Genomic DNA, 144,179 nt, shown 5'->3' on the forward strand with positions numbered 1-144,179 from the left:
GTCCACCCTTCCACACAACAGAAATGCTGCATTTTTTTCACTATGCCGCATGTAGCAAATAACAGATGGGCCTTGCATTTGCAACAGTGTATCAGTTATATGGCTATGGGCACTTCACAGGAAAGGGGGCTCAGCTATTTTTGCCTCTCTGTTTCGGTAATCTCTCTCTAGCTGTGTATAGGGTCCCCTTTCAGCAGTAGAGGCCTACAAAATCCAGTGAAGGCTCCAAATTCTCTCTGTCTGCAATAACTGACAATGAACCCACCCAGCCTGGGATGGTTGCACAACAAAGGTGCATTAGAGAGAAAAGCATTTAATGAAATTTATAATCTTATTTAAAAATATCAGTACCGGGCCTCCCCGGTGGCACAGCGGTTGAACGCTGGGTTGCGAAGCAGCCCGCGGCCTCTGCAGCGCCGGTTCGATCCCCGGCTGCTCCCCGGCCACCGGAGGAGGGTCCCACATGGTGCGCAGACCTCTCCTGCCGCCCACTGCTCCCCTCAGCAGTGTGCTTCGGTCCTTCTGCCCGCTCTGCTCCCTGCTCTGGCTCTGGTGAATTCTCTCACCCTCCCGCGCTTCTGACTGTACCCAGTGCTTGTATAAACAAAAAAAACGAACAAACAAATAAATAAATAAAACATGCCTCTATTTAAAAAAATAAATAAATAATAAAAAATAAAAACATCAGTACCCAAATCTTGATGCAGAGCAAAAGTTGTTTTTTTGTTTTTTTTTTTTACCAAGGAGCGAGAAATGGTGATGAATTGAGATAATACAAAGAACTGGATTGTCAAATGAGACTCACTTAAATGAGAAAATTTATCCAGTAACTAACTTTACTAATAATTTTAGGAAGACATGCAATTGCGAATTATGTGAAGCCATTTTGATTTCTTGAGCATCTTTGTAGGGTAAATGATTTTCAGGCTTTTCTGCCCTTCTGCCATTAGGATTGCATGCCCTATAATGGGCACCTGCATTTTGTTATATTGTTATCTTCAGTTCTGTTGTTTATCCTGTGGGCCCTGGCTACAGTATTAATATATTCCCCAAGAGAAGCAGAGGCAGGAGAGAGGAGAGAGGAGAGAGAGGAGAGAGAGGAGAGGGAGAGAGACAGAGAGAGAGACAGACAGAGAGAGAGAGAGAACAAGGACACTACTGTAACAGGGTGGTCCCCAGGAAAGGGGGAGGTTCCAGGTTCCCTGCCCCACCCAAGGAAGGGTGGAGCTGAGCAGGAAGAGGAGAAGCTGCAGAAGAGACTGAGGAAGGAGGCAGGATGGAGCCTAGAGACACGTGAAGAAGCTGCGCTTGTCTTTTGGTCGTGGACAGGGTGACACAGATGTGGGTGAGACCCATGGGGAGGTGACAATGGCAGTTTTTATTTTGATGTTGATTTTGCTCTTTTCCTTCCGGGCTTGTCCGGTTGTTTGTGACCCTTTTCTGTGGGTCCCCACTGGAAGATGTTTTAGACTTGTGGCAGGCTCTGGGCCGAGCCCATATGGATGGACTTTTACCCACGAGGGGACGGGTAACTTTGGGTGCTTCATTTAGAAACTAGACTCTTTGCCTTACCTGTATTGTTTCCTAGTTTTATTAAAGTTCCTTCCCATTAAAGTCTTATATGTTTTGTGCTGATGCGGCGGATGGCAGAACCCATTTAGAATAGGCAGGTTTGCGGGGTTTGGGCTGACCCTTTCCCTGTCCTATAACACTACTACAGGGAGAGAGCCCAGAAAGAGGAAAGAGCAAAGACTTGCCCGAGGCTGAGAGGCCTACTGGCCTCCTGGCCCCCCAAGAACCCCTGCCTGCAGTGTACTTGGTTGTCGCACTGTATGTAAAAGCTGAATAAAAGCCAGAAAAAGCCACCAAGGGCTCTAGGACTCTCCTTTACCAGTCTGCTCCAATCAGAGAGAACCAGCTCTGTGCCTTCCTGGCACTGTTACAGGGCAACCCCCATATAAAACGGGTTGCCTGACTGTGGGTCCTCACCCATGCACTTACAGTGGACTTAAACTGCAGGCACACACAAAAGGTTAACAAAAGGCTTATTTACAAGGGAAGGGGAAATGAGGAAATGCATAACTCAGGGAAAAAAGAGGGAGATAAATTCTTAAATGCATCCTACCCATTCCGATGACCTGGAATCCCAAATGACCCTCTGAGACCAAACCTGCTTGGGCAAGAGCATGAGCCAAAGAGCCTGAGTCCCCACTAGCATGGCTGGTTATATTCACAGATACAAAACATAGCTGCTTAATTCCCCCCATAGGTCCTCACAACCTCCCTTTGGGGATCATGGGATTTGTAGTTCCCAGTGTCTTGATGGAGTGGGGGTGGCATCCACAAAGCCTGTATGGAGTTTGCATAGAACATCCTTTCCCCTAACACTACAATCTCGTGAGCATTAAGTCAAAGCAAAGTAGTTTAATTTTTTATGCTGTAATTTCAGTTAATATAAGGGTATACTTTTTAAATATATTTTTATTGAGAGGTTAACATAATAGTGATTGAATTTGTTGATTTTTTATCTTAGGGAAATACACATTTTTTATCGTTTTTTATGGACCTTGTACTTACCCCAAAAAGTGAGAAAAGTAATCCCTTGACATGTAAATAGTCAAGATGATAAAATTTGGGATGCACCAAACCAGCTCAATTTTTATAGATTGATCCTGAGATATGGAGTTTCCTGAAAGAAAGTACAGATGGTAAATGCATAGTGGGGTCTAATGAATGAAGAAAAGGAAAAAGATGGAGGATGAATAGAAACTTTAAATTCAAATTATAAATCCATTGAATGAATTATATAAATGTATATTTAGTCTAATTTAGATTTTGAGAATTTAATCCTGGTTTCATATTTTGTATAGAAAAATATAAATTAAAAATCATTAGATTCATTAATCTGTGTTTAAAAAAGGGACTGAAGGAATAGAGGAACGTTAAGAATATTATTCTATTTTTTAAAAGATTTATTTATTTATGTATACAAGAACCAGGATATAGGTCAGATGCGTGGGAGGGTGAGAGGATTCACCAGAGACAGAGCGGGGAACAGAACAGGTAGATTGAGGAAATACATTGCTGAGTGGAGCAGCAGGTGCAACAGGAGAGGTCTGCTGCACCATGTGGGACCCTTGCCGGCCAGCCAGGATTGAGAACCAGCACTGCAGAGGCCGCGGACAGCTTCACAGCACTGCACAGGTGGTTGCCTGTGCCACTAGGGGAGGCCCAAAAATATTATCCCTTTTTTTTTTTAAAGATTTATTTATACAAGAACCGGGTACAGGTCAGATGTGTGGGAGGGTGAGAGGATTCACCAGAGACAGAGTGGAGAACAGAACAGGCAGACTGGCGAAATACACTGCTGAGGGGAGCAGCGGGTGTGACTGGAGAGGTCTGCGGCACCATGTGGGATTCTCGCCAGCTGGCTGGATCGAACCCGCACTGCTGAGGCTGCGGACAGCTTCACAGTGTGGCGCTCAACCGCCTGCACCACCAGGGAGGCCCAAGAATATTATTCTAAATGGAAAGTTTACATGACCATTCTATCGTATTTTGGCAATAGTCAAAATCCACATTAAGAGGCAAATTATTAGAAATTTGTAATTTCCTTTTTGAGGTATAATTGGCAAGCATTATATTAGGTTCAGGTGTCCAGCATAATCATTTGCTGTATATATATATATATATATACAGCATATATATATATATTGCTGTATATATATATATATATTTGCTGTATATATAATATATATATATATATATATAAAATATATATATAAATTGTAAAATTATCATCACAATGGTCTGGTCAATCTTAATCACTATACATAATATGAAAATATCTTTCTTGTAATGACAACTTTAAAGATTTACTTTCTTAGCAATTTTCAAATATGCAATTTAATAGTATTATCTATAGTCATTATATATTTTATCCCTCTGACTTATTTAATGGGAAATTTGTACCTTTTGACCCCCTTTACCCATCTTGTCCATCCCCACCTCCTCTCTTTGACAACCACCTATTTGTTTATATCACATGATCCATATCGATCTCTACATCTGTCTTTGTTTATGTCATCTAGTCTTTATCTGTCCATCCATCTATAGATATTTAGGTTCTTTACTGTTTCTTGGTGGTTGTAGATAGCTATGATGTGGGTGCAGGTATCTTTACATGTTAGTGTGTTTTCTTTCATCACAAATATACAAAGAAGTGGAATTGATGGTTGATATGGAATTTCTATTTTTAATTTTTTTGAGGCATCTCCATATTGCTTTCCACAGTGACTGCACCAATTTGCATTCACCAATAATGCCCAAAGGGTCCTTTTTCTTCATCTCCTTGTCATCTCTTGTTAACAGCCGGTCTAACAGGTATGGGGTGATACCGCCTTGTGGTTTTGATTTGCATTTCCTAATCATTGGTAATATGCAGCATCATTTCATGTACTTGTTGGCCATCTGTGTGTTTTCTTTGGAAAAATAATGTCTTTGAATTTTGACATTTATAATTTTAAAGAAGGAAAATGTGGTTCATGAAGTAATGATTGGGAGAAGCAACTTTACTTTTGTGTTATCTTGAGATTTATAGTAGAGGAAATTGGAAATGATAAAACAACTTAAATTACTTGTATCTCTTGAAATTCACTGATATGAGATTGAAAATGTAAAGTGAATTATAGAGGACAGGTTTTTATTCTCAGTTCTCTCACTAATAGCTCTTGAATCGTGGGCTCTCATTTCTTCCTAGGACCTGTGTTTTCTCTGAGTTAAAATGAAGCCATAGTAACGAAGGATCTCTAATTTCCATTGTTGTTTTAAAATATCCTAAAATCCCTGCATCTATTTTGCTGACTTTACCTTTGACTTTCAGAACACTTACATATGTGTATGATGGATTGATCTTTCATAACTACACTCTTGTGGCATTGTGGATTGATGTGAGATCCATTTGGAGCAATACACCAGTGAATGAATTTTATTTCAGTAGCGTATACGGTAAGTGTGCCACCAGTTACCTGGAACCCCCAGTGTTCCACCAAACAAGTGTGATGCTTCCTGAATGTCATTGGGCACGTATTAGGGAGTCATGACAAATTCTGCTCTATTTTACGTGACTTTGCTTGAGTCAGCAGGAAACAAATATGTGTGAGGGGGTTAGACCATGGAGTTTGTAACAAGTGTCATTGCCATCAGCAGCTCACATTCTTATCCTACTCAACTCCCAAGGAGTGTTTGTAAATCCACTTTCAAGTTCTAGAAACCAGTTGCAATATCTTTCTTTTGTATCCGGAGCTGAAGCTAGTGGAATCAGGGGTACTAATATACAGGATGAACTTACTGACCAGGAACCACTAATTACAGAGAAGGTGTTGGAAGAACCTAAAATGCTTAGATGAAAAAAAAATCATAAGCTCTTAAAAACAACTGAAGGAACATTTTCATCATAAAGAAGCAATGGGATTTTAAATTAAATGCACATGGGCATGATTGTACGCTAGTGTGAAGTCATTCCAGCTGTAACATTATTACAAACATTGAATCAGTCATGTTGAGCAAAAATAATAATTAAACCTGGTTTTATTAATCTTTTCTTCAGAAATGCAAATCCGAGAGAAGGTTCCCTTCATCGTGCTAGTATCTGACATAAATCTGGAGTAAAAATGAGAATCAAGCTGGCATTCTGGAAGAAATGGGCCTGTATTCATCTTACCTGGAATAAATCTGTATTTGCTGTGTAGACTAAGTAGAGCCTCTCTGTTTATGTCATCTAGTCTTTATCTGTCCATCCATCTATAGATATTTAGGTTCTTTACTGTTTCTTGGTGGTTGTAGATAGCTGCGATGTAGGTGCACCTATCTTTACGTGTTAGTGTGTTTTCTTTCATCACAAATATACAAAGAAGTGGAATTGATGGTTGATATGGAATTTCTATTTTTAATTTTTTTGAGGCATCTCCATATTGCTTTCCATAGTGGCTGCACCAATTTGCATTCACCAATAGTGCCCAAAGGGTCCTTTTTCTTCATCTCCTTGTCTTCTCTTGTTAACAGCCAATTCTTCTTGAATTGTATTAGTTCAGAGAAAGGTTTTAAGCCAGTCTAAGAATATTAAAATGGACACATCAGTATACCTGGATGGCATCTATCTGAGACATTTGGGGGAATCCAAGGAGAAAACTGAGGTATTATGGTACAAAATGTGTAATATTTTTAAGATTTATTTATTTATGCATACAAGAACTGAGGTACAGACCAGAGGTGCGGGGGTGGGGGTGGGTGGGAGGATTCAGCAGAGACAGAGTGGGGAACAGAACAGGCAGACTGACTGAAATACACTGCTGAGGGTAGCAGTGGGCAAGACAGGAGAGGTCTGCCACACCATGTGGGTTGCTCCCTGGCTGTATGAGGATCAAACTTGTGCTGCAGAGGCTGCAGATTGCTTCATAGTTCTGTGCTTAACCCCTTGTGCCACCAGGGAGGCCCCAAAATGTGTAATTTATGTATGAAAAGTTAATGACATATTTCAAGTTTGATCATAACTTTATTTCAAAATAAGAAAGAACTTAGCTTTGCTTCCATAGTGAACAAACTGTAAGTAATTATAAACTGTAAGAAAAATGGGATATTTACAAAATGACAAATTAGAAAAATAGATTATATGATTTTTTCACTTTTCCAAAAGGCAAATCATGCTAAGTTAGCATGATATAGCAGGTACAAATAAAGAACTCACTTTATATAATCTACTTAGATTTCTAAAAAGTGTCTTTAAGGTTCTGTTAAGAACTCAGGTTTAATATATCAGTGTAACAAGGTTGTTTTTCATTTTTCAAGAAAAGGCCTTAAAGCTAGAAAACAAAGGGCAAGAACACAGTTATTCTGTGCTAAATAGACATTCCATCATTTGCATCAGTAGAAAAAAAAATACTAAGTTGTGTTTGGTAAAATGGTGAAACTTTAGGTTCTTTAAAAACAGTTAAATATTTAATAATTATTGATTTTAGTAGCAGAAAATCCTCTTAGATACAGAGATGGTATCCTAAGGTATTCATTTACAGTAAACCTAAGAGCTAGTATTATTTTTGAAAACAAGTAAAAAATAGTTTTCTCAGAAAACTTCTTTTCAAAAGCTAAAACTACAAAATTGACAAAATTGGGTATAAGCTTTTAGGCTCAAAAGGCTAAAAAAAAACCCCAACTGAATAGGTATCAACTGTAGATATATAAAATAATGAATGGGCCTGGTGAGGTGGACAATTTTTTTTTGGATAAAAATCTTGAAATGCTAGAAAGAATGCACACATTTTCAAAACCTTATCAATGGGGAAAAAAGAAAATTTTACTTTTACACAATGAATAAAAGAAATGAAAGAATCTAAAGTGAACAGTTATAGAAAGTACAATTTAATAAAAAGGGTTATAGATTTTTTCTTTTAATTGAAGAGCCACATATTGCTTATTATAGAATCTGCAATTGGTTGTCAAGGAGAACGCGATGTCCTACTGTGTTTCTTTTATGTCTCCAAAACGCAAATAAATATGAAATCCACCTGGGAGCTAAATGTAACCGTTCTTGTTTGAATCCTTTGAAGAAATTGAAATAATTGGAATTAAGTTCAACAGAGCAAGTTTTTATAATTCACATAGGCATAATGAATTTAAATAAATATTAAGGAATAAGTGATTTGTAGTTAAGTACCACAGAAAAATTTCACTAAAAATACTGTTAATAATAAACTACTCCAAATAACAAACATGGTTAATTTTTTTAAATCCTGTTTCTTTGATTTAATACTGTATGTATGCCGGAGTCCAGCTCCAACAGGGGCTGGGTTTCCGCAAGGACGAGTCGCCGTCGGCGAAGTGGAGGGATGACAAGGGGAAGATGAGGTAGATGAGGTAGTGAGGAGACACTGACACTTGATCAGGGTGCAGACATCTCCCACTGAGGGTCTCAGCGGAGCTTTATTTATACATCAGAAATTGTTATTTGAGCATTACATCATGCAATCATGATTGATTTTACTTTTACATTGTTTCAAAATTTATTAATGATCATTAACAGTGCACAGTCCTTTTTTTAATTTTCCTAGTCTATGATTAACTTGGTTACTTGGTTACATTAACTTGGTTACATTATTTCCCTAGGCGATGTATGTTGTTCAGAAAATAGAAACAGGTGCTATATGCAACATGATTTATACGTTCAAGTTAGGTAACTAAAACAAAGCTAAGAAGGCATTGGAAAATTGAGGGTGACTTCCTATTTTCTATATAGAACCAAGGTGTCCTGGTACCATGGGAACAGTATGTGGTATGTTTCTCTCAGACCATTTCGCCTCCTGGGGCGCCTCAGGGCCTTCTCTAATGGGGACTTGTACCAGGCTCAGTTCCATCAGTTCTATCAGGTGTGGTTTGTTAGAAAACTCAATGTTACTCGTGGTAACTGAATTACAAATTGGAGGACATGGAGAATTATTGGAAACCGTTTCATGTTGGAAGGTACATTTTTTCAAACTACTAAAGTGTGCATTACTGAAATTGGCATTGATGCCAACACTCATTGTGTTATTCTAAAGCTTATAGAAAATTTCCATGGTTTCAATAACTGCCACAAACAAATGAAAGGAAGTAGCAGGAGCCAGCCATGGAGCTTTCTGACTTTTCAGAAATTTCCCCCATGCCTGGACCTTGTCAGACAGCATGAGTAGCATGGCCTGCGCCATATGTAAACTTGGAACTGTATCGCATTTACTTTTTATAGATACATATCAGTTTATGTAAAAATATACTTTTGCTTTCAGAAAAATTCAGACTTTGTTCCAGAATCCATTTATAGATGAACACTTGACTTTTGATTTAAAATACTCCTAGCCAACTTATTAAATTCAATCTGAGTTTTGATTATGAGGCATACATGAAAGAATATTCCTCTGATTCATTACCTAGACTACCTATTTACAACTAGTTACACTTCATTTTGATACATCTCTTTTTAAATTTTTAGCTTTGTAAGCTTTTAAATCAATTTTTAAATTATGTTTGCTTAATTTTTATTGCACTCAAACAGTAATTTTAATAGTCCTTTACTATATTCCATAACACTTGCAGAGTATGCATTTAATATATACAAACTGCAATTATTTCCTTAAAAACTACTTTTCATTATTAATTGTGCTATGGATGAACCTCTAAATTATATTCCTATGTAGATGAATCCTCATTAAAATTATTAACTTGGATCATTTCATGAAACAAATCTACAAACTATCTTGATTTTAATTTAAGCAAAATTCCATATTTAAAATGACATTGAGTATTTTCAGAACATCGAGTTTCAACTGGGGAGAGTGTGACCTATCAGACTCTATGTTGGTTTCTATGTTGGTTTGATGTTGTACATGTTAAGGGACATAGAAAGCCAGAAGGAAAAAATTAAATGTCACCTGAAGAGGTTAGAGTCCATTGTCAGCTGTTGGAAGAACTGGGTATTTGCATATAATGTGGGTGCTAGTAACTTAAAATCATCTAGTATGTTGCTCTGCTCTGGTGCCTGTACAACAGAAAGCATCATCGCTGGCTGCAGGAGGGAGAACAGCTGGTGCAAAGCAAGAAGTAGGATCAATAGAGAGGATGCCTTTGACCCTGAAGATGCTGGCCCTGGGCTCTTATTTTCCCAGGTATCATCTTACCCCTTAATTGGAGCCAGTTAGCAGTGAGAGTCCAGCTAGAGTCAGTGACAGTAGTCCATTTAGTCATTGTGCACTTTCTATTTACAAATTAAATGGTTAAGATTGCTCCTTAGCTTTGTTTTTGTAAGAAAAATGAGTCAAAAAGCTCGTACTGGTTAGATACTGTATATGTCGATGAACTATGTATATTTGGTAGATACAGAAAAGCCAGGGGGTATTAGACCCATAATCATGTCCTTAATAAAATAATCATTATAAAAAAGTTAAACTATGATAACTACATATTTTAATAAAATTCAGAAACAAATTCCATCAATAAGCATCTATTCTTTGCAGGTGCTGTAGGATGTGTATATAAAAATTAAATGATGCCACAGTGATACATGTTTAATTGTGAATCAGTGCTATAAACTATGAGCTGGAGGACTTACTGTAAATTTTATAAGTAAACTCACATCAATAACTTTACTATGTTAGTTAATAATGATTTTTTGAATCACTAGCTCTGGTACTCACATATGAATTGATATTGCTACCAATATGTCTTGAAACATACTGAATGTGAGTATGTTTGAATGAATGCAGTAAATACTGGATGAAACATACTGAATATGAAATACAAATGCTTAAAGGTTTTGAAAACAAAGATTTAAATCTATGAATTAGGTAAAAATTTATTTATATATGCTTTATTTGACTTTTCTTCCTAGATTGAATAAAAATGAATTTTATTCCTATTCTAGCAGCTTCCTATAAATTGTGAATTAATGACTTAATGTTATAAATGTTTTACCAGTCTTTTAAAAATCTGAGTAAATATATACAATCTTATCTTTTTCTGTAATTCTAAAATTAAAATTGTATCTTTCCAAGAAGGCTGCAGATTTATAAAGAAAGAATAGCCAGACTAGCAAAATTAAAATTTGCATCTCTCCAAGGAAACTCCACGCTCATAAAGAATAGCCAGGCTGGTTATTGTGAATAGTGCTTAAAATCAAAGGAGTGATTTAGTGTCATGCAGTTGCTCTGGGTGTTTCCCTCTGGTTTTACGAAATGAATTATTGAGTAGCAACTTTGTTTATGTCATCAAGATTAAGTCTCTGTCAAAATCATCCTGGAGGAATTCTAAAAGGTCTGGGAAAATGGTTTTGGTAATAACAAGCCGCCAGTTTTTCACATTAAAAATGTTTCTTTTCTGACATCCTAATTTGTGTATGTGTGTGTGTGTGTGTGTGTGTGTGTAGGGAGGATGAAAAATAACAAACTTGAGAGAAGATATTATTCCATTAGATATATTTTTTAATATGCAAATATGAAAGTTTGGGTAGATGGGTATGACTTAATAGGGTTGATTCATTTATAGGTACATTTTTCTATTTATATTAATTCAAACAGAAATGCTAGACTACACAGTACAAATGACAGTAATCTAACGATTTACAGTGTAGTAGGTTAGGATGAGAGATACAATATCTTCCGATGTAACAAATTTAGTCTTAAACAGTTGTTTAGTATATGTTAGAAACTGAATGTGATCATGCCTGCAAGAACTACTTTGAGCATGGATGCCCTGTGTGCACAGCCTCTCCCAAGTTTTGCATTAATAAAATGCTAGAGAAAAATTCATCTTCTTCAAATCCAGATTTGTTGTTGTTTTCTTGTTATAAATCTTCAGCTCAAGAAAAGGAGAGAATAAAAAAAATACCATTCCAAATTTTTACTTGCGGGATCTTTGACATTATAGGAAAAACCTCTCAATCTTAATATTTTTACAGTTCATGGTCATACAATGCTGCATCTACTTAGTTACTCATCTTAGAAGTATCTTATGGAGAACAACAGCATCTCAAAACGTTTAATTATTTAACAAGCATCATGGTCATATTATCTTATTTGTCATCATTTTATTTGACTTTTAAAACTCATTCTACGGAAATGTGAACTCAGTGAATTTATGGGAATTCAGGATCTGTCCTTGTTGACATAAACTGACATTGATGGAACTTTCCATGCTTTGTTAATTGCTCACTCTTCTCATTACATAGAACCTATCTAGAAAGAGATGTTAATCCAGTCTATAGCTTAGTGTTTTTTTGGTGCTGCAACACCTTCTAGTGCCACATTTGCAATAATCTTTCCTTTACCTGTCATAATTTGATGTATGCAAAACTTGCCTTAGCTTCTTATTGAAAAACCAATGGCAACCCTTTGGGTACAGACTTTGCACTGTGTATTGGGAATTTCCTATTTGGAAACACTATTCAGAGGTGACTGTGATAACCTTATCCAGAAAACCATAGTGAATATGATGTTTAAGTTATTAGACAAGTGATAGTGTTTGCAATAGTGGTAGAAGCTTTAGTGATAACTATCAAGACATCTGTTTTTATTCAGATACATTAAATGATTTATATATATTATTTACAGATATGATTACTTTCCTGATGATTTATTCATTGTTTGGCAGAAGAACAAAAAGTCTGGTGAGCCACCTTGAAAACTACCATGAAGTCAATATTCACTCTTAGGTCTGAAACTACTGGCCTAACTTAATTTTCTCATTCATATTTTTATTTCTCCAATAATAAAGGGGAATATTTTTTTCCTGAATTTCTTGAGTGATTAGGAAATCTGGGACTCAGAATATACAATGCTGAGAATAATATATGAAAAGAAGAAAACAAAGCAATTTAGGTTGTTCCCCGTAACATATTAAAGTTTCAACACATTTTTTAAAGTTATTTTTTTAACAGGCATGGTAACATTCAATGAAAAAGATATTGTTAAAAATTAGAGCTTATATCAGGATTTTCAGAGTTTGAAAACATAAGGAGACAAAGGCATCTTAGCTGCCTCATTTTGGAGGAGATAATTCCTTATAATGTTACCATCCCAATTTAGATTTTAATTGCCTTGTACTTGCAGCTATGTGAATAAGTCTAATAAAGGAGAGGGGCACGTTCATGTAGTTTTTTCTTTGATGGCACTTCATATTTTGAATGGATTGTTTTTATTGTGTTTCTTCTTTCCTGCTTGGACAAAAACAAAACAAAACAACAACAAAAGTAGAGTGAGTATTTTTTCCTTAATGTCACTTCACATTTTAAATGAATTGTTTTCCTGTACTTCTTTTTTTTTTTCCTGTTTGGACAAAAAAGGACAAAAGATGGAGTTTGAAGTGATACAGGAACATAGTACCTTAGTTCAAATTAAAAATTCCTAACCCGAGGGGCCTCCCTGGTGGTGTAGGGGCTAAGTCTCAGCATTATCACTGTCGTGGAGTTCAATCCCCAGCCAGGGAGCTAACCCACATAAGGCGCAGCAGACCTCTCCTGTCAGACCTCTCCTGTCTCGCTCTTGGCAGTGTATTTCTGTAGAACTACCTGTTCTGCTCCCCATTCTTTCTCTGGTGAATCCTCTTCCATACCTCTGGCCTATACCCCAGTTCTTCTATGCATAAATTTTTTTTAAAAATTTCCTAATCCGAGAATTTTTGTTACATTCAGGTAACAAGTAAAATGGAAATCCAAAGTTTATTCTGCCTCTAGCTTCTTAAAAACAATGTTGGAATTGATAGGATTGGAGATTATTTTTGTACATAAGCTTGGGAGAGAAAATAAATGCACCCTGATCTCATGAAGTCAAGCAAACGAGCATGGCTTTATTTATTTATTTATTTATTTATTTATTTTTAACAAGCATGGTTTTAATACGGATTCTAGGTGTTAGTTGTTTTTTTTTAAAGAATATCTTAAGTAACTACAGTTTAGGACATAACTCTTTTGCATATTCAAATGTCTTTAGAGCACTGTCATTCTCAGTTTGCTTTGAAATTATGTAAACTCTGGATACAGGTTAGATGCCTGAGAAAATACTGTGACAGCATTATATCAGGATAAAAATGGCAGAAAAAGGTGAAGTAATAATATGGAATATTCATTTTGTTGTGAAAGGTGCCAGCTACTGTGTAGTTAGCTTTGTGTTCATGCTGTTCCATTACATGAGGGATCATGAGAAATTCCCAAAGGCTCTGCTACATTTCTCTCCTATTATAGTTCTTATACTGGAGCTTTGATTTGCCTTTTAAAAATGCATGGAATGCCTACCTCAGGGCAAACCATCCACTCCATGTGTTGTCTATTGAAATAGCTGCAATTTGCTGCTTCTATAGATAAAGAGGTCAATTTGTTTTATGTAGTGTGATATTATTCAGGAAATAGCCTTAATTTTTAGATTCAGGACTTAGGTTTCAAATATTTGCTCTTACAAAGAATTCCAATGGTTTAAATGTCAGCTTTCCTGGAACCCCAACTGCTTTTGGGTCTCCTGCTCACGTGCCTCCCACCGCCTTTTCCATCTTCTTCCTGAACCCACACCTGCTGCTCCTGAAGGCCACTCTTGGAAGTGGACTGAGCAGAGCCCTTCTTTGGTAACATGAGGATTCACCTACTTTCTAGAATGATGCTAAAGATAGATTAGTATCCAAAGTAGGCTTTCTTCTTGATATAATCAGAATTAAAATGCAAAAGAAAACTTTGCAGTAAAAAACAAAAAATGAGTGAGTAGACACATGTCTGAAATGTTTTTCATGTGCAATAAATATTTGCAATTTTATTTCTTCTCAGGCATCTCCTATCACTGGGGAAGGTATTCTCATCGATGTCTGTCTGAATAAACCAGTGTAATTATTTATTGACGTAGTTTCTCATTTTGTGAAAACTTTAAGTGGTTTACTAGAAATTAGTGCAACAAATGTAAAGAAAGGCAGGTATGATATACTAACCTGTGATATACTAACTGATCTTATCTGAAATTCTAGACCTTTCTGTGTCTTTTTGTTCAGTGGTAATATTTTGGTAACTACTAAAAAACCAAGCTAGTAACTATTTAACAGTTGGCTGGCTGGTTGATAAATAGTGATTAAATCATTTCTCTAAATGTTATATACAATCCCATAGCTAATTGAAAATTGTATATAGGGTCTCCCTCGTGGTGCAGCAGTTGAGCACTGGGTTGTGAAGCTGCCTGCAGCCTTTGCAGTGCCGGTTTGATCCCTGGTCCCTGGGTGAGGGTCCCACATGGCGCACAGACCTCTCCTGCCGCGCCCACTGCTCCCCTCAGCAGTGTACTTCGTAAGTCTGCCTGTTCTGCTCCCCCCTCTGGCTCTGGTGAATTCTCTCACCCTCCCGCTCTTCTGACTGTACCCAGTACTTGTATAAATAAATAAAGAAATCCTTAAAAAAAAAAAAAAGAAAATTGTATATAGCTAATGTATTGATGCTGCATGGTGTGTGGGATCAACTTCTCCACCCAAATTTGGTCTGGCAGTGGATACTGAGGGCACTACAGATTTATTTTTATTTATGAAGAGCTATATTCCTCACAAACAATAATTACTTTGGAAAGCAGGACATGTTTCCTAGGCAGTCTGCAAGGAACTTGAGAGAAGGGAGAAGCAATGACTCTGGTTTTACTGAGGTTAGATAGGTGAGGTGAGGGTGTCCAGGCTGGGCAGGGACTTAAATGCTTTCAGCTTCTGTTAAGGGAATGAATACACATGGGCTTTTTGTCAGCCGCCCTAAAGTGAGGTAGAATGAAAAGAAGAAGACTTGGGACCTAAAAACTGCCAGTGGTCATACATCAAAAAATGGAGTCAAGCAAATACAGCAGCCATGAAACTCACCCTTTGAAGTGAGATCCTTGATAATGTCTTTCATCTTCATGTGCACTTTCATCTGTCTCTATCGCTTCACCCTGCTTTATTTACTTATTTATATTTATACTAACTTCTTTATTTGCATGGAACTGACATGTGAATGTGTCTTGATTTACTGTTTAGTTTTTTGAGTCGCAAATGTGAGCTCCCAAGAGCAAAGATTGTCTGTTTTGTTCACTGCTGTATCCTTAGCACCTAAACTGTGCAGGAAACATAACAAGACACAGGATTTTTTTTTTTTTTAATTGGCTGTCAGATTTTCTAGACTATATGCCCAAGGAAGGCAAAGCTGCATCTGTTTCTGTCTTGGTGTATCTACATAGTTCAGAAAAATGCTTTGCATCTCAGTAAATATAGGTAGACAGAGCTCATCATTTTACTTGACTACAGTATTTTTGCAAGTTTCTTTTATATCTTTTATTTTCAATAGAGACCACATTTTATGCATGTTGACTTATGCAAGCACTAAGACAGATAAAGAACAAGTTTATTGAGATTTGTTCATTTGTGTAAAAGTCTGAACAAAGCAGCAATTTAACAAAGAAGAGATAAGAACTCACTTCTGTTGATCAAAAGATGCTAAAATTTTAAATAATTTTAAATAATTTTCACTCATTTCCAGAAAACAACAAGAATTCCTGAATTCCTGGAATACTAAATGAAATTTCAGTTTAAAATCAATTATATAAATGAAATTGAAGGCTGGGAAAATCTGAATAACCTTTAGATGATATTTGTTGTGTCATGAACAAACCACCCCCACCTCCTGTATAAATGAATAAATATAAATATAAACATCTTCCTCCATATAAGATTGGGTTATGTCCTGATAAACCCATCCTGGGTTGAAATTTTCCTAAATTGAAGGTGCATTTAATACACTAGACATTGTGGTTTAGCTTAGTTTACCTTAAAAATGTCCAGAACACTTTCATTTGCCTGCAGTTGGGCAAAATCCTTTAACACAAAGCCTATTTTATAATGAAGGTTAAATATGCCATGTAATTTATCGTAAACTGTGCTGAAAGCATAAAGCAGATATGCGGTGTTGCTAAAACCCACTATGCAGAACCTGAGAGAAGTGCAAGCCACTGTGGAGCGCCTCTGCTTAGCCTTGTCATCATGTGACTCACAGGAGGTACCCTCTGATCAGTCAAGGATGATGCAGGCTGTCACCAGCTTGGGCAAACACCAAAATTGAAAACCTGAAGTGTGTTTTCTACTGAATGCTATTGAGCCATTGTAAAGTAAAAAATATTGTAAATCCAACCAACGTAAGTTAGGGGCTGTCTGTACAGGTAAACAGACACATAGGTAGGTAGATAAGTAAATAAAATGTACAAATTAGATGAGACTCTGCTTTACAGTCTAACCCACGTGAGAACCCAAAAGTGACTGGTTTGGAACTGAACAATCCTTTTTTTGATTTATTAAAAGTTCAGAGACAGGCTGGTTATTTTTAGTTCTTTTCAAACATTTCGTTGACTCTAATTTAGTATCTGTTATTACAAAGGCACTTGATTTTCTGCAGCTGTGCAATTATATGGTTTCCAAACTCCCGACCGACAGCAATGCTGTCACAGCCATAAAGGTGGCTCAGCCAAAACCCTCTCCTGGTGTTCAAGCTGGGTCAGGTCAGCTTTCAGCACCTCTTCTTGACTAATGGGGGTGGTGGGGAGCGGGGTGGGAACTGTGTGCTTCCACAGTAGCCTGTTGCTCAGCAACCAGACCTTCCCTCTTAGAAAACAGGTCAGGAAAAGGAAAAGAGATGAAGTGATTAAATGTTTGTCTGCCATCTCTGATAAAGCAGAAATCTTCTGAAAAGAAATCGTTCTGCATAGATATCTCCAACCCACAGGGACACAAATTAATCTCATTAGACAAGGGGTTAATATCCGTTTGCTGGAAATGCCATTTCTCCATCACCTGGGGAAAGTTTTAGTGCTTTTAAATAGCATCTAAAGCCAATAACATCATATTTGATAAAGTCAGAAATGTTACGTAGGTAGATGTTAGGTTAGGTCGGTATGGCTGTTATCTGGGGGTCAGAAGGAAAAAGAAAACATTATTCTTGAAAGACAAGAAGGGAAGTTTTATTTTATAGAATTGACTAGTTATTCAGAGACACATGTCATAACAAATTCTAGTTTTTCTTAATGACTTCAAATTCATTGAAATGTCTCTGCTTCTGTTACTTATGAATCCTGATGAATAACATTTGTTCAGAAAACTTCTAAATGAGAAACTGGGTTGCAGAAACTTGAATATCTCTAGCTGAAAAAAAAAATTGAAACAAAAACGAATTTTTTAAAAAACAAAAACTTCCTTTCATGTATAAAGGATGCAAACTTGTTATAACTGTATACCATTTGGTGGATTTGCTATCTTAAAGAAATAAAAATTAGATCTGCAAACATATGGTAAAAGAGACATGTTGGTGAGGAAGTGTAGGCAGAAAAAAGAAACCACGATACTTTAAAAGTCTGTTTTTACCCCTCTTCTTAAATCAAACTTTCCTTACATATACGTTTATCAGCTGGTATCACTATATAAGCTAAAAGACCATACATTTGTTTTCTGTATCACTTGATTGATATGCTATTTAAAACAGTGTGCCTTTTTACTTTTCAGTTAAGATCTTTTTAGTGTTGTCAGGAAGTAGAACTTCTCCATTTTAAGTAGGGATCTTCTTTTTAAAAAAAAAAAGTTGGTATCGGTTCTCGAGAACTAGCAAGCTTCACCCAGAACACAATGGGTGCCTGTAAATCTATGCTGATGGCTCTATCAGAATTTGAGATAATTGATAGATCTAGGTAATTACCTTTGCTTCTAATGTTCATAATTTAGTCATTTAGTAGTCAGTTTTTTTAAATCAAGAAATATAAATAAATTTGGCAATGATTTATTGCTGTTCACCTTGTTTTCTTAGTAGACAATATATTGGCTTGAGAACTGAAGTCAAATGAACATATTTAAAACCCACAGAAAATTACAGAGTGAGAGTCAAACCCCTTTTAATTCCTGATGAGCTCACACTTAAAAATCCAAAAATCTATCTCTGTTCTACTTCTCTTCTATAAAATGGGATTTGCTTGCTTTTACATCTTTTTTTTTATTTTTTATAGAGGCATGTTTTATTTATTTGTTTGTTTGTTTTGTTTATACATGCACTGGGTACAGTCAGAAGCGCGGGAGGGTGAGAGAATTCACCAGAGCCAGAGTGGGGAGCAGAACAGGCAGAAGGACCGAAGTACACATCTGAGGGGAGCAGCGGGTGGCAGGAGAGGTCTGTGCGCAGTGTGGGACCCTCCTGTGGGACCCTCCTCTGGTGGCCGGGAAGCAGCTGGGGATCGAACCAGTGCCGCAGAGGCCTCGGGCAGCTTTGCAACCCAGCGCTCAACCTCTGCGCCACTGAGGAGGCCCCTGCTTTTACATCTTTAATGAGGTACTGTGTTAGAGGTCTGCATGAAATTTTATTTTTGAAAGTATTTTAGATCTTAACATTAATTTTGTTATGAATAATATTGAAACACAATAATAAATAATACTAACATAGCTCATAGATCTAGTCTCATATTTTTATATTCACATTTGTATAGATATTAAATATACTTTTTTGTTTAGCTATGTTGTACTCATTATTTACAATAATATTATTTATAATTAATAAATATCATTTACAACAATAAAATATTTTGTTTCATGTTGCTACCTGATGAATAACAGAAAAATTTCATCTGTATATGTATTTATATTAACTAGACCATGATCCTGCAGAATTAGTTTAACAGTTTGTAATTTTAATTTAATATCTCTCTCTTTAGTTCTGTCTTTAAAACTGGAACATTTTCTTCCATATATTTTTCACTCCCATTCTTCAGTTTTCCTTCTGGCAGTTAAACCTCTGAGAATCAGGGCCTCCCCGGTGGCGCAGCGGTTGAGCGCTCGGTTGCGAAGCTTCCTGCAGCCTCTGCGGCGCCGGTTCGATCCCCGGCTGATCCCCGGCCACCGGAGGAGGGTCCCACATGGCGCGCAGACCTCTCCTGCCGCCCGCTGCTCCCCTCAGCAGTGTACTTCGGTCCTTCTGCCTGCTCTGCTCCCTGCTCTGGCTCTGGTGAATTCTCTCACCCTCCCGTGCTTCTGACTGTACCCAGTGCATGTATAAACAAACAAACCAGCAAACAAATAAATAAAGCATGCCTCTATTAAAAAAAAAAAAAAAAAAAAACCTCTGAGAATCAGAGAGCAGAGGCTTCTACCTACACGCAGAGACATCTTCTGACCCTTTGTGTTAATGCTCAGCTCCCCTCATGAAAATATAAAGAGGCCACATCCTATTTGAAGAGTGGTAGCCCTCAAAACTCACAAGCTCTAAAACTCATTTCCTGCAGCATATTTATATTTTAACATGGTCTGACTGGGGTTAGCTCTGGGAAAAGTGGCTGTAATTATGTTATTGAGGTACAATGTATTTTTTAATAAGAAAATAGCACCAGTTTATATTACTTTTGCAGTTCTACTTAACCTACAGCATCTTGCTTTATAAGATCTGTTCACAACTATAACAGACTAACAGTGTATCGAACAATTTGCATTGAAACTTGATAATCAGGAAAAAGAGATTCTTTAAAATATAAAGCTCAGATTAAGAATAAATTGTGTATGCAAATGTGCTGATTTAGATGCAGAGGATGAATTGTAACAGTGGGGCAACTACAGAAATTAAGGCTAACTCTTTTCCTGAGTGCCCAGTAATGTTGAATTACAATTGAATACCTATAGAAATAAATGTGACATCCAAATGGTTACCAAATGAATATATTATGCTCTGTGATGTTTCACTGAATTCTAAATGAGCTCAGAATGATGACATACCAAGAGGTGCTGAAGTACTTCAGACACACTCAGTCAAATGCATGTGGTTAAATAAAACTCCGTGGAATGTTCCTTGTATAAAATGAGTTTTTCCTATTCAGAAGGAAAGTAGAGCAATTTATTTTTTCTTATATGGCCTCATCACAAGTAGGAGTTTACTCTAATAAACTTGCTTTGGTTTTAAAAGAAACTCTAGTAGTTTGAAAGTTACTTTGCAATGTTTTCAAACTCTAATGTGCTAAGCTTGCAATCTAGCTTTTATGGTGTCTTATAGCATACATATATTAATCCACATTTTCTGTGTTTAATATGAAAAGCAGTGGTGACCTGGATAAGTGGACTAATGGGCAGGATAGATTCTGCTACCAGAAGCTTTTCCAGTGTGGGACCATCCTCTCAAAATGGTCGGGTGGACTTTTCTGATAGGCTCAGGGTAGATCTCTTGACACCTTGGTGAGGGGGCTAGAGGCCAAGGAAGGCCCTGCCAGCCTCCAGAAGGTCTGTTACTGTTACTTATAGAATGAAGGTTATTTTTGCTTGAGGGTGATGGGGTTTTTGGAGTTAGTGCGGGGTGCTTGGGTTCACTCTGAGAAAGGTTTCACCAGAACTCCTGTTTTGGTGGCTCGCAGCGAATTTCCCAGGCGAGTTTCTCGACGAGACAGAAATGTTAGTTATAGTTAAAGGGCAGGTTTATTAGGGAAGGGATAAAACAGTTAGACACTTGCATAGACACAAGCGGGCAAGAAGAGCTGCACTGAAAGGGACAGGTGTGCTAAGAGAGGCCTGCATGGTTGCTGGCGGCTTTGAGGAGAGCTGCCTCCTTTGAGGGAGGTCAGTGAAGAGAAGTCCCGGCATGATATAGATCATGGGCAGGCAGGAAGCTACTGCCCTGCAGAGGAGAGAGTTGGTAAAAAGAAGCACCTGCATAGGAACAGGTGGGCACTGGGATTGCTGCCCTGAGCCTGTGCAGAGACTGTACTGAATTACAGTCCTCTTCTGTTTGGGAGGGTGTAGGGTAAAGAAAATATCAGGCTTTTCTGCCCTTCCGCCATCAGGATAGATGATGGATCCTTGTCCTGAATGCATGCCTGATGGCGGGCACCTGGAGTAGGGTGTGGGCATAGGTAGATGGGATTCAGCTGAGTTAAGACTGTGCTTTTTAAGGGCGGCGTCACGGGAACGCCAGCAGCAGCAGTAGCATCAGTAGCAGTAGCACCAGCAGCAGTAGCAGCAGCACCAGCAGCAGTAGCAGCAGCAGCAGCAGTATGAAGCCGAAAGAGAAGCCGAGAAGCAGCAGAACCAACTTCAGCGAGCCCAGATAGAGTGAAGACTTGCTGGAGGCTGGGAGGCCTGCCAGCCCCCAGCCAACACCCCTGCCTGCCATATGCCTGGTGAGCCCCCAATAAAAAACCTGCAAAACTACTGAGGACTCTGACTCCTCCTTTACCCGGTCTGCATGGGATCAGAAAACCTGCACTGTGTCCAGTCCAGCCTTTACAGAGGGCTCACTCCTTGTGAGCCTTCAGTTTGTTGCTGAGTTTGGATAACCATGCAGAATCCAAAAGGGACCGGAGATTCCAGGGTGGGCCCAATCTCCTTATCTTTACACTCAGGTCTGTGCTCCATTCCCTGTAGCATCTTATCCTGGCTGGGTCTCTTGCCTTGTGTTAAGGCACTGGTGCCTAAGGGTCACGACCTCTACAGCTGGGTTAATGGTCATGTTATTCCCTCGACCTCTACCTCCTTACAAGTCAGTTTCTGGTCTTGGGGCACCTCCTTTCCAGTCTTTCTATTCTTGTCCTCCATCAAGGGAAGTGAGAGCGCTGAAAGCTAAAAGATTCTGTTCTTGCCTAAACACCTCCCTTACTGAAGAAGAGATCACCCTAAAAGTCTGCCTTTTCCCCAACTAAAGTAAACACTGTGCTCTCTTTTATCACCTAGAAGAATGTAGCTTGGGGCCTCTTCCAGTTCTAAGTTTATCACTAAACACATTCTGTCTGTCTAAGACTTTCAACTTGACTCTTAGAGTAAGGACGAGGTCACTTCCTCCTGTCTGTCATGTGAAGTCTCCCGCTCTCTGACCTCGATGCTCCAGGCCTCAAAATGCATAATAAATATCCCTGTTCTCCTCATTCCTTTCTTCTTTAGTATTTACAGCCGTGTAAACTCACCACATGTGTTCTTAAATTGATTTTCTCTTTGCTAACCCTTCTGGTGCCCTTTTGATGACTCCCCAGTCAGAAAAGAACCCAGAGGGGCATGACATGATTTCTTTCTTTTTTTTTTTTTTTAGATTTATTTATTTATTTATTTATACAAGCACTGGGTACAGTCAGAAGCACAGGAGGGTGAGAGGATTCACCAGAGCCAGAGCAGGGAGCAGAGCAGGCAGAAGGACCGAAGTACACTGCTGAGGGGAGCAGCGGGTGGCAGGAGAGGTCTGCGAGCCATGTGGGAACCTCCTCCCGTGGCCGGGGAGCAGCCGGGGATCGAACCGGCGCTGCAGAGGCTGCGGGCAGCTTCGCAACCCAGCACTCAACTGCTGTGCCACCAGGGAGACCCTGATTTCTGTGTCGTCCTGAGACTAGTAAACTGGGGAGTTGGAATGTTCTGATTAAACATAATTAATACTTTTACTATTTTTTACAAGAATCATGGCATGTTGTAGATTAAGGTTACAATAAAAATGCACTTATAGGGCCTCCCTGGTGGCGCAAGGGGTTAAGCACTGCACTATGACGCAATCTGCAGCTACTACAGCACGAGTTCGATCACTGGCCAGGGAGCTACCAACATGGCACAGCAGACCTCTCCTGTCTCAACCACTGCTCCCCACAGCAGTGTATTTCAGTCAGTCTGCCTATTCTGTTCCCCACTCTGTCTCTAGTGAATCCTTACCCCCCGCATCTCTGGCCTGTACCCCAGCTCTTGTATGAATAAATAAATAAATCTTTAAAAAAATGCACTTATATTGAAAGTTCCTACTCCCTTGATAGATGTGAATTAATGATTACGGTGTAAATTTAAAGAACAAACGCATGACAAGTCCCCCCTCGAGCACTGTTCCCAGGGTGGAATCTGTGCTCTAACAATGTGCGAGGGGAGGTGAAGAGCAGCCCCAAGCCAGTGGGTGGAGCTCATAGCCAACTGGAGGGTAAGAGGTGGGGACTTCTGCTCCCTACCCCGGAGCCCCCTCAATGAGGGTGGGTGGGTGGGTGGGTGAGTTAACTTCACTGACAGATGAACTCAGAGAGAGATCAACATGGTTGGGTCACTCGCTCTCTTTTTAGCCTCCTCTGGCACCTTGTTTCTGCTCAGTGCACACATCTGCTGGCAGACCCCGCCTCATCAAGGTCAATACATTTTCTTCCCTTTCTCTCCCTTAGCTTTCCAGGTTTTTTAATACTTATTTTATTTATTGTTTTGTTATTTTTTTATTTTTTACATCATTGTTCATTGTTAACAATATTTGCTCCTCCCACCCCCTCAGGTGTAGTCCCCATAGTTTCCTTCACCAATGCACCCGTGCACCATCACCTCAGTCCCCTGTGCTCCTCCCTCCTTCCCTCTGATCCCTCTCCCTCCTCCTCCCTGCAGGATGTCTCTGATTTATAATTGTCTGCTTTTGCTTTGTTGTGTTTTGTACTGTTTTTATTTTTTTACACTGATGTCTTATTTGGTTCCCCTGTATTCCTGTTATAAGTAAAACCATCTGATATTTTTCTTTTTTCTTCTGGCTTATTTCGCTGAGCATAATTCCTTCTAGTTCCATCCATGTTGCTGTGAATGGCATGAGTTTATCTTTTTTTGATTGATGAATAATATTCCATTGTGTATATATGCCACATCTTCTTGATCCAGTCATTTATTTTTGGGCATTTGGGTTGTTTCCAGGTTTGGCCTATTGTAAATAGTACTGCAATAAACATAGGTGTATAGGTGGTCTTTTGAATGAATGTTTTTGTGTCCTTTGGGTAGATCCCTAGGAGTGGAATTGCCAAGTCATGTGATAGCTCCATTTTTAGTAGACTGAGGAGGGAATGCAAATGGCCAACAGGCATATGAAAAAATGTTCAACATCCCTTATCATCAGGGAAATGCAAATCAACACCTCATTGAGATACCACCTTACACCAATGAGAATGGCGCATATAAAAAAAAAAAAAAACCAACAAGCAACAACAAATGTTGGCGAGGATGTGGTGAAAAAGGAACTCTCCTGCATTGCTGGTTGGAGTGCAAACTGGTGCAACCACTGCAGAAAGCTGTCTGGAGGTTCCTCAGTCTACTGAAAATGGAGTTTTCTGTTTTCTTACTCCTAATGTAAATCTGCTTTTGAGTCTTGTAATCTTAAGCACGCAGGTGAGGACTTACAAACCATGTCATCCCTTCCCCCCTTCCTCCCTCTCCTTTCCATTTTTGCAGAAGTGACAATAACTTGAAGATTAGGTACCTCCTGCTGAACATACTACTCACCCTGTGCTGTTAGTGGTGCTGGAGATGGGGCTAAGTCAGGAATAAAGCAGAGAGGAGCCTAGTTAGGGAACCCATTTCTGGGCCCAGGGGAGTGAAAGAGCAAGAAAAACTAAGGAAACAGAACTGTCTCCTAAGGCCTTCTCCTATTTCCCTGTATTTTCACTAAGGAATCAAGTGCAGTGAATTCATGAAATATTGCAAGTTCTGCTTCTGCTGTTTATCGGCTATGAGACCTTGATGAAGACATGTAACCCCTCTAAGCTCCAGTTTTCAAGCTGATTTACTTGTAAAAGTCTCCTCTTAGCTTCTTTCAGCAAGTCCGATGAAATTCCACTTTCCAGCACCGGCCCCCTTGTGCACAGATCTTTAATAATACCTCGCCTGATTTAGTCTAACACTCAGGTGATTTTTTTCTCCCAGAGAGTCTCTGAACCCACACTTTTTTGGGGAAGTCTGAAATATGGCCCATAGTAGCTGCCCTGAGGCACTGCTGGATCCCTCACAAGGCCTAAGACATGTTGATGGATAGTCCCTAGTCCCCTAAATGTGAGAGTAGAAATCCACTCAAGTCCAGGGCTGGAAAATTGTTGTTTCCCTGGAGAAAGTTTATTATTTTATTCTGAAAAATTTCAATCTTTTGACTTCCACGAACATCTGATTTGGATAATCATACAATATTAATTCCTGATAATGAATATAAATTAAGAATTCAATATTTACTTATGAAATAAAACTATTTCCTCCCTTCTTTTTTCTTTTTTTAAAAGATTTTATTTATTTACTTTTGCAGGCCAGAGGTGTGGGGGGGTGTGAGAGGATTCACCAGAGACAGAATGGGGAGCAGAACAGGCAGACTGACTGAAATACACTGCTGAGGGGAGCAGCGGCGAGACAGGAGAGGTCTGCTGTGCCATGTGGGTCAGCTAAGACTTAACCCCTAGCCCACAGGGGAGGTCCCCCCCTCTTTCTTCTTTAATGAAAGCTAAGAGACACCACATGGTAGTCACCCTGAGGTCTCTCCACCTGCTGTCAACTTCCAGACAAACCTTAAGGTTTTGTCCTCCCAATGAATGAGCCTCTCCTCTCCTCTGCTGTGCGCTTCATTTCCTCTTGATATTTAAATCCCATTGCCTTTGCATATGCTTCTTCCACCCTGGAGTATGAAAACCACATGGTAACTTCCAGAATTAAGGAACTGGACCATTCTTCCCTCCCATCCTCTTTTTTTGTTTAATGTTCTAGGACTGACAGTTAAACTTTTTAGAAGCAGAAAACAGAGACCTGCTGCTCTCTCCTCGGGCCATTTCCTGCCCCTTTGTATGACTGCTCAGTTCCCAGCTCCCATCCCTCTAGCGGGTGGAAGAGGCCACAGGTCACCACAAGACAGCAGTCTTGGGCCTGCCAGCTAAGGCAAAAAAGTGCACCAAACACAACAAGCAGACAGAAGCCATGTTTTCTGATACTCTTGCTAGGGATCAGGAGAGCATGGGCCCAATCTCTGGATTCCCAGTTCCACTGAAATAAGGGATGGAAGGTTTTAAATGCAGGGATGTGTGAATGTAGCCATCTGTTTGCCAACAGACCTTATGCAAAGGAAAAGCAAACTACTCCTTTATCAGGAGTGGGGATAGCTTTACAACTTGGAGCAAGGTGACCCCTAAAGTCAGTTGCCTACCTTCCAATAGAGACTTGGAGAGAAAATGTTATCCTACTTATTGATGTTTAATGATAACATTTTTTTTTAAAGATTTATTTATTTATTTATACAAGAGCTGAGGTATAGGCCAGATGCGCAGGAGGGTGAGAGAATTCACCAGAGCCAGAGCGGGGAACAGAACAGACAGACTGATGAAATACACTGCTGAGGGGAGCAGTAGGCGTGGCAGAAGTGGGACCCTTGCCGACAGCCGGGGATTGAACCGGCACCATAGAGGCTGTGGGCAGCTTTGTAGCTAAGCGCTCTACCGCCTGTGCCACCAGGGGAGGCCCAATGATGACATTTCAAAGGAATGGTCTCCTGGTCCTTGAAAAAGACTTTCCTGGGCTTTAAAATGGACAAGAGGCTTTCATTAATTAATTAATTAGTTAATTTTTTTATTTGCCCTCAAAATTTAACATTTCTATTCTAAAAACAACATAAATGAATATAAGAGAAGGGTAGTTTAGGGAAAAATATTTGTAACATATAGACAAATGATAATTAATATCCTAAATATAAAGAACTATGAATCAAGAAAAAATAAACAACCCAACATAAATATGAACAAAAGATATAACAAGCAACTAATCAATGAGGAAATGCAATCAATATATTACAAACCACACTTATGAAAGTAGGGTACACAAACTGACTGGTAGAACTATGAATGAAAACAAGACATGTGATAAGAGGCTTTAAAAGCATTTTCCTCAAAGGGCAGAAAAAGGACTTACAAGTTTTCTCAAGGAAATGTCCCAAGAAAGCAAGGTCAGGGGCCTAGAGTCTGAAGTTAATTCAAGGAAAGGGAACTGCCGAGGCCCCCGGTCACCAAGCATGCTTTAATTTCCCTCAAGACTATACTTAGGGACACTTTATATGAGAGATTCATCCTGCAACCAAGTTGCCAACATTTGTTTGCATTTTCCCCATATTTCTTGCCTAGAATGTGATGATTTTGGCTCTCTTAAAGGTGCAGCTGGCTTAATGGTGTGTTTATTTTCTCAGCTTCATCTCTAAAATATCACAGAGTGCACTTTCCCAAATTAACAGCACAATCAGTCCTGTTGGATCTTTGGCTACCTTGCTGGTGCTAGTGCTTTTCTCGCATTCACTCACATTCCAAAGTTATTGATTTTGAGCACTATCACTGTTATGTAATTAGTGAGAGCTTGGTTTTGATATTATTAGAATTTGTTCAAAATAGTGGCTCAATTTTACATTAAAATTATAGCACAGTGGTAAGAAGTGCCTATGAGTATAAACAATAGTTTGGATCCCTAGATACTGTAAAAGTTTAGAAATGGACATTTCCATTTACCAGCTAAGGCACTGCTCCCACAGGAGGCTGAGACTAAGCAGAACTTGCATTCATTTGAGCTGCCAATTTTGCAATTCTGTTGTTATTAACTGAACTGTAAAATTATTTGAAATGTCCATTATTTCAGATTTTCTTATGAAGTAGGCTAACACAACATACAGCAATGTATGGGCCTATATTTTAGTTTTCAAATAGTACATTGTACTTTAATTACACATAATCAAAATCTTAGCTTATTACATTTAAGAACAGAAAATCTTTCTAATTGTCCAGGGTCAGGTACATGAGAGAGAGAGAGTCAACAGTGTGGACTCTCTGTGATTTATAACAATTATCTGAGCCATCTTTGCAAGCATCAATGAGCTAATAATGTGATACTTGGGCATTCGCTAGGGACTTTATTGTCTTCATTTACCTGCCAAATGTGCAATGAAGAAGTTCAGCCTTTAGAGGACCATTAAATCTTTTCTTCAATGTTCAGTTACTTCCAAGTTTGTGACCATTATTTTATTTCACATGGTACTTTAATTAGAATATTGAGTTACAGTCTAATGTGATGTTGCATGTCTAATATTAAATGAATGTCTGACTTGACCTGCATGATTTTTGTGCAGTTGGATTGATCAATCAGACTCCTCAGAGGTTACACTTGATATTATGCTTTTCTGTAACAGTAGCTGCAGTAAAAAATGGAGTCATGGACTTGATAAAATATGTATAAAGGAAATGAACAGTGTCTGCTCAGCAGCAAGTTTGGTGATTAAATAGTAGCGCTCTGAACTTATGACAACTGTAAGAAAAGGTTTTCTTTTTTCAATGACAAGTATAATAATTCAATGCTTCAACTTTGATTAAAATATATGGGAATTTTCATGTAAGCATATTAGCACTTAGTGCTAATACATTTAAAAAATGAGTAGTAACAAAAAACTATGACACATAGAAACTATTACCAGCTTGTTTAATGTTTAGAGATTTTTAGATGATGTTATAAATTAAATCTAAGAACAATTCATACCTCATGTCTGAAGCTTTGCTCTTTCATGGATGAGATATGAATCATCACATATTTTGGCTCTCTCAATTGAGTATGAAAGTGTCCCTTTTACCTCTTGTATGCTTCTTCCCTCAGCTCTTCACTTTATGGAAATAATTGAGGACAGACTCTTAATTCTTTATGAGAATATTTCAATTTTTGTAAAGATTTATTTATTTATGCACACAAGAACTGGGGTACAGGCCAGAGGTGTGGGGGATGAGAGGATTCACTAGAGAGAGAGTGGGGAGCAGAACAGGCAGATCTACTGAAGTACACTGCTGAGGGGAGCAGTGGGCAAGACAGCAGAGGTCTGCTGCGCCATGTGAGTCAGCACCCTGGCTGGGGATCGAACTTGTGCTGCAGTAGCTGCAGATAGCTTTATAGTGTTAGACTTAACCCCTTGAACCACCAGGAGGCCCCAATATTTCAATTTTTAATAACTGATTTATACAGATAGCAAACCAATAATGCAAGCATATTCTAAATCATCAAAATGACCATGTTGTAACTAGTACTGTTAGGTCACCTTCTTCATTTCTTATACTCAAAATGCATAACATTTTGTAGTGCATTGCATTCCTTTAAGATTATCTTGAATTTCTTGGTCAGGTAATTCATTCAGATATCATTTGTTTCATGTCAGCTCCTGAAGATTTTCCTGGTTTTTCACGTGTCTTGTTATTTTTTTAGCTGGGATACAAAACTTCTCACAGTCTTTATAGATTGACTTTGTAAAGAAAGACCTTCACTGATCAGTCTGGCTACAGCTTGCAGTAACTTTCAAACTTTTTCTCTTATGAGTCTTCTCTGGGTGATTTTTCAATAGGGGAGATTTGCTGGTTTCCTCTTCCTGAGCTTGTGGTGTTTTACTCCCTCTGGTGTGTCGCTGTGGTACTGCCTGTTCTCAAGTGCAATAAACTCTAAGGTCTTTTGTTCCCTAAGGTCCCCAGGGAAAGTGCAATGAATTACTCAGTTCTCAGAATCAGACAAGACAAAATCAGTCCCGTGGGCAGCAATCCCCTCCATAAGCTGGAGAGTTAAACCAACACTCCACTCTCTTTTCCCCTTCGAAGGGAGGTAAAGGGATAGGCACTTTCTCACAATTATGGTGAGCTGTGTACCTTCTGTCTTGAGTAACACAAGTTCTTGGATGCAGCCATAAGCTCCAAGTTTTTTCTTTTGTTTCAGTGATCCCTTGGCTTTTAAGTATGCTGATTCACCATCAATGTTCCCAACCAGGTGAGCAGAACACAGTCTCAGGCAGCCTCCTAAAAAGTCAGAAGACAAATTTTTACTCTTTTCTTTCCCTTTCAGGAGAGAAGCTGTGAGTTTAGCTTTTCCTCCTGATCATGGGATGTATTTACTTAGAAGAGGAGCAGATGTAGTGAAGTGAGATGACTTTTCTTTCTCATCTTAATATAGTTGACCTTGACTTTGAGCTTGTCTAGGCTATTGTGCTCTACTAGCTGGTATCAAGCTCTCATAAAGGCTTCGGGGGCTATCGTTACATAAGCATTTCTGTGGAGGAACAAGATCTGGGTCTGGGTCTTCCTTTTCTGCCATCTTGCTGATTCTCCTCACTGTATCTTTTTTTTTTTTTTTTTTTTTTTTTAAAGAGCAAAGTGGTAGGATCTAGACTCACTTATCTGGAAATCTTGTACTCAGTTGTGTTTCATAATTTTAGATTTGAGAAATGTCATGCAGTGTATATATTGAAAGTATAAAATTTCCCTAGGGAGGGTGGGGCAGAACTCTAAAATCAACAAAACCACATTTCTACAGTGATAAATGTGCATATGCAAGTGAGTGGAAGATGAAGACATTAAATATTTTCCTGTTAGCCTCGTCATATTTTATCATCCCATTAATATTGACCATCATTTGGTTTTTAAATCATTTCAAAAGTGGAGAGTGGGGATAAACAATGATGAGCCAGTAGTATTTCTTTTCATTGGCAAATAAGAATAGTGTGACCTTAATCCATAAATAAATGACTTGTGCACCCAAGGATACTGGTGGGTGTGGTGCTTATTGATTTATTGACTCTAATCTCTAAATTTACCTTTCTGGTCTGATCTGGTGAAAATGGACATGGGCCCTTTAAATATATTTCCTCTGTCAGCTGCCACCAAAGTGCTATCAAGAGAATGTGCCCAGTGTCCCAGTGCCTGGTTTTGCAATGCATGGCAGCCAGCAGCTTCCCCTTGCTACCATCTTGGGAGGTTTTAGAGCAGAGTACTCTGGTGAACCACTGCTCCTTCCATGAATAATTTCACCTGCCATCCTAAAGAATATATTTCCAACAAATTGAATGCGTGGCATGCTCCAGGACTCATTTGCCATAAAATGAGACACATTTGTGGGCTCTGAATCTCAGAGATGTGGTGTCTCTTCTTTGAGTATATCTTAACCCCAGAGGTGGTGGTTGCTCCTGATAACTGATTATTTTAGATTTTTCATGATCTCTTTACTTCTTACTAGTTATTCTTTTGTTACTTCAATACCTTGCTATAGTTAATAATACTTTCAGTAATCAACTTAATATAGTCTATATACATGTTGATTTTTAGTGATTCAAAACTGAAACTTATATAATTTATAATGCAATGCTAATTTTTAAAATTGAAAACAATTCAATTTTTTAAAAAATAAAAAAGCAAAGAAATAGTCCATCTCTAAGTTGTATGCTTTTTCTCTCCTGATTTAACCCAGACTGATACCCTAGTCTCCATACTAATATTCAGCAATGGTGTGTGACATAATCAGAGATGTTTATTTGATCTCTGCTCCTGATTTGAGCACAAAACTCCTGAAGCCCTTATAATTCTTGCCTGACTGGTTACTTTTCTAATAATATTTGGTCTTTGATTCTGGTTCCTGACACTAAGTTTCTAAGATCCTTGGAATCTCTAAGTGATATGAGTATCTTTTTATATGGAAATGACATGACTGATTTTGGAGATGCCTAGAGGACTTCTGGGTGGGAGTTGGTCACCAGGAGGACCAAGTCTTGATTAGAAGCTTGAAACTTGGAGGGCAGGGAGAAGGGCTGGAGGCTGGGTTTGTAATCAATCATGCTTATGCGGTGAAGTCATCATCATAATCCCTAAAGTACAGGGTTTGGAGAACTTTTAGGTTGGGGAACATATCTATGTACCATAAGGTAGCACACCCCAACTCCATTTGAACATAAGTTCTTTTACTTGGGACATTTGTTGTATGTACCTCTTCCTCTGGGTAGTCATCTGTATCATTTATCATATCTTTTATAATAAACTGGTAAATGTGTTTCCCTGAATTTTCTGAGTCATTATGACAAATTGTTGAAAATAAGGAGGAAACACTCTGTAGCCAAGTCAGATAGAAGTATGGGTAACCTGAGACCCACTAGTTGTGGTTGGTTTTGAATGGGGGAGATAATATATACCTGTTATAGGACAGGGAGAGGGGCAGCCCAAACCCCGCAAACCTGCCTATTCTAAATGGGTTCTGCCATCCGCCGCATCAACACAAAACATATGAGACTTTAATGGGAAGGAACTTTAATAAAACTAGGAAACAATACAGGTAAGGCAAAGAGTCTAGTTTCTAAATGAAGCACCCAAAGTTACCCATCCCCTCGTGGGTAAAAGTCCATCCAAATGGGATTGGCCCAGAGCAAGGCCCCAAAGCCTGCCACAAGTCTACAGCATCTTCCAGTGGGGACCCACAGAAAAGGGCCAAAAACAACCAGACAAGCCCAGAAGGAAAAGAACAAAATCAACATCAAGATAAAAGCTGCCATTGTCACCTCCCCATGGGTCTCACCCACATCTGTGTCACCCAGTCCACAACCAAAAGACAAGCGCAGTTTCTTCACGTGTCTCTAGGCTCCATGCGCCTCCTCCAGGTCTCCTGGCTCCATCCTGCTTCCTTCCTCAGTCTCTTCTTCAGCTTTTCCTCTTCCTGCTCAGCTCCACCCTCCCTTGGGTGGGGCAGGGAACCTCCCCCTTTCCTGGGGACCACCCTGTTACATACCTACATATGTGTATGATTTTCCTGTCCCAATTCACAAATTTTTTTTTAAAGATGGTGATTCATTAATTATATTTTAGCAAATCTCTTGCTTATCATTTGAGTTCTTAGAACTAAAGAAAAAGGGAAGGAATTCAGGAAATCAATAATACAACCAGAAAAAAAAAATAGTCTTCAGATTCAATCATTTCCTATAAATCATCTTTGCTTGTTTCTATGACTAATGAATGCATTATGGAAATCATTCACACTGGCAGCAACCTGGATGCAAACCCATTTGCAGAAGGCCTTGAATAAGAGTGTGATTCAGCATTCATTCATTTTAAATGCAAATCGTGGAATCTGAGTGGGACCAGAATGTCAGATGGAAAGAGCTGCATTTCAGGGCTTGCAGAAAGCTGCAGGTGACTAGAAGGCAAAGCAACTCCCTGATTTATAAAAATAATCTGATATGACATTGAGTCAGTCCCGACCTTGTGATTTGATTCCTGTTAATGTTAGATGAAGAGTATATCCTGAATAATCTTAGTTATCAGGATCCTGTGAAAAGCTCTAGAGAAAGAATCCTAACCAAAAAACATGCTTTTACAAAGATGATGATATAAAATACACTCACCTGCAGGTTAAGGTTCCTATGTCTGGACAATTTCTGGAATATTTTTCTAAATTGGAGGCAAGGAGTAATTTTTTTGTGTGAAATTATATATATATACATATACATATACACATATAGTGAGTTCTGATTTTCATTAAATTGTTTTGAGTTTTCAAATGATAATTTTGCAGTCATCTTTGCCCAAAGGTGTATTTTTCTCTGGCACTTTTATTGATTATCATTAAATAAGTAGCAAAGCCTAGGGAATATATGAAAATTCAATCAAGAAAATTAATTGGAAATCAATCCTAAATAATATGGCAACATCCTAAAGCTAGGATGAGTCCTCTCTTGGCTGGCTAAGAGTAAAGTGTCCCTGGGATTAGTTGGAGCAGCCTGGTGCTGAAACTACTCTGGCCAATAAAATCCCTGGAGCCACAGCTGCGAGTTTTGTAGGGGCCAGACCCCAAGGCCCTGGCTCTGGCAATTAAGTTTAATTGGCCAGCAGGCCTTCCTTGGAGGATTGTGGAGGTGCCTAATTAGCAGCAAGCAGTTGATTTTCCACCAGGGTGCTCTTCCACTTCCTCCCAAATTTAGACTTTGAACTGGATGAAAGTTTAGAGGTGACTTTTTTTCCCCTGATGGGATGAATTTTGATGTGGAACGCTCAGGTAAGAAGGTTCTTTCTTCATCATGAAAAGCATTTACTGTTCTTCTAAAACAGTCCTGTGTCTTACAATGACTTTTGGGTCCCAAAGGTGATACAGGTGTGCCACTTAAATCTTTCAGATCATATTTTTACTGTAGCTTTTCTACGTGTAGGTAGGTTTAGATACAAAGAGCACTCTGCGTGCCAAGTGCCCGCCATGTTCAGTGTGGTGATGGGCCGGCAGGTTGGCCTGGGAGCAGGGGCCACTCCATGTCGCCACTGTGGCAATGCCATCTGGTGTGTGGAAGTGAAGTCTGCGTCCACTGTGTGATGTTCACACAAGTTCAGCACACCTATGCTGCAGCCCTCTGAATGTGTCACTGTGGCTTACACGGTGGCTTACATCTCCGTGAAGGGGAGGAGCCTTGGAGGTGGTCATTTTCCCAAGCCCGCAAACACATGGTGGCCTTGGATTGTAAGGTCCAGCTGGCCATGATCTGGAGTTCCCCACTGGGAGGCAGCTGGGAAGAGCAAGGTTATTGTAGTGGCAGGAATGGACACATTGCAGGTTATCTGATCCAGCAGACCGGGTGAAGGAGGAGTCAGAGTCCTCATTGTTTTTTTTTTTTTGCAGGTCTTTTATTGGGATTACCAGGTACACGGCAGGCAGGGGTCCTGGGGGGCCGGGAGGCTGGCAGGCCTCCCAGCCCCCAGCAAGTCTTCACTCTATCTGGGCTCTCCGGCCTTCTCTGCTTCTCTCTCGGCTTCTGCCACTTCTTTCTTGGCTTCTCTTTTGGCTTCTGCTGCTGCTGGCGTCCCCTTGACGCCACCCTTAAAAGGCCAGTCTCTCAGCCCAGGTGTACCCACTTCAGGAGCCCGCCATCAGGCATGCATTCAGGACCACCGCAGGGTTCCCTCATCTATCCTAACGGCGGGAGGGCAGAAAAGCCTGATACCTTTTACCTTACCTTACTGTCCACCCCCTCAGTGTTTTCTGCCATACAATCTATATATATATATATATATACAATTTTCTTAGCAAACATAAACAGTGCAGCCATGGCCCACAAAAGCAAATACATCACAATATAACAACAAAACACAACAGAACACAAGTCCAGGCAGGGCCCCAACCTAGTGGCAAAAGACAATTATTGGCACCAGCAGATGAGCCACCACATCTGCTGCCGAAGGCACTGCTCATACGAGGGAGGGGAATCACTCACGGCATCTACTGTAACACACCAGGAGCCGTCAGGCTTCCTGGCCTTCTCTGGCTGTAGTCTCGGCTACAAGCCACACACAGCATCCACCCCCAGGATGCACTAGCTCTGGGATTGGTGATTCTATTCTGTTGGGGGTAATCGCCAACCCTCAGGGTTTCTGTCTGCAGTCGCTCCAACATTTGCCTTTCATAGTCACCGATGCGACTCGCAGACCCCTGCACTCAGGCCAACCCACTGCACAAGCACATGGGTCGGGGATCCAAACTCTACATTCAGCTTGGGCTCCACCCCAAGCCACGTTCCCCATCTGTCCCCCAAGGACAGGTTCCTCAGCTCCTCACCCTCACTTGACAACGAGCAGGGCATCACCCACAGGTGATTTTACGAGACTCACAGGTCTTCAGAATACTCAGGCTGCTTAACAACTGCTCAAGGCATCCCAAACTTAGCATCAGCACCAGATTTTGCCTTCTCAGTTGCCTTTTCTCCTCTGCCTGGCTGCTGGGCATACACAGGCTGTTTTTGGCCATCAAGGCCCACTGGCCACCCCCAGATTCTCAAAAAAAAACATAACCTGCCAAGGTCCTCCGCCTTCTGGCGGGATTATCAATCCAAGTTCATCAGTCTGAGTCCATCAGTCCAAGTCATTTAGGCCAAGTTCGTTGGCCTCTCCCTGAATCAACACTGGCGAGCTCCGAATCGTGGTCCTCTCTTCGCTGATGATTCTTGCTGCCTCAGGGGTCATTGGCTGGTCCTCTCGGGCGTCTCCTCCTCCACATGAGGTCTCATCCTGCAGCTCCTGGACCTCATCCATCTCCTGTGCCGCCATGGCGCCTCCAGTGTCGTCACAGGGAAACAGTCTGTTACTCCTTAGTCCCTCCAGGTCTTCGGAGGGCTCCATACCTGTCTGCATGGATCATCTTGCCAACTTACGCCAACTGGAGTGGCAGGAATGGACACAGTGCAGGTTATCTGATCCAGCAGACCGGGTAAAGGAGGAGTCAGAGTCCTCAGTGGTTTTTTTTTTTTTGCAGGTCTTTTATTGGGATTGCCAGGTACACAGCAGGCCTCCCAGCCCCCAGCAAGTCTTCACTCTATCTGGGCTCTCTGGCCTTCTCTGCTTCTCTCTCGGCTTCTGCCACTTCTTTCTCGGCTTCTCTTTCGGCTTCTGCTGCTGCTGGTGTCCCCTTGATGCCGCCCTTAAAAGGTCAGTCTCTCAGCCCAGGTATACCCACTTCAGGTGCCCGCCATCAGGCATGCATTCAGGACCGCAGGGTTCCCTCATCTATCCTAATGGCAGGAGGGCAGAATAGCCTGATATCTTTTACCTTACCCTACAGTTATATAGAGAGGGAAGTGGACTAAAGTAGACTTAAAAGGAGACATGAGGAAGAGACAAATAGAGACTCTTAGAAGTTATACTTGGGAGAGAGACATATGTGGGTGGGAGATCGGTAGAGGGGGGTTGCTCCTGGTCTTTGGCAGAGACAATGGCAGCTGTTATCTTGACCTTGTGCTGCATTCTGTGGTGCATTTTGAATGTTGAAGCTCTCCAGTCTCAGCTGCCTAACCCCTTTCTAGTGGCTCCTTGGCAGAAACTACCTTAGACTTAGGGCAAACTTTTGGACCTCAGTGCCCCCCAGTTTGGGCCAAGAGCATTTGTACATTTGCCCCATGGGGATGAGTAATTTTTGAAGTTGTTTTAGGAATATCCTTTTTTCTCTTTCTTGTACTCTAATTCTATTACAGTTCTTTCACTCTAAGAGTCCTCTTCCTTTGCCTTTATATGCATGAATACTTTTACAGTATGTACCTGTAGGGTAAGGAAAAATGTCAGGCTTTTCTGCCCTCCTGCCATCAGGATAGATGATGGATCCTTGAGGTCCTGAATGCATGCCTGATGGTTGGCACTTGCAGCAGGGTGTGGGCATAGGTAGATGGGATTCACCTGGGCTGAGATTGGGCTTTTAAGGGCAGCGTCACGGGGACACCAGCAGAAGCCAAGAAAGAAGCCAAGAATGAAGCCAAGAACGAACAGAAGCCGAGAGAGAAGCAGAGAACGCCAGAGAACCTGGATAGAGTAAAGACTTGCTGGGGGCTGGAAGGACTGCCAGTCTCCCAGCCCCCCAGCACCCCCGCCTACTGTGTACCTGATAAATCCCAATAAAAACCTGAAAAGCCACTGAGGGCTCCAGGACTCTCTCCTCCCTTACCCGGTCTGCTGGATCAGAAAACCTGCTCCATGGCTAGTCCTGCCCCTACAGTACCTCTTAACTGTTTGGGGTACTTGGTGTAGGGTAAGGTAAAAGTATCAGGCTTCTCTGTCCTCCCACCATTAGGACAGATGATGGAACCCTGTGGTCCCGAATGCATGCCTGATGGCGGGCACCTGGAGTGGGGTGTGGGCCTAGGTAGATGGGATTCACCTGAGCTAAGACTGAGCTTTTAAAGGGGGCGTCACAGGGACGCCAGCGGAAGCCGAGAAAGTAGAACGGGAAGAAGCAGAGCTCAATGGAGAGCCTAGAAAGAGTGAAGCCTTGCCAGCCCCCTAGGACCCATACCTTCTGTGTACCCGGCAAATCCCAATAAAAACCTGCAAAAGCCACTGAGGGCTCTGAGGACTCCTTCCTTTACCCAGTCTGCTAGATTAGAAAACCTGTGCACTGGCCCTTTCTGCCATTACACTTGGGTACCCCTCCATTGTGTCCTGACAATAGGACTATATATATAAGTCGGATCCACTTGGAATATCATTTGGAGATTAGCTAGTGCGCTTCTTATAATTTTTTTGAAGATTTTTATGAACCGGGGTACAGGCCAGATTCGCGGGAGGGTGAGAGGATTCACCAGAGACAGAGCCGAGAGCAGAAGAGGCAGACTGAATGAAATACACTGCTGAGGGGAGCAGCGGGCAAGACATGAGAGGTCTGCCGCGCCATGTGGGACCCTCGCCGGCCAGGAGGGATCGAACCGGTGCTGCAGAGGCTGCAGACAGCTTCACAGCGCTGTGCTCAACCGCCTGCGCCACCAGGGGAGGCCCTATGAGGGAGTTTTTTTATTAGATGTTTTTCCCATCCTCAAATCCACACTCCTAGGGCACAGACCAAGGAGATAGGTAAAAGATGCTAGTTGAGGGCCTCCCCGGTGGCGCAGCGGTTGAGCGCTGGGTTGCGAAGCTGCCCGTGGCCTCTGTGGTAGGCGCAGCGGTTGAGTGCTGGGTTGCGAAGCTGCCGTGGCCTCTGCGACGCCGGTTCGATCCCTGGCTGCTCCCCGGCCACTGGAGGAGGGTCCCGTATGGCTCGCAGACCTCTCCTGCCGCCCGCTGCTCCCCTCAGCAGTGTACTTCGGTCCTTCTGCCTGCTCTGCTCCCCGCTCTGGCTCTGGTGAATTCTCTCACCCTCCCGTGCTTCTGACTACCCGGTGCTTGTATAAAAAAAAAAAAAAGATGCTAGTTGATAATTAAAAAAAAACCAAAAAACTTTTTATAAATTCTATAATGTTTTAGAACTTTTCCATAAACTCAAATGTTTATATAATTTTAATTTTATTTATTTATTTATTTATTTAGTGGGACCCTGGCCGGTGGCCGGGGAACGAACCGGCGCTGCAGAGGCTGCGGGCAGCCTTGCAGCCCAGCACTCAACCACTGCACCACCAGGGGAGGCCCTGTTTATAGAATTTTTAAATTAAATGGCATGTAGAATATGAAAGCTTGCAAAATCAAGGTGTTTTCCATCATTCAACCCTATTTGTGATCACTTTTAGGGTTGTGATCAATTTGCATATAGTTAGAGTATTTGAAATGTGTGTACTATGTATGAGGTACTGCCTACAGCTTTGTGAAAGGCAAATTCCCTGTATAGCTGGAGTATAAAACTTGTATGTAGAAAGGAGGTCAAAGAAACAGAATACTTTGGTCACTATTCCTACATTTATAAGATGATATATAAACATTAATTTCAAGAAATCAAAGATTTGTTCATTTCTTAGGCATTTCAACATTCCAGACATTTAAGTATCTCACAGAAAATTTGTTACTCCATTGCTTAAACCATTTCAAAGCTTACTTCTTAATCTGGCACACAGGCGCTTAGAGACCTTATGGTTAGCTTTATCTGAGTCCTCTCTCCCTGTCAAAGACTTGGATACATCCTTCTTTGAACCTTGTCCTTTACCTTTAATAGATACTATCTCTTGGAGCTGATTAGTTTTTGCTCTGCTGCTAAGCTGTACTTTCTAAAGAGGCAGGTGCCTGTTTACCCTCCTCATTTTTGTGCCCCTAGAGACTAGCTCATTGCAAACCACATAGCAAGAATTCAATAGGGATTTCTGGAATGTGTGAATATTAATATCTCTGTTGTGCGTGGACACCTACTATCTTGGCTTATTATGTGTTGGTTGGGGAGAGGAGTGGTAAAATTTCTGAGGGTGCCAGATGTCTCAACGTCCAGATTCCGCACACAAATGAGTAGAGAGTGAATGCTAGTTAGATAGGACAAAACTGTAACCCATTTTCTCAGGCATGGGGACAACGGAACATTGAAGTTTCCTAAACTCATAGTGGTCCTTTTTTTTTTTCCCTCTCATACCCTTTCATTTGCTATTACCCTATCTGGTAGTATTTTTAGGATTGGTGTAAACCTAACTCATTCTTTTGATTCCTTTTAAGGCTTTTCTTCCAAAGACACTCTCTCTCTCTCTCTCTCTCTCTCTCTCTCTCTCATGCCCCCCCCCCAACAAATTACCTTCTAGCCCATCCATCTGATTCACATAGAGAGCCTTCCATCATGGAAGTTCTACAATAATTTCTCCGTAATGCAGTTAAATGCTACTTTATAACAGAGAGATGTCACTTTCACCATTGAGAGAAGTCCCTCCTTAACATTCACTTCTCAACCAACCACAGTTGTGAAGCAACTACATAATTATTTTCTGGATGAATTAATGGTTGAATAGATGACATAGATGGTTGGATAAATGTATGTGTATCTGTAGGTATGTTTGTGGGTATGAGTCCATGCATGCACATATGTATTGGGGCAGTAACTTTTTTTCCCCATTATCTTGTCAACTTGGGTTCTTCTTATCTTCCAGCAATAAATTAGGTTGATAAGAGTAAAAACTTGGCAGGAAGGAATTAGTGGCAAAATAATAAGCAAAATAAAATACTAAAAATTTTAGTGCAAGCACTCTAGCCTGCATTCTAAGGCATTTGTACTACATAAGAGAACATTAAGTTACTTAAGTTATTTCCCCATTTTATGGAGATGTTTGTTCGGGTTGTACAAGACATAACATAAAATTTTAAAATGAGACCAACAGAAATGAAGAAAACAGATTTTAATGGTGCAATTTGATTATGGTTTTTCTTTTTTTTTAAAAGATTTATTTATTTATGCATACAAGAGCTAGGGTACAGGCCAGAGATGTGGGAGGGGGGGTGAGAGGATTCACCAGAGACAGAGTGGGGAACAGAACAGGCAGACTGACTGAAATACACTGCAAAGGGGAGCAGCAGGTGAGCCAGGAGAGGTCTGTGGGTTGCTCCCTGGCTGGCTGGGGATCGAACTCATCCTGCAGAGGCTGCGGATTGCTTCATAGTGTGGTGCTTAACCCATAGTGTCACCAGGGAGGCCCTAATTATGGTTTTTCTTAAAACATCTTACTATTCTTTACTTAGTGCAAGCATGAATTATATCAATGCACTTGATGAATTAATGGATTGTTAAGGAGCTATTCTGTATCACTCACAGTGGAAAATGTGTCTAATTATTTTTTAAAAATGTGTTTAATGCCAGAAGTTAGTATTAGTTCCAATACACACAAACTGATTTAAGCAGAAGTGCAATGATGTTTGATGTCTATGGCCGAGGGTTTTCTGGACAAGAACAATGCAGTAGATGAAGCTGACTTTCAAGTGGGCAACCTTGCCCAAATGCAGCATTGCGTAACTGCAATATGGAGCCGCAGAGTGACACAACTGACACTATATCTGGTAAACTGATAAATTTAGGATTTGAGATGATGATTCTTTTACAAAGACAGCAAACAGCAGATCTGGGAGCAGTGAAGTTTCAGTTGAGTCATCTCACTTGTGACACTTACTTTAAATGCAATCTGTTTAACACAGAGTATTACCAACTTTAGAAAATATAGGCTTCTTTTTCAGGGCATTTCTGTTATCCATTAGTAGGAAGCTTGTTGAAGAGTTTCAGAGAGAAAACTCCTATCTCATATAAAGGAATGCACGTTAACTTTTTAAAAATTGAAGTGACATTGGTCTATGATACTATGTGGGTACTTTGACATTTTTTATGTGGCATCTTCTCTAACAGAAGGTGACTGTCTCCTTTTCTCTGTTGACCATCTCCTCCTTCCTGTTCTCAGGAATGGCTTCATGTGTGTTTAAATGCAGCTCTGTATTCACAATACAAAGCAAAAATCTGAGCATTTCCCCCATGTCCCCTGAAACAAGACTAATTGTTTCTAGTCTTTGTGTGATTACAGGGAGACATTTCTACTTAGGCTGTTCACATTGCTCCCCATTGCATAAGCAGAGGACTGATAACTCTTGGTCTCTTCTAGTTTTTAAAGATGTTAAAGATTGTATAGCCAACAACCTTGGAAGATAGAATGCCTCTCTCCAGAGCTAAAGATAAGCATGTTCACAGCCCAATATAAAAGATTCAGGTTCCCTAAGCTCTTGCAGCACAAGCCACCAAATACGCAGGTGTTTCATGTAAAGATGACAGTTGGCTATTTTGGCAAAACCTGACTTTAACCTTCCTGCCCAGCATTCGCTTCAAAGATGGCTGATTTAAATAAGCACATTGCCAGCCTTATTGCTGGAGAGCCAGGCTGCCTCCTTCTACTGAGGCTTCTTGTTTTACAACTCCTGGTTGATTGTTTGACACCTGCTTGGGTCAATGTGTTTTCTTTTTCTTTCCACCCACAGTTAAATTCCCACTCTTGTGTTTTAAATTCATCAAAACAGAATGATCTAACAAAACCCTAGACCCCCTGACTCTTAACTTCAATAAAAACAGGACCCCAGGCCTGTGCACACTCTCTCTACCCGTAACCTCACTGGTCTAGGTGTGCTGTGTCATTTCTAGGTTTTGTAAATAGGATCTCTATTTTTCTAAAGTTTCCCGATGGTTATTTCCAAAGGGTTTCTTAAAATCATAACAAGAACTACAGGAACTGGTCCCGTCACAACATTGGTTATCAGTAGTCTGAGGCCAGCACAGATAAGGTGTCACCTGACCTTCTCCACATTATTCTCTGGGAATTGGTGCTCAAGGATCCTGATATTTTGACAAATGCTTTTAATATGTGTAGTACCAGCTTTTGTCTCAGATTCAGGAATCTTGTGCCTTCTGTCAGCTACTATGAAATTGTAGTAGACTCACTTGTTATTTGGAAATAAAACATATCACTCAAAGTAAGTGAGAGTAGTAAGGTAAGCAATATTATTTTAAGCATTGCAGTATAGAATTAATTCATGCTTTGGTGTTAACAAAATACTTGTTGCAGAATATTTTAGCTAACCTTTTACTGATGACTGAGTTGTTCTATGGTAAGTATAGAAGAGTTCTAAGGAGAAATGCTTCATTATGATGGAGTATGTGCATTTATTCAGTGTTATAGGGAGGGTAAAATTATATTTGCATAATGTATTGCATAGCTCTTGACAGTGTGCTATGTGTTTTGATGAAAAGTTGCTACTTTTCTAAGCTTAATGTCATAATCTTGAGAGAAAAGGAATCTTAAGGACTTTTACATTTAAAAATTTTCTATTACTTTTTACCATCAAGTTCCTTAATTATTTTCTCTATTTCATGTTCCCACAAAATTGCATTTTTCCTGAGGCATGTTTTGTAAATGTTCGAGCTTAATAAAGATCTTCATTTGTTCACCTTCAAGAATGATTATATTTTAAATCTTGTATTGATTAATTGCTACTAAGTATTATTTTAATTCCATGGAATATTATAATATTATAAGTTTGGTAGTGGCCTCTTAAAATCTTTAAGAAGTCTAATTTAAATAAGAGTTTTAAATAACTCAAATATAGTTTCATAATATAGGCATTTCCTAAAATAAAAGTTTTTATTAAGCACTCGCACCAGAACTTAAATACCCTCTTATTTTACACTGTAGATTAATAAGAGTTATTCAGAACAATAATTTGGTTGTTATATTTAGGATTTAGAATTACCTGAAGAATGCAAAGTTAGTGAGATATAATTATGTTCTTTTTCATTATGCAAATTTAATGGATTTTAAACTAGTTTCTGATAATTATAATGTTACTAGTAATAAAGATGCTTGAGATTAGGGAGCTATGTATATTTCAGAGATTTTTTTCAATACCCTACCTATCACAGATGAGCTTTGGTGGTTCACCAGGGACTGGCAACTTTTTGTGTGTAAAAATGAAAGCTTACTCTTGACTATGAACTTACTTTATTGTGCACTGGGATTTCTTCTCTCTTGATTCATCTTTGTTTCTTTTTCCTTCTGAACTGATAGTTTCATATTTACCACTGTCTTTTTTAACCTTATATATTTTTTAACACACAAGTATATGTTGCCCTTGAAAAGCAGAAGTCACTGTTTTTCCCCCATCTTGGTTTTGGGTAGTGCCTCCAACTGTGACTCTTCTCTATGCCTCTATACTTGATTCCAGCTATTGCCAGTAAACCCTCACCAACAGACCTCCAGATTTTGGGGTCTGTGACATCACCTCCTCTTGGTGTGTCTTTAGCCCTAAGAGCAATAGTGTCTTCCTGCTGATGACTTCTATTCCGTCACTATCTTCTGCTTTTCAGATTATCCGTCTGTTCATGACAAATTCTGTTTATCAGATTTTCTGCTTTTCACAGTCCCAGACTGGGTTCTGTTTTCTTATTGAACTCTGGTAACTCCCTTGAAGTGATAAAAGGTCTTCATTCCCTTAAGTCTCAGAATTTTTCATTTTCTTTTACTCCTTCCTTGTGACTTCTTTTCTCTTCTGGCTTTTTACTCCTCAGCTGGCATTGACTGTTTTGCAGATAGAACCAACTGTGATTACAGATAGCCAAAATAGCAATATGTAAACAGCTGAATTTTTTAAGTAAGTATCTTATATATCACAATATAAAAGGAATTAATAAGTGAAAAGATACTTGTAAAAGTATTTCATCAAAACTGTGTTAAGGGCCTCCCCTGGTGGCACAGCGGTTAAATCGCAGGGCTGCGAAGCTACCCACAGCCTCTGCAGCACTGGTTCCATCCCCGGCCACCAGTGAGGGTCCCACATGGCACGACAGACTTCTCCTGACACGCCCGCTGCTCCCCTCACCAGTGTATTTCATCGGTCTGCCTGGTCTGTTCCCTGCTCTGGTGAATTCTCTCACCATCCCAAGCTTCTGACTGTACCCAGTGCTTGTATAAACAAACAAACAAACAAACAAACAAATAAATAAATCTTTTAAAAAAAAAACTGTGTTAAGTATGAGTGTGTATGTACATATAGTGATTAAGAATGAGGCCAAGACACTGAAGTCAAGCTCAAGTTCTAGACATACATCTTGCCTTAGGACTCAAGTTGTTTCATTTCTTTTTACCTCTCCTTTATTTGTATAGTTAACAAATTACCCAAATCTTGGGGAAAAGGCAAGGGATGATCACACCTTTTTAGTGTCTTGCTAGAGCATTGTACAACAACCCATCCAAGGATTATTTTATTGTCCAGAGCAGGGATGTTAGCAACTTATGGCCAACCTGTAAAATCTGTCTCAAGATCTGTGTTTGTTCAGCTCTTGAGCTATATATGGATTTTACATTTTTAAAGAGTTGTTAAAGAAAATAGAAAAAAAAAAGGTTAAAATTTAATAGAAAATTTGCCTAATACAAAAATAGTAAACTATTTACTATCTAGCACTTAATAGACAACATTTGTCACCTCTGCTTTAGGGGAATGAATCACTGCTTAATTTACCATTTGCTGCTTATCAAGATTCAGACTCAATGAATGTAGATGGCAACTTGCAGATTGGTAACTTGCCAATGGTTTTTGTGCATCAGAGAAGCTATAGATTTCATTTTGGTGTACAAGATGATCTAAAAAATTATGGCTGTATTACCCTCTAGGACATTAACCAGTTGCATATATATTTTTGTAATTATATTTTGGTTGTAAGTACGTCTCTCTCTTGTATTTTCTTTTGCAACAGCTTTACTATCCTGCTGGTTCTCTTATTAATAAGTACAAGAATTTTTTCAACATGTATTTATTTATATTTGTGTTTCAATCATATTGCTCAATACAATAAGTGGGCAACCTCCCTCTTTCTTATTTAGCTATCAGCTCTTTCAATGCAAGTGGACAGCTAAGTGTGAATTTTCTCTTTTGCTCATCTTAAAAGTCAGTGTACATATTCTCTTAACAGAACTCTGAGTTATTCCACTTTCTCTGTTGTTTTTTTTTTTTTAAAAAAAAAAACATAGTATTTGATGTCTGCAGTCTTGAATCTTTGTAACTAGTGCTGATCTCCTCATAACAGTAGCATTGTACATTTATCAATTGACAGTGATTTTTCCCTTTTTCTTTAAGCAAGTTTTGCTTATTACTATATTTACTATATTATTACTGTTATTGCATGATTTTATTAATTATTATGCAAACATTTAAAATAGGTGCAAGAGGAAAGAGTTGACCAAATCGATTACTTTGAAAAGACTCAACAAAGGTGAATTGCTAGATAATTGCCAAGCAGTTATGTGTGGGTGAAATGGCAGCAAAGGGTGGGTGTGTGGAGCTGCATAAGGGTTTGGCTCAAAAATGCCTCCTTTTGAAAATGCCTTATGTTGGATATCAAACCCCTCTGTTAAATCTGAACATCTATCTGCCTTGTGGCTCAATAACAACTATGAATCTTACTAACTTCTGTGTGGTATGGTAACAGGATAGTTACATTTTCTTAAGTGGGAATTTGACCAGGTGGGGTTAAAAGCACAGTCGCAGAGAGACTCTTCTCTCTTATAAGCAACCTGCCCTCAGATCCAGCCTGCAGCTTAAGAGGCATTGAAAGGCAAGCGGAGCAGGCGAGCAGGCATGCCTTCTGCTCTTAATAGCTGACTGCTTTTCTTATCCGAGTTAAGAAAATGTAGAGAACTATCATAAATAGCCTGAGTGCTGTCCCCACAACTAGACTGGGCTTTCACATTTGGAAAGATGCTTGCATTCAGAGTCTTTAACTTCTCATTCACTGTAAGGAAACTGAAACTACAAACTGAAGAATTTTTGTTGTGGAAATGAAGTCAACAAAGGTGACAAGACTGAAGCCATAATAATAGGTTCACATTCAGAGAAAAAATACTTTAGGTGATATTTGCTCATATATTTACTTAGACTTACAAGTCTTCTCTTTCTCCAATCCTGATCCACATTGGTCAGTGTGACTTGCAGTTGAGCAAAGAGTAAGACACTAAAAAAGCATGACGTTATGAGAACAGGTATTTTGTTGATCACCAAGATTAAAAAATTTCATTTAGTGTGACAGGTAAACTTTTTCCTTAGTGGATAATTTACATTATTGTTAAGTCTCATGGAACATTTAACAAGGTATCGATCTGTTGCTGTGCACAAATGTGGCAAACCCGAAACTATCAGTTTCCTCCTGAGGTGAGAGCCTGGTCACCAAATTCATGGATTTTCGTGTAAATATCAGTTATAAGACATGATTCATATTCTAATAAAGGTAAGAATGAGTACACCTTTAACTCAAATTTGAGGGATTATAGGGAGTGACAGTGATCAAAAAAGGCCAAAAGACCAGAGGGATTTAGCAAATGTCTTCAGGTGGTGCTATACTAGGCAGGAGTGGCCGATATAAATACTTGAAAATGGCACAGGAAACAGGCAGCCCTACAACTTGACTTGTTCACTTGAATACCTTGGATATGAATGGAAATCTTGCTCTTGCTGTGGTCATTCTGCTTCTCTAACAATATATTTCTATTGATTTTGCATCTTGCCATTCTTCTAAGGCAGATCTCCCTTTGTTTAGCCAACTACAAGATGATATTTTGCATTGTTTCTTTTCCCAGTGAGTTCTAGTTTCTTTTTCTTTTTTCTGTGTCCTCTACCCATGGGTTTCTATGTGTGGATGAGTTTCCTGTTGTCCCTTCTCTGGCAGATGGCCAGTGCATGTTTTATACCTGAACTCACTGTGTCCTTGGTTAAGTCTTAGATGATCCTGTTTTAATGTCTGTGTCTGTGAATGCTGATTTATGATTATTTTATATGTGGTGATATTAATTATCAACATTTGCATACATTACATTCTGGTGCATTATCATTTATGCGATCTTTAATTATGTACTTTATAGAAAAATTATTTTCTCTGTGCAAACACTTTAAACTATGAGCTGCTATACAAATTTTGTTGTCTTTCCAGTGTATGATATACTTTTTGAAGATGTTAAAAATCTGTGTTTTTCCATTCCACTCATTTCAAACTGTTAAGTCAAGAAATATCTAACACTCAACTAGTCAGACAGAAGTTATTAAACATTTAGGGATTATCTTTTGATACTGACTAAAGAAAGTCCATTCAAGTCTCATGCCTAATTGTTACATTTTAATGAATTACAGATGAAAAAATGTATTTTGCTTATATTTAGCCTCTATTTTTTAGATTTGTTGAAAGAAAATCTGATTTGATGAACACTTGCTTTTATTTTGTTTTCTGTCTTTACTCTTAGTTAATTGAAGGTATTATGTAGCACAATTTATATGGACTTAAAAAATAACCAGCTGATATAATTAACACTTTGACCAGTTTGTCTATGCAAAAATAAGTAAATAAAATATTTAAAAAAGAAAAGACAGAAATTTAAAGTGTTCCTAACATGGATATACATATATGTTCTTATATACACATAACCTTTGATTTCTTTAAAAAATTATAAATTTACTGAAAGTGGCTATGCCACTTTTTACTCTCCACTGGCTTCTGCCACTTAATCTAAAAACTGCATTTTGGAAAATGACTCTTATGTGGTTTAAAACACACTTAGGGCTCAAGGTTTACAATTTTCAATCACTCTTTAACCTTCTAGTGTTAGGGTTTATTTACTCATTTTAAAAGACTGCTTCTAGCAAAAAGAAAATACTGTAGAAGAATCTATAGAGTTGTGCGATAAACAATAGTTGAAAAGCAAATTTTTAGTAGGTAAAATGACATATTCAACATTTAAATCTCCCTTGACGTACTCTTGGTTTTTAATAGTGTATCTTAGTATGCTACCATAAAAAATTCATGTTCAGATATTAAACAAATGTTGCTTTGAATATTTAATTTTAAAATTTATTTTTTTTGTACTAAATACTAGGAATTCCCCCTATGTCTTCTGTTTATAAGCTGTAAGAAAAATATGATTATGATTTTGAATTCATTATTATGTCTCTGTGGTAAACATGACATATTTGGAAAGTGAAACAAAAAAACAATAATTCAGTGGCATTATGCACAAAAATATTTACTTTTTAAAAGCCTAAACTAATGCTTTTAAAATGACATTTTAATTTAAATCTACATGAAAGAAATGTGAGAGTATTTAATATGTGTACATTATGCAACCTATAACATTTTCTTCTTATCGATTTTAAAAAGAACCAACAGTTTTTTATATTCTACACTTAATCCATTATTAGTCACAAAATTAATGATCCAAATATTCAACTTATATTCCTAACTGCACAGGAATAAAAGCATCAGAACAAGGAAACTACATAAAGGCTTATAAGGAAATACTTCTTCAAAGTATCTATTTGTAAAAATAAAAGTAAATGAAGCAATATTTTATGAGATATTCAAAAATATAAATAAATCGTTACCCAAGGGAAAAATATGAACTGAATAAGACAGTTTTCCTTTCTCAGAAATATTCACATTTAACTTTAACAGATATACACCAGGCATAAATAATCAATGGCTAAACAATAACCTGATTAAATGTCATCATTTTTTTCCTCTCTCTCTACCAGAAATCCAATCCTGTTTTTTCAGTTAAACAAAACAAGGAGAAAAAAAAATGAAGTGGTTTCATAAAGAAATGAGATCGTTTTAAAAATGTTATGTTTCTACATTCTCTTATTCTTGAAAACACAGCAAAATGTGTTTATTCGTTATTAGAATTAATTATGCATATGTATTTTATATCAAGTACACACTACCGTCATTGCATTTAACATGTAAAAATTCCTCTGAAATGGCATAGCTAAAGTAAATAGTTATCACTTAATATTCCATCCTGATGCTTCCCCATTAAAATGCAATGGCAAATCTGACAAAACAATGAAAGGAGCATAGAGCGAGTGACTCTTTATTCATATAATAATTGATTACTGCTGTGACAACATCCCACCTTTTCCACATAGTTGTGAAAAGAGTTCACTTTAAATTAATTGGCATAACCATGAAATAAATTACATGACTTGTGGTTGGGAAGCAAATCAGACTTGCATTAGATATAATTGGGGTGAAGCTGTTATGTTGGGATTCTGTGGATGAAGGCTAGAGATAGAATTTTTGCATAGGAAATAAATGTATGAAGTTTAGTGATACAGAGACCAAATTATCTATAGTTGTTTTTTAAAGGAAAGTTCTTTTCTTTTCTTTCCTTCTTTTTTTCAGAATGGTCTCTTTAGTTTCCCAGCAATGATTCCTATCGCTTGCTTATGTTAGGAAATATTCTACATTTTGAGATTAGTCGATCAGTTTCATTGAGACAAAAGGAAGGTGAATTCAATTAAATTTCATGAACTTGAACTTTTCTTGATTTCAGGAAAGAAATCTAGACTATTCTCTAAAGCTATGGACCAGAATGCTATTATTGTTTAAAAGGCCAAGAGGATACTATGCTTACTAGAAAGGATATTGGAATAGAAACAGAAAGCATTTTTCTTTGCTATTAGTTTATCAACATGTATTCTCACTAAAAATAATATGGGGGCATATAAAAATTAAAAAAAATAGAGAAAAGTAGAACAATGAAGGTAAGTGGAATGAATTTTACATATAGACAGACTAAAAAAAGTTTGAGACTAGCTCATGTTTGTAATGACCTAAAGTTATGGGATTTTTGCAATCTAACATCAGAAAGAATTGGTTTTATTCTGAGGCTGAAATAAATCCTTTCTAGGCAAATCTAAGAAACCTTATTTGGATAAACATAAGCGTCAATAATCATTGATGAATTATTATTATTTGACATTCAAAGAAATTTTAGATAAAACCATGGGTTGTAGCTCTACAATGGACTATCTTTAAAAAGCTAGGATTCTTTCATGAAGATATCATTTAACATCTTTGGGAGTGAGCTAATGAAGGGCAAATATAAATTGACTTAAGATATATTTTGTAGGAACTGTCAGAAAAAGGAAAATATAGATAGATAGGGAAAATCTTATAATTTGATGGTAATATCTGTATCAATATCTTATAATTTCACTAATTCTTTACTCTTTTAATCACTTTTTAATGTAAGAATGGCATTTCTTAAAGCTAATGTAAATACTTTTAGAAAATGGCATTACATAATCATTGAACATTTAAATACATTACCAGGAACATTTATTTCTGTTTATGAAAAATTACCGTCCATAAAATCACTCATCAATGAAATAAAATAACATATGGAGTGAAAGAGAAATAAATGGAACCACATGTGAAAGATAAACAGCTGATATTTTTCTGAAAAATCCTATGAAGTATTCTAAAACCTGAAATTGCTTTTATCCCTAAAACTTCCCATTGTTTTTTGTACCATTGGGGTAGGAAGTGAATAGAGAGGGTGGGAAGTAGGATTGCTCTTCCGGGGGGGGGGGTGTCTCTGAGTGGGGGGTCTATCCGTGGCCCAATTTATTGGTAAATCATTTTGACACCTACTGTATTTCTAGGCACTATCAAACAATCTCCTGCTTGGGGTAGGGAGGGTGGAAGTGAAGGCTTGATTTGTGGCTCCCTGGGCATCATTTGAGAAAACCTAAAAGGCCATCATTGGACACAAAGTCTATGCTAACTAAAAGAAAGTTATAACTCAATATAAAAGGACAATTGGAATATTTACTGGAAGAAGCAGTGTCTGAGTATCTGAGGAGTCCTAGGGATTTAGATTCCCAGGACTCAGCAAAAAGCTGCTGCAGTAAGAAGGATTCAGGTGGCACCATCCTTGAGGAAAAGTGCTGTTTTTACCAGCTGTCATTTAGCTGCTATGTTACCTTAGGAAATAACTGAGATCTAAATTCTTTCATGTCTAAAAGAGAGGTATGATTTTAATCATGAAGGGTCCTTTTTCATTTCTGGGAATAATTAACAAAATTAGTTTTCAAATAGAACCTAAATTAAGGTCAAAAACTACAAAATAAATCGTGCAAAGTATTGATCTAATTTTCCACTAAGAGCACTTTAAGATGCACATTGTACATTTCACATACAGGTCGTGTTTTGTCTTCCTTTAAAGATTTGCAAGAGAACAAGGAATATTCCATTTGCATGTGCTGAAATGTTTATTTTTGATGATGAAGGGGAGACAAGTTTGTCTATCAAATGAATAGTTTGTGGAAACAAAATAAGTCATGCTATTTTTCCTCATTTTTTAATTACAAATAATTTCCAAATTAGAGTTATCCAAAAGATAAATAAATCTGTGCAAATAACATGGAAGGCCTGGTGAATCATTGTAGCTTCTTACATTGACATGAAATTATGCATAGTTTTCATAAAACATTTATATATACATATATATGTAAAAGTTTTGGGGAGGATCTCAAAGTACAATAAATAAATGCATTTAAAAATTTCATAGAGTTTTATAAACAAGTTCTAGCAGTAAATAAACAAATAGATACTTAACTCCAGAACTTAAGTACATAGTGTTATCATAACCTTTTATTTTCTGAAATAATCCCTGCCATGCACTTCATGAGAACTCAGCCATGCTCTTTATTCCTCCCCTTTCCTTTATATTATTATTATAAGAAAATCAATCTTCACCATCAAGATCCTTTCTATAAACATGCTTATGTAATGCCATTGAAATGAACCAAGGGGAATAGTTTAACAAAATTTGATCCATACATTCTTGAGTTTTCTTTTTAATTTATCTTAATGCCATGACAGTTTCGATACTCTCCCCATTATTATGTGGCAGATACTGGTTTAATAGGAATAGTCCAGCACACTCAGTAGAGAATTGTGTTTTGGTTCAGAATTTCTCTTTTTACAAATAGTAAAGTTTTGAATAATGCAAATAGTATTTAAAATCATGCATGCGATGCTAAATAGTCTTCCACTCAGCAACATGAAGATATATAGTACCTTGAATTCATAATGTCATAAGAATATCCATTTATGATTTAAAATATATCTTTATAATCTCCCTTGTACTCTCCCAATAGGATTTGTTGAGTAAAAATGAAAAAATGAATAAATTCTAAGCAAATGACAAAGAAAGTTAGGCTTTATATATATGGGGGTATATATATATATATTTATATGTGTGTGTGTGTATATATATTCTGTTGGAGTAAAAACAGTGTTTTCTAAACCCTAAACAATGTACATTGTGTTTGTATATTTCAAAAATATATCAGACGTTTTAGTCTTGTTGTGATTAAGAACTTTGTCTCCTATCAGCTCATAATTTGCTTCTCCCCAAATCATAATCTGATTAGTATTTGTCATTTACCTTCTTTACAAGAAAGGGAACCATTTTTTATTATTCCCAACCTGTTTGCTATTTACCAGTTTTGTATAAATCTCTGATTTTAGAAATCGAGGAAAAGAATCCTTGGCCATGAGACTATAGATTAACTTCTGAGCCTCATCAAAACATTTGAGAGTTGGTTCTGTGATATTCTTTGAGATGAGGTCCCTGGTACTGAAGTCAATATTAATCTGTGGAAATAAGTTTGCATATCATTAGATTAGTTTAATCAAAGTATACGAAGTTTATACAGATGGTAGACACACATATTATTTAAATTGTTTTCCAAACACAAAGTTAATCTGATGCAAAATAGAACAAAGGTCATGAATTCATTTTCTGCAATGCAGAGCACTTGCTTGATTTATTTTTCCCGGGTATAGAAGGGGGCATTGGTAGGGAACTGAGGTCAACATTATTTTGAGATTATGAAAAAGCAAAGTGAAAAAGCAAAAAAGATAGTTTATGTTTTAAACATTTTCCCCCACTTCCCTTATTTTTTTCCCTAGTACTTTGACCTTAAACCTCAACTGTATTCAAATGTACTTTTCATAGACAGAACAATAAATAGAATTTACTAGGTTGCTTTCTACCTGCCCATTTCCATACTCCAGGCCTTCCTATCACCCCGTTACTTCCCATAACACTGCTTTCTATTCAAATTTGTGTTACTTTTTGTTTGTGAAAATGGACCAAACATCGGCCCTCTTCATCGTCCCCCATGCTCCCACAAAGTGAACTTATGTTTGTGTTCATCTGCGTGTGCATGTCCTTGCCTTCTTACCAAGACCACGCCTTCCTGCCCCTGCAGGGCCCATGGAGAGCTGTGAAACTGAAGTACATCATTCACTTGCAAATATATCAAATGGGCCTTCCCTGGTGGTGCAGCGGTAGAGCGCTGGGCTGCGAAGCTGCCCCCACAGCCTCTGCAGAGCCGGTTAGATCCCAGGCCGCTGGCAAGGGTCCCACATGGCGCGACAGACCTCTCCTACCGCGCCCGCTGCTCCCCTCAGAAGTGTACTTTGGTCCTCCTACCTGTTCTGTTCCCCGCCCTGGCTCTGGTGAGTTCTCTCACCCTCCCGCGCTTCTGACTGTACCCAGTGCTTGTATAAATAAATAAATAAATGTTTAAAAATAAATAAATAAATACATCTTAAAAAATATATATATCAAATGTCCCAACTTTCTTGAGCTACTGGCCCAACTCTCCATGTATTCCTACTATATCCTAGGAAGCAGAAAATTTCATATCCAAGTTGTCTAAATTAAATTGAAGATAGTTATGAAGAGCAAAAAGAATTTGAATCTTAAAATTAAAGCTCACTAAAGACGATTGCTATGTCTGTCATCATCACCATTCCACTCTCTGGCACTGAGCAGAATACCTACCACATAATAAACGATCAATACATATTTGTTTAATATATCTAAAATGTCTTGATGAAAAGGGAAATTGTGAAAATACTAGAATTGTGGGGTTTGGTAAAAGAAAGATTGTAAGTGACAAATGTGATTACTGAGTTGAAAAAAACAGATCTGCCACCAGATCTCTCCTTAGCTGCTTATTGATATTCATATGAGTGAGGCAAGTTCTAATTTCCTTTTGTCTTTGATTTCCATATTATAAAAGAGAATAATAATGGCATCTGTCATATTTTAAGGACTAATGGGAGAAGTAGTCTCAAATTATTTAAATATTTTCAAGGAAGAAGAAAAGAAGGCAAGTTTTACTTTGAAAAGAATCATCTAAAGGCCACCATTCGCTCACAGATGTTTTCTTTCTTTAGGCATTTTTGCTACTCAGTGATCCCAGAACACATCTGTGCTTTATTTCCTCTGATCACCCTCTTAGGTTCCTCATCAATTTTCTAGAGCAAATGTCCTCACTCCATCAGAGGCCTCAAAATGTGGACTCATTTCCCCCGTTTTTATACAGGAAGATGATGTGGAGTAGTAAGACTTTGGGCTAATTTTAAAATTTGTCTTCTAACTCTTACAACCTCAGTGAACTGTGCTTGAATTACTTTAATATTTCTGAGTCATGCTTCCTCATCCTTAAGCTAGGTCGTGTTTGACTGAGTTGTTAACAAAAATTGAAAGGTATGGTCCATGCACTTCTTGATTCCATAATTATTTCTAAGTGTCTGTCATGTTGCAAATGCTTCCTATATTTGGGGAAAGAACCAATAACTAAATAACAGTATTGTTCTAGATTTAAATTTGAAGAATGAGAAGCCAGTTTTATGAGAATCTGGGCAAAGTACTTCTGGCAGAAATCAGCAACAAGTGCAGTTATCTCTGGTGCAAGAAAGACTTTGTTATGTTCTGAGGAGATGCTCTGCTTAGCTGGCTGGAGTATAGGTGTGAGGGAGGAAGGTCCTGTGATGAGGTTGGAAGAGGAAATTCAGAGCAAGGCTTGTAGGGCTCACGTGCTGTGGTAAAGAGTTCTTAATTTTCCATTATCTTGATAGGAAGATGCTGAAGCTTGTGAGCAGGGACTTGGCACACCAAGTTATGGACCTAGTGTAGGGCCTATCCTTAATGGGGAGTCAGTGAGTAGTGACTATTCTCAAGAGCTGGTAGTGGATTTTTAAGCATCTAGGACTAATCTGTCATTAATCCCAGCCTGTGTTGTGGGAATATGAGAATATATGTTGCCTATTTGCTTCTTTAATAATGCTGTTAATTCTTTGATGGTATCATCTACAATATGTTTAACTTTCCATCCTCCATAATGGTAAATCTAGCCACTTAATGCTTTTAGGCGTTCATTCATCTGGAACATTTTCACTGACATCAGGGTTCATTTGTGTCCCATGTGAAGTACTGGTATGTTGTTGTTTTAGCCAGGCCTGTGCTCCTGCAATAACTCCCATTTCCTATTTTTAAAAAGTCCAAAATCCTGATTTTGGCACTCATGGTCCTTACAGTGTAGTCTGAAGTTATATATTATTTCTTCTCTTTGTGGATTTTGTATTCCCATCAAGATGAAGATGTCCCCTCAAATTCCTTGTTTTGCTACCTATGAACATTTTTCATCCCATCCCACTCTAGATGAAAGTCAATTATTTCATCTAAATCTTTCATAGTCTTTTATGTCCTTGAAGATGAATGCAGTAATATCTACCATGTGAAGTTTACTTGTGGATCCTTTCCTTTTTCTGGCCTCTCCAAGGACTTTGTGCTACTTACAACATAATTTGTATTTTGTGGCCCCTCATTAGATCTTGCACAATAGAAGGACTCCATAAATATGTGCTCAATGCACACATAAAGTGAAAATTTTTCTAAATTTGTTAACAATCACGGTTAAATTTTAAAGTGAGCTATTTCCATTCAACATGAAACTGATAATTTAGACTACTGCACTATGTTAAACTTGTACCTCAGACTTACACCTCTCATTTTTCTGATATGCCTGTTTTTCTCTCAAGGAACTGCCAACACAGCAATTGATAGCTGAGTTATAAGCAGATATACTGTTCCCAGGAGATAATCCGTAGTCTTATGAAAATGTGTCTTGGCAATTGTACTTCATGTCAGTGACAAAACATCACCCCCACATGTTTATATAAATGTCATTATTTTTATCCAAGTTATTCCAGCTTGAAACATAGAAATCGTCTCTGACATTTCTTTTTCTTTGATCACTTACAGTAGATAAATATATAGAGAGAGTATATATTACATGTATATTTATAATATAAGATAAAGAGCAAAATATATTATACATATATAGTATATATATTATGAAATAAAAGGCAAATTATAAAGTGCCTTTTATTTTATAATTTCACGATGGACTTTGTCATTCTACTCCTTTTTCTCTTGTCATTTATAACATAATATTTTTCTAAACCTGAGTTTATCTCATATTTGATATTCTTGTTACAGTGTCTTCTATTTCATAGATAGCTTTGAATTTTGCCAAAATATCACTTTCCTCTGATAAATGCTCAGCAGCAACTTCATTATTTTCTATAGAGTAAATTTAAACATCTTACCCTGGCATCAGCACTTTCAATTTTTTTTTTAAAGATTTATTTATTTATTTATGCAAGCACTGGGTACAGTCAGAAGTGTGGGATGATGAAAGAACTCACTAGAGCCAAAGCGGGGAGCAGAAGAGGCAGAACAATGAAGTACACTGCTGAGGGGAGCAGCGGGTGCAGCAGGAGAGGTCTGCGCACCACGTGAGACCCTCCCCAGGGGCCAGGGATCAAACCAGTGCTGCAGAGGCTGTGGACAGCTTTGCAGCCCAGCATGCAACTGCTGCACCACCGGGGAGGCCCTGCATCAGCACTTTCTAACCCTGTACTAATGTGTCATTTCGTTACCAGCTCCTTTTTGTTCTTAGTGGCGTCCATATAGCTGGGCTACTCCCTGCTCCTGAAGTAACCTTGTACCTCAAGTTCTCGTTTATACAGTTTCACCATCTAAAATCCTTTTCACCCCCCACATTCTTTTTCTGTACAAATTCTCCTCATCCCTTATGACTTAGTTAAGCTGAATATCCTCCAAGGAATCTTTCCTGACCACAGAAGGAAAGTCACAAAAATTTCCTCATTAGTATACATTATTTTGATTTAAAAATCTTAAGAAATTTGGTTTCTTGCTTAAATATACTTGACTACAAAGGCTACTGTGGATATTAAGTGTTGAGTTTGGTTATCAAAGAAGGACTTGTCACAACAAGAGGAACTTAATAGTTCATGACATGGAATTAACCTGTCTTTTATCTGTGATCTTTTCCCTATTTCTTGCACTCATGCCTTTCTTTTCTCTGTGCGTCCATCAAAACATGAGCAGAGCAGTTATGCATTCTCCAAATTCTGTATCAAGTCTTTTCTCCTTAGAATTTTTTCCTTGGTGACTCTGTCTTCTCCAATGAAAGATAACATTTGAGCCATAACAATTTCTCTAAAACAATATATGGTAATTCATTTTATTTTTTTTTTAAGATTTATTTATTTATACAAGAACCGGGGTACAGGCCAGATGTGCGGGAGGGTGAGAGGATTCACCAGAGACAGAGTGGGGAACAGAACAGGCAGACTGACTGAAATACACTGCTGAGGGGAGCAGCGAGTGAGACAGGAGAGGTCTGCTTCATCATGTGGGTTTCTCCCTGGCTGGTGGGGATCGAACCCGCGCTGTAGAGGCTGCGAACAGCTTCACAGTGCGACGCTCAACTGCCTGCACCACCAGGGAGGCCCATCTTACGGTAATTTAAAGATGATGATTTAACTCTAAATAATATTAGTTAACATTTATTGTACATTTGTTCTCATATGCTAATTATTTATATGGCTATTTTATATCACACACACAGAATTTTAAAGTGACTAGTGTTATTAGCCCCATTTTTTTTGGGGGGGGTGAAAACTAACACATCTGAAAAAGTACTTTATTTGTAGTTATCCTAAAATTTATTCATTTAAATTTTTTTCATTGAGTGGCTGCTTATGAACTATGCTGAGATCTTGATTGAAAAATCAACCAAGAAGATAGATTTTGAAAGCCCAATCCAAGGGAGAAAACTGTATTTTCTGAAAGAAAAGTTTTCAGAAAGACATCAGATCTTGAACCAATCTACAAATTATTAAAATGATTATAGAAGAGTAAGGAAGGGACCTGCAAATGGAGAGTGACCTAAATTAAACCAGTGAAGCCTAGAGGGAAGAGACAAGAGCCTGGAGACACAAGAGATGCTGGGTCATTTCAACCTTGCAGACCTTGTGAAGGAAGTTTCGTGAAACCAGAGAAATTTAAGAAATTTGTGGAGAAATTTAAGTAAGGGGCTGATGTAAACACATTTGAACAAAACATACAAGCTGCCAAGTGGTGCAAACATCTGTGTGGATAAAGGGAAGAAAAACTGGGACACCACAGGAGAAGTTCAGGTGGGCAATGATGGCTGATTTGACTGGGTAATGCTTTTGGGATTGGCATGAAATGCATAGATTTTGAAGGTATTTAGAAAGTAGAATGAAAGGAACTTGTGATTGAATAATTATGAGCTTGAGCTTGGATTAGGAACAAAATCTTTGAGAGTTACTGGATTTAGAAATATGCTGAAAATGAGATAACGGGAAGTGCTGATGGAAGAATCAGGGGTGGTTACCAATTATTCAGCCAGAGCAAATAGAACAGAGTTGCCATTAGCTGAGATGGAGAAACTCCATTAGAATAAATTTTGGAGCAGAAAATCAGGACTCAGACTTGATTTTGCTAAGCTTGAGACATTCTTTTAAATACATAGGTCTGGAACAAATTCTGAGTAGAGTGAACGGAGTCAGAAAAAAAAAAAGAGGACTGACTCCCCTCATTATAGCTGATATTGGATTGGGAGCAGGAACAGTGAAAGAAGATAAAGAGCAGTCAAAAAAAAAAAAAAGTAAAAAAGAAAGAAAGGAAAAGGAAATCTACAATGATTTGGTGAGCCAATATAAAAAGTGATGATTTAGTATTTTCTATTTGAATTTGGTCTTTGCTAATTTGTAATAAAGCTACTGAAAAATCTTCAACATTAAAAAAAAATCAGTAGGGAGGAGGAAATTGAGTACTAGAGGTCAATTGAAGATAGTATTTCAATTAAGAGAGAATAATCTATTTACTTAAATGCTCCTAAGAAGTGAAATGGGGCGAGGTATGAGAATAGGCTATCAACAGCGCCCGGTCTTTCTTCTTGACTCCTGGAAACATCAGTAAGGGGAAAAAAGTGAAACCATAAGGACATATATACTGACTCATATATTCCTTTAACAGAATCATTTCTGCAACCATGTCTGCAGTCTGCACTCCCAACTTCTCCCTCTTCTAAAATTTCATTTTCAGTGGGGTTTTACCAGAGGTACATGGATACATTCAATCGCAGAAAATAAGACAGAGGAAATGATGAGGTTGGGTGGACTGGAGGGACCCTCTAGGTGGTGACCCCCTAGAGATGCAGACTTTCTGACCAAATGATCTCAACGCACTTCCCGATCTACTTGTGGGTCACAGAGAAGCTTGGACTGTACTCAGCCTCTTAAGCTTGTCCAGGATCCAGAGCAGGAGCTTAACTGCATATTGAGTGAAAATAGTTCTATCTATATTATTTACTGATAAGAATAGTCACGTTTGTTTGTTTGAAACATTTTATTTCAAGGACTCTGAGAAATACAGTATTTTATTTGCGTATTTTTCTAAAGGTCATGAGTTATCTTAGCTCTCTGAGCCACGGCACTGCCAATCTCAGAGAACAACTGGAAGGATTGTGATTCTTCTGGAATGACAGCTGAGATGTCATCACAAACCATTTAGAGGCTTTTAAATCCTGTCAATTTTGAAAAGGCCTTGACACAGCTGACATTGACAACAAACCATTGCATTCAAATGACTGCCTTGTGAATGATGTCTGTGGTGGGTGTTTAAAAACAATTTTATCATAAAGATCCAGGATAGTTTAATACTCCTGCGGTTTTGTTAACTGCAAGTTATGCAAGCCAAATTGCTCTTTTCTCCACCAGAAGTTTTAAATTCTTTTGGCTTTTAGCAAATTATTTTAGCAGAAAGAATACATTTCAAGTCTACCTTTTGACTCTCTTGTGACCCTAAGCTTTGCTTCCTATATTTTCACATAATTTGAATGAAAAGTTTTCAAGTGTGCTCTCACATGCAAATGGGCTAGCCTTTCCTCTTTGGAATGTGTAGTGGAGCAGGAGACTGTCATTATGTAAAGGGTGTGAGCACGCATATGTAAAACGCCCTGCTAAAATAGATCAGGCAGCATCTTACACTTCATTCACAGCAGAGCTGAAAAATTACTACTCAAATTAAAACCATCCATAATCATGTTTGGGGCTACATAATTCTATTTAATCACCATTAACACCTCTAGTATTATTTCATTTTTGGCATCATTAAAGACCAATGGATATGTTGAAAAATGGTCTTCAGGGTAGCTATTAAAGTTGCCAATAGTCAAGTTTCTGGCATCTAGAATGAATCCATCTCTGGGAGGACTTGTGTCCTTTTTGTTATGAATGGCTTTGGAGGCAGAGATGGCATGAGTTGGGAGGCAGTATTAACATCAACTGGGCAAGAGAAATGAAAGAAATCATCACATATGCAATCACCATGTATAAAACCAAATGTATACAGTTGTCTAAAAATAGATCTACAAAGGTTAGAGTTATCTGAAACAACTGGCAGGCAGCCGGAGTGACTGATTTCCTTTACCAACCCCCAACATTCTCCTCCAAGGTTAACTTATGTGGCCCAGGGAGGTGAGGAAGTTGAAAACAATGCCTGAGCACTTTATTTTTGAGTTGAAATGCAGCAACCATGAGGACCAACGTGATACTGCAAATTATTAGAAGAAATATCCCTGCCACATTTTTCCCCCTCCTGATGCCATATTTGAACCTGGGCTTCATAGTTTAAGAAGATATACAAATTAGAGAGAATGTAAGAAAAGAAAGCAAGCTTTTGATTGAAGGAAAGGTAGACTGTCTGTGACAAGATAATTTTATGCTTTTGCCTTTAGCATAAACACTAGTTTCCAGGCTGTTTCAAGGGCATTTCAAAATTAGTAGTAGATCTAGAGAAAGACATCTGATACCTAAAATCATGTGCAGGAGACGTCCCTCCTCATGATCTGTGTATTTTAAGGATCCCAGGCTCATCATTTTCTGTCTGAGGCTCAGTTCATCTTACCACTGAACAATGTGGGTGATTATAACACCTCCCAAGACAGTGACTGTGATGGTCACATGAGACAGTTCATGTAAAAACACCTTGCTGATGTTACATTCTTTAGCTCAGCTTTTCTTTCATTACCCCTGCCCTCCTCTTCCTACTTTTCTCTCTCTCTTCCTCTTTAGTCCTCCACACAGTCACCTCTTTCCTTTTAAGCAGTCCAGTCAATATTAAGATTAAATAAACATGATGCAGAAATCACTGGTATCCCGGAACTATGGGGGCCTCCTTTTGCACTCTGAGACCCTCAGTGCTTGGCTTCCTTTACTACTGGACCATCCTTTTAAGTCCTGGGTGGTCCTTTGTTGGACTTTTCTTTCTCTTCCTCTCCTTTGCTATGTCTACCTTGTCTTATTTCTCTCTACATGCAAATTTCTGGTCAAAGGTCACCAATTACTTCTTTTGAGATTTATTTCCTGATCCCATAGACTTGGATTTCCCTGATCTGTGCTACCATGTCCCCTATATTTCCCTATAACTGAACACTTCCATGAAGATGTTTAGCTTTCTCTCTTTAGGGACTCTGCTCTTAGCCCATCAGCATGGTGATTGGCATATGATAGGCATTCAACTATCAATTAGTGTACAAAACAATATCTGGAAACGATTCTATAGTTGGGGAGCACTGTTGGCAAACAGCTGCTTGTGGGGCAGCTCTGTTGTCAGAGATACACCTTCATGACAGGGGAGGCACTGTTTCTTCCAGCTCAACTTACATGCAATCTCCTTGGAGTACAAGTCACAATATGCCATGAATTGGACTTTCTGCATGGGCGACAGCTGGCTGGGAGCAAGGTGGATATTTAGATGGGAGACAGACACATGAGGTGGGCAACTTGGAGGAAACACATGGGAAGAGATGTGTGGAGGAGAGAAATGTAGATTCTTGGAAGTGATACTGGGAAGAAATACTAAGAAGAGACACATGGGTGAGAGAAATGTGGGCAAGACTGCTCCTTATCCTTCCTGGAGAAAACAGCAGTCCTTATCTTGATGTGGTATATTTTGAATTTTGTGTCTCTCTTTCTGTTCCAGCTCACTGAGAACTGCCTACGCCTTTTCCTGTGGTTACCTAATAGTAGGTACCTTAGATTTGTGGCAAGCTTTTGGATTTCAGCAGCCTGCTTCGGGCTGAGCCTATGTGACTGGGTATTTCCTCACAAGGGAATTTAATTTTGGAGAGTTTTATTGGGAAATGTTGTTTGAAATCCTTTTTTTCCTCTCTCTTCCTATGCACACCAATTCTGTTAAAAATCTTCCATGCTAAGAGAATGCTTCCTTTGCCTCTGTGTGCATGGATGACCTTACCCTTTGTGGAGCATGTACCCCTTAGCAGTTTCAGTTCTTTGGTACCTCTTGGTCAGCATGCTAACACTGTCTCAAAATGGCATCAACACACTGGGGATGTGGCACTTACAAATGCAAAGAAATACTCTGATTACAACACGGAAAAAAAAAAAAGCAACCTGACATTATAGTAATATCAGGAATATGGCTCAGTGTACATTTTAGTGGGTTTCTTTCTACCAATAATTCATATAACTATTTATTCCCCTAAAGATTCAGATTAAAGCTAAGCTTATTTAAAATAAAAACCTTTCCCAATATCCTCTCTCACTACTAGTAAAGCATTAGATCCTTTTAAGTAAATATTTATTTTTGCTTTTAATCATTTCTTGCTTTACTATTTTTTTTCTAGTTCTATAAATTTCATTTTTCAACTGAAACTTTCTTTTGAACTAAACCACAGTGTCAACCTATTTTGTTTTCATTCATTTCCTAATGGAGACCTGGCTGTTTCACATCACATTGTGATATCCGTGTCTATTATCTTTTCTCCTGCCTAAGCTGATCTACCCTTCCATAGAGGGACTTTGTCTTGTAAGACAAAGTGAATAGAAGGAACAGAATAAGTATTTATTGATGGAAAATAAAATATGAGCCAATGAATACCATTGAACTACACTAAAAATAAAAGCAAAATTCCAGACACAAATATTTAAAAAGTGTAATTCACTGACCAATTGGGATGTCTTCTCCTTTATAACTAGCGTCTTTTTGCTTTATGAGTTATAGTGTCCTCACAGTTGATAAATACATGTAAGAATTAAAAAATCTTATAAAAATATTTTATGACTTAAAAAATATCAATTATATTTGTTCCTGGTTAGATACTAAAATGAAGATGAACTTACATAATTTTTAAACATTATACTCTGACATGATTTGGCACATTTTCTAATATCACAGAACAACAGTCAATATAAACAATTTTCTCCTTATTTGCATATTTTCTACCTTGATCAATTTTTTTCCCATATAAAGGAATAATGATATAAGTAAAGTATATAAAAATGACATAAATATTAAAATACATCAAGATCCTAGCTTAATATGAAAATATTACTTCAAATTTTTGAAGATTTACTTTGTCTTGAAACCAAATAATATATTTTTCTTGGAAATTACCAAATATTATAAAATTAGTGGCCTTGGGCCTCTGCGGTGGCGCAGCGGTTGAGCACTGGGCTGCGAAGCTACCCGCAGCCTCTGCAGCGCTGGTTCCATCCCCGGCCGCCGGGCGAGGGTCCCACATGGCAGACCTCTCCTGCCCCGCCCACTGCTCCCCTCAGTGTACTTTTGTCAGTCTGTCTGTTCTGCTCCCCACTCTGGCTCTGGTGAATTCTCTCACCCTCCCGTGCTTCTGACTGTACCCAGTGCTTGTATAAATAAATAAATAAATAAAAATAAAATTAGTGGCCTAAATTGAAAGAAGAATGAATACAATTTTAAGAATTTTTTTTTCTTTACCACTCACAGTTTCTTACTGTGGGCAAAGTAAAAAAGTCATATTGCTTGTCAAATAATTTTCTTTTTCAAATCACCTAGTTAAAATCTCCAACTTACGCCTATTCTTTCCTACAGTATTTTCTTCTGAACATCTTCAGGTGTAATTCTCTCAATGAATACCTCTTTTTATTTGAAACTAATGATTTGCTAACATGTCTCAATAACACGTTCATATATATATCTTTGCCAAGTCTTCTAAAATTGATTGTCTTCATATGCTCTTAGAAGTTAGCTACTGTTGCTTTCAAGTTGATTCATGAACACTTTGCATGACTTATTTAAAGAAAAAAAGGGAAAAATGTTTCAAAACTCTTCTGAATGATGTAAACTCTAGACACATGACTCCCTTCATCACTCTTACCTGTCCTGTGTGGTTATATTATGCTTTTTAAAAAATGGATGCATTTTTACGTGAGGAAACAGGCTGAAAGAGATGGACTAGTTAAGCTTAAGATCACACAATTGAGGGAGTCAGAATGTGAATTTAGGTTTAGTTTTCTCCAGATTTTAGGTTTTTTACTAGCTTATACTCTCCACAAGTGTAGAAACTGGAGCAAAAGTGACACTCATGTGAAGTTCAGTTGCAATTATTATCTCATAGAGACCTCAGTGTTTAGTCTTTGTGTGCAATGGTTGCCTGTTAGAACTAGAAACTGAGAACCATTAGTCATGTCGATTTATAGACAGGACTGCTCAGTAAGTTTTGTCTAATTGTGTCAATTAAAAATTATTAAGTCATGCTAACAGGTTTTTAGATGAGGAAATAAAAACACAAGAATTTGAAGAGAAGGCAAATGGAATTTAATGGACATCTGGATAAGATGACCTTTTTATTGTTCTTTATTTTAAGAATCTGCCAAGGAAATTGTTTATAATTTGATTTTTTATGAGTCAGTTATACAACTATAATTAAATAGAACAAATGGAGAATGTTCTTGTGAACATCATTCTTGAATTAATTTTCTATTTATGAATATCAATTTCCAACCTCCATATCAAATATATTACCTAGTCTTGTTAAGTCTGTGTAGTTGATAAATCCCACCCTCAGTCTCTGCTACTGCCTCATATCCAAACTCATTAGCAGTATCAAAATGCTCATAATTTTTGGAAAATATTAGGGAACTTTGTACATCTATGCTATACCACTGTGCCCTCAGTCTGAAATATTCTTTCCTCACTTGTTCTCTTGATGAACCTTTTTCATGCGTGAAAAGCTCTGCAATCCAGCCTTGAACTCTCTATATTTAATCACTTTTTCCCACAGTGGGAATAAAAAACTATAAATGTGGTTTCATTATTACATTGTCTGTTGTGTATTTGACTGGTTTTATTACATGTCAATCTTTCCTTTCACTGTGACATTTCATTGTGGGAATAGGCACTCAAAAAATAAATAAACATACTAGAAGTTATACTATATTAAAGGTATAGCTGATAGACTACAAAGAAATACCTTGAAGACTGTAATTGGTATACGATATAAAAAGCAAATGCCCTTCAGTAATTTGAATTGGAAATAATTAATGGCAAATAGAACAAATTATAATGACTATTTCAAATATGTGTGTATGTGTGTGTATTCTATTAGACAATAGAAAAATTGTCTCTTCTTCAAGGAGACAATATAATCTATTACTTGAAAAGCAGCCAATAATTTAATTATGTTTTATTTAGTAAAAATTAATTAGATGGACAAATTATAAAAAATCTATAAAATTTTAAATCCTAAAATAATAACTACTATTTTAATTATTACTATATACATATATTATGGAAGAAAAAATTAAGAAAATAAAGCTCATTTGTCAAAACTATTATATAGTATGTCTGAACTCAGCTATAATTAAAATAATTTTATTAGATCGTATTAGAAGATTTTCCATAATTTTTTTGAATGTTACCCTAAAACGATCACTGTTAGTTAGATCAATTCATAAGAAGAAGATAATCTGACTTTCCAACCAATATCATAATAAATAGGGTATTCTGAAGAGTTGATTTCAAAGCCTGTTAGGGCATGAGACATTAATCAACTTGACAAATCTTATATACTACATTTTCAATTTTCCAGGATTATTTATTGATTCTTAGATGGCGACTGGGAAATGCATGTTGAAATAGCTCCACAGGAATTAAAGTCTTTTCTTTTCCCCCTATGAATTCCAGGTCATGCTTTAGCAGTTTCTGTCTGTAATCTTGTGTTAGGTCAATATGTAGCAGTAATATATGTCCATCTAAAACTTGAAGAATTGATAAGGCAACTTCATGCCCTAGATTTTCTGAAAGGTTTGATCTTCATCTATTCTGTCTACATAAGAACAAAAACTTTTTTTCATTCTCTGAATCCTAATTTGAGATGAAAAAAATACAGTAACTTGCCTATGAGGATATCAGTACTCTGTGGGGAAGGTGACTTACCCTTTTTACTTATAGTCAATACAGATAGTTTAATGTAGCTTTCTGTTTACTATTTATGCCATAAAACTCTTTGCATAGGGCCTCCAGGGTGGTGCAGTGGTTAAAGTGTCTGCACTATCAAGCTATTACCAGACACTGCGGCATGAGTTCTATCCCCGGGCAGGGAGATATCCACATGGTGCAGCAGACGTCTCCTGTCTTGCTCACTGCTCCCCTCAGCAGTGTATTTCAGTAGATCTGCCTGTTCTGCTCCTCACTCTGTCTCTGGTGAATCCTCTCAACCCCCACACCTATGGCCTACACTCCAGTTCTTGTATGCAAAAATAAATATTAAAAAAAAATTAAAAATGAAACTTTTTGCTTATATGATATATTCAATGAAAAATCAAATAAATATAAAATACAAAGTTTTTCTAGCTTTAAAACTGAATGTTAAAGTGGTTTGTGGAGTATGATCATGATTTTGGTTCTAGAAATTAAATTACCTGTAAATGAGATGTGACATACAGAAAATACTTCTGGGGGCTATTATCAGAATCAATTCCAAGTTTCTCTCTAAGTCCTTTTCTTTTTTCCTGATCTAAACACAGCACAGGCAGATCCTGACCACTTAGGATAAATGCCTCACTTTTTGGGTTCATTTTCACTACCAAGGCAGTAAAGGTAAACAACCCTTCTTTGGCAAAATAAAATGTTGTTACATGTCATAATGTGGACTTCCAAAATATTAAAAGTGAGGAATTTATCCTGTTGGTTAGTGGTTATTTGTTTTCCCTGACATTTTTTTTTTTAATTATAGAATTCTACTCCTCATTGTTGTCCATAATTTGCCAAAAGAAAAAATGAAAGTGAAATTAAATTCCTAATGCATATTGAAGTAGCTTTTCTGTAGGGTTAATTGTAGAGTTATTTATTTTGAGATATTAGTAATTTTCAAGAACCTGCATGTTGGGCTAAGAAAACAGAAATATAGGGCATACCCAATTCCAAATAGGGTATTGAAAAATGTTTGCTGAAACAGTGAACAACAGAGGACCCACTTAAGGAACTTCTATTGCAGTTTACAGACATTTTCTACTTGAGTTATAGTGACAATTTGATTTCCCTTTAGATGGATTTAGTGCCTTTTAATTGAAAGCAAATTTGCTCGGGGATGATACTTACTATCGTGGAATATTTTACTCACCTCTTTAGGGGCATTAGCTTCAATGAATTCAGAATAAATCATCTTGGCTTTGGAAACAATTTTTTCTGTACTTTCGGTTTTCTTGAAGTCTTCACAGGCAAGCCAGAACTCGACATTTTCTTCACTAAACTCCGATTTTAGAAATGTTCGAAAAGCGTCTAAACCAGCTATGAAAGATATGAGAAACTTTTGTCGATCATATAGCAAAGGAATATGACCAGAAAGTGTACACTGCATATACATTTGGGTATTCCATGGCAAATATTTATCATTCCTGTAACTATAATATTTATGTTTTAGTTTTCATCATGAGAACATCTTCTGTTGAATGAATAATCATAAACACAAAATAAATCTACCATTGGCTCCATTAATGAAGAAAATCTGTACTTTTGCCTTCCTCTGGAAAGTCTAGGAGCTATGTGTAGGAGAAAATCTTCACGGTGGCTACTTATAGGAAATCCCATGAACTGTGAGTTTTAGACCCACTGCACCGAGCTCTGGTCATGATAATCATATTGTTGCTAACTTGAGAGTAAGAATGTATTTGTTGCTTTGAGTTGGTGAAGAAATATAATTTGACGCTAAGAAGTTGACCTTACAGCAAAGAAGGAAGGGCTTGCATGTATTAGTTTGGTGTGAATATATTGGGCAACTCTAACATGTAAACTAGAAATAAGTAACTAGCAAGATAATTGGTCTGAAGGCTTCTCCCCTTTATGTGGTGATGGGCAATTTGAATTCAAGGAAGCAAATAAAAGGGGTTTTGTCCAGTGTTACCTTAAGGAAAACAATGCTGATTTATTCCTACCATTCTTTCTCCTGGTACTTGCTCTAACTTAGTATAGGCAGGTGTTTTCCACCTGCCCAACCCCAGGATTATCCCCAGCACAATTTCTCCAAAACCTTTTTACCAGCGACAGCCCTGAGTCCCCCACTTGCAGGTGTGTTTAGATTAGTATATACATGTTTTTTCAATCTAACAGTGCTTGCAGTTTGGAATTTCCCTAGATCACACCTCTCCCCATTCTTTTACTTTCATAAAATTTTCATATTTATTATTCTTTGCTTCCAGAGATATTTGAATTCCTGACCACTTCACTTTCCTCATCAAAATGTACACTGCAACTCTCTACTTTTTATACCTAGAACTCATTTGAAAAGATAATTCTTGCTAAAACTTTTGGGGTTCAATATGTTTAAGAGAAACAAAGGAACAGACAAAACTAAACAAAAACATTCCCCAGAAATCTGAGTGTAGAATTGAGGTACTAGAGGGTGGGAAGTGGGTACTAAAGTGGGGAGGGTCCCAATGGATTATAGAGGAGGATTATAGCTCTTTGGTGGTGGGTGTGTTGTATGTGTGAGCCACACACATCCGAAGAGGCATGAGCCTGTATCTCTGAATCATATATAGTGTTTAAACCAACATTACCTAAAAAAAATATAACCAAGTTAAAAAAGAGTGCATGTCTCAATTGCGGGTTAGAAAGACCACCTAATGAAAGATTACGATTGTTGAACAAGCTAAGTCAGTACCTCAAGTTCCTATTACTCAGTTTTGTACTCGGCCCCTCTTCCTGGTAGCACCTGGCTGTAATTGAGGCTGATTGTCTCTCCGAAGAGGAAAATGTCCGAGCTTTTACCACTCAGAAGGATTTGCCTTCACAAACCTCAGTGGTTTTCTCCTCCACCTGCCACAAGGGCCTCCTTTGCCTGTCCTCAAGGCTGCTCTCCCCTAAGAGCTCTTGCCTTTCTCAGAAAACTGACCCTTCAGGTTTCAGAGAAGAGAGATAGACGTTTCTGGAGAGTCAGGGGAATGGAACAAATTGACTAGAGTAAAAGAAAATATAGCAGAAAAGTTTACTGGAAAAGGGCCTGCGTCAGTTGTTTGCTGCAGGTAAGAAACGAAATGAAATTTAGTGAGAGAAAATAGAAAAGGGCTTCATGGAGCAAGATTAAAGTGTCTGAAAACACTAGATTAAAAATAGATTTGACAAAGTTTTTTTTAATATATTCAAAATAGAGTTGAAATAACAAGTCATTGCAAAAGGTTATCAGGTACCAATTAAAATTCTCAGTAGAAATATTGGAGAGTGTGGATGTTGTTAATATGTGAGCACTATAAAAAATTCAATTAACTGCACATTTATTGTATTTAAAAATACACCCATGAAGCTTGTGACACCAATCTAAGCTGTAAAAATTCTCTTAGTAACAGTCAATTAAAATTTTCCATGAGTTTGGTCCAAAAGATGATGAATTTGAGGGGTCTGAAGAGAATTTATGCTAAAATCTATTTTTTGGAGAGGAAAATGTATTCTTTCATAACTCTGAAGGAATTTTGTAGATTCACATCTGGCAATACTTCATATGTGAGTCATTAAGGTGTATGAAACTTTCTCCCAGTAAGGATTATCCAAATGTACCCTAGAAAGTTGGGAATTTACAATAAACTATTACTATATTCATCCATCCTGCAAATGTAAAAAAAGACTACTCTAAAAATAACAATATCATCTTTTTTCCTCTCCCTGCCCTGTGCCTTAAATTAGGACATAATGAAATAGAAGAGACAGCAAAACCTAGGTTTTAGACATAAGATTTTATTTAAATACTCTTCTGTATGCACATGGGGATTTTCAGTGTATGTGACTTTAGAATACATACAATACATAAAGGGTGGAATGCTTCCTGGTTAAATCCAAGAGGGCCTGAAAGTGGAATAAGTCAGCAATAGGTGGTGAGAGCTATCATCAACTTTTCTACTTTGTGTGGGCATGAAATATAAAATCCTAGGAGGTATGCAGATTAAAGCATTTTCCTTTATCCCAATACCTCCCATTACTGCTCCATCATACTGTCCCATAGAACTGCCTTATATGAAGCCAGCCACATCACTATCTACAGAGAGACTTTCCTGGGGTTTTCAGGAAGCCTGGTCTTTTCCATTGGTTATGTACTAATACTTATGAAGAAAGAAAAACACCCTTTAAAGCTTACTAAAATGCATTCACCCTTGATGTTATTACTATATGTGCTTAGTTGGGTTGTAGCACTTATGTGGACTATTTTATGTTTATGCTCTAGGGATGGTTTATTTAAAAATCATAATAAAGTCAAAGTATAATTTCATCTAACTTTATACATGAGTAAACAATTAGGAAGAATATTCTGCTTTCTCATGTTTTCTAGTATTCTGGTACTTAATTTAAAATGGAAATACTATTTGGCTAGTACAAACAGTACTGTGTTGTGGGTTTTTTTTTTTCCATTTTCTATATATATTTTTATAATGTCATTTTTTCCTGAATGTGATGAACTGCTACAATATAAAGCAAACATAAGTCTAGATTCCTATGTAAATGGCTATTTTGTATCTAATCTGGGATATTTTATTTACATTAGACCCAAATTACTTATTAAACATTCATATTAAATGTAAATACATATGAACACAACAATAGTATATATTGATATATACCATACATTTCAATGCTTTTTGTATTTACTAAAAAAAGAGTAACTCAGTTGGAATAAATACTTTGAAAACTTTATTTTAGTCCATAGGATGTGAAAAATAAGTTATTTATTCAGACTTTCAACTTTTCAATGATTTGTATGCTTTTAGCTTGTAACAAAAATAGTCATTGTATACTCCAAATGATAATGAGTCTAAAGAATGACATTTCTCATTTGCTATTTGGAGTTTTCTTTTTGCTTTAATGTTTGCAATTTCTATGATGCTGTCTTATTTTAAGCCCAAATTAATTTCACTTAGACTTTGGGCCTTTAAATATGTGCATGATTGTTGAAAATCCATATTTCAAATACAGCTTAAACCCACACTTTATATGTCAACAACTTTCAGATTTAAGTGATTTGTTTTTTAATTATTGTAGTTTAAGACCAACTGTTAGTTGGATCTTACCTTGGTTCATTAAAAGTGTGTCCATATTTTCAGACCATGCCATCCCTTCTGTCCTTGGTGATCTGTGAAAACAACATCTACCCTTGTCAATAGCATTGTGATCTTTTTCATCTATAGCCTGTACTAATACTGAATTATGCATATTTGCTTAATTACATCATTTAATGAGCTTTGCATCATTAATCAAATTGCAAAAGGTCAACAAAAATTATATAATTGCTTCCATATACAATTATATAATGTTTTCTACAGCTAGAACAACACAAAGTGGGATATAATTTGAAATCTAAAAATTATTTATAAATCTGACCGGTTAATATTTTCAAATTCTTCAGTTCAAAAAAAGGCACAAGAGGGATATTGCTCATGGTTCTGTGGAATGATAGTGAATTTCTTCTCAAAAATAAATGTATTAATCATTCATTTATGTGGCATTGTCTAGCCTGGTCCTCAAAAGCCGGGATGATAGCAATGTTGATGAATGAACTATTTTCTAAGTTTTCACAGTATATGAAATTTTCATTTCATAATTATGCATCTCAAAATGTTTTTAAAAGTTTTGATTAATGATTTCTAACATGTGGTGATCTTGAAAATGTTTATTTATAGTAGTTTGAGAAGTCCTTACCCCACTCTGAGACAGCCTTTATTTCTCCTTAGACTGGTATGCTTCCAGGTTTCAACTGATTTATGTAAATCTAGGAATCTGTCATAACAGAGTAATATCTTTTCCAAAGCAGTGAAAAAATTTATAGACTTAAGTCTTCTGAAGAAGGTATACTTTTGGGGATATGATACAGACATAATAAATCAAGTTTAAGAGATAAATTTTTTGAGATGCAAATATATCATGTATTATTCCCCTTAATAAACAAAGATCCTGATGAAATAAGCCTCCATCCATTAAAAAAACATCTGCTACCCAGCAAAAAAATCCTGGATTATGTAGCTATGATGTGCAAATGACTTAGGTTATGGAAAAGGATGGTCTAATTAAAGATTTCTATTAAAATGATGGCTAATAAAATAGAGTCATATCTAGTCATTCTTGTAAAAATTTTTATTTCCATATCAAAGTGACTAATCTTAAATATAGTAGTATGACGCTGACTCTATGTTTTATATTCTATTACTTCCTGTAATTTGCTGCAGTTTTGATAATTTGTGTTGGGATGACTGTGCTCCCTCTACTGTTACACTCGTAGTTATATTTTCAGATAATAATGCTTGTCTTCATAGAGGAGACAGAGGGGAGTTAGGTGACAGAGAATTCACTTTCCTATCTTCCATTTTTTCCATTTCCAGGCTCAAATTTTTTCTCCCATGGTAGGCAGCTGTTTTTCCTTTTTCCCTTGATTAACTAAATCATGGGAACACCTGACTTCCAGTGAAATCATTGTGAGATGGTTTTTTCATTCAAATGGACACTAACAGATTTGGATTTTTCATTTTCCTGCCCTTCATTAATGGAGAATAAGGCTCTATCCGGTCTAATTTTATATTGAATTCCTGCACCATAAAACCTGTTACCTCAGATAAGCTCATTAAATTTTATATGACTCAAATATTAGGTCTTATAAAGATTCTATAAATAGTATTAAAATTATCACATGGTCATTTAAAATGTGTACATTTCAGTAGGGTATTCAAATATAAAGCTACATAGTACATATGGAATATATTTTAGTGAATTGGGCAGAGAGGAAATTTGAGCTCAAACCCAGACACACAGTGTATCCATTTTGAAAGAGGAAGAAAAACAATGAGAACACGATTCTAGATCATAGCATTCAAGGGTGTATGCATATTTCCCTGTTTTGTATAAGTTCTCTGAAGAGAAGAATAAATGTTACTTTCTAGCACCAAGAACGTTACGTTTTGGCCAAGAAATATTTGTTAATCATAGAAATGATTTTCAAGATGCTGGTGGGTGAGATCGAGACACTTACTGATAGGTATAGCTTAATTGTAGTAGCTCCAAAGAGTGTTCTAGGTGATGCTAAAGGAAAAATGGTGCCAAAGTATTTTTGGGACCCACGGTCCATTGAACTCACTCCCAGCCCTGAGGTGTGAGGTTGGATAGAAAGGACACCTGCCCTTTTTTTCAGGTTCAGCCATCCTTCAGGGAGGCACAGGTTCGGATGAAACCAAAACCAAAAGGAATATTCAGTTTGAAGAACTTACAGTAAATGAGTCTTTTTGGAACAGGTGTGCTCCAATAAATGGTAATGATCCTTACTATCTTTACTGATATAGGGAAAGGAGAAAAAAGAGAAATAAGAAAGCAACATCTGGGTGGTGTAGAATCAAGGACAAAAGAAAAATCCTAATGTTTTCCATCAGAGAGATATACTAGATTATTATAGATATTGTGGAGCTATAGACCACTATAGAAAATAGAACTAGAGATAGGATATTGTAGTGTTATTTAAAGTCCACCAAATGCTGACATTGTTATAAAGGCAAACACTGTCCTTCCACCCTGTAAGGAGACCCTTGCTCATGTGTAATGATGCCTTGAATGGCCCTCAGCATGCTACATCCCACTCAATTTCAAGTTTGACTTGCAGTTCTCAGTTTTGACTATCTGATGTGAAAAAAAGGGTGGATAGTAACACACTATTTACTTTTCAGAAATTAGGTGAAATATAGCTACTTTTGGAATGGACTACTGTGTTTGTTACACTGTGAAGGAGTAAATGATGCTACATATGAACAAAGTGAGGGAAATAACAACCAGTTAAATCCCACCATATTGGTTGAATGTTTATTATCTATACCACAATGTGTTAGCATGGTATGTATTTCATCTCATTTACTCTTGAAAATTGTAGACTCTGTTCTCATGTACCATGTAACCAGTGAGCTGATTACTGGTGCAATATCTCACAGATTTAATGTGATGATCAAACACGGGTATAACTTTTTGTAACCCAAACTCTTTTTACAATTCTTTCTAGAATGGGTGAGTCAATACACACATGCTTGTATTTATTCATATTTTAGAGTGTTTATAGTGAATACTTTGAAAGTGTTTTTTTTTTTTTTGCAATGAAGATTTCTTCCAATCTACACAAATATTTCTTCTAAATAGTAGCTAAACTGGTTTTCAGAATCAGAGATCTTTAAATCTTATACATTATCAAATAAAATTAAGACATTTCCTTTGGCACAAGTGAGTGAGAGAGATGTTTTATGTTGTAAATAAGCACTATCAAAATGTAGAGAGAGAAATGTCATTATTGATATTACTAGTAAACAAAACGAGAGAATTTATATTGGGGAGATAAAAAAGAATGATTAAAAAGTGTACTGACTTGGTTGGATTACACATGACATGGGTTACCTTAAGTCAATGGACAGTGTGACCCCCTCTTTTTCTTCACTTTTTACTTGGATTTTACTTGTAACTTTAGCAGAACTTTTGCCTGGCTCTTGTCATTTGTGTGTTTGTTTCCTGTAAAATTATCATGGATAATCAGACTAAATTTTTGTGTGTCCATGATTTGCTATGAAAATTCACTGTGTATCTGTAGCCAAAATTGCACTTAGTATTTCATGGGGTTTTGGCTGATTTCCTTTCTGCCTCCTTCATTAAGCAAGTGCCATCAAGGCCAGCAGTCCCCATATTATGTGTCCAGAGAAGAGCCAGGCCAGATGGGAACTGCGTGAAAGCTACCAGTTAGCTTGCTAATTGTGCCAGCTAGAACCAGTTGTATTGCATTTAAAAATGTGGAATCCAACAACTTCGCTGTTCACACTCAATTAGCAGTGTGCTGGAGAATGGGAAATTCAAGCAAGGAGTCCATGTGCTCCAGGAAGCGACAGCTGCTTCCTTACCCAGCAGTTACTATCTACTTTCACTTTTCTTAACAAACAGGCCAATAATAAATCATTTTTTCATAGACCATATAGCTATCTTATATCTCTACTGCTAATGTTTAATAATTTTGAAAAGCTTCTCATACAGAGAGCTCAGTGGTATTTCTCTACTTTATACCCAGCCTTTATTTTAGCAAGTGTAGAGTATTAACCACAAAATCAAGTCATGAATTGTTGACATTTTAGAAAAGAAGGATAAATCAATAAAGGAAAAAATAAATCAGGAAGAAAGACAACAATTAGCATATTCATCATAAATGAAGCAAACAGAACATCTAGACCGATGAAGACTCAAGTGTTTCATTTATACATCTTCTGAGATAAAAATAACTTTAAACAGCAACTCACTTCACTGGCATTTTTCGTTCCACTGTCTGACTGTCACAGATGATGCCGAATTTCTCTTTCTGACTGATCTTCAAGCTGAAGGTAATGTGACAGCAGGAACATTACGATTAGTATGCAAATACCTATCCCCTGGGTTACAAATTGGCATTCTTTAAATCATGCTATTCTCAGCTTTTTTTTTCATTTTGTTGTTAACTTCTCATTGGTCAAAACACTTAAACTTCTAAGTAACAAATAACTCTTTGAACACATGTGACGTTTCTCAGAATTTGTGTCACAACTGAAATAAATTCCATTTGAAAGTTGGATTTCTAAAGGTCTTATACATCCATTTACAAGACAACTGTTTTTCACATGAGGTTAAATCAACTCAGAAAAAAATTTTCCATATCTAATTTCATATCCACCTTTTGGTCTTTAATCTGTCTCAGAGATCATTCTGTTCCCTTTGTTCTTTGGTATGCAGAAAGTCTGAGAATGACTCTACTTTTAATACACTTATCTTCAGCAACTACATATGTTTAAATATTTTTACAATTTTATTCATGGACTAAAATGTCCTAGCACAAAGCATTCTACTTTTGGGGGGAAATTTATTCACTTTTACAGCTTAATAACATGCATTTCTCTTTGTTTTAACCACGAACCTCATGGCATTTTGTTCCAATATTTCTTCATGCAATATTGACTTTGAAGCGATTAACACTGGAATATATTTTTCCAAATAAAAGAGATCTATCACTCTGTTTTATTTGTAGTTAAAGTTTTGTACAAGTAACCTTGTGTTTCACAAACTCTTATCTCCATATAGTCAGTCCTCGGGCAATAAAATTCTACTAGTATGTATGTATGAGCTCAACGTAAATTGAACACTCCCCCGATAGCCACCTGTCCAGGTAGATTAAAGGAGGGAGTCAGAAGACAGAAGAAAATCTGCTTCTTCCTGACTTGACATTGACTCACCTCCCTTTAGCTGACCCGAGGACATGCCAAGGGATGCCTACTATGAGGCTGCCCTGGGCTGATGACACACTGGTAGAGTAGAAGAGGGACCCTAAACCGTCTCTGTGGCATTGCAAAGGGATAGCATCAATTAACTCTTTTCATTGTGCTCATTCAGGCACCATTAAGTAATGTTCTTATGATCTGCAGAAACTGATTCATTAAATATATTTAGATTTATTGGTTTGCTTATGGGAGATATCGAAGTACTAGCTTTATAATGTGTTTGAACACTGTAAAATTGAGATAGTAAAATGTGAAATTTGAAAATCCTCTTAGTAAAACCCATGCTAAGTCTATAAGGAATATGTGCCAGGAATAGGCTTATTTTACATTACAACTTTTAAACAAAGTTGAAATTTATCTTTTGAGTTCAGTGAAGTTGTAAATGTGCTCTTTCCCCTCAATCCTTGCACAGCATGCAATTGGCATTTGTTTAATGTGCATGCCCATTCTTTTCAAAACTCCTTTAACTGCAGGAAAAACTGAGACTTGAGTTTCATTTACCAAAATGAAAGTCCTTTATACATGGACAGACAAGTAAGTAGACGGTTCTTCCTAGGCTGAATGATTCTTTGTTGAGTTCAGTGCATCACTTGACAGGAGATTGTTATAGATGTAGAATTGTTGGGAGACCTAAATATCTTCAGCCCCTAGTCCCAGGGAATTCAGGCTCCACTAACAGATCTTATGCCCAGTGCGGGTGATGCAGGAGCTCCCAGGATACCCAGGCTCAGTTGACTGGAGCCTCTGAATATGTCGCCCTGCATGGTAAAGGGGTGTTAATTATCCTAGGTCACCCTGAGTGGGCACAGTGTAATTACAAGGGTCCTTACAAAAGGGGAATAGGAGACCTAATGTCAGCAGTATAAAGTGTAAGAACAAAAGCAAGAACATAGAGTGACGTGAAGGGGAAAGGAATGCAGGTGACAACTAGAAGCTACAGAAGGCAGGGAAATATTCTCCTCTGCAAGTTTCTAGAAGCAGCAAGCCCTGGCAACACCTTGACTTTAGCCCAGTGAGGCTGATTTTGATCTCCAGGACTCTAAGACCATGTACTACTAAGTTTGTGGAAACTTGTTACAGCAGCAAAGGAAAACTGATACATCCAAGGAACTTCAGTTTTTAAAACCCTGCCTGAAAGAAGGTAGGAATGGACTAAAATAAGCATACATGTTGGGACCAAAACAGTGAACTCTTATGCACCTGGACACTTCCTGCTGGACATTAACTTTGACTTCTTTCTAAGCCTCTGACCTACTGCAATGGAGATGGTACCTTTCTTAAAAGATTATTATGTGACTGCAGCCTCTGCAGCGCCGGTTCGATCCCCGGCTGCTCCCCGGCCACCGGAGGAGGGTCCCACATGGCGTGCAGACCTCTCCTGCCGCCCGCTGCTCTCCTCAGCAGTGTACTTCGGTCTTTCTGCCTGCTCTGCTCCCCGCTCTGGCTCTGGTGAATTCTCTCACCCTCCCGTGCTTCTGACTGTACCCAGTGCATGTATAAACGAAACAAACAAACAAACAAATAAATAAATAAAAAGCATGCCTCTATAAAAAAAAAAATTTAAAAAAAAATAAAAAAAATAAAAAAAAAAAAGATTATTATGTGAGACTAAATGTAACTATATTAAACCAAAGCGTCTTGCATGTTTGTTTGATTTTCTTTATCCTTATTTGATACTCACAGAGTCACAGTATGTAGTGTGGAACACTTGTGCATAACTCTATGCTGTTTTTGAGAACTTACATTGTATAACAAATCATGATATGTTTTATAGAAGTACGGACCTTTAATCCTACTGCATGAAACTAGCAATTTTGGAAAACTGACACGAGAAGATATGTGTGGAATGAATTGGGAGAATGTGAGCATAAAGGTAGGCAGGAGAGTTGGAAGGGTAGTGTAATGGTCCAGGCGTGAGGTGATGAGGAATTGGACAAAGGCAGCTGTAGAGAAATGGAAAGTAAACACTAGTAGTGAGAGGCCTGGAAAAGGCATAGGATAGAGAGGGAAAGGGAAACATCTCCAACCTCATAGACTGAAATAATGGTATTCCCTCTAGGTCTTGGTAATAAAAGAAATGCAGGTTTGGGGAAGTTAATAAGTGAAAGAAAGATTATAGACATGCAGAATGTTGACTCAGTTTGATTAACTTTTTTTGTCTGACAGAGGTCACATCATTTTTAACAGCCTACGCAAAGATGATAGAGAGCTTTCAAATTTATAGGAAGCCTCTCTATTAGCCAAAGAAAGCTACTGCTATCTATATGTCACTACCAAATAGGAAGGAGAAAAATAAATAAGAATTTAATTTTGGCACTTGCATAGTTTAAGTGAAAGCCTAACATTTTATTTTGGTGCAATGCTAGACAGTTTTCCTGTCTTTTTAAAAAATATGCTAATTGATCATATGACAACCACTGAGGAGGTCATGAAGGATTTGGGGGAAAAATAGGTAAAATAATTATTCATTTTTATTAAAGATTTATTTATTTATGCATAGAAGAACAGAGGTACAGGCCAGAGGTGTGTGTGTGTGGAGGGGGGGTGGTGGTGAGAGGATTCACCAGAGACAGAATAGGGAACAGAACAGGCGAATTGATTGAAATACATTGCTGAGGGGAGCAGCGGGCGAGTCAGGAGAGGGGTGGTCTGCTGCGCCAAAAATCATTATTGAATATTTAAAATATATTAGAAATATCTTCAGCATTTTCCCCTAGTCATTATTCTATAAAACAAATGATATTTTTAAAAATTAATGTATTTTTATTTAGATGTTTTATGTTTTAATTAAAATCTTTTTTTATTAAAGTAACACTGCTTTATAACATTATGTAAGTTTTAGATGTGCATCATTGAGACTCAACATGTATATTTACTATATTAAGTTCATCATTAAAAGTTCAAATCTGAGGCAAATGGTATTTTAGCCCTATTTTATATACAAGGAAACTAAGACTCAGAGAGATTAAGTAACGTGCTCAAGTTTGCATGGTTAAAAGGAGAGGAGCAAGGATGAGTTGTTGGACATGGTATATGAGTTGTGGTAATAGTTATGTCTGTGAGATTTAGTTAAACAAGGGAAATGACCAGAAAAAAAGTAGAGAGCCAGGAGCTTAACTACTTAATAAATATTTAAATACTTTAGTTACTCCTGAATGTAGAGGCCTCACTCACACAAAGTGGGGAAAAAGCACATTAAGTCAGAGAAAGTGAAGGATAAAGGGTAGTATGGAAATTTTTTAAAGAATGCCACTGCATTTTGGGAAAAAGAAAAGATGATAAAAAGTGAGGCAGAGGGCAAGCAGAGACCCCTTAGGACCTGAACCTATGGTATCAGAAGTGTAAGAAGAATAAGAGAGGTTAGGGACCAACAAGGATGATATTAGATGAGAGAGTGCATTCACAATAAATTTGCACTTATTATTAGTCCTATTCAAATTATACTGGGAAATGAAGGATTATTATGATTATTATTATTATTATTACTTGCAATTGTCTTTTCAGGTTTATATAATAGGCTAATAGAAGCAATTTATTTTGAGACTAAAAATTTTATATTTGTTTCTTTTTACAATGAAAAGAGGAAATTGTATTTTCCATTTCTGTTCTGTCTCAAGTTACTGCTACATGAAGAGCAATTTGTAAAGCAATGAGCCTGAGTTTTGTATGGTTCATAAATTATTTCTGAGAGCATTCTAGAAGAGAAGTTTGAAATGTTTTGAGCAAAGGCAATACCACTGAAATGTGTCTAATCTCCCAAAGTGGCTGCTTAGATATAATGCTCATTTAGACGTCTAGTTCTTAGTATGCTTACTGGCAAATCAGCCACATTATGTACTAGTCACATCAGATTGTATGTCCTAATGTGCTTTCTTTGTGTTGTCTTTGAATACCAAGTCACTGATAGTCAAAGACATCTGCCTTAGTAAAGTGAAATATTTAGAAGTCTAGAAAGTTTTCTGACGTAAGCAAAAATGTCCTTTCTTAATGTTTTAGAAATTAAATATCATTTTGTATTTTCATGGTTTTATTTAAATTACTTAGAATTTGAATAGCATGATAGGAAGGAGCAAAATTAAAAGTATTATCCAGATGAAAAGATGAGTTTATTTTTGGTAAAGAATATTGAGTTCTACGTTATACTCTCATACTCTTCATAATAACTGTTACTAATTGTTTCCTGACAGTTTTTCTTACTGTCGCTTAGTGTTCTTTTTTATTATTATTATTACTAGAATCAATTTCTATGCCATGGTAAAAATTAAAGCTTATTTATTTCTGTTATTTCAATAAGAACCAAATTTCCACAAGGGATAATTTGGCCTATTAGGTATCCAGAGTAGAAAAGGAAAACGACAAATATAATTCTCACCAAGTCAATTGATCATTTTTCTACCTCAAACCATAGAAAGATTATTTTCATTTATTTTCTTCATAATCAGATGTCTCCTGTTGCATAATAATTTTGACTTTATATATAGAGATATATGTATACATCTACTTTTCATGTGCATATGCTTATAAACTTGTGAAATTAAATATTTTAGAATGGTGAAGGAAGGAAGTCAATGACAAATTATTCACTCTTTGTAGCAAGTCTTAGTAAAATATCTGACTTGATACTTAGGGATATTCAGCCATTTAATTTTTTGACAGGCTGAATAAGCTTCTCTTAATTTGTAGATCATTGCTGGAAGAACTTTCTTTTCAACCTTGTAAGGAAGGCAGGAAGTCATCAAACATGCGTGCTGCCGGGAATCAGGCAGTTGCCATGTCTTCCATTGAATTTATCATTCTTTGACTACTTGAGCCTTTTAATCTTCTGATCAGTGGTGCTTAAGCTTAACTTATGGACAGGCTACAGGATATTCAGAATGTCATACATACATTAGTTTTCAATCAATTGATTTTTAGACCATATGCCTCACACAGAAGGATATTACTCAATCTTTTGCCTAGATGCTAATATAATAAGTAACTTTCCTGAACAAGAACAACTAAAGTCTTCACTGGTTTTCCATGGCTTACCTGTGAGTCCAAAATCCTTCACATGGTAGTATGTAAACTATTTTTCAAAACACAGATTTTATTTTCCAATAGACAGACCTGCTGCCTGGTATTCCCTGAAGGTGCCTCTGTTTACTCATCACTCTATGTTGTTCATGAATTTTTTTTTCTAACTTGGAATTCTCTACCCATTTTTTGTTCTTCAGAAATACCACAAAATAAAGTGGAGCTTAAGAGTTGTTTCTTCTTAGAAACCTTTGATATTCTCCAAAGAACCATCCTAGCAATGAGATTCAGCTGGTAGCACCGCAGTGCTACTAATCATGTTTCTTACAACAACTCTCTGTATTGGGGTCTTATTTTCTGTCTGAGGCAGAGATATAGTCTCATATGTCTCATAGCACATGTCATAGTACCTTTCCCTATAAAAATACCCAATGAATAAAAGAGGAAGTGAAGAAAAATAACAAAATGAGCTAGATGTTGTAGGAGTCCAACATGTGAAACTATGGGCATGCTGTAGTATTAAAACACACACACACACACACACACACATACATATGAATAACAATGAGGATCTGGTGAATAGGTAAAATTATTAATGATAGTGACTGCTGTTAATGAGCCTCTACTGGATGCTAGACACTGTATGTAGCTTTACACAGTGTTTTCTTTCATTCTTATACAGTCTAAGATTCTCATAAGTGAGGAAGTAAATATATAAATATATATAAATTTTATATATATTTTATATATGTGATATATATTTCCATAAATATATATATAACTCAGGAATTTTATTTTACTTAAAAGAATTCACTCCTAAATATTTATTTATAATTAAATACTATAACTATTCTTTTAATGTTTTTTCAAAATGGTCTCAAGAAAGAGGAGGTGAATATATTTGCAATTTTATTTTTTAGAAAAAATGCAAACTGGTACAGGAAAAGGTGTTCAACATCACTAGTAATCAGATATATACAAACAACACAGTGAGCTATCAACCCATACTTGTTAGGATGTTTGTTATCAAAAAAATAGCAAGCATTGATGAATATATGGAGTAAAGGGAAATCATATACAGTGTTGACGGGAATGTAAATTGTATAGCTTTATATATATATTTCATTCTTTCAAAAGAATGAAATCCTGCCATTTGTGATATGAACAGACCTTCAGGGCATTGTACCAAGTGATGTAAGGAAGACAGAGAGAGGCACAAATTGATCTAACTTATATATGAAATATGAAATAGTCAGACTCAAGGAAGAGTGAGTAGAATGTGGTTGTCAAGGGTAGATACAAGGGAGTAAAGAGGTGTTGACCATTCTAGGTGGTGTGCTAACTGATTGCTGTTTTAATTTGCTTTTCCTCCACAACATATGCTGTGGAGCACCATTTTAAGTGCTTAGTTGTCACATGTATGTCTTCTTTAGTAAGATATCTGTTAAGATATCCAGCCCAATTATTAGTCAGGTTGTTTGTTTTCTTATTACTGATGTTGAGTTCTTTGTATATTTTGAGGAGCAGTCCTTGATCAGATGCCTTTTACTAGTCTCTTCCCCTTATTTGTGATGTATTTTTTCATTCTCTTGGGAAATATAATTTTTATAGCTTAATAAGTCTCACTTTTCTAGTCTTCTCTTAAGACATCAGTTTCCTATTATTTCAATTCAGCTTCTGAACAATTACAAAGACATTTATTGGTGGGGCTTACCTTTGGTAAGATTCAATATAACTTATTTTCAACACTAAAATTACAAATGCAAGTAGTGTCTGATAAATAAGGATGGAGCCAATATAGCTTTTTCTATGGATAGAGATTCTTAAGAATTAAAATTATACATATCTATATATAATTACATATATTCCTCTGTGAATACTTTTGGTTTTTTATGTGAAGATTTCCGAGAGCAGCATAGTTATTATTTCTGTTTTCCCAATGTGAAATCCACATTAAAGTGAAATACTGTTCCAAAGGGAATAGCAAATCATGTTGTTGACTTTTAGCTCAATTTCACAACCTGTGGGACATGGAATCTCTGTTAAGTACAACTACAAATGCCCTATTATTTTGTGAACTAGATCTCTTTCACAGAGAAACATAAACAAGGGAGAAATTATACCAAATGTAGACCAGTAATAATACTATTAAGAAAATTAAGTAGAATAATTATAGTGTTATTATTGTAGAATTTGTCATTTTCCTAGGGCTCTACTTCACTTTAACTAAAATTTAACTATCTATATTGTCAGTCACATGTTCTAATATTTAAAAAAAACTGTCTATGCTGATTTTTTGACATTATGACAAGATTTTTCTACATCTTGTCATTATGATTATGGAGAACTGCAGATGTCCTTGGAAATGATTGCTAATTATCACATATCTATCATTTGTATCTATATTCAGTTATATGGTTGTTTTATCAATTGTATTTCTTAGGGATGAATAATATAAACATTTGCATGAAGTAAAATTAGTTTTTATTTTATTTTTTTTTTAAAGATTTATTTATTTATTTATTTATTTATTTATTTATTTATTTATTTATTTATTTATTTATACAAGCACTGGGTACAGTCAGAAGCGCGGGAGGGTGAGAGAATTCACCAGAGCCAGAGCGGGGAGCAGAACAGGCAGAAGGACCAAAGTACACTGCTGAGGGGAGCAGCGGGCGGCAGGAGAGGTCTGCGCGCCATGTGGGACCCTCCTCCAGTGGCCAGGGAGCATCCGGGGATCGAACCGGTGCCACAGAGGCTGCGGGCAGCTTCGCAACCCAGCGCTCAACCGCTGCGCCACCAGGGAGGCCCTAAAATTAGTTTTTAACCATCATTTTTTTTTGCCTAAAAACTACTTTTTTGGTATAAATTCCTTGGCATATGGCTATGAATTTCTCTAATAATTAATTTGGTTAGTAATCTCTAGGTTACATATTTTTATGACTTAACACTTGACTTTTAGTAAATATGCATTCTATTTGGATCATCTTAGTAACTGTTTGGGTGATCATAAATAAATTCATCCATACCATCTTAAGGCTGATGATTTCAAATCAGTGTCTGTGTCTCATACTCTTCTCCCGAGTTTATCTTTTCACCTCAACTTTAAATCCTCACAAGCCTTTAGGCAGATGCACATTTATCATCTTTGCTTCCAATCTAAATGTTTTCTTTTTTTTTTTTTTTTTAAAGACTTATTTATTTATTTATACAAGCACTGGGTACAGTCAGAAGCACGGGAGGGTGAGAGAATTCACCAGAGCCAGAGCGGGGAACAGAACAGGCAGACTGATGAAATACACTGCTGAGGGGAGCAGTGGGCGTGGCAGGAGAGGTCTGCTTCACCATGTGGCACCCTCACTGGTACCGGGGGATCGAACCTGCGCTGCAGAGGCTGTGGGCAGCTTCGCAGCCCAGCGCTCAACTGCTGCACCACCGGGGAGGCCTCCTAAATCTTTTCTTATGTGACTTTTCTCTTAGTCAATTTTCCTGCCATCTACTCAGTGACCTGAGTGAAAAATCTGGGAGTCATTTTTGACTCTTCCCTCACCACATCCAATAGAGTTTCTTAATATCTCTTAACTCATTCATTTCATTTTCTCTTTGCTTTCACTGGACCAGAGCAGATTTTGTGTGACATTTCTGCAGTATAGATCTTGCTGTTGACCTGGAGTCTTCTCTTGCCTTCCTAAAGGCCATACTGCATCATGCAACAAGATTCATCTTTCTGAAAAATAAATCTGAGATGATGTCCTTGCCTGACCAGATGTCATGCAAATGAATGCAATTTCCTTCAGAGCCAAGCTTTATGCAAAGGCAGAGACAGCTGCCTCTATGGGATAAAGTGAGGTGTTGCTGAAGTTTTTTCCTGTCAGATTTTTCTCTTTGCAGGATCACTATTGTGTCTGAGCTTTCCATCTTCCTCATTGAGCTAATAAAGTTAAGCCTCATTTTAATCAACACCTTTTATTTTTGAACAAACTATTTGTATAGAAATAATTTTAGAGAATGCAGAACACACATAGGTCCCCTGTTCATCCCCCTCTCCCCTTTCAACACGATACTCAATTGTTAACAGTTTTTCAAATACATTATCTTAAAGTGTTTGCAGAAACTAAGAAGTCAACATTGATGTATTACTGTTAACTAAATCTTAAAATTTTTCACATTTCATCTGTTTTCCCCCTGATTTATTTTTTCTGATACAGGATCTAATCCACAATATCAAGATGCATTTAAACAAAACTTATTTTACTGTAAAGAATTAATGGCAGTTATTAAAATTTTAGTCTAGGAGAATTTATAGAACTAACTAGGAAATCACTCTTCATAGTCCAAGGAAATGGATGAAAGAGTAGGATTAAAAGAGTGATTGAATAGAAGCACAGACAGTGAAATTTGGAAAGAGGGTGTTCCAGTGTGAGATCCTGGACTAGGAGGGGTCTAGCATTGATATGAGACCCTGGGAAATCAGGAGACACTCTGAGAACATGTGACTGAGGAGATGCAAAATGGAGATGATGAACAAATGAAGGCACAAATAAGTCATTGCAAGCAAATATTTCATTTACAAGCCTGAGAATAATGCTTCTTGCTGACTGAATTATTGTGAGTCCAAACCCAGACTGTGAAAATATTTGGGAGGAAAACAAATAAAAATGTGAGCCATTGGCTAGACCTGAATTTTCACAAATTTCTTAAGAGCTCTTTGTCCTTCCTGTGGCATTTGAAGGGGACGAAGATTTGGGGATGGAAAAAGATATCCTGAGGTTTGGAGGGAACTTGGATTTTCTTTAGCTGATACAAAATTTGTGATTGACCTTAAATATGTGAATGTCATATTTCTCTATTCAAATGCATTGTCTTGGGTTTTAAAGGGTCAAATACAACTTTCTGGCTAAGTCATCTCTATCAGAACCTGATGAGACGTCTGTGTAGTTGTCAACTTCCCTGGAAGCATGAGCAGTAGTCCCCTGCAAGGGACAGGATATTAAATTAGCTGTTCCACTTTTAATTTCCTGGCAGCCTATTGTGTAGATACTAGGACATTACCAGGAAAATCTGCATTAAATTCCTTTTTTAAAAATGAACCATTGCAAAAGCTATTTGCTAAAAGTTGTGTGTTGGGGGGAAGGATTTGTGGGTTTGGGTTTGGGCTGTGGTTGCTTTTTTGGAGTCAAGTTTCCTATCCTAATATGTTAAGATGTGCTACTCAAAGGGAAGGATTTATTCAAGTATTGATAATGGAGACTATAGGCACAAAGCATTCTATACTCAGAGCAGGATTCTTTTTGTTATTATATCAGTGTGTGTAGGTAGGATTCATGAGTAAAGTTTGATTTATACTAGTTGTACAGCCATAATAATGCATTTTTTAATATAACATCATATTTATATTATATTTTAAAATATTTATATTATATTTTAAAATATTTATAAAATATTTTAAAAAGGCAGTAACAAGGTATAAAAAGATAGCAAGGATTTTCTCCTTTTTACAGAGTATCAATAACTTTATTATTTATTCATACTTTTAGTATTTAGTACTTAGAGTTATAATTAGAAAACAGCAAGAATCGGGATTTTTTTTAATTAGAATTGGTTTTCATCAATATGCTTGGGGATTAGAAAAGCCCCAAGTTATAAAACTTTCCACTAGTTCCAATGAAAATTCAGGCTAATGTCAAATCATTACAAGTTTATCAGGCATTTGTCATAACAACACTAATTATGAATTATATCATTTTCTATTCTTGAGAATGTGAAAAGTAATTAAATTGTGAATCATAGTTGATGCACAGTTTTAAAAATTATTTCTTTTGGAAAATCAAGGTGTATTGTTCTTTTGTATTCTAAATAAATGCTTAATAGAAAAATGAAGTTTAATAAAAATCTAGATCTATCAGAATAAAATAATTTTGTTATGAATAATGACTTGATTATATTAATAAATTTTAATATACTTATTGTAAAGATGTGACCCCCTTAGTTTAGGATTTAAATATTAGGATGTTTCTTCATTATACCCAACTTTAATTTTAAAATAGAGATTTAATTAGATGAATTAAAGACAGAGTCATGATAATATTGCCTGTTATATAGTCTCTTCTTTGAAAATGTTATAATTGCAGGGTTCATAAATGATGTGGAGATTAAAATCTTTGTAAATCTTTAAGCGTTGTAATTAGCCTTCATTACTTTTTGGCTAGCCAGATTTAAAAGCATACAAGTGATTAATTTAAAATCAGCCACGCTGAAAAAAAGATTCAATATTTTTAGTCAATTAGCTAATTCTAATTTCGCTTTGTTTCCTGTCACGCTGTTTCCTATTCTCATTTTTTCCTCCGAAACTGCTAATATAGCAGTAGGAAATTAACAATGTAGTAAGTCATAAATATCATGTTCTGCTGAATTTTTTAACTTATCACTGGTGGTCCTGTTTTAGATTGCAAATGTTCCTCTTACCGGTGATGACTGAAAAGCTTATTACAAGCTCACACATTCGCTTTCCTTTACATTTGGAATGATCTGAGCAAGAGAATTAACATTTACTTAGTTTCAAGTAAAAGTTGTCCTCTGAGTCTCAGCTTCCAATGCAACTATTAAAATGTGAGACATCTCCTGTGCATTTATTCCTGCAAAATGCGTCCTGCTCTTTAGTATACATATATTTTAATTTAAATAAATGACGTTCTATTATGTATCTTACTCTGCTTCTTCATGCCTTTCCTCCAGCATTGTGCTTTTTGAAAAGATGCATCCTTTGTTTTTAATTGTAAATATGAGTTACTTTGTTCCACCCTATTTTCTTATACTCAACTTCCTTCAGTTCCCCTTTATAACCACGTTTTAGGGGAGGAACTGAAGCTTCAAGACTTGAGTAATCTTTCCAGGACTGCACAGTTGGGATTGGAACTCTGGCTTTCTCTACCAGTTTCCACCAGCACTCATGTCCTGCAGGGGCCTGCTCTGTGCAGGGGCCTTCTATGTGGGCTGCTGTGGTAGAGTCTGAATGGCTGACTCCACGTCCCGCATCAACCTCAGTTTTGACCTTACCACATAGTTTAAGTAGAATTATTCAGTAACTGATACATGAAACTAAATTCTATTAGTATTATAAAAGTCACATAGCGTTTAATGAAGACCTAAAAATACTGTTTTAAAAAACTCTAGTCAAGACTGAAGTGGAAAGAGAAGCACAAATTATTAAATGGCTACTCAGTGGCAGGCAGTGTAGCAGAAATTTTTTGCCCAATAATTAACCTTTATTCGTTTAGGTGCTCTATAATGTAGCTAGAATGATTCCTGTCTCACCAATCAGAAAAGTATCCTGTGTTGCTATAATTGATCACTGGCAGAATCAAAAGTTTACTCAATATTCTTCACCTTCCAAAATTTATATTTTTCTTACTAAATGATATTATCTTGTATTAATAAGGCCTCTGTTTAAAAAAACAAAAATATAGAGGGAAGTTTGAGTGATACCCAGGTGTCTATCTCATTTTTATAACTTGCTCAGTGGGAGCAGTCTCCCCAAAGGGGACAGGTAGGCTTTTCTTAATATACCCCAGAGTAGGCCTTTTGTCATTTGGTACGGGAACTAGAGGTAAATTAAGGCTCTGTGAGCCTTGGGAAATTTACTATTATTTAAAGAAAGCAGATTGTTTGGACTTGAGAACAGTGAGAGCCTTGAAGGCTAGGAGAAGCTTCTGTCCTTGTCTAAGTCCTTTACTCTTCCCTAATCAAAATAAAAATTGCCTTGTCATAAGTTTCTGTCCTCTTCCTAATCACAGACCCAATCGCTGCTCTACCTTTTATGACCTGGAAGAATGTAGCCTGGGTTGAGGCATCTCATCCACCAGTAGGCTTATCAGTAAACATGTTTTCTCTAGGAATCTTGCCTTTACTCTCAGAATAAAGGGTGGCATTCCACTTCTTGGCTGTCATGTGAAGTCTCTCCGTCTTTATTGCTCCAGGTCTCAAAATACAGGATAAATATTTCTGCTTTGCCCCCTTCATTATTTTTAAGAATGTGCAGTCATGTAAATTCAATGTTGCTAAATTGTTTTTCTTTTGCTAACTCATCTGATGCTGTTAACTCATACTGCCGAGAAGAACCCAGAGGGGTTCAGGATGGTTTCTTTTGCACCCCAACACACTTAGAGTCAGCCTGAGCAAAGGTTTGTTTGAAATTTTTTCCAATTTCTTATTTATAAATAGCCTAAGAGGGTAGTAAAGTAGAAAATCCATGCTTTATATATCAATTAGAGATTTATTTTCCTAGAAAACAACCATTTTGAAATTAAATTGATAACAAAGTTAGAAAACCCTTCTCATGTAAAGAAGTTTGCTGTGTTCTTAAAGCATTTTGAATTGATATGTTTTTTGTTTATTGGTGTATGGACATCATGACTATGTCTGACATTGTTTCTGTTTTCCATTGACCTCTAAGTAAAAATGACCTTCAGGTCTTTATGGAGATAATGGCAGGGAAGTATTAAGGATCTGTATAGATTTTGGAAAGGTCACTTTTCCAAAACAGTTGTTGAGCAAAAACATCACATCATCTTTCAGGAGATCATTTTTCTCATAAGCATGAGCAGTGATGGGTAGAGGAGAGGTTCCGTGTCAGTTGAGGTACAAGGATGCTTCCTCAATGATAAAACCCGGCAGCAATTCAGAACAAACTGATGTTTGGCATAGGTATGTCTTTTTCTTTAGAATCATCTTTCTTCCCCTATTTCTGCTAGATGATCAATCTTAAGATAGGATAGTGTTGGAGAAAGGCAGACGAGAATTGAGCTCAGCAAAGAAGTTCTAAGTGAATTTGCTTATTCCGGAAAGTCAGAATCCAGCCGCCAGAGGTGGGGATAGGCTTTTCTTAACATACCCCAGAGTAGGGCTTTTGTCATTTTTTTTTTTTTTTTAAACTGGAAGCAAGCCTGTGGGGCTTGAGCCTCTAGTGGCCCTCAGATCCCACTCCAGAGGAGACCACTTTGCTCCTTCCCTGCAAAGTGTTCTCTTGACTCAGAGGTAATTAGCAGAAGTAATTAATAGTGTTACTGTGAGGATCCTAAGGCTGCTTGATTTACTTTCAAATCAAATGGAAAACTGTAGTGTCCCTTTAAAACACCCAAAGGCATACTTGACATTTGCAAGTTTAATGTCTATGTTTTTTAGATAATGCAATGTTTTGACAGTATCTGGAAATAGCAAGACACTGATTTTCTTTCAAGAGTTAGATTTGTTAATATTTTATAATATGTTAAGTATTAGAAGCAAAAGGGGGGAAAGGCAGCATTTAATGTAACAAATTTTAGAGCATCAGTATGTAATTGTATACACATACATACTAGAAGGACACATGTACAAGTAATTGTACAAATAGGATGACACCACTAACCGAGTTTGGAATGTGGATGCTGACTACCAAAATCTTAGCAAACTACATATTGAAAATGTGTAAACCATTTTTTCAGGAATATAATATCTTGTAGGACTTATCATTTAAGATGGTATGAGGCTGCACTTTTTCAAAATTATTTTAAATAGTTTGAAGAAGAGTGAAATAAATAGTTTGAAGAGTGAAAATACTTGTTAAATATATCTTTAGAAGCTTAAATATTAGAAATTCACTGCTTTTATCCTTTCAAGTTCTGTGTAAGTCATTTGAACTACACATAAATACAGATAGGAAATATGATTTTATATTTAATATGCTTTTGTGTGCTATATATAACATCTTTCTCACCTTTTATTTATGTAATTCATTACTTCAGAGTATGATAATCAGTTACCTACTACCTGTGTGCCCTTGAGGAGAGTCTTATTATTGCTTGTTCTAGTTGCTTTTCTAAAAAGAATGAGAAAAAGATGAGATAGATTTTTTATGTTCCTTCCTGTTCTAAAATTCTATGGGTTCTATGATCCTATGTCTTCTCTCTTTTTTCCCCCTCCCTGTGGAGTCTCATAGTCTTTGTTCATCTTACTCTTTTACAAATTTGAATCAAAGACTTCTTGGCAGAGTGTCAGTTCTCTGACAATCTGTGACAATATATTATTTTGTGCAAATGTTACCAAATGAATAGCTGGTAGAAGTTGTTCCTTTTACAATTCTAAACTTGCTGAGTTTGATGAATAGGATCTAATATTTGGCATTTTTATCTTTAAATGTCATCATTTTAATCTTTGTAGGAAATTCATTTATATAACAAACTTTAAATCCCTTTATACTCACACGAATGAGATGTAGGGGAAATCACTTTCCTTCTTGCTCTCTTGATACCTTCTTTGTTGACAGAATGGATGGGCGAATCTGTGCTTCTTTTAGATGAAATTTTTCAAAGTGGGAAATTTTCTATACTAACATATTACCTATCATTTATATTTTTTCCGCACAATCTTCATATAACTGCATTTTTTTGAGGTTAAGCTTAATATCTAAACACCACTGAATCCATCCCATACTCAAGATATTTAGATTTTAGTTGCTGTTATTTAGAAAGATTTGATGATATTTTGAGCAAGAATATCATAAATTGGTTTCAACAATAGCTTCAACCACCTGAGTCTCTCTCTCTCTTTTTAATGATATGGTGCCTATACTTGTCAGGTCATAAAAACCTTCATCCTGTGAAGTCACTTACCTTGTGACATGTAAATTATTTTTCAGTCAAAGCTATGTAAATCTTTACTTTGCAATTGTACTTTCAGGAAAGGGTTTAATTTGAGAAAAACAATAACAACAACAACAGCAACAAGATTTCCCCCTTCTTCTGAAAGCAACATTCAACATTTGCATGGCTTCCATATGCTACAAATGTTTGCATAAGAAATTTATTTTCTATTTTATGCCTGCATTGCTTAAAGTCTATAGTTTCAATGATTCAAAGTTTATCAGAAGGCTGTATACTATTATTATGATTTCAGCTAATCAAGAAACAATTTTTAGTACATAATCACCCTCTTTACCGATTCAAGTAGACTTGCAAAGAAGTTGTCACATTGTAATCTTATTTTTGAAGGAATGAGCCTACTATTGGGGAGACATGTATGAAGTAGTGAAAGAAGAGATATAATCATTTTGCCCAGATCATTTGAATTTTGCTTGGATTAATTAAATATCACGTTACATTGAAATCATCTGTAATGCCCTATGTATTCAAAGATGTGTGGAAGATCTAATGACTAATTCATGGAAGGTGGTTTATCTTCTGTGCTGTACTACTGATAATACATCAAAGCTAAATCAATTAGTTTGTCACATTTTTACTGTTGACCTTTTCGGGTTTTATTTCATATAATTAACTCTTTCCTCTATTAAACATCATCAAATTAAGGCGATTTGAGTATTGCATTGCTCTGGGAAATCTATTAATTTTCCTTTATTTGGTTGCTTACTTGGCATTTTACTTTACCGTGTTAATTATATCCTATGTGTTTGCGATTTGGAGTGTGTTCTATAAAGGAAAATATCTAGTACAATCATTAGTTTACCTGAAGGATTGGTTTTTTTTAAGTTGCGGTAATCTGAGTTCATTTTGTGTTTGTATATTTTGTTAATGGGTATAAACTAACAAATGAAATATAGAAATTCTGCTCCATTTTTTCTGGAGTCATCTTTAGAAACTACCAAACAATTACAAAAGTTAGATTATTCACCTTGCTTTGTTTCAGTGTCTGTATATTTAACATGTTTTTTATATCTCCTGGGTGGCATGGATGTTATGTAAAGTGACTTAGGAGAAATGAACTTCCTGAAAAGAAACCAGTTCACATAGAAAAGCTGATTGTCATAAAAATTAAGAAGTCTGGAAGTCTAATGCCATGTAGGGACATAGACCACCTATAGCAGATTAGCTTGGAAAATCAAAACAGGGACAGGATAGCTCAAGTTAAAAAGAAAAAAAAAAGTAAATATGTCTTGTATGGAATATCACTTTTCTCTTAAGTTCTTTCTGATTGTTTTATTTAATTTTAAAGTAAATATTGAAGGTAATGAATTATTCTACATTTAATTAAAGATAAAGACTCATTTTAAGTTTGAAAAGTCTTTTGCATTTGAATATTGGCAATCTTGTTTAAGTAAATAGATTTTAGGTCTATTTTCTCAACCAGTTCAATCCCAGAACTTAGCCCACCAATACAATGTTTTATATATAATTGAATTCTGAAAAAGTGATATTCCTTTTTTTTGTTTATAACTTTCAATCTAAGGTAATTGCATAGAGACAATGAGAATGGTAAGTAGTGATGTATTCTAGCTACTTCAGTCTATGGTCAAGTGCTAAGTATATATCCTTTGACAAGTTATTTAATCCTTGAAAACTTTCATTTATTAATCTTTAATATGTAGAAAGTAGGATTGCACTCTTACTCTTACAGTCAGGATTAAAGGAGGCAATCCACCTGAGTGTGACTGCTTCATGATAAACATTAACTAATGGTACTTATTACTACAAAGGGACCAGGACTAGCATTTTATTTGGTATGGCTTGAGAATCAGATAAACATAAGATATAATTTTTTTATCATTATTAGAAAAAGAAAATAACGTTAAGAGGGGATCAATTATAATTTATTGCAAAGGTAAGTGACGTGGTTGAGAAAAAAAGTAGGTATGACTTCATATTAAGTCATATTATTTATCTGACTTTAAGGAGTAAAACCATGAGTTCTAGGATGAAGTAGCCAGACCTAGTAATGTGCACCTTCATAGCAGACGGTGGTGACGTTTTGATGTAACTGTGGTGAATCCTAAGCACAGGGTTAGCAAGCAAAGTCATTTGAGTGATAGAATTATGCTTATTTTCTACAGATGCAGGATTCTGAAAATGTGATTTACGGAGTTTATAGGAAAAGCAGTCAAGGAAGGAAGAACTAAAGATATGGATTGAGGTTTCAACCGAGGCATAGTTTAGCTAGGGCTATGGGTGTAGTGAGAGAAATTTTAAGGATGAATGTGGTAATATATATGAAACACTCTGTTCCCTGGAAGAAAGGTTCTATAAAAACATAACATATTGCTGATTCTTAGAATGAATGGTGAAGGTTGAAAGATTTTCAGACACAGGGAAAGGGCACATTCACATTCCAGTAAGAAAAGGAGATGGAAAATGGAAGGTCAGTATCAAGAAAAGAAGAAAGTTTTAAAGCTCCTTATAAGAACATCACACACACACACACACACACACACACACACACACACATCCCGGTTTTAATAAAGACTCCATTTTTAGTTACTCTTAAAATAATACATTACTTTAAAGTGATTTTTATTGCTAAGCTAACTGCTTAAATTTGAGTAATTGAAGTGCAGGAAGTTAAAAGGAATATGGTTACCAAAAACAGCCAAGAGTGAATTTGAGATAAACATGTAAGGGAATTATGTTGTAAAAGAAAAGGCACAGCAGATACAGCAAAGAAGTAGGTATTCCAATAAAAATTATTTTGCCAAAACTTCAGTGAAATATTTTGAAGGTCTTAAAGTTCCGTATGTTGTTGCTAGAGAGAGTAATAGCTTGTAAGAGGATTTATGACCCTTTTTAGAGATACAAAATGAGCTGGAGAAACACAAGGAAATCAGAGTGTGCCTCCCCTAGTGTCTTGTGGGGTGCTGCTGATTGCATATATCTGTCTCATTATTGCTGCAGAGGTGGCGATCAGGTAATTTCGCCAACAGAATGCCTTGGAGACAAACCAAGTGTCCAAATTGCAAACACTATTGAATTGAAATGTGTTCACATGAAGTGTGTATACTCCCTTCATAATCTAAACCTGAAGATAGTATTGATGCTCAAAGCAATCGGCAACCCTACTATATTTTTACTGCAAAGTATAAACTGGAACTGAGGTGCTTATAATGAATATATTATCACTTGAGAAGGGGTCTTTCGGTAAACAGATTTAGTAAATGTTCAAGGCAATAATTCAATGCTTTGTCTTATCACAATGATAGCTCTTTCATTTGCAACTGCCATGGGCATGGACATCTTATGAAAGAAATAATCAGTGACCTTGACTTCAGAATGTTACCACATTCTTCTGTTCTATCAATCCATCATATACTTCAATGCACAGAAAAAAGAGTAATCTCTGGTTATCTCATTATTTTTATTTTTCTGGTCTATTAGAGAATTATTTTCTTTTTAACTTTGGAGTAGAGATGAAGAATTTCTGATTTTAATTTTTTTTTTTTAATTTGGGGGTAAGGAAGGAGAATATTGACTATAGATTTTTCTTTTGGCTCTTTTTCCCCCTCTTTCATACCCTCTCCCTTTCAATTAACAGTTTTTTGAGTCCTTGAAGATATACCCCGCACCTTAGTTTTACTGGCCTCTTCCATCACAATACTGACCCCAGCTTTGAAGCCCTCCTCTGGCTGCAGTTGGCTCTGTGCTGTCTCTCGCTGTACCCTGCCCTCTAGTCTTGAACTGATAACTTGGGTGTCCTTTTAAAATTTAAGTCAGTGGCATGCAGACCTCTCCTGCTACACCCACTATTCCCCTCAGCAGTGTATTTCATCAGTCTGACTATTGTGTTCCCCGCTCTGGCTCTGATGAATTCTCTTACCCTCCCGCACTTCTGACTGTACCCAGTGCTTGTATAAATAAAATAAATAAATCTTAAAAAAAAATTAAGTCAGATCCTATCATTTGAAGCATTTTAATGCATACATCTCCCCTAGATGTTCAGATAGGCCACCCCAAGATATACTACCAGACCTTCCGTCACCTGTCATCTTTTCAGGTAAATTATTTCAAGCTAAATTCAATCAAAGCCCTGCATGCTTCAAGATAAACTGTTTCCACTCTCTTAATTACCTGGAAGAATGAAGAAGGGGGCATTACCCAGACTTAGGGTTACTCCAGAAATAAAGTTTCTATCAGAGAAACTGTCTATATGAAGGGCAAACATCATAATATAGATCATCTGGGCTTTTGTCATGAGTTACCCTCTGCTCATCATGTGAGCTTCCCCACCCCCCCTTGAAGTCCCAGACCTCCCTCCCATTCCTTTTTTTTTTTTTAAGATTTATTTATGTATACAAGAGATGGGGTACAGGCCAGAGATGTGACGGGGGGAGAGGATTCACCAGAGTGGGGAACAGAACAGGCAGATTGACCAAAGTGCACTGCTGAGGGGAGCAGCGAACGAGTCAGGAGAGGTCTGCTGCGCCATGTGGATTTCTCCCTGGCAGGCCAGGAATCAAACTTGTGCTGCAGAGGCTGCAGGTTGCTTCATAGTGCTGTGCTTAACTCCTGTGCCACCAGGGAGGCCCTCCCTTTTTTTTTTTTTAAGATGTATTTATTTATGCATAGAAGAACTGGGGTGTAGACCAGAGGTGCGGGGTCTGGGGGGAGGGGAGGGGGATGAGAGAATTCACCAGAGACAGAGTGGGAAGCAGAACAGGTGGCTCTACTAAAATACACTGCTGAGGGGAGAAGTGGGTGAGACCAGAGAGGTCTACTTTGCCTTGTGGGTTTCTCCCTAGCTGGGGATTGAACTCATGCTGCAGTGGCTGGCAATAGATTGATAGCACTGTCTTTAACCCCTGTGCCACTGGGGAGGTCCCTCTCTCCCATTCCTTACCCCAGATGTAAACTCTCAGTTTGTCTTATTTACTCTCATTTACAGCCATATATATGAATGGGTCTCCATACATATTAAATTAAATTAAATACACATCATGCTGATGTGTCTATTGTTAATTTGATTACTCTTCCAGCCCAGGAAGAACCACAGGCTGGAGGAATTTTCTTCTCCACCCCTAAGCACACCTCCATGCAAACCTTCCCATAGTTTTTCATCCCACCAGAGTTAATGCCATGCCCTCGAGGGGGCTGATCAACCAGTTATGTTTGTTCTCCTCACCGGACCACGTCTCTTACTATATACAACGTTTTGCTCACTTTTCTCTGGGCACATTGGTCTCCCAGATGTTTTCCCACCTTCCCACCCACCCTGCTTTCTCGGCATCTTTAAATTTGCTTTTCTTTCTTTCTGAACATCCCTTCCCTCCCAGGACTTACTACCTTGCCGGATTTGCTAAAGTAACAAGTGAGGCTTTACATTTAACGAGGCTAACACAGTGCCATCTGTCTCCTCCCAAAATAGCTTTATCTCCTTTCCCTGCATTATTTTATCCAGGAAGGTAATAGCATTTGTCACCATCTGTCATACTGTACTATTTATTTCATTTTTCTGTTTATCTTGCTCTCACTACTCAAATGAAAAACTACAAGTAAACTGGGCATTTTGTCTGTATTGTTAACTTTGGAATCACAGCATTTATTTTTTAGCGTATAGAGATATTTAAAAATAATTGTTGAATATATAAAAGAATGATGTTACACCCAGAAGCTTGCTATTACAATGACATTTTGATTAAGCATAATTGTTTGATGTTATAAAATATTGAAGGAAGTCTCTGAATGAGAGTCAAAGAATTATACTCAGTTGGATAAGGAGGTTATACAAAAGGATGGATGAAGGCAATGAAAAACCCATGAAAGTAAAAACAAACAAACAACAAAAAATCTATGATCTGATTTACTTGAAATTTAAGAAAACTTTTCATTTTTTAAGCATTAAGAATAACATGTATTTGCAAAGCTTAATTAACCTTTTGGACTATTAGAAAGTAAAGTTCCTCAAATTTGAAACTTGCTAGAAAATGAGATGTTCAATTTTTTTTATAGCAACAACATTGAATTTCGATCTAAATTTGTACTTTTATGAGAGAGGAGAGGAGAAAACCAGTCATTTAGGCAACTTCTAACTCTTAACTTCAGTTTTGGGGACTATATATTTTAAATAGCCACAATTTATACAACTTACTATAGCTAAATATTGGTTTAATTTTCAAACTAGAGTCCTTAAAAATTCTATCTCCATTTATAAGTTAATCAAAACTTGTCTGCTTATTTTTGCCAATAGATGTCAGTGGTTGACCATATTAGTGAAATCATTGCAGCTGTACTTGTTTTATGCCATTGTTCAAGTATTTAAAGGAATGTGTCATTCTTAAATATGTCATTTAAGAATGTGTCATTCTTTCACCTAAGAAGTAGTATATATTTATGACATTATGGAGTTGACAATAGGAAATGTTAATAGATTCCCTAATTGATTACAACTATTGAAATATTGAAGAGCTATAGGAAGTACTTACAAATTTATTTATTTATTTATTTATTATTTATTTAAAAGATTTATTTTTTTATGCATACAAGAACTGGGTTTTAGGCCAGAGGTGTGGGGGGGTGAGAGAAATCACCAGAGACAGAGCTGGGAGCAGAACAGGCAGAGCGACTGAAATACACTGCTGAGGGGAGCAGTGGGTGAGTCAGGAAAGGTCTGCTGTACCATGTGGATCACCTCCCTGGCCAGGGATCCAACCCATGCTGCAATGGCTGCGGGTAGCTTCATAGGTTATGTCTTAACCCCTTGTGCCAACAGGGAGGCCCAGTATATACAAATTTAAAATGACTTTTTAAACTGCTTTGTTTATATAATGATTTATGTGCACTCTTCAACTCTTGTATTAGTGCACAAGAGAAATTTTCAATGTACAAAAGGAACTGTTCACTTCATATGTATAGCCTTTTAATAACATTTATATCTATTATGGAAATTTTTATTGAGCTTTCAAGCAACTTATTTAATAACATACAGAAATACTGTCCAAGGCAATTTTCAAATAAATATTTATTTTTTTAATTATAAATGGTAGTGCAATAACTAATTAGTACCATTTCATATGTTAAAAGATTGTAAACAATAGTTGGATATGAAATATTCTTGTTCTAAATTAAAATATTCTTGGGCCTCCCCAGTGGCGCAGCCGGTTGAATGCAGGGCTGTGGAGCTATATGCAGCCTCTGCAGCATGGGTTCGATTCCCAGACTGCCAGGGAGATGCCCACATGGTGTCATGTTCCTGTCATGCCCGCTGCTCCCCTCAGCAGTGTATTTCAGTAGATCTGCCTGTTTTGTTCCCTGCTCTGTCTCTGGTGAATCCTCTCACCCTCCCATGCCTCTGGCCTGTACCCCAGTTCTTGTATTAAAAAAAATAAATAAATCTTAAAAAAGTTTGCTAAATTCAAATATTCTTTTTCTAAATACATTTTTCCATTTTCTTACCTACTCTTTAACACTTTTTCCCTCGATGTGTCTTTCCTTAAATATATTTTCTTGAGTTATAACTAACATTAAAAATAAAACCATGTATGGTAGATATATATATACCTGAAATACTAGTTCAAAAAACCTGCTAATAGTTCTTTAGAATTTTCAAGATCGGTAAGCCAATTTTCTTTTCTTTGGTTAGCAGGAAATGTACAAACCTTGGAGGTATTTTAAAATTTGTTTTAATCATGATTTACACCCACCATGGAAAACGGTCATGACTATGTTGAGGCAATATTTTGATGATAGGACTAAAACATGTCATCATTGATAATTCAGAACATATTATTGATCTTCTACATATTAGGAACTTAACATAATTATTATGTTATATTTCCATATAAAGAAATCCTTTGCCTTTTTTCCTCATGTATAAAATGATAGTGAATCCATTCAGTGAAATAAAATACAAGTTTTAGAGTAGGAAAAATTATTTGCAATATATAATCTGACAAAAGATGTGCATACAAAATATATAAGGAATGCTTACAAGTCAAGAAAAAGACATTCAGCTCAATTTAAAAGATGTGAAAAAGAATTAAGCAAGTATACTTCATAATAGAGGATATCACAATGTATAATAAGCTTATGAAAGGATAATGATCAATAGTCAACAGAAATAAAAATGAAAATCTCTATCGACCTACTATGATGTCTATTTGGTTTTTTGAAATGGTGATGCCAGTTATAGGTAAAACTGCATAATGACAGGATCCTTCCTACAGTTTTGATGAGAATGTATGGTTTGCAACCATTTTTGGAAAACTGTTTGGAAGTATTTTTTAAAACTGAATATGTGTAAAGCCTCTGACCTGATCATTTCAAGAGTGTTGCATATATACATGTACCACGAGAAATGCATCAGAAGGTCAGCATCAGCATTTTTTTTTGGTAAAAAAATTTTTACCCACACTAGAATGTGGGTAAAAACCCATGTTTCCATTAAAATAGAAAGGATAAATGGATTGTAGAATATTCATGCAAAGACACTTATAGCAATGAAAAAGAATGAGCTATCGCTATATTCAAGAACATGTATTCATCCTGCAAATATTGAGCAAAAGATAGTATGCACAAAATTATATGTCATTTAATTCTATTTCCACAAAGCCAAAAGTAGTCAAGATTAATGTGTGAAGGAAGAAACAATTATACTTTTAGGAGCAGTAATGATTTAAAGGGGTGATGAAGTAGGTTTCTCCAAAGATGATAATCTCTCTCTTGATCAGGGTGGAGGGGGCACTTTACAGTACAATGTGCACTTTGTAAAATAATTATAATTTCAATACGACTACCATGCCCAGCACAGTGGTTAAAAACTGAAAAATTGAACTGACTACTCTTTTCATAGTTGGTTTTTTCTGTTTGCAAAGAAATATTTTCGTATTCTTAATTAATCTGTCTGTCATTCATGTAACTGTACAATGTGGGGAGCACAACTTCACTCCTCCATATGCGCACAGGCTTCATTTACCAACTACCAAAACTTGTATGCTGGTCTGATCCTCTTCCCTGCCCTTACCCCTCTTTCCATCATTGTTTATAGAGTAAAACCGATATATTTTCTACCAATTCTTTTTTTTTTTAAAGATTTATTTATTTATACAAGAGCTGTAGTACAGGCCAGAGGCACGGGAGGGTGAGAGGACTCACCAGAGACAAAGTGGGGAGCAGAACAGGCAGATGTACTGAAAGCACTGCTGAGGGGAGCAGTGGGTGAGGCAGGAGAGGTCTGCCGTGCTATGTGGGTGTCTCTCTAGCTGGCCTGGGATTGAACTGGTGATGCAGAGGCTGTGGACAGTCCCACAGTGCTGCGCTCAACCTACTGCGCAATGGGGAGGCCCTATTTTCTATCAATTCTTAAAACTACTTTACTATTCCAGATACAAGACTATTTTGGAAATTCTTCCAAAGGTATGCAGATGACATTCTTCATTCACTCATTTACATTTTTACCATAATATGAGGGTGAAAGGACCTGACTAGTGAGTAATGGTGAAGAGGGAGAAGTGCAACAATTATAAGTGAGATCCTGAAGTAGGTAAATTCCTTTAAAGCACAAAAACTTAGACCTGTGTTTCCTTGCATCAAAAAAAAAAAAAAAAAACCACAATGGAATAGATTTTGTTTTGTTTTCCTTTGTTTCTACTTGATACAAGAAAGACTATCACAAGAAACAGTTTTTGCTAGCTTGTGATGTTAAGGGAATCTTATAAGTGAGTCTTCTTTTTTAACTCTAAGGTCCTGTTGCATCGGACAACACCACACTGACAAACAGGAGTCGTGGAGCAGGTTACATAATGCAGGATGCTGCTGAAGAGCAAGATCCTGGCCTTTTATTTACACAATAATTGGTTTAAGGAGATTAAGGAGATTAAAGAAAGGGGAAGGGTGTAGAAGATTAGGGATTGTGAGTCTGCCCTCCAGGCACTTCTAATCTACTTGATGATACACCCTAATCCCCAGCCGTGGTTCTAATCTTATCAACAAGGTGCTCCACTGATCAGCTTCTGGGGTCCCTTGTCATACATAGGTCCTCAGCCCCCCGGGCATTCTGGACATACCTTGTGATGCATAACCTTCCCAGTGTGATCCACCTTTGTGCTCTTTTTTGATTTGAAGGGCTTAAGGGTTGGGCTCCTTCCTGTTCCTAACTGGCTGGACCACTTTGACCTTGCTTAGGTGACAAAATGGTGGCCAAATAGGCTGCCTAGGAGTAGCAGAACCACAAGGGCCATTCAACAACATAATGTCTGTGATTTATGGTTATTTGTATACTACTGATGCAACCAGCAAAATTTAAATCAGGAATCATGATGCCTAGTTATTTAGATGTTCCCTGGCAATAATAGTTTTTTTTTTTTTTAATTTCCTGTGGATACTTGAGTTTTATGATGAAATACAACTGAAATAGACCAACTCCTGGGGCGCAAATGCTTCTCTTAGAGGTCTACAAAAGATGTCACTCCTTGCTATTCAACAAAATTTTGAAAAGAAGAATTACTTCATTTCACGAATACTTTGTATTCTTTCACCTATGTTTTGTATAATAGGTACACAAAGTAATGATGAATAATTGAGTCTTCTGATAAAATGGGCTTCTAATAGTTATTTTTTTCTGTGCTCATTTTGGTCTCTCATGGCATTCATTCAATGAAACACACTTCATAGGATACTTTCAGTTTATCTTTCATTTTTTAAAATATATACTACTTGTTTAAATTCTTCATTTAAAGTAATGGGAGAAAAATAACAACACAATTTTGGCTTAGCCAAAAATAATGTCTCTTTTTCATTTGATTTTCAATACTGGATAAATGTAAGTCATGGCTGCCCCTTGGATTTCTAAGGGTGTCTGAAGGTAAGATTCAGACTCGGTCGCTCTTCAACCATGGCCATCTTGAGGAATCTGAATCTGTTGACTAACACTATCTCATCATTGTGGGTAGTACTATAGCTAAATAGTAGCTGATAATTTATATATTATAGGACCGAATGGCTTAATAGGTGCCCCTCTCAAATTTTTCAATGTTATGATCTGTAACCATTATTTAGAGGAATGTATGCTGATGAATATGTAGAAGAAAACAAGTGAATATTAAAACATTTTTAAACCTTGTAGTTGTTTTGGCAATTGGGACTGAAGAGACTGAGCTCACTTCATTTTCTCAGTTTCTACTCAAAAACTGAACATGCAATTATAAAGAGTTAGGTTTTGTTCTTGGTGATATATAATGACATAAATGCATAAAGGGAATATATATATATATATATATATGTGTGTGTGTGTGTGTGTGTGTATAGTATAAACACTTTATATATAATTTACATTTATATAAAAACTTAATGTATCTACACACATATATTTATACGCACATATAATTGTACGGAGGATTACTAGGAAAACTCATACTTCATTTCAAAATTTCATTTTCTTGTTCTCTAGGTTTATGTGATGTTTCTCTTGAGGTTTCTTACACAATAAAGGAAAAAATAACTGTTTATAAGCATAAATCTTTCTTTTACATTTAGCCACAGTCCTTGGGCAACATTCTGAAACTTAATAAACTTGAATTTTGTCAGAAGAAAAGTGAAGCTAATTTAATGGTCAAGACCCTGTCATAGAAAATATGCTTCTTGGAGCACTCTGAAATTTGAGTTGGTGAGTGCCTCTGTAGGAAAAGGCATTCAAGAGACCAAATAGAAGACATATTCTTTAGGCCAGTAAAGGGAGGATCTATAAAATATGCAGTTTGAAACTATTGCTTTTGAATTGAGACTGCTAGAAGGTGGGGTGGGGGGAGAAGGGGTGGGGACAAAGTGGGGAGGATACGGAGGCTCTGAGGTTGTGGTTGTGGTGATGTACATTTGGGGAGATGGGAGTCTGTTCCTCTGAATTCTATGGAAGGCTGGAAGCCAGGGCCTCCCTGGTGGCGCAGGCAGTTGAGCTCAGCACTGTGAAGCTGTCCACAGCCTCTGCAGCACAGGTTCGATCCCGGCTGGCCAGCGAGCTACCCACATGGCGCGGCAGACCTGTCTCGCCCACTGCTCCCCTCATCAGTGTACTTCGGTCAGTCTGCCTGTTCTGTTCCCCACTCTGTCTCTGGTGAATCCTCTTACCCCCTGCATCTCTGGCCTGTACCCCAGTTCTTGTAAGTGTAAATAAATAAATCTTTCAAAAAAAAGAAGACTGGAAGCCAAATCTACCACAAAACAAATTAATTAAACATGAAAGTACTGATTTTCTGCACACTGCTTTCTATAGGAACATGTAATCTAATGGGGATTTCACTAGACTTAGAAGACATGTTCAGATCCTTATACTGCCACTTTAACATGAATGATGTCATGTCAGACTTTGGTTTGCTCACTGGAAAAGTTGACAATTAGAACAAAAAATTCTTACAGTTGCTAAGTAATGCTATACATTCCAACACATTCACATTGCAGCAATTTAAAATAAATCAACAAATGTTTTCTGCATTCTACTGAGAGTTCTAATTGGTGCTAAAAACAAAACAAAAAAATTCACATACCAACACTCTGGTCTGCTTGTGAACAGCTCCCAGTCTAGAGATATAGAATGTAAGAAATCAACATGAAATAAAGTACATTTTAAAATAAAGCCTGAGCCTTTTCTTTAATTGATATGACTGGTACACAACATTGTATATGATTTAGAGGTGGGATCTCTACCTTCAGGTGTATGTGACCACACTACACTCACCAACAATTTTCTTTGCTCTTTTTCTTGATTTTCTTTCTCTTCCATGGGCTTATATCAGAATTGCAGCTCTGCAGCTTAGTTCCTCTGTAAGCTCAGGCAAGCTGGCTTTGATTCTCTCCATTATTGAAAAACACGACTATATCTACCTGGGCAAGATTGAGAGAAATTCAAATGATCTGTAACATAGGCAACCCCTCACCTCCACCCACCTCTGTATCTGTACATTGCAAGTGTTCAACATGGTTCATTTTCTGCTTTAACCAACCTTATTGTTTTGAACAAATTACGATTAGTTTATTAGAAAAGGGAGTTAAGAGGTCAAAAATAATCAACAATGACAGTAAAATAGGACTTGTAACTTTGTTGAAAGAAAATGGTCTGCACTTCTGGGTTTTGTGTCCTTATACCCCACAGCAGTCTGGGAATACCACTGTTCACAAAAAGCAGTGTGTTTACAAATTTCCCAGACTGAACCTATAACTCCTAGGGGGTAGAGCTTGACTGATGGGCCATGAGCCACACGAACAACCACCACTTCTAAAGATTGGTGACTCCATATCTTACTTAAGGAGGCTGAACACTTACTAACTACCATAACAATATGACTTCCAGTAGCAAAACTTCGAACTTCACTGGAAAGCTTTATTACTTCAACTGAAATGTGTGGTGATTGACATTATTACATTTTTCCTTTCTTTTTTAAGCTTAGTTTTTTAGACATTTCCATATAAGATTAATTTGATTGAGTTAATGTCATTGCTTAACACTTGTAGAAGTCGTATCTTTCTAATAGAAACTTAAGAGTTTAGTAAACTAGATTAAGAAAAACGAGTAAAATTTCAATTTCTAATTACATTTTTAGCTTACATCCATTTTTGTCTGTAAAACACTGACTAACGGCATTCATGATATAAGTGTTCTCCAAGGGAACAATGACTTATGCATATATAATCTTAGCAATATCTTTAAAAAAACCACATTTTTCATTAAGTCCAATGTTGGTCTCTGACACTGATACTAAGGGAATAATTTTGAAAGGGAGTAATTTTGAGAAATCATGGATAGCTTCAAATGCTCACTACAGTTCTCCCAAATATCTTAATTTTCCTTTAATATAGATTTCCAAGAGTATCCTTCATTCCTGTGTAGAGATTATTATTGAATCTAGCTTTATCATTTTGGGGATAATCTATGCTATGAACTTTACTTCTTGTAAAGTACTTCCTTCATCTCTTCTACATATATCCCTTTTAGTAATTTAAAGTATGTCACTATTTCTCATACTTCATTCATTCAGTTTAAGGTGTATTTTTTAAAAAAAAAGATTTATTTATTTATTCATACAAGAACTGGGGTGTAAACCATAGGTGCAGGGGTGACAGGATTCACCAGAGACAGAATGGGGAGCAGAGCAGGCCGATCTACTGAAATACACTGCTAAAGGGAGCAGCTGGGGGCAAAACAGGAGAGGTCTGTTGCACATTGTGGGTTAGTGGCTGGCAATAGCTTGATAGCACTGTGTCTTTAACCCTTGCACCACTAGGGAGGCCCTTGAGGTATATTGGTTTTTTTAAAAGATTTATTTATTTATACATACAAGAATCGGGGTACAGGCCAGAGGTGTGGGGGGTGAGATGATTCATCAGAGACAGAGTGGGGAACAGAACAGGAAGATTGACCGAAGTACACTGCTGAGGGGAGCAGCAGGAGAGCCAGATGAGGTCTGCTGCACCATGTGCATTTCTCCCTGGCCTGCTGGGAATGGAACTCATGCTGCAGCGGCTGCAGATAACTCCATAGGTTGAGTCCCAACCCCCTGCACCACCAGGCAGGAGGCTCAGAGGTGTATTCTTTTAAGGTCAAAATTCTAAAATTAAATTCTATTTAATTGCTCATGGTATTTTAAATATTTTTAGCTGGGGGACAACACTGTACTGATAGATATTACAGTGACTTCTTTGTCTCAGTAAAAATCAATTTAACTTTGGAGTCTATCATCATACAACTGTTATTTTTGAAATGGTTTTCTTTCAAATTTCCAATGTATTTATGCTTACTGTCTAACACACTTATATTTACCTATATTTTATGGTTTTGTTTTGTTTTTGAACTGTCTATTTGTGTGACAGAGTCTGCATATTGCCTCACGGTAAACACTATCTCTTTCTTCTCTTTATTGGTGGGATCCGTAAGCATGTTTCCCAGGGATCTTTGCAGCCAGGTGCAGCAATTCTAGGTGACTTCAATTGACCAAGAATATGTAGGTGAAAGTAATAGGTATGAATTCTAGATCATAATTTTATGAAAAAATTTCTTGTCCTCCAAAGTCTCTCCATCTTCCTTGCTAAACTAGCTGACAAATCTAGGTAGGATCGCTACATAGTGTTATGGAACAGGATTCTGAACTTGTATCTGAGAGACAGCTAATTTTTTCAGTTGGTTGAGTCACTGAATTTCAAAATGTTAAAGTTGTGTTAACTATCAACTGATTAATGCATTGTATGAAAATGAAATCTCATTGCAAATTCTTCTAGATGATTTATAAAGGACCACAGGTAGCCACGTTCCTGATAATTTTCCATCTTCAGATTCATCTTCAGTTTTCACTACTCATTAAATGACAAATGAGGGCCCATCACTAGAAATATAGGATCCCTTAAATTCCCTTTTTTAAAGATAAAAGGAATTTAAACAAATGAAAGAAAAAACAGTCACTTTGGCACTCTAAGAAAGCCTACACACCAAAACTTCTTGGTAGTACTACTGCTCCCAAGATATTATTGAATCTAATATGAGAACAATGAGAAATGCAATCAAATAACAAAATACGATCAACTTGGGGAAAAAATGGCAATATTTTGCTTATGTAAGTTTTGAAAGCTGCTTTCATGGGTTAATATGAATAACAGGGAGGAGAATGAAAATAATTTTAACTTCTGTCTGGAAAGAAAAATATTAATATTCACTGTATTTTATTGGAGAAGATATGGAAAAATATGAAAAAGTAAACTGCATCCCCATCCCACCCCACCATGCACCATGTAGTTCATTTTCCTTTCCTGCCACATCCAAGCACCAAGGAGTGTCACTCTTGTGCCTGAGTGTAATGTCACATCCTGCACTTCTCCTCTTGGTACCCTGTGTGGCCATAGCAAATTGCTTGTTTCTAGAAATTTACTACACATTTTTTTCTCCAGATTTTTCAGATGCCCCTTCAGTCTGTGACAATGTTTTTCCTACCATGATTTTAATTACCTTATAATTCAGTCTAAAGAGCCCTTCCTGCCCATTCTGCTGTCTTTTCTCATTGTCCTGTGCTCTCCAATCCTGGGATCATGTTAATCTAACACAGGGTAACAAAGATGAAGAAGCAATGTCTCAGTTTATATATCGTATTAGAAGACCATGATGATCAATTCAGTTTTAACAAAGGGATTTCGTGTATTTTTGGACTTAAAATGTGTCATATCCTAGATATTTTTTGTATCTGTGAACACAACCTTTCTAATAGAATTTTATTTCATTTCTTCTACAGTTGTAATGTAAATTACAACTTAATTGAACTTATTTTTCTTCCTTTTTCCCTTCTGTTTTCCTTCTAGCCTATGCCCTGCTTGGGGCCAGCATCTGTATTGTTTAGTACTTCATCCTGAAAACATGTGAAATTAACAGATGGACGAGTAAAATAAAACACACATGAGTTTTTTTATTATTATGAGGATTTACAAGGAAATCACTGATTATATTAATTATATCATTTAAGATGCTAAAGGTGATAATATTGGAAGCTTACCCAAGTTCTATTTGATTTCTATGTAGTACAGGATTTCATTTGGCGACTATGGAGGATTTATTTTTTTTACAATATTTTTTATTGAGTTAACATTGTTTTAGTTCATTGTTTGCATTTGAGAAGTGTCAGATCCTTCCTTTGGGTGTTGGTGCCATAGTGCACCTGCCACCAACTATGCAGGATTTAAAAGTGAGTCAGCAAAATTATTCTCTTCAATAATTTTCTAGTTCTATGGGTAGCAAGAAAAGTAGAAATGACCACAATGATAAGGCGGAAAGTGGTCTCTCCTACAACCAAGACAGTGTGGAAATTCAGAGGAAGGATCACATGGTATCAGGGATAGCTTCATTTCAGGTGCCATTGGCAGTGAGTCTTAAAGCATGATGAATAATTGTGTAGAAGCAGGTCACAAAAGACACTGCAGGAGCCTTGATGCCAGTGAGCAAATGTGTGGGGTTTACAAATATAGAAAAATCACTCTGGTTAGCCTGAGCATAGTGAATGGGGGAGTAGTGGAAAACATGATGAGAAAGTTAGATTGTTCGATTGTCAAGCTCTCCAAGTGCAAGGCTGCAATATCCATTTCTTGTAGAGCAATGAGAAATTGCTCAAGGTTTTTGAAATAGTCTATAACATCAGGAAAATTGTGTTTCATAAAGAACATGTGGCAACTGTATATGAAATCGATCAGGGATGTGATAACATGTGGAAGGCAAGTGAAGATGCCAGTTCCACCTATGATGGAACACGGAACTGAAATAGGGTAGTGGAATTGTGAATATAGTTATTAAATGTAGAATGCCAAGGCCTTAGCATATTATTTGTGGACAAGAATAAGAGAGAGTCATAGATGAGTCTGATGTTCAAACTTTCATAGCTGGGGAAAAAAAGCTAATTTATATAACAGCATGATCCTGTAAGATAAGATTGAATCCAATATAGACCCTGAAGAATTAAATTTTAAGAAGAGAAGCAGCAGTTTCTTTCTTAGGGATACAAAGGAGGGATATGATCATTTATAGATATAGGAACACTTGAGAAGGAACAAAAGCATAATTTAAATTAATATATCAAATATTTTATAGGGATTAATTATCCAGAGTATGAGAACAATATTAATTCTTGACACAATTGGAAAATTGGCAGCTAATGCCTTCACTGTTTTTTCTTACAATTGCATCGCTGTCTGCTCTTGAACAAATGGTTAGTATTGGGCTTCACCATGGGCAGCTGAGAGAGGCTACCTCTGTATCCGCTCCTTCTCTATTCTCTCTCCTTATGCCTTTGAAGTCTGGCTTTTCCACCTCAGCTCTGCAGGTTTGCTGTCTCAATATTTCAAGATGAAATTAAATACTCACATGAGCCAACTTGTAGTCATAGTAATAGTTGAAGACTGGGTGAGGCCTTTCTTTTCTCTTTCAGTGAAAATTTAGTCAGAGATTTTTATTTACTTCAAGTGTCAACCTTACTCATTAGGACTACATGGTGGTGGTTTCAAAATTAATGAAATGCAGAAACAAAGAAACAGGTACTGGGTAGTTGCTTATGTAGCAGCTCAATCCTATTATTATATTTTGATATGTGTCTCTCTAGTTTACCAAATGCTGAAATTAGGAAATTGAACCTACTCAACTTACTAAATCTATAAAGTTGTCATTACATGCTTCTAGTGGAAATGTTGAATCACATTTGCAGGCACATATTAGAATGTGTCTCTCCTCCAGAGTTCAGGAAGCTTTGTGTCCACTTCCTTATTAGTAAAATAGTGATAATACACCCCACACAACTTGCCTTCTAAAGAGAGTACGTAATTTGGGTAAAAAAATGAGTATGATATGTGAATTATAGAATTCTATAAAAACGTATATTTCTGTTTGTAACTGAATACACTCAGCATATAATTTTACATGAAGACTCTGGCATGACTTTTCTGATGTGACTTTCATTTTCTTGGTGACTGTTGAGAAGATAGGTAACTGAGTGTCATGCTCCCCAAATCTCATCCTGCGGACTGGTTGTTTGATGAAGTATTTTCATTATCATAAAACAAATAGTATAGAAATTAAAAAAGACCATTTCATGTGGTATACTTTACAGCTGCCATCTAACTTAAAAAAATCCCCCAATACAGATGCTAATTGGAATTTTAATGAATTATTAACGTTAAGGTAATGAATATTCAGATGTTGCAATCAATAGTTCAGTAAACTATTGTTGAGAGAATTTCTAAAGCCTAAGTAGGTAATAACGGAAATACTAAAAATGTCAAAACATTTCAAGATCCTCTTTATCTTAGTACTAACTCTAAAAATAAGTTAATAAATTGTGTATCTCTTTGTGTGTGAGAGAGAGATTGTTTTGAGAATAAGTCTGTAGCCAAAATAGGAATGTCATATGTTACATGTAATTCATTATACTCTCTTAGGTTTTGCATAGTCCTCTTATTTCATAGACTTGCATAGACAAAGAGATATTCATCTCTTTATATAGATTCTTTTCCTTTTTGGGTAAAGATTTATGTATTTATGCATACAAGAAGCATATCAGCCAGAGGTGTCAGCCAGAGGTGCGGGGGTGGGGGTGATGGTGAGAGGATTCACCAGAAAGTTTAGGGAGCAAGACAGGTGCATCTACTGAAATATACTGCTGAGGGGAGCAGTGGGCGAGGCAGGAGAGATCTACTGTGCCATGTGGGTAGCTCCCTGGCCTGGCTGGCAGTGGAACTCGTGCTGCAGTGGCTAGTGATAGCTTGATAGCACTGTCCTTAACCCCTGTGCCACCACAGAGGCCCTCTTCACATAGTTTCTCTAGGTATTTTGGTTACCGCTTTAGAAATCAGTGTAGGAATAGAGAAGGGCTAAGGCTGGGTCAGATAAGTGAAATATTCTTAAATGTAAAACATAAGGACACACCAAAAAAATCTCAGTAATAAAGATCAATAATATTTCAATGCAATATTTAAAAACAAAAAATGCAATATTTCAGTGCAATATTTAAAAATAAAAAAATGCAATGATGAACAAAATGTCAAATATTAGTGAAAAGCCTGATCAGTGTTACTGATTTCTACATTTGCCTCAGGCTATAAACTGTCCAGGCAGAACATTGGTGTACAGACAGTATTTGGTTTCTAATGCTATAAAATTTCTAAATTATCTTTACTAAATTGGGCCCAGAGGTCAATAATTAGGATACACATTTACTGTCAGAACTGATGAAATATTTTAAAATATTTTTCCATTATCTGCCTTTTTTTTTAATTATGAAGATTTTTTTTTTTTAAAGATTTATTTATTTATTTATGCAAGCACTAGGTATAGAGGGTGAGAGAATTCACCAGAGCCAGAGCGAGGAGCAGAGCAGGCAGAAGGACCAAAGTACACTGCTGAGGGGAGCAACAGGCGGCAAGAGAGGTCTGCGCGCCATGTGGGACCCTCCTCTGGTGGCCGGGGAGCAGCCGGGGATCGAACCGGCGCTGCAGAGGCTGCGGGCAGCTTCGCAACCCAGCGCTCAACCGCTGCGCCACTGGGGAGGCCCTATCTGCCTCTTTTAATCTTTTCATGTTTTATGTTTTTTTTTAATGATTTTTTTTAAATTTATTAATTCAAGAACTGGGGTAAAGGCCAGATGCGCGGGAGAATGAGAGGATTCACTAGAGACAGAGCAGGGAACAGAACAGGCAGACTGACAAAATATACTGGTGAGGGGAGCAGCGGATGAGACTGGAGAGGTCTGCCACCCATGTGGGTTTCTCCCTGGCCAGCCCCAGCCTGGATTAAACCGGCGCTGCAGAGGCTGCAGACAGCTTTGCAATGAAGCCTGCAACCGCCTGCACCACCAGGGAGGCCCCATGTTTTATAATTTTATAGTTGATATCTTGATTGGTTTTTACATGAAATCTGAGCAGTAAGAAAAGCATTCCAGTCAGCTAATTTGCATATTATTTACCATTAAAGGTAATAATAAAACATATAGACCATTTAATGGAGCCCAATTTGCTTTTAATACAAAGACTTTTCTATAAATATATTTAAAAAAATAGGTTTGATTACACAAATATCACAATCAAGAGATTAAATAATTCTAAAATACAGGTAAAAATTAAGAGGAAAATTTGCATCACAAAAGGTGGACCCATCCTTGAAATATATGTATGTATTTATAGTAGTATTTTTTTTTAAGATTTATGTGTTTATGCATATAAGAACTGGGGTACAGGCCAGAGGTGCGGGGGGTGAGAGGATTCACCAGAGACAGAGTGGGGAACAGAACAGGTGGATTGACTGAAATACACTGCTGAGGGGAGCAGCAGTTGAGTCAGGAAGGTGTGCTGTGCCATGTGGGTAGCTCCCTGGCTGGGGACTGAACTCGTTCTGCAATGACTGCTGCAGTGGCTGTGGAGAGCTTCATAGGTTGGGTCTTAACCCCTTGCACCACCGGGGAGGCCCTATTTTTAAAAATTAGTTGACTCTACAATCTTTTTCTATCTTTCTTATTAGACTCCTCTCATCTCAGGCACCAATCTTAGACTTACTTATTCATGACAATCTGTTTCCTTGTGAGTATTGGTATAATTCTCTGTGGGAATCTAAGAGGTTGGTTTGAATTTGTACCCTGGAGAGGAGATTTGCATTTTTATCTGCCAGCATTGAGGTCTCTTGAACCAATTTGGTGTATACCTTTGAATCACTTACTGCTATTACAGCACACCTGTGGCTAATGTCCTTTTTTTCCACTCAGGTAATTTAATTGTTTCCTTTTAATGAGAAAATGTTTTGTTCTAGTCCAACCTTTCATTGAGTAGACTTCAATTGTTCTATGTAGAGATACCAATTTCCACTTTTCACCAAAAACTTTGTTTTCTGTTATTGAACTGCCCTGGGTTTTAAACCCAGCTTCCATTTTTCTGTGACTGGGAAATCTTCAAATGCCTTGGACATTGCCTCTCTCTTATAAGCCTGGTTGTTCAGAGGAAAGAATATGTGTTATATCTGACCAGGATTTATGTTTTTTAAAAAAGGGGTTTTGTCATTTTTAGTTTTTCAGAATATCTTGTCTGCCATATTTCCAAAATTGAAAAGCATCTTACACAGAAAGTAAGAGGGAATAAATCTTCTTTTTGCACATGAGTACATTCTGGAAGGATTCTATTTTATATGTGAGCAATAAGTTTTAGTGCATGTTACTTAAAGTATGCACTTATAAACATGAATTCGAGAGGCTCTTGTCCAGTCCTGTCTAATAGAATTTTTGACAATGATAAAAATGGTTCATAAACTCGTATTCAGTATGGTAGCCACTTGCTGCCTGAGCATTTGATATGTGGTTAAGATGCCTGAATTATTTATGCTGATTAATTTCAATTTCATGAGTGCTATGTGATTGGTGTTTGCCATTTGATGGTGCTATCCTAGACATTTACATTTAGAAGCTGGTACAGAGGGTGAGAGTAATGGTTTTGATATTTGCAGCATGAATAAGAGCAAGAACGAACAGAAAATAATAGCACAAAGAAATTGTTTGAAAGGATGATATTAGAAGCATGTGGCTATTCTCTGGAAGAGAAATTTGAAAAATATTGGCACAATTAAAATATTGAAACAACGATGACTGAGAGAGTTGTTATAGGTTTCAAATGTTAATGTGATCAGAACTTGCTACAAGGCTGGTCAAAACACAGATTGCCCCGTCTCCAACCAGAGCTTCTGAATCCGTAGGTTTGGATTGAAGTTCACAGGTGATGCTGATCCTGTTGATCTGATGTTCTGCACTTTCAAAACTGTCTGGTTTAATGGCATCATGGAGCTGCTAGTTCAAATGTGAAGGTTACTTACTTGAAAGGATAACAGCCAGGCCCTGCACAGCCTTGCTTGTTTTCTCATGAAAATTCTCACTCTGAGCACCCAGAAGGTTAAAGTATCATCTCCCCAGGAAGTCACACAAAACTTAGTTAACTTTTGTTATTTTGGACAAAGGTAAAGTGTGTGCTCTTTTATCTACCTGTTCATATACTTAGAATCTAGTGATATATATATATAATTAGTAAATTTATTTATTAAATTATGATCCACTTTCCATGATGATCTGCAAGATCAATGTGGTGGATATAATCAGTTACCTACTCAGTTTATTTTCTTCCTCATAGAAATAAGACATTTAGGAAAAAGTTCCACTTCTTTCATGACAGTGACCTCTTTCGGTCCTTAAATTAATCAACATTAGTTTAAATTCCTTTAGACATTAAGCTAGTTATGGTAATCTCTTTCTTTTTGTTTGTGATTGGGTAAAAGCGGACATCTAAGCCAAATTGAGAAATTTCTTCCATTCTAAGAAAGTTGCAATAGTGTCAGCTGTTTTTCCTCTGAACTTGCTATGTTTGGCTCTGCTGCTGGAAAATACTGCATCTCACCCGCCTTCCTACCAGCTGTTCTTCAGCTAGACGTCAAAGGAGAGCAGACCTAGGGAATATCAGGAAAGAAACTAGAGGTCTGACCTGGAGATCATTCCACTTCTCAGCTTTTGTTTACATGAAATGATATTGTCTTATAGACTAAGACTAAGTCAGTTTGTATTAACATGTTCTATTATGTAAGGCAGGAAACCTGCTACCTGCGGTCTTCAAGGTGTGATGGTCAAGATTTTTTCTTAAATCATAGAGGTCAAAAGAAAGCTCTCACTATTCATATAATAAGGAGTAACATTATGTTCATGTTCAAGTGTCCTGCAGGGTTTGACCCTGTATGTCTCTCCAGGGTCATCTCGCACACAGGGTATCACTTTTCTCTTCACCCTTTGACCTCCAGTCACACTGACCTCCTGTCTGTTTCTGGATCAGGCTGGCATCCCTTGCTGATGGGCCTGACCTCTCCCTGGCATGTCCAATTTGATAGCTCCACATCATTCTTCAGATCAAAGAGAAGTCTCCCCTGACCTCTGGTTTAGGCTGGATTTCCTGACCTTTCTTCATAATGATTGCTTTTGTTTACAACTGAATGCTTATTTGGTATTAGTAATTGATTAAAGGCTGCTTCTTTTAAAATAACAGAATGTCAGTGATTATGTTCATTTTTTCTCTTTTTTATATCTTTAGTCCCTGATGCCTAGAAATGTTTCCGGTTAAAATTTATTGAATAAATGAGTCCTTATTACAGTTTCTGGCAAGTGGTTGATATCTGGATATATTGTTGATATATTGTTGGGTTGTAATTGTTGGGCTCATGAATGGTAGTGCATGTTGTTTGAATTATTAAGCCCTATAGATGAGTCTTCTTTTTTTCTCCCTGATCCAATGAATCTAATCAGGAGTTGTAAGGTTCAGGAACTTTTCATTGTTACTATGGAATGAGTTTTCTCTTGCCTCAAGGAAGATACTTCATTATTTATAGTGCTTTTGCATTCAGAAATCTCCATCTTCTTTTAACAGAAAGTCACTAATGAGGATGGCACCTACAAGAAAAACATAGTCCTGAGGTTCTTAATAATGGCGTGGCTCTTTAAAAGTTATTTAATGTCTTTGAGGTTCAGGTCTGTAATCAGTAAAGTAGCTAGCCATTGATTGTTAGTGAAATACCTAATCCACAAAAAATATGATTTTCTTTCTTTGTTTCTGCACCCTCCCACCATCTTTATCCTAAGTTTTTTCAACCTGCTCGTATGTGTTAAAATAATTTATGATTTTTTTCAATCAGTGATCTTCAAATATTGAATCCATGCAGACAGGAGTCCAAAGGTGATCCTTCAGAGTCCAAGAAGAAAATATTAGAACTTTAATTTATAGCCTTCTTATTTTAAAATAAAGATATACAGAAAGCTTTATTATGTAAATAAGACAAATCAATGCTGATGGTCTTGGCTTATGTTAAGTAAAATGTAAAGTTATAATTTCTATTGTTTATATATTTAATTTAAACAAAACTAATTTTCACAAATAAAAACTGGATAAGCTTTTAAAAAATATTCCTACAAAAAAACCCTCAGATTGGAGATAACCACCAGAGCTGTCATCTTAGCTCAAGGCCAATATGGGTGTGCCAGTAATATGGAAAGCTCTCTAATCTAATCGTTGACTTGCATACTGTTGAGATTTACTTGTTGAAATGATCGCATTTTTATTAAGTACTTGGTAAATATGACTCCCCCCCAACCACCCCCCCCCCACACACACAGTGAGTGAGAAACTCATGCAAAGAGAGTATTTGGATGATATATGTTTAGAAATGTCTGTTGCAAATACATCTCCCATAAAAACACATCTTTCTTCATGTAAAATAGATCTAGAGATCATTTTCTCACTATTTCATAAGGACAGTTGACTCAAGTAAATACAGAAATTTACCATAAAGTTATAATTCAACAAATTCGTAATTACTTATGGATTGAAAATGTGTTGTGTTATTTACTAATGCAGTCAATGATACATTTCTTCCATATGATTTTAAATATTTTCAAGGTATTTTATTTAGATAAAATGATAATGTCAGTTCTTACACTCAAGTAAGAAAATACATTCTATTTAATTTTTAAACACAAGTGTCTTTTTTAAAAAAATATTTATTTATTTTTTTATTTACATCATTGTTCATTTTTGTATGGTGTTTGATTTATTTCCTCAGGTGAAAATTCCCATAAAATTCCCACAACCAAATCACCCATGAACTGTCATCGATGTCTCTTATTCTCTTCCTCCTCTATTTTGACCCTTCTCTTTGCCTCTCCCCTGAAGAATGTCTCAGTTCTATAGTTTACCTGCTAGTTGTTTTTTTTCCTAACCACTTGTTCAGTTTCCATATATTCCTCCTATAAGCGAAACCATCCGACATTTTTCTTTTTCCTTCTGACTTATTTCACTGAGCATAATCCCTTCCAGCTCCATCCATGTTGATGCAAATGGCATGAGTTTTTCATTTTTGGTTGCTGAGTAGTATTCCATTGTGTATACGTACCACATCTTCTTGATCCAGTCATCTGTATTTGGACATTTAAGTTGTTTCCATATCTTGGCTATGGTAAATAGTGCAGCAGTAAACACAGGAGAGAAAATGCACTCTACTTAGTTAGATAGGACATATGGCTACGGTAACAAAAATATTGAAGCATTTACAGTAAAAGTTTTTGCAGTTAGTAAATTATTAAAATATTTGTCTCATTTTTGAAGAAATATATTTTCTATATATTTTATTTTTTTAAGATTTATTTATTTATGCATACAAGAACTGGGTTACAAGCCAGAGGTGTGGGGGTTGAGAGGATTCACCAGAGACAGAGTGGGAACAGAACAGGTGGATTGACTGAAATACACTGCTGAGGGGAGCAGCAGGTGAGCCAGGAGAGGTCTGCTGAGCTATGTAGGTCAGATCCCTGGCTGGGGATCAAACTTGTGCTGCAGTGGCTATGGACTGCTTCATAAAACTGAGACTTAACCGGTTGTGCCACCAGGGAGGCACTTATTTTGTAGATATTTTAAATGTATGCAATATCCTAGCATATAGTGTATGGATACAATTTTATAAATAATTCTATGTATACTGAGGGTGCATGTTTTATATCTTTGTCTTTTTCCTTATTGAAGTGAGTGCTCAATAAAGCTTGGAGACCACCAAAAAAACTACCTCCATAAAGAGATTCTTAGCTACAGCTTTGGGAATGTGAATCTCACTCCATTGCTACAACATTTTCTGGAACTAACAAACTTTACCCTTGATTTTTTTTCTCCTCACTTCTTTAAGAATCATGATTTCCTTCCTTTTGACTTCTTTACTAGATTTCTCTTTCCATCCTTATAAGGAGTACCTCCTTTTCACTTAGGCTTAAAAAGTGATTGGACAATCTTGCATCTTCTGCTGAAGCCCAGCTGATAATCAGGGAGCACAGGATGGGCAAGCCCCTCAGGCAGGGAGACAAGCACAGCTGTCTCTGCAGGTCCCCAGAGCAGGACCCCTGCTCCCGATTTCCTCAGAGAATCTTGTTGTGTTGTTTTTTCTTCTTCACCTTCTCTGAAGGTTGCTTTCAAACTTTCAGTTGATTTTCTCCCCCTCATCAAGTAATCTCTGCATTAATAAATGAGCACTCATTTATACAAATGTGTCAAACTCCATCCCTTTAAGTAACCGTAGCAGATGCACGAAGATACAGGGATACTTCAAAAGCTGTCACTTTCTGCTCTTTCTTTTTGTAGTTGATTCTTTAGAAATTTATATTTTAAAAAATAGTTGTTGCAGGGGCCTCCCCTGGTGGTGCAGCGGTTGAGCGCTGGGCTGCAAAGCTGCCTTGTAGCCTCTGCAGTGCCAGTTCGATCTCTGGCCGCTGGCGAGGGTCCCACATGACGCACAGACCTCTCCTGCCCGCTGCTCCCCTCAGCAGTGTATTTTGTCAGTCTGCCTGTTCTGTTCCCCGTTCTGGCACTGGTGAATTCTCTCACCCTCCCTCCCGCGTTACTGACTGTACCCAGTGCTTGTATAAATAAATAAATATATCTTTAAAAAGAAAAAAAGAAGAAATAATTGTTGTAAACATGTTTTCCTGAGAAAATCTTGGCATTTACATTTTGCATTTTATGTATGGTTTAAAAAGATGTATATAAAAGGAGAATGAATCAAGACAAAACTAAGGAATTAAAAGTAACTGAGCTAAAGAAATGTTTTCAGCCCCTTTCCTCCCCCAAACTACCCCCTTCCACCACACACACTCAACTGGACAAACAAAAATTTTAAAAAGAAAAATGTAGTTGGGAAGTAATACTTCCTTTATTTTTTTTTTTCTCCTCTGGGTATGACACAATATTCAGCAGGAATGAAAAGCTGAGATCCGGCTAATTGGAGGGTAGCTTCTGCCTGTATATCTATGACATACAGGTGAGGTTAGAAGCCTCACAGAGGGAGACCAGCAAAAAGGATGGGACTTTGTCAGGGAGACCCACCCCCTCCCCCTCTAGAGGCTCTGAGAGAATCCAATATCAACAACTGAAAAACAGTCCAAATCCTGGGTGACAAAAAGGGGGTGTGAGTTGAAAACTCTGATTTGATTAATTTTGCTGAATAGCTTTCTTCACTGACTGCATTAAAGATTTTTCCACATTAGTCTCCTTGAAAGGAGTGGCCAGAACTATGGCCTGTCTTCCAACTACTGAAAAATGGATGAAAATAAAAATTCAGATGATCATTTAACTTCTTTATTTTTATGATGCCAAAAATTTGATTTTGTTATTTCTTTTAAAACCCATATTCTAGAGGAGTATTTTCATGTTATCTGATTGATTGCTATCATGCTCCCTCACATAGTTTTCTGTTAGCAGATTTCCACATATTTTTGCAAAATTTATTTCCAAGTACAATACCCCCAAGTCATCAAAATTCAAAAAAAGTATGTTCCATTCACCTTGTAAGTCATCAGATAATGGCCACTGCCAGAGGTAAGGATTTTCCCCCCTTGGAGGTAAGAGTTTGACTCAGAAAGACCAGAGGTCTGATCTCATAAAGCAATCTCCCTCTTCTTATCTTTTGCATTCAGCTACCAACTTAAAAAATATGTTTAGGTTGTTGGCAGTTTATTATATCCAGAAGGAAACTTGACTTACTTTTTAGAGGTGAAAAAAATCTGAAAGTGCAGAATACTCAAAATAGCACTTACCTTTAAGATAAGTGAAATATATTCAAATTTAAAGCATAGTTACCCTTTGATTAGTAACTTTCAGTCTATAAAACATGTGCTTCTGCTTAGAGAAAAGGTGCCACGTAAAAAACAACCATAACTATGAGGAAGTGCAGTGTGAAAATTATAAGTTAGTTTTAAATGTCTTTTAATGCCAATTTAACCATTTGAGGGAAAAAGTCATGATATTTTTCCTACAAAAGTTTCCGAATCAACTAGAAAGATTTTTTTTTTCTTTACTACTAGCAGGGCTCAGAATTGAAATCAAATTACTTTAAATAAGGACCGGACTACATAGAGACAGGAGGGTAAATGAGATATTATTTGCTCACCATTATACTCCTGTCATAAAATGAAATGCATGAAAATATAAACTTATTTTTTAACTAGTTATGTTTTTTTAAGATTTATTTATTTATTTATACAAGCACTGGGTACAGTCAGAAACACGGGAGGGTGAGAGGATTCACCAGAGCCAGAGCAGGGAGCAGATCAGGCAGACTAACCAAGTACACTGCTGAGGGGAGCAGCAGGCGTGGCAGGAGAGGTCTGTTGCACCATGTGGGACCCTTGCTGGTGGCTGGGGATTGAACCGGCGCTGCAGAGGCTGTGGGCAGCTTGGCAGCCCAGTGCTCAACCGCTGCGCCAATGGGGAGGCCCTATGCTTTTTTTGAAACAAAGGACCATGATTGAGCGCCTCATCATCATCAGACAACAAAGACAGCTTCGAGAGAGAGCAGGGCCATGTGGATTCGTCTCGCCCAAACAGTCAGATAGGCTTTTCTCAATACATCCAGAAGAGGCCTTTTCCAATAAATGTCACCTTGGTGTGGGGATCTGAGGTCAACATGGACGTGGGCCCTGTGGGCCTTGGGACGTCTGTTAGCAATACTTAAAAAACGCAGACTGTCTTGAGTTAAGGGCCCCAAAGAGGCTGAAGAGCTCTGTCCCTGTCTCCTCCTTTGACTTTCCCAAATCAAAAAAAAAAAAAAAAAAAAAAAGGATCATAATCCTTAAGATTTTGCCCTTTTCCCTAACTGAAGAAGCGAAACTCCTGACTCCCTTTATGCGACCTTCAAGAATGTAGTTGCAGGGAGAGTTGTCATCCGCTGTCCGTTTATCAGTGAACATGTCCTCTCATCTGAGAAAATCATCTTTGCACAGGGTGAAAGGGTGGGGTCCTCCTCTTCCTGTCATGTCAGATCTCCCCCTTTCTCTGTCCCTAATGTCCCGACAGGATACATGCACCTGGCTCACTCCGTTTTACTTTAGAATGTACATTCATGTAAATTCCCTGTGCCTATGCTTTAAGTTGATTTTTCCTTTGCTAATCTGGTGCTGTGTTATTTGCTCCTCCAGTCTGAGAAGAACCCAGTGGGGTGGAGGATTTTCCTCTGCTTCCTGCCAGTGACACTGGGATATGTGCCTGTATCTTTCCACTTTTATTCCAGCCTAAGAAATTGCTCCACAAAAACATTCTCTTTTGAAGGACTGTCTCAGTAAATGTGGGGCTGAGGACCGCTCATGGTGGAGTGGGGGTGGAGGTGGAGGACTAATAACTTGATCCCAACCAAACTACTCAGTTGAGAAAGAAAAATGTTAAGAATAATTGCAAACCCCAGTATTGTCAAGAAAAAGAAAGCTATATAGGGGAACCAAATAAGGGATCAGTGAAAAAATAATGACAATATAAAACCCACAACGCAAGACAACAAAAATATGCAGGGAGCTATAAATCAGAGACACTCTGCAGGGGAGGGGGAGGGAGAGGGATCAAAAGGAGGGCAGGAAGAGCACAGAGGACTGTGGTGATGGTGCATGGGTGAAGTGGTGATGGGAATTCTATGGGGACACACCTGAGAAGAGACAGCAAACACTGTTAAAAAAAAAAAAAAAGAACAATGAGTAAAGTATGCATAAATTAATAAAATATTTTTTAAAAGAAAGCTATATAAAGTAAAGCTATAAAGAAGTCTTGACAGTCACATACATGCCCAGGTCCAGAATCCCCACCTATTAAATATACCGATCAGTTAAGGGTTTATTGAATGGATATTCTCACATGCTATGTCATGTGTATAGGTGTTTTAAGGGTTAAGGAAAGTTAGAATCACCTGTGTTTACTAAAGCTGCTTTTATTAGTCATTTTCAGCCAAGTGAAGGATAAATCTGCTGGTATTTCCCAAAGAGACGTATACTTGTCTAGGGAGGAAAATTTTCCTACTTAATGAATATAATGGGTCTCAGTTTGCACTGCAGTATATAATGGATTCTTTATGTAATTCCAACTTGAATCAATTAGCCAGATTTTATTCAGGGATATGGGGGGCGCAGGGTAGCTACTTTTGCAATTTAAGTAAATAGTATTTGAGTTCAAAGTGGTTTAAATTCTGCATTGTGTTTATGATGACACTCAACCATTGTTATTAATGAAAGTGGGGGAGTGCTTCCAGAAAATCTAAGAGGATTAGTGGGAATATATCCAGAAGATAATATAAGAAAGGACTTTTGGGTGCAATGGAACCTGCTAGAAACCAGTTTTCCCACTGGAAGGGTAAACATGTAACATATTTTCTAACTGCAATGCTGGATATACAGAATCAGGAATGTTCAGCTATGAAACTTGTCCTTTATGAGTAAGTAGTCTTTAGTTAGTGAATACAGCTAAGGACTCAGGTCACTCAACTTCTCTTAATTTTCCTTAGTTTTTCTTTTCATCCTGAATTTATTTTCATATTGATTATTCTGCTTTATAGTTCAGGTTCCGGTTATGGGTGCCATTTCAATTTTTTTTTAATAGACATTTGCCTTTCATTTTGCTTGCTTGCTGGAAAAGTAAAATCAAGTCATCCATATTTTGTAAAGCTTATTATTTTTGATATATGGGTAAAAATTTGTTTTTACATCACCACAGCATCAGATGGCTGGCATACTTATTAAACATAAGTAAACCAACCAGATGTAATTCAGGGTTGGTGGGATGGAAAGAGGAAGAGGTTAGTAATGAAGATCAAGAGATACCCTGGGCCAAATAAGAGTCCAAAAAGAATATGTAATATGTCAGATATGATTTTTTAGGTTTAGCTACAGTCTAAGTGATTTTTTTAAGGATGAGAACTTTGCAGCTCTGTAGAAACTGGCTTATTTACAGATGAGAATAGAAACAGCACAGATAGGCTAAACACAATTATAGAGGTGTAGTAGAGAGATTATAAGAGCAAGAATTATGGTTGCAGGAGGGGAGAAGAGGCCTAGATTCTAGAGATATTTAGGAGCTAACATATAGAGTGGTTGGTGGCATTTGGATCTGAGAAATGAGAAAGTGTGATAAATTATGCTACACATTTTAAACAGACCATCAGGTATTTATAAGTGCTAAATTAAAATGTGGGACATTTTTAATAGCAAACCAGATTAAAAAATAACATTTAAAAGTTGTGTGCAAATTATTAAAAATGTGTGTGTATGTGGGCAAAGACAGACCATGAATAAGAAAGGGAAAAAAAATTGTATGGATATTATGATCAATATCTTCAAGAATTCCTTTATTATGCTCTCCTGCTATTTTCAAAATAATAGCATCCAGTTAGGAAACACTGGCTGCTAAATAAATACTAATAAATACAAATTCATTTATTTGAATTTTAAATGTAATGAAGTAAAGGAAATTGACAAATAAATGCTATAAAATATGTTAATGAATTTTAAAACCTGAGCCAAAGAACTTTGCTGTATATCTTTGACAGTCTCCTGTGATATATATTATTTTATGTGAGGCAGTATTGAATTGAGTAATTTGTTATTTGAGTGTCTGCTTGTCATCTTGGACAGGAAAATTAAACCCTCAGTATCAGACTCTCTCTCTCTGTAACAAAGAGAACCAGTGTTATATATCTAAATGTCTTGGAGAAGAAAATGAGACAATGTGTACCAAGTAGCAAGCAAAGTGCCTGGAAAACACTGGTTACCCAACATAGGTTAAGCAGCAGTTCCCCCACCCTTTAAAATAAACCTGCATTGAGTAAAGAGATATTTGTAGAGCATGACCTTATAGAGAATACACAGATCCTTAAAGCTTCATATTTGTTCCGGGGATTTACAAAGAAAGCTTCTCTTAGATTTACAACAGAGAGGAGGCAAGTAGAACTATCAAACCAGATAGCTAGGTCAATATTTATATGAATTCAGTGTGGAGTAAGTTCTCCAATTCCCCTGTTCTGGGAAAAGTTTCCTTCTTTTTTATCCATTTCACTTTTGTGAATCTCTGCCCTAAAACTCTTCAGCAGGTGAGAACAACATGTGAGTCCATGTGTGAGGTATGTTACTTAGGCATGAGCTAAAGAAACTAAGAAAATTGTAAAGCTAATTGTCTCCTCTGATTCCCCTTGTTCCTTCAGACAAAATATGAGGAGAATAAAAACTCTGTGGGCACTCTTTGTCCTCCTGAAATCTCTATGGGCCAGGTAGTGTTTGTCCTTCCAGCCAGGATGCACTCTTCTCCTTTGGAGGGCCTAGGGTTGTATTAAGAATGCCCAGCAGTCACCCACCCAGGCACACCAGCAGACATTTCATTGCGGGCTCTTCCTGCTGCCCCTGCATGCTGCCTGGAGGGCTGCTGTCTGCCTTTCTGCTTTCACATCTCCCAGGCTTGTCTGTATTTTTCTTTGCTGTCTGACTGATGGGAGTGTAGAAGGAGGGGCGTGTGCCCATGTGGGGTGTACATAGCTGGGAGGGGGAGTGTTTGCCTGCTTCTGGCCAAGTTTATCTCTCTGTAGCACTGAGGCATTTCCCTATCACAGCCCTGCTCATGAGAAGAAGGAAAAGGGAGAAATGTAAGCAAAACTGACTAATATTTCAGAATGCCCCCACCCCAAGATTTAGTTGCCTGCTGAGTGCACAAGTATCTTTGAGAGCAGAGTATTTTTCTTAGCTCATGTTTCAATTCCAATCCTTAGTGTGCACTAAATAAGCATCTCATTTGTCAAAAGATCAAGTGAGGGCCATCATTCAAACATCTTTTTAAAAATGGATCACCTAGGATTAAGTCTTTAAAAATCTTTCAACTTTTCTTATTTTTTTTTTAATATGGCTTTCTATTTATGAAAAACTATTAGCCTGGAAGGATTCCAGTCAATGCTTTGGGTGCATAGAAAGATCATCTGCCAAAAAAAACTAGGAAGGAAGGCAAATGCATTTAACAGATTTTATAGTTGGGCATATGATCTCAGGATCGCAAATATAAAAATGTCATTGCTATGTAATTATTTAAAGGTTAATAAAAAATAAATTCCAGTTGTTACTTTTGGCGTTCATAACTAAAAAAAGAAAACATGATGAATTGAGAAAAAAAAAACAAAACCTAGTGCTATAAAATTTGCAACTTGTGCTTGTGGTAACATTTTCTTGAGTACTATGTATGGTTTATTAACCAGCTGATGTGCTATTGCTGCATATAAATAAATTCCTTGATGGCAGATAGTATCAAGGGCTTATTTTTCTTGTTCACATGTTGTGGGTTGGGTAAGGTGGCTCTGTTTCAGATTTCAAGTTCAGTTCAATTTTGTTTAGCTAGTCTAACCATTCTGTCTGGAGCATCAGCCTTCTGAGGAGACACCATCGCACAAGCCAGATTCCTCAAGCAGATTAAAATTTCCTGGCTCCCATGTCCATGCAGTCACCTGTGGCACTTGCAGCTAATGGAGTTACAGAATATTATCCTCAATGGAGAGAAGGGACCCATGGTAACAGGAGGAGGAAGGGAGAAAAAGAATACATTGGTGCAGATAATATAAATTCCAAAAGATTTTATCTAAAACAATGTAGTTGAAAGTTAAGATCACTCTGATATCAAATAAATACAAACTTTTAACAAAATTCTGTCATGAAATGTGAGAACAAGTTTATTTGAAATCAACATATTGTTCAATATTCTACATGTACTTTGAATGATAGATGTAAAATGTTTCAAAAGTTCGAACGTTAATATATAAAGCATGAGACGAATTTTTCAATAAATGTAGCTAAATTGCATTGATAGTGCACTTCTGAAATTTAGCAGGTTATATGAAATTTATTTAATTATCATGCCCTAAGTAAGCAGAAGTACTATTCCACAGATTATTCTAGAACTTGGGCTAATAGTGTCTCCACCATCTTCTGCTGTCGAGGAGACTTAGGAATGATCTCTTAAGCATTCACTTGCAACCACTTCACTTATTCTTATAGCCCAAAGAAACATCTGACATCAAGGTGTGTGGGCAATGCAGACTGGCTGTTAACTGAGGAGGAAAGAGGAGAGCAGACTTCAGTGAACAGTTTAGCAATTCTGCTAAATTGATTGCTAAAAGCCAAGACATTCAAGTTAGTTGTAAAAACTTGACTCCTGTATTTAGGAATACATTAGACAAACTTTTTAGCATGCACTGACTTTTATTTGGGTGTTGAAAAAGGTATAATTATATTAGACGAAAAAATCACTATCAGTCTATGGTTTTCTTTGACAACAAGCACAACAAAATGTGAGAGAGGGAAATAGAGATGCAGTAAGTACAGATTCAGTAAGAAAATCTGAGGTTTTTACTTTGAATATGATACATAATACAGGTTTTTTGAGTGAATTAGATTTCAATAATAATAATAACACACTGAAGCACATAATCCATCATTTCGTAATGACAAGTTTTGAATACCACCCTAATTTTTAACAAAGTGCAGAAGTTTTTATGTTTCAAATATACTTTGAAACCTGTGTCTAGATTTTAAACTGATATAAATAAAATTATATATTTTCCAAATGTGTGTAACATATCAAACTCCTAAGAAGGAAAGCTCAACTTTCTAACTTAGAGAGCAAATACCGCTTTTTTTCCTAAATGAGTTGCTTTAATTTCACTGTGAAATAATGAGGTTTATAACTATTTTCCAAATGTAACCATTCTGAAATATTCAGTGTTAGCTATGCCTTCTTCCATCTATTTAAAAATATTGCCTCATGTAAATTTTTTCAGAAATGGAAAAAAGAGCAAAGTGAGTCATGTTTTTATAGAAAGATTATAAATTTATTTTAGTATTTAAAACAGACACACAGTTGATATATAAATGTAATTATATAAGTATTTTTATTCACTTATCCTATACGGAAATAACTTTGAATTAACTTTCAACATGTTAATTAGAAAGTGAGCAAGAAGAATTTTAAAGCAACAAAAATACTGGTATATTTAAACATAAGCAAACAGGATAATATGCAAGATTATTATTTTCATATAATCTTTGCTTTTTAGATATTTCACACACTATTCTTTACCTAGAAGGATGGAAAGAGGCATTATCTAAAGTTATGAAGTAACCCAATGTACAACTTACTTCTAGATATTGATATTGATATTCCCAAGAATTGTGGAGCTATCAGCAAAAGAACCAAAGACATAATTCCATAGTCTTCATTCACCTTTTCTCCCTTCTTCTAAATGAGTCACACTGATTTTTTTTTGTCATTGAACCCTTTATTTCTTCTTCCTTGAATGATCATCAGCAACTTTTACTGCATCATCACAACATAACTTACCACATAATTATATATATTAATAATAATATGTTTATTATATTTAATTATAATCTATAATTATTATGTATTCCAGTACACAATTGCCTTTTTTTAAAAAAGATTTATTTATTTATAGAAGAACCAGGGTAAAGGCCAGAGGTGCAGGAGGGTGAGAGGATTCACCAGAGACAGAGTGGGGAACAGAACAGGAAGACTGAGTGAAATACACTGCTGAGGGGAGCAGTGGGCGAGACAGGAGAGGTCTGCTGCGCCATGTGGTTATCTTGCCAGCCAGCCGGGATCAAACCCATGCTGCAGAAGCTCCAGAGAGCTTCATAGCACTGCGCTCAACAGCCTGCGCCACCAGGGAGGCCCCACATTGCCTTTTAATAACCTCAACTGGTCATGCAGTTCAATAACTGCACAGTGTAAAACCAGTCTTACACTCCAAGGGTGTGTGTTATTTAATTTAAGGAATTCCAGTTGTAGTCATTTTCTGATCTACATGTGCAAACATATCACATTCTGTTGATAGCATTCATTTATGTCACCTTATCATAAACACACACACACACACACACATACACACAGCTTGTAATGGTCTTCATATCTCTGTTGCTAAAATTCTATGCCTTATCTTAGTCATCTGTAAAATGAAACTAATATTGTATACTTCTCAACTTCTAAACAAATATTGTATACTTCTCAGGATTAAATTAATTCATGTGTCTGGTGTTCTTTTACAAAGACATTTCCAGAGAATCTTACTGATAGCCCAAAAGCTTCTTGTTATATTTATTCCTAATGTGTCACTGTTGTATTTATTCCTAATGTGTCACCTAAAAGGCAATTAGTAATGAAAGGTCAGATATGCAAAGCTATATTGGACATGGTTCCTCCCCTTAGGGAAATTTCAATTAAATAGGGAGTGTACCAATTATTTATTGTTGCAAAATAAACCACCCCTTGAGTGACTAATATTCAGATTTCCTGAGACTGAGTGATATCTGGGACATAAGATGTACAGTTTTAAAAACAAGACAACCTAGAGTACCCTGGGACTAGTGTGTTGCTATAAATCCATCCCAATTCTTAGTGGCTTAAAACAACAATGTTGAATTGTTTTCTATTGAGGCTGGTAAATTCTACAGTTGGTTTTGGCTAGGTTTTTTCACACAGTTACATTCCACTGACCTTTCCAAAGTTCAAGTGGCTTCTAATTCCATCTGACTTCTCACTTCATGGTGGGTGGTCTCTGCTGTACCACTGCAAGTCCAGTGCTCACACAACTTATCAAGCCTCTCTCTTCCTTGTCCACTGGCCAAAGCAAGTTGCTTGGCCCAGCCCTACATCAATGTGGGTGGAGTATACCCAGGCATAGGTAGCTAAAGCTTTGATTCTCTTGGAGTTATTATCATAGAGATCTATACTTCTACAAGAAGTTACGGGCTTCCCTGGTGGCACAAGGGGTTAAGCACAGCACTGCAAAGCTATCCTCAGCCTCTGCAGCATGAGTTTGATCCCCAGCCAGCCAGGAGCTACCCACATGGCGCAGCAGACCTCTCCTGTCTCGCCGACTGCTCCCCTCAGCAGTGTATTTCAGACAGTCTGCCTGTTCTGTTCCCCACTCTGTCTTTGGTGAATCCTCTCACCCCCCCCCCCCACCCCGCACCTTTGGCCTATACCCCAGTTCTTATATGCATAAATAAATCTTTGAAAAAAAATAAGTTAGTGTATAATGGTCTTCCCATAAGTGATACAATAGAGGAGATATAGAAAAAAAATTGAGAGGTAAGAGAATTATGCTTCAATATGGAAACCTTGGTCAAAACCTGAACTCTACAATGTTTGCCTTTTATACCTTAGTTACCTAATTTCCGGAGGCTTCAATGTGTCATCAATAATACCACTCTGTCAACATTATAAAGTACTTTGTATGAAAATGTAAGCTTAAGATTTAAAAATTCAAAAAATTTCCCTGATTAATAATCTAAGGTGTGTCTTTAAACTTTTCTAACAAGTTAAAAAAATTCTGGCAGTCTAGCACTTTATAACTCTCTAGAAATTAAGGCACTTATTTGTTAATGTAATTATTTACTTTACCTCTGGCAAGTTTTTTTAAAAATATTGATTTTTTTCCAGTCTTCAAATTTCACATTTATTTTTACTGATCAAAAGTGTATAGTATTTCTTTTTTGGCACATGATTTAAAATGGAAACCTGTAGTTGTCCAAACTTAGAATAAAAGCCAATATCAAGAACTCAGAGGTAATTATATACTAGTATTTGAATAGCACATTCTTTAATGCATTCTAGAGTTGGGACACAAAGGAAATCATCCTGTACACCTCTGGGTTCTGGGCTGGGAAATAATCAAATAAGCATTAGTAAGATGATAAGCAAAAAAGGCAAAATGTTTAATAATAATATGTGTACATGCACACTTCCTGTGTACATAGGTGGGACCCAGTACGACCCAGTAATGTGCCCATGAGCCTTCAGATGCTGTCTTAAGCTGCTTTGCTAAAACAAAAGGACTGGAGGGCAGGCAGGTGGAATGCAAGGGAAGAAAGGACAGGTTAATTAGGAAATTTATCAGGGAAGGCACTTGAAATCCCATATGCTCCAGCAATACCTTTGCTAGGTATTTATCCAAACAATATGGAAACTAATACAAAAAGACTTATGTGTGACTATGCTCATGGCAGCACTGTCCACAGTTGCCAAGGCATGCAGTCAACTAAGTGCCTATCAACACATGAATGCATAAAGATATTGTGGAATACAGACACAATGGAGTACTACACAACTATTAAAAAAAGATGACTATACATTAGAAAGACCTTGCATAGTAGAAGGAAGTTTGTCTTCAAGACAGATTTGAAGCAGTAAGTAGACATGACTATAAATGTATAGTGAATTAAAATTGATAATTGATTTGCACTGCCACAACATGGAAGACACAATTTCAATCTGGCTTAAAGTTTTGAAGAGGGGGAATTTGAAGAACTGTTATATTTAATATGATATGCAGGAAGGTCAGGGAGAGACTGGTTTTGGAGGGAAATAAGATACACATGTTGGACTTGTCCTTTGTGAAATATATTAATATTAGATCAAGTGTCTTTAATTCAGGCTCTTACAACTAAAATTCCATTGACTGGGTTGTTTAAGCAACAAACATTTATTTCTTGTAGTTATAGAAGTTAGAAGTCTAAGAACAGGGTATCAGCATAGTCTAGTTCAAGAGGTGACAGTCTTGTTTACAGAGCTGTCAGTCTTCTTGCTGTATCCTCACATGGTGAGAGAGAAATCTCTGTTTTCCTAATACCCTTCCAAGGGCATCAATTCCATTCATGGGATCTCCACCCATTTTACCTCCCAAAAGCTCCATCTCCAATACCATCACACTGGGAGGTAGGGCTTCAACATATTTTATTTTGGCGAAACACAAATATTCACTGTATAACAGTGAGTACCTTGCTTGGCAGTTAGAAACAAAAATATGGAATTCAGAAGAGATCTGGGAATCAGCCCTACAGAGGAAATTATTGATATTGTGTACATATTAAGAAATTGAGAGAGAAGAATGAAAATGAAACATGACATTGAAGATTTCTGAATTAAAGGGCCTAGAAAAAGAGAAATGAGTAGAGAATTCAGTAAAGGAATGGAAGAGGATAAGATGAGAATGAGAAGATTTTAACATTGCAGAAGTGAAGGGGAATTTCAGAAATAAGTATTCAATTATGTGATGGATGTTGATTGTTTTGCAAAGTGAACATAAAAGAACAGAGACAATATGGAAAGCTATAAGATGCTTCTGGACTAGAGTCATATAGACACTGGGTTTATTATCTGTCTTTTCCTACTTATTATCCTTTGGATAACTTAATTCCCTAAGCCTGGGTTACTTAATAGATACAATAGAGTCAATATTAACACCCAGCACATGAGTTTATTATGAGGATTAAATAAGATAGCACGTGTGAGCTCTCAGCACTGTCCCAAGTATATAGTGAGCACTTAAATCACCTAGAGTAGCACTATCCAATAGTACTTTCTACCATTAATGTTCTGTTTTGCATTGCCCAATATAGTATGCACTAGATGTGTGATTAGTGTACTGACAAACTGAATTTATATTTTAATATTAATTTAAAATTTCATTGTAAGAGTATCCTCTGACTAGTCTGCTCTCGAATGAAGACTAGGCTGCTTACAAGAATGCAGAGCACTAGTTCTCTCACAGATGACTTTCTGGAGATGAGTGGTCCAGGCTGGTGAGGATGCACCATTCCATGTGGTTGAAGGATAAGACCACCACAATAAGTGTCACTTTGGCATGTGGATTATTTATTTGAAGGTGAGGATAATTGTGACCTTCAGGCTCATGAGGAATGTCTACCAGCCCTTAACTACCAAGAAGAGTGAAATTTTGGGTATCTCACACAGAATTAGGGTTATTCCCAGAAATAACCTTTCTGTAAGAGACAACTGTATGTATGACAGGACAAGTACCTAATTAAAGGGTATTTAGTCTTCATCAGATGAGTCACTCCCTTTTTATGTGAGTCCCCCCTCTCTCTCACTTTAGCCTCAGGCCCCTCCCCATTTCCTTAACTGAGGAAATATAACCTTACATTTGTCTCTTTGTCTCTGGAATCCACATTTGTATAGATTCCTCACAGGTATTATTAAATTTGTTCTTTTCTTCCACTAATCTGTCTATCATTGATTTGATTGCTCCACCAGCCCTTGAAGAATCCAAAGGAGTGGGAGGAAATTTCCAGACATGGTTTTTTAAGAATTCAGTTTTCTTCAGCTAACATCTCATCTTCATTTGCATGTTTGATGTTTTCTCAGATCCGGGACTGTGATCCTGCTCACGGGAGTTGATTTCCTTTTAAGGAAGAGGTAAGAACTGACACACAACACTTTTGCTCAGTTTCTGATGGTGCAAAACTGGTCACACAGTCTCAACTAGCTACAAGGGAGACTATGTGCCCAGTTACTCTTAGAAAGAGATGTTTAGAAACAATTAACAATGCATCTTAAAGTCTGATAAATTATCAGTTGTTGTTAATGTGGCCAAAAAAGACACATTATGTGTTTTAGTAATTGTGTGATTGGCACATAGTTTGGAGCTCTGTGATTACTCAGCAAGTCATCACAGATCATTCGTGCTGGACCTAGAGGTCAGATCCTAAAGTCTCTAAGAGGAGAAACACACCATTAGTTACAATAGGACATTTCTTTGGTTGATACGGACATGGTGTGGTGCCTTTTATTTGTTGTCCAGCATTCATTTCATCCCTTCCTCAGTTGATCTGCCTCCCATTTCCTTGAAATAAATGTTTCTTTTCATCAGCATTATACTTTTGGGTGGAATTAGTTTCTATATGAGTGACTACGGTGTTAACTCCTACAACCATTGAAATTTGGGGAAGAATTTCCTTTCACTTGAGTTTCAAAAGTAGGACTCCACTGAATCCATTGATTCAAAATGAGAATCAATCCACCTCATTTTGTGCTCACAATGATTGATATAGAAGTGAACATGTGGATTAGACTTGTAACAGATGCAAGGAATTTTACTTGTTGTGATGGAGGCCATGAGGCTTGGAAAAACTGCTGTAAGTGAGAGTCTGGACTTGCAGACGGTTGTGCTGAAGAAAAGAGAGTGGGTGTTTCAGTCATGTTTTTGATCACGCACGTCTTATCTAATGCCTGTGAAACAGAATTTTTTGTTGTGAGGCAAGAACATTGCTTTTTTAGTCAACTGAAGTTGAGCTTACTTGATGCTTGAAATGAAAAAAATGTCTAACAATAAAAATAAAATATCTTCAGCAACAATTATCCCAAACTCCAGGTTTTTCAACTTTGGGGAGAGGGGGAAGTTAAGTTTTACAGTTGACTAAAAAGTTACTTTAACCATCAGTGGCTAGCTGGAAAACAGAAACCACTCCAGAAATTTTGAATAGAAATTTGCATCAAATAATTGGTTGTATGTGGGTGAAAGGGTTGAAGGAAAATAAGAGAGGAACAAGTGTGTTTATGTTTCTATTCAAATATGCAGAAAACTTGGACTCTACCTGAACTAGAGGGAAAAACAGACAAGAGCTCTGGCCTGGCCCAGAATCCCTGGGCAACTGCTGAGTGTACATTTCCGTTCACTCGCTATGAACTTTCGTGTTCACTGTTGTCACTGGGATCAGAGACCACAGTCCAGTTGCTAAAACTGTGTGAGTGCCCACCATCATGGCTACTGTCTGACATGAATGGAACCTTCCTGCCTAAGAAAGACCCCAGATGCCCATGTGTGCCCACCATCACTATTGCGGTGCTCAAGGCACTGCCAGAATCAGGAAGAAAAAGGCAACGCCTTCCCCATTTATTCCACCTTAGCATTTCCTGCCAGTGTCTTGTATTGACAGAATCTGAGGGAAAGCCATTTTGCCAGGAAGCCCAGAAAATGGATCTTTCCAATTGCCAGCATGTTCTGATACAGAGGCAAACATACGGGTCTGGCATGGAGGTAGGAGTACATAGATAAGGGACCACAATATTTCTAGGGAGTCCTTGAAGCTAAGAGCCTGACTTTTCCTTGCAGACCCTGCTTTTATATCTCAAAAGAAAAAAAAATTATCTGATTCTTCTTTATTCATACAGAATTTTACTGTAGGAGTTTGTCTAGCAGTCACTGTACTGGGAGACATTCTTTTTCCTCATTATAAATAAGTCTGTTGCTCTTAAAAATTCATAAAGTGCTAAAAATATGCTCTTAGACCAGCAGAGTCTACAGATTCTAGTGAGACTGGCATTGCCATAGACATTTATTTTTCTCATGATCACTTGATCCTACTCTAATCTATTTTGACTATAATAAGATCTATTTAAACTTCTGAAAGACTTAACTCAAAAATCATCATTGCTAAATTTAGGAAGCAAAATCCAAAATATTCAACAGAGTTGGGGAGATTTCCTCTAAAAGGTGCCTTTTTACATGGTTGGCAGTATTTTTACATACCACTAGCAACTCCCCCTCCCCCCATTCACCTCTCACTCACAGACAGTCCATTTGATGTGCCAGTCTGTACACATCCCTGAAATTCACGATGTCTGGTAGAGCCTGGGTGTGTCTCAGCTTATCACATTTCCTTATGCAAACTATTTTTCTCCAATATCAAGTACGCCTTGTTTGGAGAAGGTTTTTAAAAGAAGATTAAATATTTTCTAACACTACATCCATGGCAACTGTTCAAAAACATAGTTTAGTTGCCCTTTTTGTTGTTTGGGTTACACACCAGATATGGAAATATTGTCACAGAGGAGCTGTCATTGCTAAAAAAAAAAATGTACCTGAGAAATAGCTGAGATGTACTGAGATTAGGGTATATTGCACAAAGACGCTATTTGGTATAATTTTTCTGGACTTGTTTTTGAATGTTATTTTGACAGAGAAATTAAGTCATCATTTACTGTTGAATTAGCCAACAAAAAATGAACATGACATCTTTTTGAAAATGCACGTTAATGTAGGAAAGGTTCACAGAATCAATGAATCACTTCCCTAATATATTTTTGCCACCTCAGCAGAGATCATTAACCTAATGGGTTATGTTTTGTAGTAGATGCATTTCTTTGTTTGTGTACTGAAGTAACATGTGGAATGTTACCATTTTAATGGTCACTTAACCTTCACTGTACCAAAAGACTTAAATGAATTTTAACAATTGTATTGAAATGCATACTATCCATCTCAGACACTAAGTAGCTAGAAGCTTCTGTGGCGGCCCTTGTTGCTGGCATGATAATGTGACTCCTTCACTTTTTAACTGAAGACACTTTCATTTTTGGAGTAAAAGTTTTATATCTATTTCTCCTTCATTCTCTTTTTCTCTCAGTACTAGTTACTCCAATCTTACAGGCGGTTACAAATAAGGGGACTTGAAAGGCTTATTGTGCCACTTTTCAAAAAAGTATTTCTAGTTTCCAAAAGACTATAGCAAAACAATAATATTTATTTACAAATAAGTGAATCATTAATATTTGCATTGTATGTAGTACACAAATTCTTTTGGAGAAAGTAAGTAATCCATTCAAGAAACATTTATTGAACACTGGTTTCATGCTAGACATTTTTGTTGGTATTAGGGTTAAAAAGCTAAGTAAATGAATGTCTTTTACTCAGAGAATTCACCAACTGGTAAAGAAAATCTCTAGGAAAATAATTATAATGTACAGTGATATCTTCTCCAATGGAGGAAAATGTAGAGAACGGAGAATACTCCTGTACCACAACACAGGCATTGTTCAGAATGAATCTAGAGAGCACACTGTGTTGACTGAAAATGATAAGGAGTGAATAATACAAGGGAATAACTGGGGGTGAAAAATGCAGAGCTGGGGATGAGCTGAGAAGAGAGGTGACCAGAATGATTTGTTGTATGCAAACAGTCCTATTACTAGACCCCCCCACCCCGGACTACATGTGCAAAAGCAAAACAGGAAGGTATAATCGATGGTAAAAAGAGACATTCAGATCTCTACTGGTACAGTAGGTTTTATGGAAGGAGCTGATCACAATTCAACTCAGCACCACGACTGTGCGAATTTACCCCAGACTGGAGGTGGAAGAATAGGTAGGCTAGATATAGGGGACACAGTTGCACCAGATCCTGAAATCAGATCATGTTGGTGACTCAGTGCACAAGACCAGCTCATCCCAGAGGAATTTTGGTGCATGTGGTTGCGGGACTTTCCTTAATTCACCCTCCGTTCTCTGTCTGCACTCTGACAACAGCATGTTCATGGACACAGTTTGCAAAAAGCCAGAAACAGGACACAGGCAGCTCAAAACACTACAAATAGCAGAGCTAAAAATCATTATCCAGCTTGCTGAAGCCCAGTTCTGGGAGAGAGCTTCAGACTTCCTAATGGATGCTGAAGTTCAGGTCAAGTCAGCACATTCACCGGATACCTGGGATTTTAGGAACTTGGAACTCACAAGTGTCCTTGCTTTAGCAGAATTTTGATTGTCTGTTTGACTCAAAAGGGTTGTTAATTTCTTGCTAATGGTGGGATTTTAATAGAGGAAAATCGAGCAAAAGAATGTAAGGCAGAATCATTTTCAATCATTTCCTCATTTGTTTTAGCCTGTCTTCCCATTTCAAAGAAAATGAATTCATTAATCAAGTAAAGAGACTTATTTTTAAACATATTTTATAACTGTAGAAGACTATAAAATGTTTTCTGAGTATGTCATAAGCTTTCATAACTCTCTACATTTTTATTCTACCCTCCATACCTCTGGTTTCGTAACTATTTGAAGCTTGTTCATAATTCAGGGCTCAACCAGCGGAATTGCTCATTCATTTGGTCTTTCCTAAGACCACTTACCCAAGGAGAATTAAATGCACCATAGCATATTGCTAGTAAATTTGTTATGCCATTTATTTTTATTCTTTCTATTATTATAATTAAATCTTTGCGAGTCTCTTTCCTAATCCACATTGAAGATCTTTAAAAATAGCTTACATTGATGAAGCTCTCCGTAGGTGTATTGTTTTATAGAATCCTTGAAAGACTTCTATGAGGTAGATACTATTATTAGCACCTTTTCACGAATAGTGGAACTGAGACACTGAAGGGACTTTCTTACCATCAGTGTAGCAAGTTGCTGAACAGGTTTCTAAACCAAGGAAGTCTCACTAGAGAAACTCTCTTAACTACTAAGCTCTGAATGACAGGTTTTATGTAAAAGAAATCTTTATCTGCACATAAAGACATAAAAATAAAAGGCCACATTTTTAGGTATAAAGCAGTAACAGAAGACAATCCATTTATGGTGAAATAGAATCATATGTTTCCTCATATGTTATCAACATCTAGCAGCATGGCTAACTCACCATCTGCATAAATGACACAGACACAAAACCTGCTTCATGGTAATTTTTCCTTTTACATGCATTTTGTCACGTTCCTCGGAATTAGGTCACAAGCACACTTTAAAAACGGATTTGAAGCAAGCGATGTAGTTTTCTGAAAAAAATTTTGATCAAAATATTTTCTGAAAGCTTAAATTCTAGACATCTATCTGTAAGGCAAAATCCTGATATATGTCTTCTCAGAGACCTCAAATCTGAGATTATTCTTTTCAGTAGCTCCAGGTTGAAAAGAAAGTTAGCCTTCAGTTACATTTAATTGTATGCTTTTTTTTACATGTATGCATTGTGCAGTCTAGGTTTCTACTGGTTTTTTTGTGTGCTGTTTCTGAGAAATGAATTTATTTTATTCATTAATAATTCATTAGTAATCTTGAAAACTCAAACAAATGTTCGATATGTTATGATATTTTAAATGGATATGAGTGTTAACTGAAAATTAGGTAAGATGAAAGGTTCAAAAATCTATTTAATTCTATTGCAGAAGCACCTGCTTTCATTTGAAAAAGGACCATGTTTCTCTGTAGGAAGGAAGAACTTGCCAAAAAATGATGTCACCCTTGTTATTGATGTTTATTCCACTTTCTGCTTTGGTTTTATCTTGATGTTGGGTTAATGTTCTGTCCATGGCATTAGATTGTCAGGTTCATGATTATGTTTAGCAATGATCTTTAAGAAATACAAATGCGGAAATGGATTCTATTAATATAAATCCTGTTTCTGTTTACAGTGCTCACCCCCAGAGTTAGGGCTGCTGTTATGCAAATAGCAGCAGTGAGCCGAGTCTCCATGGCTCTACTTTTGACAAGGGTGACTGAACATATATCTACATCTATAGCCATATCTATATATCTATTTCTATATCTACATCCACCCATATATCTCTATCTCTGTATCTGTAAGCACACAATGTGTACCATATAGATGGTAGATGTGGTTATACTGAAGCATCATAGAATTGCTCTAATTTTAATCATTCTGTCATTAATCTTCCATTTGAGAAAAGACGGAAAAATGCTGCTGATGAGAACATAGTTCAGAGTGTTTGAGCCAAGGTTATTTTTTAATCCACTAGAAAACAATTTTATTTGCTATTATTGGTGTTGCAGAGTAGTTCTTTTTCAGAACGGAGAAATAGAAAAAATAGACTTAATAATAACAAACATATAACCTGGCCTATTAATTAGACATAGTATGAGAAGAGTATTGATTAAAATGAAAACAAAAGAGACCCTGTATCAAAAAGTACATGCCAGGCATGTACAGTCTTAGTTCCAGAATTCTGACGCTAAGTTAAAGTCTGTATGTTCAAATTTAATGTTGAGCAAGACACATAAGGAAGTGCTTTTATAGAAAGAGATAAGTGAGTATGATGTTTTGTCAGTGGTATTGCTTATAGGAAAGAAAAAAGAGACAAGTAGAGAAAAGCAGACTACTAATGTATTAGTGAATACTGCGATAAGCAATTCAAGACATGAGAAGATAATTGCAGAGTTTGTGTTTCACATCAGATCTCTACATTATCTGTGTTAGTTTAAGTATAAAATTTATTATGTCTTCAGAACAATTAAAAAAATATTCTGTGACACCAGTAAGTATTCTTCTGTTTCCCAGCTTGAAAACTTTCATTGTGTATTACTAATAACTCTGTTCTTTTATTCCTCCTGGTGAATATCATATTTTTATTTTGTTATAAAATGTATCCTGTTATATGTGCAAGTTTGTTCCTCTTGAATGTGTTCTGCACTTTTTCTTCTACACACGAAATTGACTAGCAATGTCCTGTGAAATACAATCACTCCATGAACATTTATCCAAATGACAATTCTGAATTGCTACAGCTTAAATTCATTTCTTTCTAGACCTCCTGTCCAAGAAAAGGTCATGTGTTCCCTTCAGAACTGGCAATTTTTCCCCAAGTCCACTAGTCTCTAAGGTGTTGATATCTGAAACATGAATCAGTTTTGCACGGACCATTTTGTTTTCTTGATGTCCATTTATTCACATTTTTCTGAATATAATTGGTACAACATATCAGACTTAGTCTAACATTATCCCCTGGAGTAATGGATCTTTAATAGATACACACACATGTTAACACACATAAATCCTTTTTATCCAGGCAGCCCACAAAGTTGAAGGTTCGTCTAAATCATTTCTTCCTATCTTTTTTTATGCAATTGTTAGTAATGATGTATGTGTTGACATCCATCTATGCACTTTACAGTGACATAGTAAGATTGTAAAGTCATAACTTATGCGATGTTCCTATTGCAAATATCTGTTACCCTTAACATCAAGCATACGGGCCTACATTCTTGGCAGATAGTTGTGGAAATAGAGGAAATGAAATAAAATCCAAGAATGGGATAGCAAGTATTAGCTTGACTATAAACAAACAATTTTACAATGCATAAATAACTTTGAGATGTCTTATGAAAGTACATAAGGCATTATGGAAGCACTTTGCCATTCATGCATAAATGTTAGTCTGATAACACTTGACTCAAACTGGTTTGCTCACAATAAAGGCAACATAGTCATATATGACCTCTACATAATTTCACTCCTCTATATTAGATGTTATTATAGAGCAATCACTAAAACTAGTCTCAAAATGTTAATTCAAATGAAAGGAGTTATTTTTTTTTAGACATGCAGAATTCTTAGCTTGTATCCAGCCTACATTTGAAATGTAGAAGTATTTCTTTTCCTTTGTTTTGCAGCCCTTTTATTTGCTTGGGGATACTTTTCTGTTCTTAGACCTGACATCCATTCTGTGCTCTTCACTCAACATAGGGAGCCAGATCAATGGGCTTACTTGCTTTATTACTTGTCTTCTTTTTCAAATGATTATTTTGTCAGCAGATATTGAATGTACATAAATAGGACTTTATGACAGATATCATTTAGTTTCTTTTTTAAAAGTAATACATCGATAGCTAAGAAAATTTATGTTCCCAGATTTATCTCTAATGTGCTGCTTCCAGCAACTTCATAATCATCCATGGTACTTGTCCAGCACAGAATAGCCCTTTCTTCCCCCCATCTCCATAAACAGTCATTTCCTGAACATCTATGTAGTCCTCCAACCTATTTGTGTGAAAATCTCTCTGGAACATGTAACCAGGAGCAGATTGTGTATACTTTATTTAATTAAGTAATTCAAGATTGCTCTCTGACATGGATGCACCCGCATACCTTTCTGCAGCAGAGAATGAGGGCTTATACGTACACACCACTTGACATGAGATAGCTAGGTAGGGCAAGGTAATATGTCATTATTGCTTTAATTTGCATCTCTCTGATAATCACCATCTTGAGCATCTCATATTTTATCTGTGCTCTGTTTGGTTTTCTCAACAGGCAAGAATTTGACTTGTGAACTTATTTGTTTTGGGATTGCAGGTTTTCTTCTGGATTTTCAGGTTTATTTGTATTCTTTTTGATTGTTGATTTTTATTTTGAAAGTTTTACTGAAGAGTTTCTTTTAGTTCTTGGTCATAGTATTTTTCCAACATTTATTCTACTGAACATTCATTCATTCTACATTTTGGTCTTAAATCCAATTAGATGTCTTTCTTTTCTTTTCTTTCTTTCTTTTTTTTGGGGGGGGGCATGTGACTTTAGGAAGGAATACAGTTTTATATTTGTCTTTATAGTAGGCCATTTTATCCGCACTAAACACTCCTTCCTTTTCTTGCTGATTTGTGTTGTACCCTACTTAGCGAGAGTGTCTACGCACATATCTGTCTGTGAGTTCTCCATTTTGTTCTATTGTTTCATTTGTCTTTGGTTGTTGCAATGGCTTCTGAATCAACCAGATCAGTCCATGTTATACAGTAGTAATCAACAACCTGAAAACATCAGTGACTTAGAACAACTGAGATTTATTTCTCACTCATGGCACAGATCTATTATGGGTCTGTAAGGTACTCCAAACACCTTAGTTTCCCAGAAACACTGGTTTTTGGAGCAGCCTACAACTGCTCATTGTCTTTCATGGTCCAGACGGAAGGGCAGTCTGAGGTTTTTATTCTGAAAATTAAATAAATTCTCCAGTCCATATGTGACATATCTAACTTTGATTTATAATTCATTACCGAGGAAGTAATAACCTTCAATGGAATCACAACATAGAAATGCAGAAGTGTTCAGTGAACAGCACTAAAGACTGCAATAGCTTAACACAAATTTCTGAATATGAAATTGTCTCAATTACACCTTTTTAACATAACTCCTTATTTATTTTTCCTCTCCAAATGCAGGATTACTCTGTGATTTTTTTTTTCTAACCTTTTATTATAGTCACTTAATATCCAAAAATATCTACAAATTGCTCTCCAAGTTGGCTTCCCTTAGCCCCACTGACTCCAATTCCAATTCATTACTTCCTCTGTGACTAATGCAATTGTTCTAAATTCAGTCCTGATATATTCAGTAACCAACTCAAAGTTTATCACCAGCTTTCATTGCCATTTGGAGGCCATGACACAGAAGACCTTTTTTCTACAGGCTCTCCTTGCTTAGCCATCAAAAATGGTAAATTCACACCATTTTGTGGCAACATGGGTGGAGCTGGAAGGGATTATGCTAAGTGAAATAAGTCGTATATAGGATGGCGTCATTTATATGTAGAATATGGAGAAACCAAACAAAGGGTCAGATAAAGGTAAGAACTAATCCTTGAAAGCTGACTACAGAACTGAGGCATACAGAGGAGGTGTGGGGGGAGAGAAGAGGGATGAGAATAAAATGGGAAGGGAGCACCATGGACTATGCTGGTGGACTTTGGGTGCCTTTGTGGTGGGAACTCTAGGGTAACTACACCTGAAAAGGGGTGAAGGATCTTATACTTCCAAAATACCAATAACAATGTAAACCAACATCACCTCAAAAATTAAAATAAAATAAGGGATAATGTTTGATAATTAAATATAAATAAATAATTCACAGTATAGTTGAGAACTAAATTTAAAAAAATCAAAAATAAATAATTCTTTAGCTGCTTTCTTCACCTAGTCTTTAACAAAGTACATCAGATCTTTTGACACCTATCTGTGTCTTTTTCTCCCTCTGTATGTGTTCAGTTACCACCTCCTAAATTTTAGGAGCCTGACTCTAATACCTTAATCATATATTTTATCAAAAACAATTACAATGTCTTTTGCCCTTATAAATCTATGTATCAGTATAACTAATATAAGTGCTTTGATGAAATATGTTCCATGGTACATGCTACCTGTGAGTTAAAGTAGAAAATAATCCCTTTTACAATATTCAGAAAGTCTTTTATTAAATTCACAAATGCCTGAAAGAATAAACAAGTAAAGCATATTTGTGATCCTCATTTATGAATGCCTATGATGTTTTGTTCTAG

At 37.0% G+C, this 144,179-nt stretch overlaps 1 protein-coding gene across 1 annotated transcript; it reads right to left on the reverse strand.

Moving 5' to 3' along the window:
• Positions 1-53,017: 53,017 nt before the first annotated feature.
• Positions 53,018-92,804, reverse strand: RGS21 (regulator of G protein signaling 21). Its single transcript, XM_037497192.1, has 5 exons — positions 92,690-92,804; positions 76,432-76,506; positions 72,202-72,278; positions 68,271-68,437; positions 53,018-53,262 (listed from the first exon to the last, which is right to left on the reverse strand). The coding sequence occupies exons 2-5, from the start codon at positions 76,440-76,442 to the stop codon at positions 53,059-53,061; spliced, it is 459 nt and encodes a 152-aa protein (XP_037353089.1). The 5' UTR covers positions 76,443-76,506; positions 92,690-92,804; the 3' UTR covers positions 53,018-53,058.
• Positions 92,805-144,179: the final 51,375 nt, after the last annotated feature.

Source organism: Talpa occidentalis, unplaced genomic scaffold (genome assembly GCF_014898055.3).
Source record: "Talpa occidentalis isolate TD23 unplaced genomic scaffold, MPIMG_talOcc4v2.1 talOcc4.8, whole genome shotgun sequence".
Classification (NCBI taxonomy): Eukaryota; Metazoa; Chordata; class Mammalia; order Eulipotyphla; family Talpidae; genus Talpa; species Talpa occidentalis.

Excerpts from the sequence above, each read along its gene's own strand:
- RGS21 (XM_037497192.1), bottom strand. Across the intron at positions 68,438-72,201 it reads CACACTTTTAATGAACCAAG|CTGGTTTAGACGCTTTTCGA; the intron begins GTAAGATCCAAC and ends TATCTTTCATAG. Across the intron at positions 53,263-68,270 it reads AAGCTAATGCCCCTAAAGAG|ATTAATATTGACTTCAGTAC; the intron begins GTGAGTAAAATA and ends TTATTTCCACAG.